Raw genomic sequence first — 121975 nt, 5'->3', positions numbered from 1 at the left:
TTGGAATAAATCGTCTTTCCACGTTAGACAGTTACATTGTTAATTTTTAAATCTTGTCTTAAACACCTGTATGCTGCCTGGCCTTCGACCCAGTGTGAGACATTGATCTTACTTGTTTTTGTTGTACGATAGTTGTTTTTGTAAATGATTGCTTTCACTCTACTTATTCACTTTTGTGTACAACCACTTTACATCTGCTGTGGCTGTTTTAAAGTGCTTTATAAATAAATAAACATTGTATTTAAAGGCCCATTTACAGTCGGCACAGTGGACAGAGTCTGCTATTTGTGTAATTCCAATTTCACAAAGCCTGATAAAGTACCAGTGACATTGCCAAAAAAAAAAAAAAAAAAAGACTTGGAGAAAATACATGATAAAGGCCCACAATAATGTAAACAATTTATTGGAACAATGTACAGATTCAAGCTATGGTAACCAGTCACACCCACTATATCATCTTACAAATATTACAAAATTACTACAGTACAATATAGAGTCTTTGCATGATCCAAAATATTTGGTGGCCCCAAAAGTATTACTTATTTTTAAAATTCAGCAGCTTATAAAAAAAAAAAAAAGAAAAATCAAAACATGTCTATGAGAATGATGTTTTCACTTTCATTAGCAAAAGGATGAAGGCAGATAATCTAATCAAGTTTAAAGGCTAATTAAACTAGACTACTAGAGCTCCTTGACTAGACATTCCTTAATATTGATGGGTGCTTTATAAAATACAAATTTTTCAATAAAGCTTCATAAAGTCAAACCTATATTTGCAGAGTTGTCAACATATGCAATTGCTTTTAAATCAGCTTTCACCTGCATCTCTACATACAGTGTACTGTACTTCTATTGCAAAACCCCAGCAAAAATCCTCAAAGTATTTGCATTAAAGGCATTGTGCAGAGATTACACCATTTACCTAAGCCTGATAACAATCACGTTTGACAATAAGGATGTAGAAGTAGGAATCGTTCCTACTTCCTGGTTTCCAACTGTAATCCCACTGTTCAGCTAGCAGTGTTGTATGTATTAATGCTAATGTGAAGTAACACCCACTGATGATGGGTGGCTTTTTAAACCAATCTTTCTTGTTTGAAGAGATGTGGAAAGGTGGAGACATGAGGAAATCGATTAAAAAAAACAAACAAACAAAAAAAAACCCCAAAACAAATAGAAACACAAACACAGAAACACACACACACACACACACACAAACACAGAAACACACACACACACACACACACACACACACACACACAACCTGAGGTAAACACAAAAACATATTCATATAGTGAAACAAGTACAATGTATAGCAGCAGTTACGTCAAAATTATAGCACAGTAGTAATTGGGATTGTTGTGTGTTTTGTAGAACTACTATCTTTTGAAGAAAGAACAGAAGTGTGTGCACATCCACCCCGTCAAGCTGCGATTACTTCATATTTTTGCAAGCCGCAAGCTGGAATGTGACAAGACAAAAATCACTTCTAAACACATAATGATGTGACACATACGAGTATTTGCCTCTGTATTCCATGATGCATTATAACCTGCATTCACCGTGTATGTCCTCAAAAAATGTTTAATCTAAGATTAGTAATACATTTCTTAATGTGGCAGTTGAGCTAACACATTAAACTACTTCTACACTCTAATATCCCAATTGGATCAAGATGCTTAATGCATTAAGGTCCACACATTTTAGCAGCAATGCTCAATGACCTGTCAGGTCATATTCTAAAGTGTTTGGCTACATCATTCATTTTAAGCACTTGCTAAGTAAGTAGGTAAGTAAGTAAGTACATTTTAGGTGCATCACAAAGGATTTAAATACTGCAATTATTACTCTGGCCAGCAGAGGAAGAATGGATGGGCGTAAAAAATTAAAATTAAACAAAACAATAATATAAAAAAAAATAAAATAAAAATCCATCATGGAATACATTCAGGCCATCTGCAACTTAAACATATAGATTTAAAAATAATAATAATAATAATAACACTGCAACACAAGAAGACAACATGTAATTTCACAGTATTTAAAATCTACATATCCAACTATAGGTGAAAGGTGAAGAAGAGAACACTCTAGCAAGATTACTGTGAAGTCTTTAAAAGTCACAGTGATGCTGAACATAAATGGTTGCTATATAAAAAAAATAAATAAAACCAAAACTTGATTGAAGCTCCTGCAACCTTCCCACTTTAAGTTGGGGTGTAAGGGGCCACCAACATGCAAAAGATGAAAGTACCCCACAGTGACAACCACCCAAAACATTAGAAAGTCATCCTCAAGATCATGCTTTTAGCACAAAAATTCCAACAACCAATAACAAAAACATCAGTACATTGAGAAATTAACATAGTTAACATTGATTTGATGGTTTATATGGTTCTGACAACCAAAGTCACAAAAAAAAGCAAAAGCAAAAAAGCAAAAAAAACAAATCACTGAGACAGTATTTGTGCCATTGTGACATTTACGTCCAAAACACAATGACACAATAATCAGCAAACAGGATCTTGTTATCCTGCATGCTTCTCCTTCATTTGTCCTTTCCGAGGCTCAGACAATATAAAAGGATAAAGTAAGCATCTAAAGCTTTGATATGCCTGCAGATAGATGTCCATGTCACATTCACGCCACAAGACCAAACAATGATTCACTCGGACATCACGCCACAGCCAAGATTTTACACATTTTTCTAAGTCAGTGTGTGTAAAGCCCGTCATGCTACATTACAGCTGATTGCCGTAAATCTCCAGTAGAAGAAAACATGAGTACTGTAAATACAAGACCCAAAAAAAAGAACCTTATCAAAGCTCAACAACAGCTGTCAACACATTTCACTACAGCTTTTCCACAATGATATACACATGCTACCCATTTTCAGAAAAGCTGCTCATTTAAAAAACAAAAACTATGTGCTCCCTTGTGACAAAACAGCTTTTTCTGTAGGAACTTTAAACCATCTCTGTACTTACAGGAAATGTGTCTCAAAGAACCTTCAGCTTTACTTCATAATACTTCTCGTTTACTCTTATAAACGCATATCTGAGCAGAAGACCTACATTTCTCCTTGTCTAACAAAAAGTACAGGGTTTTGTAAAGATTTCTCAATTTTTTCCACATTCATTTCTTCTCAGTAGTCCAGAAAACAAGATGTTTGGAGAATAAATGGAGAGGAAAAAGCAAAAAAAAAAAAAAACCAAAAAAACAACAACAAAAACCCCCCCCCAACAAACTACAACTTCTGATTCAGATATTAGATGAATTTTCCTCCAGTGATAAGGTTGTCCTGCCAGTCCCTTTTGCCCCTTTGTCTGTGCATAGGGGCACTGAGAACTGTAGCTATCATCTCCCTCCCACCCCATCCACCAGGTCAAGGAGGGGGGTCAGCACCCCTTCCCCTTCCCTCAGCAGGCAGATCCTTCCCCCCAGTAAAGGGTAACATGCTCCCTGGGATGGTTCCCGATATTGTCTCCCATAGTGAATGACCTGTATATAGAGAAAACCCTGATTAGAATACAACATTTTGGGTTAAATAATAAAAATTATTTTCAGAGTGGTACCAACCCCAACGATGAGGCACGTGCTGTGGAAACAGTTACACCCCATAAAAGGTTGCCAACCGTTCCTTCAGTGGCATTGGAAACTGATCTGCGAAGCGTCTCCAGTTGTCGTCTCCCACCTGGTTCTTAAACCCATGAAGGATCTGAAATTAAACACCACGAGATGTTTATACTGAGGAGTGCTTTTCAAAATAAATCCTGTGCATTTTAAAGGGTCAACTGCAAAAGCTGCCATTCCTGAATTTGGTCACTAGGGAGCAGCAATAACTGTTGATAAGCAATAAATGGGTTAAAGCCTGAGTGCAAACTCTGAAACCAGGCAAAACTGACAGAATTTATTCAGCGATTTTTATTGTTAGTGTTTTTCAGCTTTTACCTTGTAGAACATGTCTCTGAGGTCATCCTTTGGATTGACCCAGGAAGCCACTGCATCACAGAAGAATATAAAATCCTGTTCCAGAGAAAATAAATAAGGCGATGCTTCAGCTTCCAGAGTTATTAAAAACAAAGTGGCCACACAGTCATCTCTCTACTGCATCTCACCTGCACTACACCTCCTGGATTTACACTAATCATAGTGCAAATTCCTCTGAATGCGGAATCCTTCTCCTCGTTGTCCCTTATATTTCGCAGACAGGTGCACCTGACAACAGGGACGGCCACATTTAACACCACGCTTATCTTAAGAATACTTGAGCAACAACAGAAACCAGCATAAATCTGCAACTATGAATAACTAGTACAGAAACTCGAATGCATTCAGTACATGTTACTAAACTGACATGCATGTTTATAATACCAACTTTGAATGAAGCCAATTACCTCCTTTGACACAAATGTGTTTTCATTATCAATCCTTTTCTTCATATACTCTAAAGACAAATTACATTTTTCAAATGTGATCAAAATGTCCTGCAACAACTAACCCACAAAAATGAAGAGCCACTCCCAATTTGCATCTGATCAAGGTTCAACTTCAGTGTTTTCTCCTCGTATGCCTCTGAACTGCTTCCAGTAACACTGCTGACACCTCCAAACCTGCACTTTTAATCAATGCTAGCATATTTTCCTGACATTTGCACAGTAATGTATGGTAAAGTGAAGCGCGGTGCAGCTGCCATACACATAAGTCCCTGGGAACTGTTGCAATGATGCTTAAAACCTTTGTAAGCCTGTTGGTTCTCCACTCAGACTGATCAGGAAGAGTTTAAAAAGAAATTGATAATGACTGAAATATATCTCTTTAAAAAAAATAACTTTCCCTACTTTTTTCATTTCACCAAGGAGATCTGTGAGTCATTGCACGTGTGCAAGTGAAAAAAGAAAAGAAAAAAGAGCATAAACGGAATGATTTAAAGGATCAGCAGCTCTTGAAAGCTTTCTAGAGGTGCACTAGGAAGCAATGCTAAAGAGGCGATTGGTCAAGTTTGCCATGATTTGTTTGGTTTTTTTTAAAGCCACAGAACTTTTTGATCACTTTGCACATTTATCTAAATATGAAATTGTTTCCCGATTTACAACACATGAAGCATGCACACAAAAGAGATTCAAGTAAAACAAATCAAGCATTTTAAAATATTTAAAACTCAGAAACTCTTCTAATATCTTCACTGATGTCTTTGAGCAGTGTGTTCAGCAAAACCTCATCTATAGCACCTTGAATATAACATTACTTTTTTGTTTTGTTTTCGAAGATCTACTAAAGAAGGTTTGGGGTCGTTTTGGGACAGGCACATGCAGCTGGGTGACTACTAAATGAGAAAGGAATTTAAGAATGCTCTTTCTCATTAAAAGACTGCATCCTTTCTCTGTTGTTGAACCAGCAGGCATGTGACAAAAAAAAGAAAAATCTGATCCCATGCATCTTTTAGGTTGTTAGCGACAGTTTACAATGACAAAAAAAACTAGAAATTAAACAAATTAATGTATAAAAAACACATGAAGGTGCTACTGAGGCAAAAACAAATCACAAGTAGGACCTAAAAGAGGACAGGGTTAGTCACACGGTTGGCAATGATTACAAACTGATAGGAAAAAAAACAAACAAAAAACCAAAAAAACTGAAAAGAAAAAAAAAAAAAACCCAAAACGCTTTTGAGAAAGGAGAGTGAGAAGGGGAAGAGGAGGAGAGCTACAGGGGAGAAAAAGGGAAGAACAGGCGACAGACGAGAAGATCAGAGGAAAGCAGAGAGAAGATGAATTAAATAAAAGATTGAATAATACACACCAGGGTCTTATAAACTGCTGTAGCATGGGTGCCACCTCTTGAGGACAAACGTAACCAAGACGACCAATTGTTATTGCTAAGGTAACGCAATCACGGTTACACACCACCAAACGCCAACCAAGACATGAGCAATGAGGAGGGGGAGGAGAAAAAAATAAAGAAAAAACAAACAACTCAGAGACAGAAATCAACAGAATCTGTGTATGATAATAAACAGAAGATTTCACTAGCGTTGATTATTACTGCCCCTTCAAGTCAAAAGGGAGGAATGTAAAAATATGACACTCTAAAAAAAGACATACAACACGTTTAAGGGAGAACACATTGACAACTCTGACAGGACATTCATAGAAAAGGCAAACAATGGCATCTGCTTCCAGGAATTACATGGATTTAAAAAAAAAAAAAAAAAAAAAAAAAAAAAAAAAAAAGCTATTTAAATTGATCAATTTGATGAAACTGTACGTGCCAAGACACATGCTAATAAAAGGTGTAGCATGTATGGCGTAAAACAAGAGCAGTTCAGTGGGATTTTTTTCCCCCTCTTAGCGATTTCTCCCTTAAACTCACAAATGTTAATTTTCATAAGAAACAGAAATGTTTTTTGTTTTGTTTTTCTTTTGGAAAAGAAATGACAGATTACTCCAAGCCAACTACATGGAGGGAGACTAGTATCCAGCACAGCAGGTTCTTATGAGGCAGAGAGGAGGGAGGACCTAAGTTTAAGAAGACACAAAACTATGCAACATTCTCATTAACAAACAGGCATTTATGAACAGTCCAATGACACATGCAGAAAGCAGATGGTATGCTCATTAGAGTAGAGTTCAGTGCAGGATCAGCTGATTAGAGGCAAACTGAAGAGTGCCGCTGTGCGAGCCGAGAATTTACAGCCACCTTAAACTGTGGTATTATGTGACCTAGTTTAAAAATAGTTCCAGTGGTACGCTGGCTCTCGTGGAAACATCCATGTTAACGGAATTTACACATGGCTATGTTTGCTAAGGTTTGATTCACTGTGGCGTTGTCAATTTATAGATCGATAACATGCAAGAAACTGTTAGTGGAAAGGTTAATGATCTGATACTTCAAAAATTGAAGTTGTATGATGCCCAATTGTTAAGACATGGTTATTGATTATCATGTATCCTGCATCAAACATTGGCCATTCTTAACAACATTTAACATCTATTGGCAGATATGCATCCACATTTAAAGAACAGTAAATAAAAGCAACAAATAAACTGACAGCAAACAAACAGGAACACATCTATAGAGTCCCTAGTTTTATTTCCTTTTATTTTGGCAGGTCACACTTCACCCTTGCATGCATAATTTTGATGCAATGTTCACTTGACTCATCCAATTCAAATCTCCAATGCATTTGGTTCAAACAAGAGTAGAGTGTGCAACCTAAAAATAATCTCAGCTAGGTGCCCTACTTTTAGTCAGTTTAGGTGTCATTTGGGATTAGTTGTTTAGCTGATCAGTAACTATGTGAGGCTATGCAGTCATCTATCTATAATTCTGTGTAAGCTTTGCATTTGGTTTGATTACAATATTGTACTTCACCTCAGAGAGCAAAGTCAGTCGACATTAGTTCATTCCAAGGCAGGGCTCTTACACGGTTTGCTCAGTTGAAGAGTGTTAAGAATTTCACACCAGGGCTTGCTCAAGGCTTCATTTTAATTTTATTTCAACTTACAGGCCACTGTGCCAGGCTGCAAATCAATACCTGAAATATTCAGCATACTTTGGTGAAACAAGCAAAACTAGTAAGGCTCATACCTTGGGAAAGGCTGAAATTAAAAGGGAAAGACACACAGTCTAATAAGTATAGTTAATCCTGGCTAAGTGGACCTGAGTGAGTGAGTGTGTGTATAAGTGTATACACCTCCCTCTCTCTGTGTTTGTGTGTGTGTGTGTGGCAACCTGGCTGGCTGACGGGCTCAGCACTACCACCGAGTGGTACCTGTGTTCTCCAGTAGTGTCTTTGGGGTATTGGGCCTGTTAATGATCTCCACCAGTTGGTGCAGCACCATCGCAATGTATGGTTGCATTTCAGGCCCTAAGAGTGTAGGTATAAGAACTTAAGTTAATTCAGATTTTAAATGTGTCACTGTACATCGTCTTAAAAGAAAGGCACTCACCCATTTGTATAGATATCTCTCCAATTGCCCATGTTGCATTGTTGCACACTGATATTAACTCTGGGTTTAAATTTGTACCCAGTATGGGCATGAAATCAGCTGAAAGGAGGAAAATTAATATCTTAGAAAATTACTTGGAATTTATTGTCACTGGTGCTTCAGAGTCAAGTACACCGAACGTACCGATGCATGGTTTGACATGCTGGAAACAAGCCTTGGTGAGATCCCCTAGCAGAGCAAATGAACTCTGACGAACTTCTGGCATTTTGTCCTGAACAGTTAGAGAAAAAAAAAGAGAGCACAAGGTGAGACATGCAAGTCAGTTTACGTTTGTTTGTTTTTTTCATGTTAAATACTTTTACAGGGCCTTACCTGCATGCACTGGTACATGAGGGTGAGGATATTGCTACGAGCCACCAGCTGCTCAATGGTGCCTCCCAATCCTTCTGCCAGTCCACTAAGAAGATCCAAAGCCACAATCATGAAGTCTTTGTCAGGGGCCTCATACTGTTCTGGTTGGGACTGATGAAGCTAGAAAATATAACATGACTTAATTTAACAGTAATAAATATTAAATAATAAGTTATATGGCTTCCATCTATGGATCCACCCCACTGTGGTAGTGGTTAAACGTCCACTAAATACCTTGTTTACCACTTGGGGCCAGTGCAGCAAATTGTAAACAATACTAACAGATTGTTAACTTTAAAAAAAACACAATAAAAATCACCATTTTTGTTGTTGTTTTGCTTTACATCGAGTTCCACTTGACTACGCAGAGTCTCCAGCAGGTTTAAATGTTTTCATTTTGAATAAATAGATAATAGAAAATGCACAGAAAGTCTTTAAGTTGTCCATTCTAGACATTCTCACCATGGACTGAGCAAGGGTCTTTTGAACGAGGTTGACACAGCGTTGGTACACGGGCTCACAGTAGGGCAGGAAGCCACTCTGCAGTGCTGTGGCTACAGATGACAGACACTGAGGAAGGTAGGAATTGTGGGTTAGATACAAAAATCATGGATATTATGCAAAAATTTGACACCTTTAAGTGTGCATGAGAAACTCACTTCTAACAAAGGGAAAAGATCTTTGTCTTCATCTTTTAGTTGGTTCCATTTCTGGATCAAGGGTGGCATCAACATCTGGATGTACTCCTAATACATATCACACATTGAATGCACCGATAACAATGGCTGCCAATGTATTCTATTTTACATTCAAACAAATACAGCTTTTTTGATATTTTACAAAAATAAGTACATGACAACAGCAGTATTAATGTTAGATTTGCATAGAAATGTGAAGTGAAATCCAGCAAATGCTTCTGTTTTGCATACCGGTTTATTGAGATGGTGGCCCACTGAATCTGCAAGTGTTCCTATTGCATCATAAAGAATTAGCAGATTTTTATGTTGGTACTTGCTGAAAGCAAACACCAGTGTGTCCAGGATGAATGCCAGGTAGGGCACCAGCTCTGTACAAGCCTCCTCCTCCAAAGTGGCAAAGGCACTGGCAGGGAAAGATTAAAAATGGGGGGTTAAAGCAATGTGTGAAAGTAACTACTCTGAAATTTGGATGCACCTGAATCCTTCAGGGGAATATGTGGGAAACACAAATGCAAAAAAAAAAAAGAAAAAAGAAAAAAAGTCAGAGTTAATGTGCTGTAAAATGAGAGACATGGCTTTATCATCTCACTCACCTGCAAGCAGCCTCCTGCACACGCTTGTTGCTATCCAAAATGCGTTTGAGCAGCTCTGTCATTAAAGGCTTCAGGTAAACATCCGGAGGCTGGCTGACAACCCAGTGTGCATAGCGGCTCAGTGTCCAACAGGTGATAGAACGCACCAGGGCTTTTGTGTCAGACAAACACTGGATGAGATGAGGGATGAGCTCAGGCAGGTATGGGATCATTCCTTGGATGCAGCCTGGAGAAAAAGGATAACAAAAGTATTGTTTCAAAGTGGTACTTCTTCTGATTTTATATTCAAAGAGGGACCTCCCTCTCTTCAATTTCTCTTCATTTCCCCCTTCTTACCTTCAGCTATAGCCCCCAGCACTAGGATTCCAGACTCTTTAACTACCCACTCTGGATGGAAAAGCAGCTCTTTGAGAAGAGGCAGGATGTGCATCAACAGATCTTCCCTGAACACGTTGGCCAACACGTCGAGCGCTGCTGCTGAACACTTGCCTAACAGCACACACATACACAGAAACAAAGATCATACAGATGTAACAAGCATAATACAAACAAGCAGAAGACAATTAGTACACCATCTGCTTTTTGGGACTGTTAAAAAGGTGCACGATGTGGCATGTTTGTTCTACTGATTATAAAGTTACATAAAACCTAAGAAAAATGAGATCTTCCTCTTCTCTATTAGCCGTTTGGACTACAAGACAATGCAGGGCTCCTTTCAGTGGAGTTCATGGATAAAGAGCCACTATGAATTATTTTGAAACAACCATCACAGAGCAATCTAGACAGTTCAATTTAGATATGCACTGAACTCACGCAGGTTCCAGTCAGAGATAGTATCATCATCATCTAGTTCGTCATCTTCATCCTCCTCATCCTCAATTCCATCACCCTCATGCTGTTGGGCAACAGTGCGGGAGCGATGGAAGCGTGGTCTGATGTCTTGCTCGTTGTCTGGAATGGCCTCATCCTCTTCAATGTCTCCCTGAAAATGAACGTATGGTATAAAAATTCTTCAGCGTGTAGGCATTAGCATGAGAGTTCAGTCAGCTGAAACCAGAAATTAGCTATGCATTTTGTGTTGTAAAATGTATACAACTCTAATTTGTTTGTACATCACAAACAACTTAACTGCATGTCAGCTTGACTCCTGGAGCAGTTTATCATTGTACCGTCACGTAAACATATTAGGCAGTACAAACTGACCTTGAGCAGAATGATGTCAATCTCAGAGTACTTCATCCCGTTGACAAGCACCGGAGTGAGCCTGGAGCAGCGGCGGGAAAAATGATGAGAACAAAGGGCAAGGTTAGGGCAGAACTCACAGGCAATTACTCACATTTGGTCCCTGCTGTGGACACAGTTTAATGTGACAATTTGGTGACAGATGTTAAACCTGAGGTCAACTCTTAATCAGCCACCGTGAGGTGAGGAAAAATAACACCCTAGTACAAGGTCTTCGCTGACTTGCTGCCAAGGCTGCTATGAATCAGCTACTTTCAAAACCAGCATAAGTCTGTACATTACATCTGGCTCTGTGTGTGTGTGTGTGTGTGTGTGTGTGTGTGTGTGTGTGTGTGTGTGTGTGTGTGTGTGTGTGTGTGTATGTATTTTCTTACTGGGAGAGGTGGCCACACAGCACTTCCTTACACACCGGCTGCTCGGCCAGTGTCAGCCAGAACTCACAGGCCTCTAAGGCAACATTCTCGTCATGGTCCTGAGTCCTCTGTAGCATGTACTGAATTTAAAAAACAAAACAAAACATACAAATAAACAAAGACATTTTCACGTACAAATCTGAATATTTCATCCCAAAGGAAGGAATGCAACCAAATCTAAAACCTGCGACGCACTACGATGATTCTGTTCAGAGAATAGTTCATTTCATTTTTGTCTTATTATAATGACCATGGTGTATGTTTGATCAATGCCTCTAAGAGGATTTGGGGAACAGACAATCTATATCAAACTTACTACATAAATTCTTATAGTACCAGGATCATCAACATCTATACAGCTTTTGGAAATAATTTTTACCTCACAGATAATATAAGTGTATAAGCTGATCTAAAAACGAACCACAACATTATAGTACATCAGTGCGTGCCTGTGAATTGTCCTCATCTTTAACGTTCATGAGTTCAGTACACGTTGCATATATGTTTTATAAGGGCCAAAGATTTGCAAGAGTCTAAATCAAGCAGTGATGTGAGTAACTGTAACTGGTTACTTTGTCTTCTATAATGAATAACTCACAAGGAAGAAGAAGAAAGAAAAAGTATTTCTAATTTGTTTGTTTGGTGCTTTTGAACATCTGACTACTATGATATAATGAATATAAAAATAATAAAATGATAAATTCACAAAAAGTGTTTGTATTTTAATACATGAGTAAAGAAAGTGAAGCCAGTAACACAACTAAAAGCTACCCGTGCATGTCTATTGTTTAAACCAAACCCATCAGAGAAAAGCAAATGGGCTGATAAAGAGTAAGCAATAACTCTTTATGAGAAACTATCATTTTATAGATTTAGTGGGCAAACAAATAATTATTCAGCAAAGTCATGTTTGCAAAATTGGGGGGAAAAATAAATTAAAACAAACAAACAAAAAACAAAACAAAACACAGCCCTACTTTATTCGGCCATGTTCATCAGAATGACATAAAACGACCTCCAGTACAACAGAGTTGCTTACTGCTGTGTTATTAATAGAGGTTTATGTCATATGTCATATTTACTCAGCGTTCATCCACATTTTCCATTTCAAAATGTCATATTTATCCACACTCCTGAGGTTTATTGAGAAAAAAAAAAAAAAAGAAAAAAGAAAAAAAAGAAAAAACACCCTGAATTTAACAACAAGCTACATGATTTTTAGGTATCTAACATGCAAGTTTCATTTTGAAGAGCACACTGTTATCCCCCCCCATTTCCTTTTTACATGAATACATTAGGGTGGTCGTGGCTTCTCCACTAGCTGACTCACTAATGTAAGTGATTCAATCCTGGCTCTTCAGGTATGCATGCCAAAAGGGCTTTGGGTAAAGTGTTTTAAGTATATGTATAAAAGGTACTGTGTGTGTGTGTGTGTGTGTGTGTGTGTGTGTGTGTGTGTGTGTGTGTGTGTGTGTGTAAACATGGCTTGTGCTGCAATGCCCATTCAATGGTTAAATGGACTATAGTACGTGCCAAATAAATGATAGTCCATTTATGTTACTATATAATCCAAAAATGTTCTGTCAAGCTTGACATTTGACCATCTGAAATGCTGACTTAATATAATTCAAAGACTGTAGAGGGAGCTGTATGGAGGAGTGTGCATTCGGGTGCAGGCTAAGGTTGGCCTGCTCTCTCACATAGTAGTATTTTGTCTGAGGTGCCTGCCTTCCCCAAATGCTATTGAAAAAACACTGCAGAACACAGGGAGAATCTAGAACTATACCACCTCTCTAAACCTTGAAAACCCATTTCAATACTGCACCGATTCCCCGATTATCAGCTTTTAGGCGCCTCCCTTTTAGTTAATATAGTCATTCTTCATCTTTACAATACACTCACCTCTATGATGTTATGCATGTGTGGCAGGAGACGATCGAGGCGAACCTCAAGCAACATAACAAGAGCTCTACAAACATTCTTCCTCACTTCTGGCTCATCATCTGTTGCCAGTGCAAAGAGATTCTACAGAGGGCAGGGCGACAGCTTAAAGTTAATACCACTGTTGGCAATAACATAAGAATAAATATGATTGAGAGGGGAATAGTCAATACAGTAATGCAGAACATTACAGATAATGTACCAGTGTTTTAGAGGTTTGTGAATGTACACAGTTCTGCGATTTGCTGTATGTATAATCTGTAGCCATTTGCTTTAAATGTCCAGTTTACTATATCAAAATGTTAAATATATACCCCATATCTTTAAAAGACATAACAAAGAAAGACATACATTGAGGTGCTGCACCATCTTACGGTACAAACTGACATTACAGAAAGGCCCCAGCTTGACTTCAGTTGAGTTGTCTTCAGCACAGTACACAAATGTTTCGGACATAAAGTCATAGCTGTTCGATTTATGACGGCTTTAGTTCATTTATTACACTTTTAAACTATTAATTGCTACTAACTATTCAGTTTTTTTTGTGCTTCAGCCTCTGCCAAATATCTGACTTCAATTTTCTTATTATTAATCTCTTCTCCCAAGCCCTAAACATAATATAATTTGCAATAATTTGCATGAGGCTTGGCATATGCGGCGACTGATTGCAGAAAGCCACAAACTGGAGAGGTAAATCCCAAACTGTCAGAGGAATAGCTCGCCTTATTGAAGTGACCCTTTAGTAGCTTCTGTTTCTTTCTTTTGGGGCCAATGATTTGTTTTGCATATAGATACACTTAAAAAAAAAAACAAAGCATAATAGATAATATAAAGGAGCATTAGAGTCTGACTTGCCTCAATGAAAGGATCGATGTGAAGCATAAGAGCCTGAGTCCTGCTGATGATGAACTGATTGACGCAGGCGATGGCATGAGACCTGCAACAGAGTAACAACCACATTAGAGTCACACCGACATGTTTTCCTCACATGTTGCACACTGTGAATGTAGCCTCTGTATTATTATTTGCCCCATCTCCTCCAATCTAACCTCCAAATATGAGAAAGCTCTCTCTCTACAGGAGTTTTACACTGCAACAGACACTCGTTGTGTGTCGTCTCTAAGAAACATAAGACAGACTGAAAATGTACATACTGGCTGTGTATTCAGATTTAGACTAGACATTTTATTGTATCCAACAAATGGAGAATAGTTCAGGCAAGACACAAAGTCACAGTTTTGGTACACCAGCTGATATCAGCTGGAATGTCAAGTAAGTCCCAGTAGAAGTTTTTCATCAATTTTAAATTACTGAGGAGGAAAGGAACCATCTTCATTTGCTTAAAGTAGTTTTAACTGAAAAGTATGCACCGTCACTAAACAGGTATAATAAACAGCATTCACAGACAATTTAAATGCAATGCCATGCACATTCTAAAAGAGTGTAACAGACTAGGTCATTTCAAATAATAAAACATCCATGTGTAAGTGAAAGGTTCAAAGGACAGTGTAACTTAAAATCAACTTCAGTCAGCAAAATTGGAAAAAAAGAAGTATTATGATACCTAATCTTAGGACTGCTGTGTTTGAAAAACTGCAAGAACTTGGGGATCATGATGTTCAGAGGACGGTCCAGCATGTCACTGTCCAGGATCTCAGCAGAGTCCTCGCAGATCTTCTGAAGAGCTCCGAAAGCTCCCTGAAAACAAAGAAAAAAAAATGGCATAAGGAAAAGACAGCAAAGTAAACAATGAGAAAGAAAGAGACATGATGGAAGATTTAATTTTTCTGCTAATTTATCAGGAAGTTAACCCCAAAATACTGAGACACTGAAGTAGACAGTAGGAATAAAACGTATTTGGAACTGGTCTTATTTGCCTGATTCTCATCTAACATTGAGGCAAAATTTACTGTATAATAACATAATTTGCTTCATTGCATAGTAAGAATAAAGTCTGCAATCGGAAGCACGCATAAGAGCCAAAGGCTTTACATGCTTAAGAGCCAAATATGACAGGTACAATGTAAGAGGCCACACAGTGAAATAAATAAATTGCCCGTATGGTACACTATAGTCATATTACAATCACGCATATTTAAACCCAAGCCCAAAACAAAATCACCCTGGTTCTATAAATCCACATACTGTGTATAAGCTCTGTAACATATGAGACATGGAGGATCATAGTGCTAGTATTTGCACAGTGAAAGCACTAAATAATACATTCCACCTTCTCATCCATGATGTTCAATAGGATTCATCCACTTCTGCTCTAATAACCTTCAAACAGTTGGCGCACACATACACACGCACACACACACAAGCTGCTTGACAGATGGTTAGTATGCATGCTCACGATATGCTGCAGACTTCAGTCTCTCTCACAAAAATAAATAAATAAATAAAAACATTGCAGCCTGAGAGGCAGATACAAGAAACGGCACAGCACTGACACCAACGCTGTCTGAAATGTGTTTCTATGGAAACAACTCCCATGTCGGCATTCCTTTTAGAGGACAGATACAGAGCCATCTCCACAAGAGAAAAAAAAAAAAAAGAGGGGAAAAATATGCTCAGAACCACAGGGGTGACACAAGACGAGGAGGCTAAGGTTAAATCAAGGTCACAAACAAGAAGGGACAAAGGAAATTTATGAAGGGGGGAAAAAGGCATTTCTTTCATCAGACTGAATCTTGATGCCAGCAGGTAATCAGAGACAGCAGTGGAAATTTCCTTTTGGAATTTGGAGATGACATTGAGAGAACTGCTAATGGCACCTAGAAACAGACGAAAGGAGACAGTTCCTTTAATTGTATAAGACATGCTGCTGTTTAAGCTAAGAATTGGAAATCCAAACAAACAAACAAAAAAAAAAGTAAACAGATGTCATATACATAAGCCATGATATAAAAATCTCATGACAACCCCCAAAATGTCAGATTTATCTTAATGTTGAAAAACATGACTGGGTTACTAATGAGCTATTTAGAAGAAAGACTTCCTTTTCCCCCCTCCTATCCATATGTATTCAAGATCACTGGGGTTTAAATGCTGGCATGGCATGATATGTTAACACACATCACGACTAATCAAGAATAATGACCAGACTAACTGATAATGCAATTGTTGGTTGCGAACCTGCGTGGGAACCCAAACAAATATTTCATATTACGCACAACTGTGCTCCAGCGCTGCACACAGTGACGTCAAAACATAATACAGGCATTTGTGTGTGTCAAGAGAGAAGTGCAAAGTAATGGGAGTGGCCTGCAAGTGTTTCAATGATATGCAAGTATCTAAAGTGTAATCTTCCTTTCAAGTCCTGCTACTGAAGGTCGTTCACTGTGAGAATGCAATTCACGCAGATGGCTGTGAGCCACGGCAAAGAAGAAAAATAATAATACACATGTAGTCGACTAAACGGCTCCTTCAGAATCCTGCCCTTGAAATGTGAATAATGCTACAAATGAGCACTGAGGTGGCAGAGCATTATCATAGGTGATCGTTTTCCCCTTCGAGTGGTATCAACACCGTTATAGCCACTTGTCAACCTCCATTAATCAAAACATAGCCATAACCTATATTAAGCCGTCCACCAGCATTAAACTTGGCATCTGACACACCTGCTTGTTTCTTTATATAGAGCATGCAGAGAAGAGCACAGCGTGGTGACACGAGGAGCTCTTCCAGCAACCACTAGTCTTAAACCACAAAAAAGGCAGGACTCACTGGTAGGGCAGCAGCTCCTTATGTTACAAAAACAAATGTGTTTTGATTTTTCTGCGTTTTGTTATGTTCATACTAAGCTTAAAAAAAATCTATGACATCATTACTTGAGAACAGATGATTTAAAGCTAAAAACAGCATGCTGCAGTTTCACCATATACAGAAGCTTGTCTTTATACACAGCGTCAGCAGACATTAGGTCTCAGCGTGGGACTGTTGAGCAATCAGAGGGAGGATGATTCACTGGGAGAGTCACGAGGATCATCTTGCACAGATACTGTAAATGCACAACATATATTGATCAAATGGCCCAAGGCCAACATGCATTTACACGTTTCTCAAAGCGTAGATTACAGATCGGAAACTGTACACTGGCAGTCACTAAATATACTCCCAAAATAGATATCAAAGTCATGCTGATAGAAATAGTGGATTATTTTGGGGAGGCAGTGGATGCTCAGTTCTTAAAGAGTACTATATGGCTAATCAAGACTACCAACAGCTCTATCCTAAAGTGAAGAAGGTGCCAGATACTACAGCAACAAAAAATAACATCAACATCAGCAACAAGAAGAAATACTGACCCTTTAAAGTGTACTTATTTACTCATTTTCAGCTCAATATTTAAATCTTGGACTCTAGACTAGCTGATTCACTTTTCCCAATAGCCCCCATCTATCTCACACTTAAACTCTTTACACACCAGATGTATACAATTCGGGCAAATATTTAGTGTTAATATTTTTTGAACTTGCCTATTTTTACATGCAGCCCTTCAAACCAACTGCGTAATATCACAGGACAAATTTTAAACCTTCATTCCCCCCCCCCCTGAATCAAGCTTGATTTTTCTGATATTTTGCATGGAAATAAACAGATCTGACCATTCAGAGCACTTAATTTGGAAACAACTGCGTTCGTAGCTCAAAAAATGCACTAAGCTAAATATACAATGACGTTGAAATAGTAAAATAATCGTATTTTACCTCAGACACACAGCTAGATGCTGCTCTGGGTCACGGTTCTCTGAAGTTATCCTCAAATTGGCCTCAACTCTGCCAACGAGAGCTCAAACTACCCACTGACATCCTGACATATGTATGACAGCATCTCTTCTGACTGGCTACACTGAGGTTTTTATTTCAAACTTTGGCCTGCTTATATAAACATAAAATAACTGGGTGTGCACTAGAAGTTGGTGGGGATGGTCTCTTCTGATGCAGCTAACCTTGGAAAAACCTGGAAACTATTCTAATGGTTGTCAAACCACATCTTCATTGATATATACTGAGGTGTCAAAACTCATCAAGGTTAGAAGGGAGGTCATCAAATGTTGTGCTTTGGGAGGAAAGAGATATAGTAATGATTATTTGTTTGCTTCCTAGTTATTCACAGTGCAGCAACTTGACCATCTTCAACAAGAAACATTAAGAAGCTTTCCAACCCTCAAGCTTCTTTTCAAAAAACATAGCTGGTCTTATAAGGAGTTTCTACATTTGGTTGCTTGAGTGTTAAGCCTCTTGCACACACGCACGCACACACACACACACACACACACACACGCACACACACACACTTCAAGATGGTCTGCAGTAACTACCTGACCTAAATCTCAGCTTCTGAACAAGCTTTACAAAGGAGGCTAGCAGCGGTGCTACACAAAGATTTATTTTTTTTATGTCACACCTATTCCTTAAATTACTTTAAATCACATCGACAAGTAATAATCCTGTCAGCATGTATTTTTATTGCCCTAAGACACAGCTGAATTTACCACGACACTTTAACATGCCGTTTAATTTATTAATTCTGATGTCATGGGCAAATCCAGCTGACAGAATACTAATGACCTGGGAGTTTATATGAGCTTGAATATGGTTACACAAATCAGATGATCTAACAGTCACAACAAACAACTGTACTGTCATTTTCGTGGCTGCTGCAATGGAGCATTTAGAAGAACAAGCACTTGAGTTTTATTCTGCAGAACATTCAGAAAAATTAAAGATATTAAAAAAAAAACAAAAAAACAGAGTGGATCATGGTGGCCTGTAAAGATGAAATATGACCCGACAGCATGTAGTTATCGGCGTTTTGAAAAGTAAAGCATATTTGGACGATGATCAAAAAAAAAAAAAAGAGAGAGAATAATTGAGTCAGAGCTGAATAATCTGCAGTCTGCAGCGGCTGCTCCAGCTGTGAGAATGTCTTTAGCTCATCTGGCCAGCAGGATACCATCCAGATGCTGCTTTATAGCTGAGCCAGCTTTTCTTTCCACAATAAATTAATTAATAAACAAATAAACAGTACACGCACAACTGTCTGTGTGCCCAGACAGGGAAACATGCTTAATTACAGCACACATGGGCTGTAATATACAGTCAGAAATATGTGCACGCTTAATCTCAGCACTCCCCACCCATCTCCAACACAGCTATGGCAAAAAGCGGCCTCTCATTCTCATACTCACACACACGCTTTTGTTAAACTTCTGATGAGTTGAAAGCACGGTAATTAAAGAGGAAGAAATCTGAGTCATTGGCAGATGATAATATTACAAAATGACATTAGCGTCATGTCCATATCAAGCAAAGTAATGGCTGCTGCCATATTAACGCTGAGCCCACTGCATTTCAGGTTGGATTCTTTAAGCTGGTTCGGGACTCTTTGTGTGATTTTTTTTTAGTAATGAAATGTCGAATTTTGACACTTTCCTGCGGAGCACTATTCATGTGCTACAGAGTGACTGAAACATGAATACATCATGGCTACTCAGCTGCAACATTTGAGTCCATCTTAACCAAGTCAGTTTCGTCAGAAGACATTTTATTAAAATCAATCTCATATTTTTGATTACTGCAGAAGATTTTAGAGCCACATTGTATTTGTATGATGCATTTTCAGTTCAGTGTGTTACAAGATAATTTTAAATTTTTAAGAACTTTTGAAATGATCTAAGTGATTTCCTGTTCATATATAGTTTGCTCATTTGTAATTGGGTTAGTACATACATTTCTGTGGAAACACGGTGTTAGTGGATTATTACAGGAAACATCATCTGTAGAACCCTTAAGAAATAGTTTTCACATCTTTCACCCGTATCAACACATTTGTGACACCACCAGCAAACATCAGCTTAGTGCCTAAAAGAAATTAATTTATAAGCTTCTGATTTGTTTGTCCTCACTTCACATGTGTTATAATCCTCAGAATCCAGCAGCAGGCAGAGTTTGGGTAACAGCTCCGGCCAGTTTTGTAGTTCTCCCTTGGAGGCAATTGTAGTGATGAGGATGCCTGTTGTCAGAGTGGGTTGAGTTAGTTGATTAAACCAAAATCATGCACAGGATATAATGAAACAGACATTTAATATTATAAAGCGCTTCTGTTTATAATCCATGTGAATAGAAATAACAGAAATGCAGCACATAAATAGCTTCAAGTTAGCTTAAACAGCAGGATGACCCCTAATTATGCAAATGTTAATATCAAGATTCTGCAATAATAGCAGGGAATGCTTGGGAGACCAAACCAGCATTTAAAAGCTGGCCTTTAACATTCTGATACAGTAGCCTATTGAGTTAAGGAAGACTATTTAGAGGCATTTAAAGCCAGTGTAGGGCTTTGCTCTCACTGGATTAAAAAGAAATAGATTAAAAAGAAATTCACAGTAGCCTTCAATCATACTGTAACTGACAAGGTCTGAGAGATAACTGCACCGCCTCTAAGCTCTGTTTTCAGGCTTCACAATCTTGAGCCAGTTACAGGTCTGTTAGGCCAGATTAGCCAAGCAGCGGTGAAAACCTGAGAGAGCAAACTTTGAGTGCCTGAAGTCAAAAGTCAGCAATAGCACGCTTTTGACAGCAAGTCTATGTGTCCACGCTAATCTGGTGGGAGGGGTTAAGAATGGAGAGAGGAGAACTGCAGGAGTTTTATTTCTAAGGGTTTTTTCATAGATTTCTGCCCACTAGATAAATAAAGAAATATAAACAACACAGAAAAGCAGACTCATTTTCTACTAAAAACATAACCATATCCCTAAAAATCCCTTTCATCGGTTTAATTAGTGTAAATAATATACAACCATCACAACCAATAATAAGGTGTTGTGTAAATATTCATTGTCATTTATTTCCCTGCTTTGTCTGCAAATGCTGATTATGTTCCCAATATAGTGAGCTGTAGGTTTTATATTTCAGCATGTAGTTTAAACAAATAAGGAAGTTATTTACAGGAACAACAAAGCAACGTACATAACAACAGAAAACATTTAAACATAAAAAGGTATGCATGGATGCTAAGGACAACATTACAATCAGAAGACAGAGAGGGGACTTACCAACAGTGGCCCGAATCAGAGGAGATGAGTCTCCGATGTTTTGGAGGCACTCACTCTTGATGAAATCAGACACGCCATTAGGGAAGTTCTGATAGTGAGCTTTCACATTGTTCTTCAGTATCAGCCCGCTCAAGGATCGGGTCGGTTCATCTTGGGAGAGAAAAGGCCAAGGAAGGAAATGTGAAAATTCCACTCTAGCTGTGATCAAAATGAAGGCTGGTGACTCAGACATTAAATTGCTTTCCTTTCATTTTTCACAAGCAGAGTATTACAGAAATTATGTTCAGACATTTATACTAACATTGTGGACAGAAACTATTTTACTGTTTGCTTAAAATGGGTAAGTAATAAATTCGGTCATTTTTTTTGTTTAAACACTTGTGGCTTGTTGCATCTGAGCTAAGGTCGTCATGCAACCGAAAAGGTCTTAACACCACTTAACATTTGGGTCATCTGCTGTGCAGACAGTCAAGCCAAAAGTTGAGCAGTGCCAGGATTTAGCTTTAAAATTAGAGTGGCCCATATTCTGTGTGGCACATCATTTGCAACAAAGATGCCATCAGGTCACCCAAGTCTCAGCCGGGCTGACCTGTCAATAAGCAGTTACATAAAAACGACAGCTGCCCAGGTGCTATTAGACGATCTAGGAACACACCACAGACACAAAATGACAGAGCGAAGGAGAAGGGCGGACAGCTTACCTTCTGATTTCAACTTTGTCAAAACAAATATCAAATAGTTGTTAAAGTCTGGATACTGATTCAGCTGCTCGAGTCTCTGGGAGAAATGGTTAAGGGTTACAAATGTACGAAGAGCATGTTAAAAGGCTGAAAGAACATCACTGCATTCTGTAATCTGATAACAACAATAAAGCCAAAAAGAGTTTTTTTTCCTCCTCCCCATATAAAGAGGAGGAGTGGTCTAATCTAACAGCATAATGATGGGAGCGTATGTCAGTGTGTGTGAGTGGACTGGATGTATGCTTGTAAGGGGGTCATAAATGTGTCATTTGGCATGACTGTACTGGCAGATGGCATCTTTAGGGCTATAACAGCAGCTAGTCTATGTTAATGAGACAGTCTGTATGAAGGGTTACATAAGAAATTTATTAAGGACCTGCATGAAACCAGACAAAAACATAAGGACCAGCAGCTCTGAGCAGCAGATGATTGCTCCTCAACTGCATTGTCACACAACACTAGCACAGTGTTGTGTGACAATACAGTGCCCAAGCTACAGAGTAAAGCTAATAAAGCACTTACATGTTAAACCTACCCTTTAGTGCTTGCCATTTAATCTAGCCGGAAGAGGTCACCTTAATACGGTTTTGTTTGATAATCCCTGGCACCCTTTGGAAAAGTGACATAGAGTAAAATGTCACAGCGAAAATGCTTGAATAATGATGGCTTCTTATTCCACTCCATTAACTCCATTAACTCCTGTTTTAGAACAGGAGATTTCAGATTCTGTTGCACTAGTAAAATCCAGCAATTTCGTGCATTGCATACACTACTGTCACAATTAACACAATCACCATTACATCATTATATTATGCACAGAATTTCTAATTCGAATGTTAACTTAAATTAGTAGCATGTTTCCGGTAAGCTTAGCTTTAATTGAGGATTAAGTTGCAGATGATATACCGGGGCTTTAGACATGTTTTATTATGATGTTCTGCCGAAGCAATATGCAAGGTAAAGGTGTACAGGAGGAGCAATTAGAAGCTACCGTTGGTTATTGTATTAACCAAGCAAGACAATTTATAGCATTTTTAATGTCAAATGATGTTAGCACGACCTGCTCCGTTTGTAGCGCGTGCAAGCGAGACAAAAAAAGGCACGAGCGTACCTGCTTGTAACTGTAACCACCCAGGCTAGTATTAGCTATCGTTAGCCTGTTGAGTCTGTTTTGTTATTAAATCACTAACAGATTATATCATCCATATCTGGCTCAAAAAGGATACTTGCTGGACGGATCTCTGTGTGGACGTATCAGGCGACTGAGACTCCTTCAGCAGCTGTAAAATTTGTTGAAGTCCTTGCTCGTCTGGTTTCCACTCACACTCCATCTTGCTGCTGCGGATAAAGAAATAACATAAGCTCAGACAGAGGACTTGTCATCGTACGCCTCACTAATGCTGCTCCCTACGAGGCGGAGTGATTTTGGATAGGGAAAAAAGGCTTTTACCTGTTCTGGCTTTGCCGTGCTGTGCAGTCGACTTTCTGCTGAAATGTGAACGTCTGTTTGGGTTTTCAGACATGGGCCTTACACGGCGAGTCGACCCGTTTTCTCCCAACCCAAGCTGAAAAAAACCTTCGGGCTACGGTCTGGCGTCGCATATAACTGGCTACATAGTCAGCTGACACGGAGCTGGAGGGTCCTAGTGCGCCACAAGTTTTTTTTAAGCCTAAATAGTCTAACTAAAGATGCTTTTTTACAGGAGGAAGATAACTAGAAGGACCAAACATGTTTACATATATCTATTTAGTCTTATCATTAAAGACAATACGAGGTTGCCCTTTGTTCAGAGAAGGTAAAGAGACGCTGTAAGAGGGAAACTATACTGAAAAATCTGGGAAATGCCGACGCTTTTCCTAGATTTCCAACGGACATGAAGGCAGCACAGATCGTGACACTGGCTATGAAATTTCCATTTTATATTTCAAGAAAACAGCTCCATCTTCAGGCTATATTTTTTATCGAACAAATTCAACAGCATTTACCCTGTAATTTTAACTTAGCTAGCAGCATCAGTTATAATAATTTTTGAATCACAGTTAAATAAAAAAAAACAAAACAAAGACATGTAGCCTAGGCCGTTATAAATATCAGTGAATTAATAATTAATGAAGAAAACATAAAAAACATAAATACTGAAGCATACGCCAGTTTCGTAAAATATATTACTTTATTCTTCAATATAATATATAGAAAGTAGCCTACATGTTTGCTTAAAATGTTCCTATTCAAAGGAAAGAACAGTAGTTCTGAACCATTTGTTCCACTAGATGGCAGCACACAGTAGAACTGCGTCTTCTCTGCCTTCAAGGTTAGATGAAGAAGTGAGTATTGCAGTCAGTGCGCTGCTGCCTCCCAGCGTACAGCAGCTAGTAGATTGGTCTGTCTTTAAAATACATCTGTTTCCCCCCTTTTTAAAAACTAGTGGGTAGTTATTTCTGTTAATATTTATATTTTTTCGGATGTTTAACAAGGACCACACGACTAAGCCCGAGAAGAACCGAGGAAGTGCGAGGCTTTAGAGTTTTTGGCAATCCTTTTGGGCTGCCTTTACTCTGCTTTTATTATCGGCTGTTTTCCAAGAAGGGATTTTTTTTCGGCGACCCGAGGAAACATGAGCTTTCTTTTGTGAGTTACAACCTTTCGATACACGCTTATTTTGTCTCGCCATTTAGCTTCGTGTTTGGGAAATGCCAGCTTTGCTGCAACAGCTAGAAAGTTAGCTAGCCGTAGCGTTTCAAGGGCTTAGACTATTTCCTGGACGTACCTCGGACTGCTACTGATTCGCCTTATTTTCTGTAGCTTTCACTACACTTTCAAATTGTAATCAATACTAATCGCATATTCATCGGTACTTTAAGGCTAGTGGTTACAGTTGACCAAAAGAGAAATTTCACCTACTTAGAACAGGTCCACTGACAAATTGCCTCGAGAGAGATGGAGGGTTTTGATTGTGACTTGGATATTTGCTGGTGTAAACACTTTGATGCCACCGGCTAATCTAACACAGCACTGCTACCGCTAAACGCAGCAAAGTAACACCACAGTATGTCGTCGATATTTAGCCAGCTATTAAAATAATGTCTGTTTGAGGTAAGCTGAGAAACGTCAGACACACCTACTCTGATAGTTTGTAGTTAGATTGAAGAAGATGACGTCTAGATTTACTATTGTTGTTGTCATCTTAATTTTTGTGTACTTGGTATATATGGGGAGGCTCGAAGGAAATGGCTAATGAAGAACAACAGTATCCTGATAATGGCACATACTTATTTTGAATTACAGAAATGCTACAGGATATTTTGGGTCGGATCTTGCCATTAGAGGATGCTCTAATTAAACATTTATTTTGTGTGTCCAACCCATGCTGTGAGGACTCACAAATTCTTGTTTAATGGGGCAGTGAGATCAACTGAATACAGTACCTCTACAAATAGCCTCATTATACAGAGAGGGGCCACACTGTTCACACACACCCACTTACATTCTGCTAAACTCAAACGAGCTTAAGCTCCCTTTGACATCTTTTTAAGAAAGTCACAACTTTTTTTTGAAAGGTCACCTCACATTAGTGTTCGGGGACCTCATGATTTCTTATATCTTTCTGTCTTTTTGTTTATTCTACCTTTTGTCTTCCGGTTTTATGTGTGACTCACACAGTGGAAATCGTTCATCCAAAACATTCAAGCCCAAGAAGAACATCCCGGAGGGTTCTCATCAGTATGAGCTGCTGAAACATGCAGAGGCTACTCTGGGGAGTGGAAACCTGCGCATGGCAGTCATGTTGCCTGAGGGTGAAGACTTAAATGAGTGGGTCGCAGTCAACAGTAAGCACTGAGTTTTATTTATTTTTCTTCTCTCTTGATACACCCTTTTATTTTAGGTTTAGATTCCTGGCTAAAGGGGCTCAGCACACTTCTGAAAAACATTTAATATCTTCAAGTCTTGTTCCTGACTCTTAATTAGTCCAAATCATGAGTCAGTTGCGAGCGAACTATCAAGCTGTAAGATCTTGGCATTGCTTCCAAAGACCATGTGCATTCATGCCAGAGCAGCCACCGTGAATGTTAAATAGACTTTATTGTCTGTGCTGTGAGCGCCTTGTTTACTTTCCTCTAAAAGGAGACAAATGGTCAGTGGATGCTTAAATCCTCATGCGTCAAAAAGCCTTCAGGGTTGGAGACAATCACGAGCCCAGCCTTTTAACACGTGATTGTCTGTCAGATGCTTTCTTAAGAAAAAATTTTAGGCGTGCCCAATTTCTAGCTTTGTTAACTGCACCTCTGAATTGCTGCCGCCACCGCTGCTGCACTCCTAATATTTGTGCTCTCCAGATTCACAGAGGGGTAGAAGCAAGGTTGGCTAGTATTGCACAAGCTATTGCAGCTTGCACAATGAGTGAAGTCAGAATAAAAGTGCTGTGAGCAATAACTTCTCCCACCACCAAGCACAAATGACTTTTCACATGATCTGTGTTCACGAGAAGCCGTCCACTTCATGTTTTTAAGATTGTTTTGCATGTACTGGATAGCAACACAGTCCTGTGGCAGCTGTTCAACCCCAGATGGATGGATGGATGAATGGATGGATAGTGACAGTAGAAGGAGAAGTTACTGGCATGCAGTAAAAGGTCTCCAGGTACAATTGAACATGGGGAAATAATCTGACCAGTATCTTAACCAATTGCCTAGCTGGATACCCATCTGTTCCCTTTAGGAACTATTTCATAGTAACTGTTGGAGGTAGTACCCTCTCTTCTCCAGTGTCTTCACTTAGAAATGCGTTATTGTGATCCTTTTGAGACCTTTTCCAAACATAAGAGGAACAGTGAGTAACACAGTCGACAGAAAAGCGCTAATGTTGGTCAAACATTGGCTACAGCAACTCTTAACATTAGCCCTGAAAGTGGAACCATGCATGGAGAAATGAGTTGACAGTGAAGTCGTGTCTTTGAGTCTTTGAGTGGGACAAGGAAATGCAATGCAGTTTTGCCTCGCCCAAGCATTACATTGAAATCTTTGCTAGGATTTCCCCCTCAAATTGCTGTTGGGTATGCGTGACACAGTGAAGCAATGTGGGTGAAAATAAAGAGGCTGAAGCAAGATTACAGGAAAATAAAGGACCACAGGAAGAGATAGCGTTTTATCACTGACTGTTACATCATTTTAGGGTTCTTATTAGCTTTATGAATGAAAACAGAAAAAAGGTTTGAGGTTCATCTGTTAGAGCTTAGCATCAGGTATTCCCCAGACGGATTTTGGCTCCTGAATTTTTAGTCTATTTTATATCATTAAGATAATTCTGCTTTCTCTCACTGGTATAGGGCTGGATCATATCATATCGTTCACGGTAATACCAGTATAATGTTGGGCAACGATAAGAGAATGAAATATCATGATAGAATATGGGTAAAATGCGCATGCGCAGTGCCTTTATTTTCATATGTACATGGCGGAAAAAGCATTGCTGCGACGGAGAATGAGGAGGGCGAAAGCGGATCGTCGAATGAAACGGATGAACCAGAATTGGTTTGTAAAAATGCTGCAACTTCAGTGGTGTTGAACTGGTTTAGCTTTCGTCCGTTCAATAAACAACAAAGCACTATTTTTGGTAGAGCATGCTAGCGGGCCGTCGTTATTAACGTGTTTTTTGGAAAATATGGCACACTTAAAATCAATCCTTTGATTTTTCTGAAAATCAACAATGCCCCTTATAATCCCGTGTGCCTTATGTATGAATTCTGGTTGTGTTTACTGACCTGGAAAAGATTTTATGTGGTACACGGCACTCGTAAATCTGTCAGGTGTTTTAGTACGACTTTGCTAAGCTACAAACCTGCACCGCTTGATGGATTGTCGGGGCATGGTCATATCGCCCTGCTCTACGCTGGAATATTCATTTCTAGGCTGTAATCACATCAGTATGTTTGGTGGCATAAACAGGAATTTGGACTATTGGCTTTGTACAGCAGCATACAAAAATATTCTGTCAACTATGATTGGACAGTTTTTTGTTTTTAAAGGGATCTCAAAGTGAACCTGACAAACCACATGCCATGACAACTGGTCAGTATGGGTTTTTTTTTTTTTTGTGTGCGTTTTGTTTTTTCAATGGGATTTTTAAGTTACACTCTCAACCCAAATGCTGCCAGTGCTTAAAATGGATCTCCCCAACTGATGGGAAGCCAAAGTTGGCTGTATGCCACTGGGAATGAGTTGTAGCACAGTTTGTGCCAGATAACTGGACTGTGCACTGGTCTACAGTTTTGGCCTGGGTGGTGAAATAGGGATAGGCACAGTGCTGTGGGGTAATCTGATGCCAGCAATCGGTGCTGGCAAACACTACAGTTGGTGTCATATAGCAACACTTTTTCATCCCCAGGGCCAGAAACTGCCTTTCTGTTAGCAAATATTGTCCTTGCAGAAATGTCCTCAAGTAACCCTTTTCACTGACGCACTATTGGTGCCCAATTTATAACTTGTCCTGCAAATTTTTCCACCCACAATAATAATAATCATCATAATCATAATAGTGCCATTACCAAAAAGCTGGAACCATTGTGGGAACAGAAAAATATATTGCCAAAAGTTAAAAGTAATGAAAGGGAGTAGTACAAGCAGTATACTGCTGAAGGAGGTGTGAAAGTGTCCTTTCGTGTCTGTGCCTTAACACCAAGGAGGTAGTCCCCACACTGTTTGACCATGGTTTGTGTCCAAATGGGAGTTTTGTGTTCTGTTCTGTTTTCAGTTTTTTGCCTCCCACTTTCACATGCTGATTAAGTTTAGACTCTGAAAATTATATTTGGGGGTATCAAGTTTGTTTAGCAAGTGTGCACATGTGAGTGGTTGGTTCACTATTATAACTACAGAGTAGAGGTGAAAGGAGGCCTTCTGCAAATCACTAACACAGGAGTGTGTGATGCACTAGAAATGAAAACAAGCTGCCTAAACACAATTTTAATGTTTTTCTTTATTTCACATTTTTCCAGCTGTGGACTTCTTCAACCAGATCAACATGCTGTATGGCACCATCACAGATTTTTGCACTGAGGAAAGCTGTCCAGTCATGTCTGCTGGTCCTAAGTAAGTGATTAAAACTCATAAAACTAGCCCATGGGCTATTCTTCAGTCTTTGTTGTGTGACGAGACTGAGCAGGGTCAGGATTTGGAAAATGCACTTGTCTTCATAATCGTATACACCCTGTGACATAGATCTTTTTGTTTTGGACTCCCGCTGTCACGGTAGATTTGCAGCAGATGTCTTTTATGTGCTGATAAAAATTTAGATTTAATTCTACAAAGGAAAAAACGCCTATTAGAAAATGTTTGGTGACTAGCATCAACTCTTACTCGAACCAGGACCACTTGTATATTATCTGCTTATTGAGAAAGACCACTTTGCTACAGTTGATTACATCAGTGTTGAATAAGTCCAGATGGAGACCATAACGGGGTTTTTCCTTGCTCAGAATGGGCCTCTGGCTAGGGACTGCTCGCATAAGCGTGATTAGTGCTTGTAGTTACTGAGCCACACAGGCCAGTTTGATCTCAGCTGGGCCATACTAATAAAACAATCGCATGATAACATACCTTTCATTTAATATACAGAAGTTTACGTTTAAAGATCCACCTATTAACAAACAAAACACACGATTATGTGTGCATTAGATGTGCAGAAATCATTTTTCTCCTGTTTCTGAGAATTTGATTGACATGAATATTCATTATGCTCAATTAAGCTTTTGTTATAACACTCGGGATTTTCTTCCTTCTCTTTTGAGTCAGCCAAAAATTCCTCTTGGTATAAATGTGCTCAGTGTGTTTTTCATTGTTATTTCCTGTAGGTATGAGTACCACTGGGCTGATGGAACCAACATCAAGAAGCCCATCAAATGCTCTGCTCCCAAGTATATTGATTACCTCATGACTTGGGTGCAAGACCAGCTCGACGATGAGACGCTTTTCCCTTCAAAGATCGGTATGATTCACTTTGTAGTTTCTACCAGCCTTCACCTTCAGTTATCGTTTTAATGCACATGTCGTACATCAAACAATAAGGTGTGTGGAGATTCAGAATACATGCACAGCCTTTTTTATTACCAGAGAAATCCAGCTCCCACGCAAAATGAATGCATGCAAGTAATAGAAATGATGAACTTAGCAGAAATGTGAACTTTTCAAGTTTTCCTTATTTAAATGTAGTGGTGCATTTGTCTTTTTTAATTTTATGTAATAACCTAACACATTTAGAGATCTTCCTGGATGACAGTGTACAGGATTGTTAAGTGGTAGTATTTGCATACCTACAGTTATCAGCCTCATAACTAGTTGTGGCGTGTGCAGTCTAAGGTGGAGTTTTATTGCTATTGAATGGCAGCCAGCATAAACTGCAGTCTGATAGACCCAGTACATATTAGTAGAAGTGGTGAGTGTGCTGCCCTGGAGGTACACAATTCACTCCATTGCCTATGATCTGTTGTTCACTTGGCCAGAAATAACCTCAAAACCTGCCAGCATCTTCAAGGTTCCTTGGAGGTGTGTGTTGTGATGAAGTACCCATTGCACACATGTTAAAATCAATTCGGGGCTCAATAAGCGTGCATTCATTTGTTCAGCATCTGAAGCTTTAATTTACTCGTCCTAGTGTCTATATTGACTTGTACGGTAGGTGGCTCTCTGTAGAAGCCTCTGTGCTCTGCAGCAGTTTAGTTTAGTGTTTATTGTTGAAACTAAAACTTTCTTTCCTGCAGATGAATCCTCGGCACAGTGAACATGAGGTGTTGCTGTGTTGCTTTCATCACTCTTTGTGCTTCCCTAAGATCATGCTGTGGCCTGCCTGTGCAGACTGCAGCATTTTCACAGGCAGACTGTAATGTAGCTGCATGTCGAGCTCTCTGGTGTTTTTTCGAAACACTTTCCTTCTCTTTCTTTTGTTCCCAAGGCGTGCCCTTTAAGCGTAATTTTATGTCTGTGGCGAAGACCATTCTGAAGCGTCTGTTCAGGGTCTACGCCCACATCTACCACCAGCACTTTGACTCCGTCATGCAGCTGCAAGAGGAGGCCCACCTCAACACATCATTCAAACACTTCATCTTTTTTGTTCAGGTAAAGAATCCCTGATATCTGACTAATGCGGCACGTTGCTACCAAGGGCTGTAGCGTGTCGAGTCATGGGGTAATGCTTGCTCCTTTTTCTTTTGTCTTTCACAGGAGTTCAACCTCATTGACAGGAAAGAGCTGGTCCCACTACAGGAGCTGATTGAAAAACTGACAACCAAGGATAGATAAACAGCCCTGTAATCCTTATTTTATTGCTCTTCTAGTTTTTGCACAGATACCCACCCACCCCCACCCTGGCTATATGTATGCAGTATGTACTATTTCCATTTGGGGAAATGTTTTTAATAAGGCCAGGAAGAAGGAAGGGTGTTGTTAGGTTAAAGGCACCAGGACTAATGCTATCAGGGATTAAGTTAATTGAGCAAACCACAGATTAACATTAGCTGTATGGGGGAAAAAAAAGAAATTTCCCTTATATTCTATCACGGCTTACTTTAAGATAAGATGGATATATGTTTATTAATTTTCTACCTGACTGCACAGATGTTTTGTTTTTGTCCCACTTGAATTTAAGATAACATACTATTAGGTTCCAGCTCCATCATAGAAGAGAGCAGCGATTAAGCAGAGATGCTGTATCATAGGGTGGTGTGATAAATAACTGAATATTATTGGTTTATTTTAACATAGAAGGATCTTGATTTGATTTGATCTAGGTTTGCTACTGTCCACATCTGTAATATCATAACATCAGTCACAAAAGAATCCTAAGTGCCTAGCATGGCTCATAATTGCCCTAGTATATCAAAGGCCATATAACACTGATGTGATTGATTCATTCAATTTTCCTCACCACGTCCCTTTTAAGTTTGTGCTTCTTACACCCCCACCCCTATTTTTTTTTCCTATGTGTCCTGTAACTTGGCTCAGAATTATTTCTTTATTTCTTCTGCTCCTCGTCGACTTTATTTAGTTATAAAGTCTTTTGGCCAAGTTTTATAATGTGCAGGCTATGATACATGAATGTGTTGTGAAGGACATAGAAGTGAAGCTAGAATGATGTTATGCTGTAGCAGGGACTAAGAAATGACGAATCTTGTAGCATGGTCTAGTAACATGTCCCTGTGTACTAGTTTTTCCCCTTCAAAAACTTTGAAATAGTAACAGGTTTTAGAAGAACTTTGAAGGGATGAAAAACCCAAAATTGTAGGGAAATAGATGTAGAAATCTGTGTTTAGACTCCACTGTTTGAGACATGCTAGCATTATGAATTGGATACAGCAGAATCCCTTGTTATCATACTGGCTGTAAAGCACTTTGAACAGTGTTTCTGATCTCTATTTTTTTGAATGTTTTCTTCCTCCTTGCCCCATGCCCCACCCCCACATGGATTGGCTGTGCTTTGGGAGAAGCTGTACCATGTGACTGACCATAGTTTATTTCATTTAACTCCCTCTTAAATCAGCTGAAAGGCACAAGTGAGACTTCTTATTGCTTTCTTTCTTGACTGGTTTGTTGTTGTGGTGATTCGAAGAGGAGATTCATGTACCTTTCTCCAATCGCAAAGTGTAGTTTTTGACTATGCAATAATTGACACGACACTAAAAGGGGATGCCAGTTGGCTCATTCATACTTTATATCCAATATTGAGATTTCTTTATAAGTCTTCTGTTTGGGTGAAGGATGCATACAGAAGTGCTTCTCTGTCAGGTTAAGTTTAAAAAAAACAAACAAACAAAAAAAATGAACGGTGACATGAATATTTTATATCTGAAATTTGTCAGAGGTATAACACTTATAAACGCACATGTGTAAATACTGAGAGTTAGACACGTCTTGGAAGATTCAGTAAGCATGGAGTGATAGTTTTTGGTTAAACGAGTGCATTTATACCTTTTAGAGGCTGCTTCCTTCTCCCTTTCTTTGGATATTAAAATCTTGTTTGTTTTGATTGTTCAGTATCTTCTCATTTCCAACTTACTTAGCTTATTATGATGAATGTTACTGCTCACCAGATATCTGAAAATGTAATAGAATATCGGTCATCCTGCAAGCATCTCATCCTTATGAAATGCCCGAAACATAGCCTGTTGCCTACGGTTTTTCCTCCTCGACTGAAGTAATTGGTGAATTGTCTGTAAATAAAGGCTTGGTAGGGGTTTTCAATGCTACTGAATTGATTTATGCTGTTTATAAGGCAAATAAAGGTGGGCTTGACTCTTTGAAAAACTTGTATGTTCATTATGTACTGTGAGCTCAGCGCTACTGGTGATCAGAGTAAAGCATTTAATAAAGTACTGTACTCAAGTACAGTTGTAACCTTTTTTCTTTTTTTTCCTTTTTTTTTAAACTGCTTTATGCTGCTTTTCGTGTCTGTGTGTGTCTGTCTTTAAGAAAATAAAAGAAACCCAACTATTATCAAAATGAAACTTTCCCGGTTAGGTATTTTGAGTTTCTGAAATGTTTAAATCACATGGCACCATTATTGTGCAATAGCAATAATAGTATTGCAGTAAAGTGTACTGCAATTTATCACTTCCTTTGCCAATATGTGTTTTATCCAATAAGACACACTTTACTCTTTATCAAGGTGCCCTGGTCTTGTGGCTGTTTTTCAGCACAGGACCTGGGCACCTTCCAGTCATTGAGTTGACCAAGAACATCCCTGAATACTGAAGTATTCTGGAGTAATATGTGAGGCTGTGCAGCCAGATGATGATCCCAAGCTCAGCAGTACAATTATTGAAACAGGAAAGAATCAAGGTGCTGCAATGGCCCAGTCAAAGTCCAGACCTCAACCTGACTGCGATGCTGTTGAGAGGCGTTAAGAGAACTGTGAATAAATGTAAGTAAATGTCTACAAATCTCGCTGAACGGAAGCAAGGTCGTAAAGAAGAGTGGGCCAAAATGCCTCCACAACAACATGAGCGAATGATAAAGTCATAAGAAAAAGATTGCTTCAAGTTATTGCTGCTAAGAGTGGTTATACAAGCTATTCAGTCAAGGTGTGTAACATGGAATAACTGCATTTAAACTATAGTACAATGTTCTCAATGAAAGAAGACATCTAATAAAACTTAAATAGCCCCAAGTCTCTAAATTGACCTGCACTGCTCACGTAAATGCTGTGCGATGCTGCAAGTTTGTTATCAATCTCATGCGAAGTACATACAGGGACAGTCTTGCCGTCTATAAAGGCAGTTTATGTAGAGGAGAGCAATGTGTCATGATTTAATAAAATAGATGTGGCAATCAACACGAAAGGGTTCAGACAATTTTCATAGCGTGTTTGATGGGGTTTTTTCACTGCCAAAAGAATAAAAAAATATATAATACAGTTCAATGGGCTAAATATTGAACTTGGAGCACAGAAACAAACCATCAGTCTGATACCAATACCAGCGTTCTTATCGATATTATTGGTTTTTAGATCGATCCCCTGAATGACTTATTCATGGACTCTGGTTCCACCCACTTCTACCTCACATTGAGTCTTTAATGCAGTTCAGAGAAATATTTTGAACCTTTTTACTAAAAACATGTGTGTATTTTTTTATACTAAACAAATTTTACATATAAAATACAATGAAATTAGATATTTGAAAATACTGTTGGACTACATTATTGTAGATATCAGCATAAAAACAGTTGCACGGCTCACCAGTTACAACATTGAACTCGTGTTTACGCATCCATACGTGACAGACTTCATAATTTAGTACTTGAAAGTCGTGACAGCTCATTTGTTAAACATTTCTGAATGAATTGGGAGTTACATTTGTTTCTTCTTCTTCTTTTAATTACTGACGTAAGCAACAGCTGCTTCCGGGGCGGATACACGGCTGTGCTAACTTCCGCTTCCTAACGTTGAGCGCGAAATCTAAAACAACAAGCTGACATCCTAGCAGCTGCCGCAACATCCTAAGGAATATTTTAAAGATCATTTTAAAAATATTTAATAATTTTTGCGAAGATGTCTTTTACTCCAAAAAGGCCATGCCCAGACCCAATGAACGACTCGATGGAGAAGAGAATAAAGCGGATTTCTATCGAGGGGAACATCGGTGAGTGCTGCAGCTTATTGCAAAAGTCACATTTGACAAAACAAAAAGTTCAGTGTAAAGGTTTAATGTCCGCAGATGGATGTCAGGTGCTGCTCGGGGTACCTGTGTGTAACAGTATACAGCTTCAGACGATGTACTCCTAATGTACTACTTTTGCCGCCAATTTGCTACTAGACTATTCTTCTTCTAAGAAAATATTAAACGACATTGCACCTGTGTGACGCATAGCTAGGTCTATGCAGTACGCTATATGACACGAGTGAACTTTAATTTGTGCTTCTTTTGCGTTCAGCGGCAGGCAAATCTACCTTTGTTCGCCTCTTGGAGCAGGAGAGCGCGGACTGGGAGGTGGTACCAGAGCCGATCGCCAGGTGGTGCAATGTTCAAACAACTGGCAGCGACTTTGAGGTATTAAAATAAAATAAGATTCTATATTAGAGTCGTTTAAAAAAAACTTTTCTGATGTTTACATAAAATCTGCTTTCTTGTCAGTTTATGACAAATTTGTGAGTAATTTAATAACCAGCACATTATCGTGCATTCAGGAAGACGTAATAACTGGGGAGACTCCCCATCTGTATTTAGAGTGCAGCTGCTGTCTGCCCTTATACAGTATCTGCGTGGCCACACACCCAGAGGGACAGATAGTCCCACTGTGGGCGGATGAATGTATCATCATCATCAGGCCAAACATCTGACCCCCCCCCCCCCCCACACACACACACACACACACACACACACACACACACAACTGGCGACCTGTAACCTCACTTTCAGCCTAATATTCATGGTCTCTACATGCCATAAGGATCCCCCCACCCTACCCCCAGCTACCAAGCAGTGAGAGGGATATTGAAGGGATATTGAGATACTCTTCTCCATATCAACCAAAAATGCTTAAACAAGTGACTGGTGTGTTGCATTTGCACTGTTGTTATATTATGGATGACTGGATACAAGTTACCAGTCATTCATAATAAGTTAGGTAGATCCTTCATTGTTACCAGTTTTCATTCAGCCCAGCATCGCCAGCAGAGGTGGAAATCATCAGACAACCCACGATATATTACCACAATATGATGTTATTGTGATTTTTTTTTTTTATTATTATTTTGATTGTATTGCAGTAACATATACTGCAATTTATCACCTTTTTTCAAAAGTGATGTCCTCAAACGAGTGAACTTTAATTTGTGCTTCTTTTGCGTTCAGCAGCAGGCAAATCTACCTTTGTTAGATTTGCTAGATTTGTTCATAAGATTGTCAGTATCTGTCTTGTCCAGTATTTTCACTTTGTGCTGCAACACCAGATTATCGAGTATACCAACGCTGTCAGTAAAACCTGCCAGGAATGTTGCCATAAGACGGACAGACTAGGATCATGGTTGCAATTACATGCAAACTGTTTGTGATCATTCAGGAATTAACTGTGGAAATGGTTGAAAGCCACACATTTGTTGCCGTCTGCGTAGACAGGAAGTCACATTTATCTTTTTTACATTTGCAGAAAGGTTGCTTCCTATCAGGCAACTGGTGCAGTTGCCCTGCAGTCAATTAAAATTAGTTGTGAGTGTGCAACACCCTCAAGCTCAGGGTGGCCATTTAGTTACCACTAGTTGCAATTTGTTGCAGAATGTGGGGGGGAAAAAACCTACTGCTAGTGGCCAGTTTAAAGAAGGTAAACACTTCAAATAAAAATATATCATATCAGCTCACATGTACACTTTTTGTTGGTAATCCAATAAATAGTGCAAAATGGTGTCGGCACGCTGTAAAATGATAGTATGCAGGCACTATCAGAATACACTGCTTCTGCTGAACCATTCAAGGGTCCTCAACAAGTCTCCACTACTGCCACAACTTTTAAAGGCAGTGGTCAAAGCGCCCTCTGCCAGTCACTGGACCAAGTGTTTTTGGAGAGCAATGCCAGTGAGGAACAAATCAAATTTAGAAAAATGGTTTAGTGCTTTTCTTATTTACTCACTTACTAAATGTGGGCTAAGATGTTTATGGAAAAGCCAGCTTTGTTCAGCAAAAGACAAAGCTTAAATGATTTACAATACATCGGTAAATAATAATAACTATCACTCGTATATGACACATTAAACTGTATAAAGTAAGATGCCTCGGATTGTCTTAAAGGACCTGAGTTCAGTGCTTTAAAAAGACAGCATATGTGGCATAAAGTTGTATTCTGATATTTGCAAGATCTAAAAAATGTTATTTTGGGGAAAGGTAAAGAAACGTGTGCAAAGAGTTTCCATCAGTAGAGCTTGGTTGGTAAAAAATCAAATAGCTGCTGCTTTAGCCATGTATTCATCACATGCCTTTTTTTTAACAATGGGGCTATGTCACAGCTTACAGTGATTCACCTTTTTGTTACACATGATGACAAAAGGCTGCATTTATTATCTCTAAGTCATGAAGGTGTGTAAAATGAAACAATGGGATTTTTATGTTCTAGGAGCTGACCGCATCTCAGAGGAGTGGCGGGAACGTCCTGCAAATGATGTACGAGAAGCCAGGGCGGTGGGCTTACACTTTCCAGAGCTACGCCTGTATCAGCCGGGTGCGTGCCCAGATCAGATCAGCCAACGGGAAGCTCAGAGAGGCTGAGAATCCTGTGCAGTTCTTTGAGCGGTCCATCTACAGTGACAGGTATCGGACCTATTGATGAATATGTACGCTTGATAAAAATATTTTTCTCATAGAAATTTTCACTGTGAACACAGTGTAGGAATTTTTACCAGGCTTTAGAAACCTTTGTAAGAATTCACTTCTTTCCCACCACAGAAACCAGCCTCTGATTTATTTAACCCCTCAAAACAATTACAATTTAAAACATCCTGTGATAAATGAAACAGAATTGCTCATCCTTTTTTTTTGGATTCATTATATCTTAGGTACATCTTTGCAACCAACCTATATGAGAGTGAATGCATGAATGAGACCGAATGGTCCGTCTACCAGGACTGGCATGGGTGGCTGCACAACCAGTTTGGCAAGCACATTGAGCTGGATGGCATTATCTACCTCAGAGCCTCACCAGAGGTAACCACCTCCTTTGTACTGCACACGTTTATACCTAAATGACAGTGTCCTTTAATAGAAAGTTCTGCAATTTTCATCATTCATGATTTAAAAAAATTATAATAAAGCTCACAATAAGCAAAAAGTTCACAGTGTTCTTCTTCTTTGGTGTACAGAGATGTTTAGAGCGGTTACACCTGAGAGGTAGAGAGGAAGAGCAAGACATCCCTCCGGAGTACTTGGAGAAACTTCACTTCAAGCACGAGAGCTGGCTGCAGCACAAGACCCTGACGTAAGCAGACTGTTCAGTCAGAAACTGTGTGCATTTATATGAGGAAAACAGATGTACTTGTATGATAGGAGAGGCTTTGAATAAGCATTGGAAACCCCCTACTCCCCCATTCATGCAACAGCTGGAGGGGGGGAAGCGAAGGCTCGAACAGCGATACATGTGATCTTCATCTGCGTCATTGGCTTTGTGTGACGGGCTGTTTCTTTGCTCCATCATGTGTACATTTCCTTACAAAGTTTAATGTCTTCATTTCATTAAAAACAGTATGCAGTTTCCCACAGTGGGAAACTATAACATCTCTAACTGCATGTTCTATATCATGTCTTCCCACAGCATGGAGTTTGAGTATCTCAATGACGTGCCGGTCATGACGCTTGACGTGAATGAAGATTTTAAGGGAGATAAAATCAAATGTGCTAACATGATCGAGAAGGTTGGTACCGTTTCAGCCTGCGTAAAGATCAGAAATCATCAATTAATGCTTTCATTACTTTTCATATACTGTATTTCCATGTATGTTTTTGCACGTTTCAATAAATCGCTGCATCTGCCTCATTTTCCTAGCAAAATGGAAATAAGCAACGAGTGGCTCAACAGGTTTGAGCAGCACTGTGTCAAAACACAGTGCTGTAAAAAGATGTTTCAAATTTACTCGCTTGCTGTTATAAAAGAAGACAGTTTGGGCAAAATGCTGCATGAGACTGAGTTTCTTGTGATTCAGGGCTCAGTGATGCAATAAAATGCTTGAGCACTGGCATTGGTACTTTTACTCGAGTAAACACACACTGCGCTTGTTCATGAACCAGTTTCATGTTGATGCTATCAGCTGTGGTTAACTCAGGCACTTATTTTCACATCAGACACAAAAAACCCTGTTCCACACACAGCTTGGTGCTGTTACATAAACCCAACTGTTATCCAAGGAGGGGAGGGGAAAAGAAATCCAAAGTAATGATCTGTGCCTTTGTTGGTTTAGATTTTAATGCTAATTTGACGCCTTTTTTGTTTTTGTTTTTTGCTTTTTTGTAGGTCAAAGAGTTCTTGAGCACGCTATGAGCACCACCACAAAGAAAAGAGTGAAGACTGGATGGCTTTTAAAGCATAGACAATGACAGTTACTTGTCTGTTCAATAACTGAAAAGAAAAGAAATTGGGGGTTTTTGGTTGTTGTTTTTTTTAAGTGTTGTGTATTTATCAGCATTAATGTGCACAAATGAGATTGTAATGTATGTCCACTGATAACAATGACAGTAAACTTGTTTTTTTTTTTTCCCCACCGATTGCACAAAATCAAGTGTCACACGTGTTCTTTCTCCGCTCCAAATGTTTCTTGGCACTCTGTGCAGCTCTTCCAGAAGATGTCGCCAGTCTCCATTAAAGCTGCCCGGCTATTTCTGAGCGCTCAGCCTGCCTTGACCTGGTAGCTCCAATAGGATTTGACTAAAGCTATCTGACATTAGCTTCTTTCATTTTTACTTTTAATGCCTTTTTAAAAAGCACAGAGTAGAATGGATCACCAAGGTGGAAACATCTCATGACTTTTTGTTTGCTTTTGCTCTTTTTGGCAGTTCCGGGTCCAAAATAAATACCCATCCTCAGCAAGTGTTCAAATGAATTATTTAAGTGTAACTTTTAGAATGTTGTTAGCAGGATTTGTTTATATATTTCCTGTTAAGCAATAAAAAACTGATTTTGCATGTTTCTGTCTATGGTCAAAGTTGTTTTGATGAAGTAATGGGGAGCCAATTTGTCAAGTTTTAGTCTTCTGCGCGCCTCCCAGCGCTAATGGTCTGACCTCCGCCCCTGTGGCGTCACGCAGGAGGAGGGATGGTACTTTAAATATGGGGAAAGAAACGCTACACACAAAGACTCCCGTGGCACTTCCAAACAGGCGCTTTGGACAAGATGTTACCTTGGCCTTGCGTGTGCGTTTCCATTTAGATATGTGGATTGTGCGTTTCGCGTTAGGTTTGATTTGTAGGGTCGCAGAAATCATCCCAGCGAGATAGCCGCAGCTCACGTACTTTAGTTTTAGGCACTTTGGCTCCCAAAGCAGTTAGATTAGGCAACCGTTCTCAAACACGCACGACTCGAAACTGACGAGGAGGACAGGTGGACGCCACGCTGATCAGCCGCGAAGGGGAAACTTGTCACCATGAGTTCCGACAAGAGCAAGTAAGTGTCTGATCGTCAAGTGTTAACTTGTGAAACTAAAAGCTATGCACGTTTGAAGTTTTACCTCGTAGCTTTCGGTCCTCGGGTTTTTGGGGAGATTTGTTTTGTTGTTTCCTGTCAAGTGTTGAGTCGGTGAACGAGGCGTCAGGAATGTCGCTCACTAGAAAACGAAGTAGTCACGTTCAAAGCATTGTGCCAGTGTGCGTAAAGCTGGAACTTCTGTGGTTTCTGAGTTTAGTGGATCGCTGATGGCATGCCATAGTAACGCCACGTGCAAGCTATTTATAAGAGTACTGATCTTTCTGAAAAGCGTTCATTCATTCCAGCGACAACCTTGGATAGATAAGACACACACCGTGGCTATGAACGGGCTAATCTATTTTCCAAGAAGCTGTCGCTATTAATTAGAGAGGAGGAGAGCGCAAGGCAAGTGTCGGAGATGTCTTGCATTGTATCTTTCTGAATAAAGCCGTGCGTAATGCGTAGTGCGCTAGACTGCACTATCCCCGTGGCGGACGGGTATGAGGGGGAACCCTCCCCCCCCTCCCCCATCCCATCCACTGGGCCCAGTTGTATAGACTTCACAGTAATGTCAAACAGGGAAGATTCACGGAGTCTGCTCTTTCCTTACAAGCATCTCATTCACGGTAACAAGTTATTTTAGATGGATGTTTTTGGCTTGAAAATGTAATTGCATCGGAATAGGCGAGGCACAGTTCCTCAGAGCGAGCGTGACGCCCTCTCCAAGTAACAACGAACGAAACCTGAAATGACCTATTGTGCCGTGCCATGTGAGCAGCAGAAATAAAAGTGACAGCCGATTCCTCGTTCTTGTGTCTTTCCCGGAGACAGACGTCTGGTTTTGTAACAGGGAAACGTTTTCTCTATTCTTTTTGTTCTGTTTTACCTGCACCTGTGTGAGCGCCTGCTGAAACTTAAAATGCTCTTTTGTGTTCTTCCCGTTGATGCTTTGACCAATGTGCCATTGAAGGAAATTCCAAAAGTTAAGGCAGAGCTGAAGGGCACCGAGCTAACTTCTGTTTGGTTATTACACAAGTCAAATAATCTCTTTGATTGTACTGGTGATATGGCCATTTATTTGTTTACCCATTTCACTTCGCATTCAGGCTCCGCAGCGGTGTGGTAGTGGAAGTCACAATAGCCCCACTTGAGTGTTAATTGGGTGGCTATATCTGAGGAATATTAAGCTGAAAAGTATGTTGTGATAACAATACCAATATAATGGTTGTATTATTGCAACACTTTGATTAAAAATATATATAGGTATATGCTTCATATTATGGCCTACTCTCAGCCTGAGAAATTGCCAAATGGCCAATTATCAAGTTATATACCTAATGCTGATCACCTATATGTCTTCCTCTGTCCTTCAAGTAATGGTGCAGAAGTTAACTGCAACCAGCCAAATCCGCTTTTTTATGCTTGCCTGTTAAACTTTCATGTGGGTATTACCGCCCAGAAGATCAGCTTTAGCTCGAGTATCACTTTAAGGCTTGAAACTCACTGCTGTACACCTTTTTTCTTTCTTTCTTTCTTTCTTTCTGTTTTTTGCCCTGATGGCGCTGAGGGCATCTACCCTCATGGCCAACCAGGCTGGTTGGACTGGATGTGTCATTCTGTAAAGAGATGGGGATGATCCTTGATCCCAAACAGCTGATCCCGGCTCCTCACGCACTGACAGGTTTATCCAGACGCCTGAGGTCACTGAGAACTGAAGCAGAATCGAAAGTTCAGGAGTGAGAAATAGATGCAACTGGTCGCTCAGATCTTCACCCAGATTATTATTCTTATTATTACTATTCTTATTATTATTGATTAATCAAGAAGATAGAGTCATAGAAGGAAATGGGGGGGGCAAGATCAAGTCGATTTCCTGCATTTAAAATGACTTGAATGAGGAGATGTAGGATCCAATCGACTATGTTGACCTGATTTTAAACTCGGCGAGTCATTTTGACTTTTCTGAGTTATACCAAAAAGCAGATTTAAAGTTTCTACTCTCTTTGAAGCACTTACCATATTTCTTTTTCCATTTGACACCCAATTCAAAACAGGAATGATGCGTTCCCCTCCTGCATCCAGGATGTCTGTAAACCACCTGTGGCCTGTTTCTCATGGTTAGTCGAGCCCTGTCTGAGGCCACAGTGTGCAGTGATTAACACGGCTCTGTGAACTTGCCTTAGCCAGCAGTAAAACCTGAAACATGAGCTTTCTTTGCTCTTCTGTGTGCTCACCGGTTTCCCTGATGACCCTCTCTCTGTGCTACATGAGCTGCCTTCATGCATACTGCTGCATCACCAGTTCTTTGGTACCTGCTGCAGAAGTAAATACCCAAGCTGGGTTCTTAGAGAGATCCTGAATCGTAGCTCCTGTCTGTACAGCCATTGTGCAAGATTGAATTAAAAGGGCCAATCTCATGTTTTTATAGCGTGTCACTTCTGATCGTTGTTAACATGTCTGCTTAGGTACAAGGTACAAAGAATACAGCATGGCAGAACCCAGCTCTTCTAAAGTTGGTGCTATTTTCTGGATGCTCTGTCCTGGGATGGAAGACGATGAGGACAAGTGGAACAGAACACTCAAAGCAATCAAGGCCTAAATGATAGTGTTGACTCTATGTGCACGGAACAGTGCGGAAACCTCGGTCACTTTTATTTATTTATTTTTTTCATATTTAAGAAAAAAAGAGCAACAAAAAGAAGGTACAGAGGTTAAGGATTGCATATAAACTTGGCACTTAACCCAACCACTCCTCGACACCCATTTGATCTGGGAGCTGGTTGCATCTGTTATCATCAGTGTTGTGCTCCTATGTTCTTAGGGCCAGAGATCATATCCACTAGGGAGATCCAGATGAGCTCGGAGTGCAATCAAAGGAACACGTTGTATCCTTCCTGACTTTGTTTATTTAGCGGTTTTGCGCACTGCTCCCATTCCTTCTGTGCTGTCTCATCGTTGGCCTCACATTGTTCAGTAGCAAATTTAAACTGCTCACGTGTTTATTTTGCATTCTTTGTATGCATCCCGAAGCAAATATTTATTTTTGGTTTATTGGGGAAAAAAATGCTGCCAAAGGAAAAACACAAATTTGATTGTGACACGCATATTTAGTTTTACTGCAGTTTGACGCAGTAAATTGACACACAGGCACAGGGTAAGTCTTTACTTACCCTTTATAGCTCAACACAGTGGAATATAAAGGCAGCCTCTTTTTTTGTTTTGTTTTTTCATCTTTTTATGGTGTATTGTTTTCTGTATTCAGTGTTGAAAATAATTATCCACATTACCAGGTGAGCTAAGTAGCAAGTTGGAAGCAAGAGTGAGGGGTGGCTTGAGACTTTTTATCTCCAAGCAAAACATGACTGTCTACCTGGTGGAGCAAGCAAAGCAGTGAGACGTTTTTTGTAGTTGGCCACCAGGTTTGGAGACTGACTAGGCCACTCCATGACCTTAATGTGACCTATCCATGACCCATCTTCAGTGTTCTAGCTGAGGGAAGTAGGTTGGCACATGACCCCACCCATTGGCTCCTCAAAGTGGTGAAGTGGTCCTGTACCCTTTGTAGAACAATAGCCCAAAGCATAATGCTTCCACCTCCATGCGTGACTGTGTTGACGGTGTTCTTTGGGACGTACTTAGGATTTCTCTTCCTCCAAACATGACAAGTTGAGTTGATGCTGGTGAGGGTAGAAGTACATTTACCTTGTTGAGCAGGGGAAACCTGCGGGCACTGCAAGACCTTGATGCATTATATTGAAGTTTGTTACTGATGGTGTTAATTAACAAGCTCTTCCTGTGTAGTTTTGGAGTGATCCAATAGGCAGTAAAAGTTTAAATATAAAGCAAGTGCCAATCAGACATTTTGCACAGTGGATCAACATTTTGAAAAAATTGGTACTTTTCTGCATTCATCATTCCATCACTCTTGACAAAATCCCCAACGGTGTTTTACGGATGGCTGTAGACTCTCACTGCTGTACCTCTCACCTGACCTCTGATGTACATGTTGATGATGATTTGAAGCAAAAATTTCAAATTTAGATTCGTTATTCCATAAAACCGGATTTTTGCATTCCAGTTCTCATTTGATTTGGCATATGCTGGCCTTTTCTCCACGTTTTCCTTCCTTAAGAATGCCCTCTGGGGAGCCACCCTTCTACTGAGACTTTTTTCATTGTTTCTTAATGACATGACTTTGAGATACTGTTCATCTGCTACGGAAAAAAGATTGGGTATGCCACTTTTTCTTTTGCCCTGCATTTGTCCTGTTTCCTCAAATTCTTTAAGGACACACTGCAGACCATGATGAGATATGCAAAGATTTAGGTGATAGCTCTTTGGGACTCACCTTGTTGGTGCAAAAACAGTGTTTTATGCCTGTAACTGCCTTATCTTTTGGGATATGGGGACAAATTGTGTGTTTTTTGCAACAGACTGTTAGCAACAAAATGCCCTAAAGATACATTTTAAAATTGATTCTTTGCCAAGTTGTCTGTTATGTTTACACACAATACTGTTTCATCTTTTTTTTCAGTTAGGTGCTTTTTTTTTTATGTTTGAACGATTCATAGGTCAGTGTTAAGTGGCTTGCCAAAGAAGCCCTTCCTATAAAAATGGTCAATTACTAGACTGAAAATCAGTGAAAAAGCAACCAAAGTCCAAAGAACACATTTGAAAGGCATTCAGAAATCCTGGCGAATGATTGTTCAAGAGTCTGGCTTCTTGGAAGCAAGAATGAGGGGTGACTTGAGAGTTTTTGCACAGTACTGCATCCTTCAATAAAACGTCACTTACAAGCCTGAATAAAATTTGTGCTAACGTTAGATAGATAGATCTTGGAATGTAGATGTTACTTTAATATCCAACAACATTTCACACTGAATAAGAATCTTTTTTCAGGATTGTGTTTCACAGTAAGTTGAATTTCACTCCGATGGTCATAAAAGTGACATTACATTACAGTACTTTTTTTTTCTACTTTGGAGCAGCTGTGTAGAGGTGTGATAGTGGATACAGTGGTCAGAGGATGTTGAATATGGGGCCATAAGTCATCCTAACCCATGTCATGATCTTTATGTAACATTTTTAATTCTTTTTTTGTTCCTTTTAGAATGGAGGATGAGGCAGTCTTGGACAGAGGAGCCTCGTTTGTCAAACATATCTGTGATGAAGAGGAAGTGGAAGGTAAAGACACATTGCAGCCCACTATCTTTAGCTTTACGTGATAAGTGTAATGTATTCCCATTTTTTCCACACATACTATATGCAGTCCTGTGCAAGCAAATGTGAAACCAGTCATTTCTTTCACCCTCCAGAGTATCAGTGCAGAATTAGACATATAGGATAAACATTATCCACTTCCTCTAACGTTTCTGTACAGGAAGATGTCTCTTCAAGTTGTCTAATCCTGTCCAGTTCTGGCTGTCAGCTAAACCCGCAAAAGAATGCATCTGGAGACACCCATATGAATTTACTGAGGCATCCACATACTTCACGAAACCACTTCTTTTAGATGAACACAAAGCAAAAATACTTGGGGATTATGTCGAGCTGCTTGTGTGTAAGCAGTAGCTGCAAGAGCCTCCTGTGCTCGCCTGCACAGGAGTCTGAAAGAAGAGCGTGGTTTTGTGTTGGCCTTTTGTTTTCTGCAAGAAAACAAGGCTAACCATCAAGTATGAAAGATTATTTAACCCTAAAAGAAATGTTTGTGAAATGCATGGGTGAAGAGAGCTGCATCACTAACTGGGTCAGTTAATCTCAGTCTTCTCACACCCACTATTCTTTCTAATTACTTCCTGGAGACATTAAATCATCATTTCCTGTACGAGTCTCTGTGTAGGAAGTCACTGGCATTTCTTTAATTTTGCAATTTGATGGCATACTGTGAGAGGAAATAGAAATGTTTTAACATTTCACACTACATCACACTACAGCGGCAGTTTTTCTCCTGTCGGTGGACGACGCAGATTACCCAGTTTTTGGGATTAAAGTGATTTATTTTCTCTCCCGTGTTTGTCATCTGATCTGCTTGCTCTCTGCTTTATGTTGTGACAGGTCATCACACTGTGTACATCGGTGTCCACGTTCCCAAGAGCTACCACAGGAGGAGGCGCCACAGACGCAGGCCTAGCCACAAGGAGAAGCGGGAACGACCTGAACAGAGCGCAGAAGGGTCCAAGTCCGACGGGGAGAATGTAGACATCAGCGTCCTCAAACCTCTCAGTGAGTCGTGGTGACACTAACATGACGTTTAGTAAAAACAGTGTGCATGAAATCATCTATGAGAGCCACGTTGGTGATGGATAAATCGCTCCTGAGATGAGCTTTAAGTCATCTGGATTAAGTCCAGTGCAAATTACAGCCTACAAGATATCAGTTTTCCCTAGTAAGGAGGCAGAGCAATGAGGGGTGGGTGGGGTGCGAGGGGCTCTCTTTCTTTAAGCAGCAGCCTGCACTCAAGTGAATAAATGCAGCAGGGGAATGGGAACATGCTGAGCACTAATCTGAAAATGACGCTGGAATAGCTTAATGTGTGTAAAGTAAACAAAAGGGGGGGGGGGTGTGTGTGTGTTACCTGTCACCTGATGATTAAACACGGCACTCTGAGATTTGTGGGAAAGGATTCTCAGAAGCTAAGTGGTAAAACGGAAGATTTAGCACAAATGGCAAGATATAGAGATGTTAAACGAGATCCTTAAGACCAAATGACAAAGTAGTACAAGTAGTACTCTGTGTGGATGAAAAAAGACTGCAAGATTGTCAACAGTATTCTAATCTTACTGTTGCTATAGGGCAAATACACCCGGTCTGTCCCTATAGAGAGGCTTAGAAAGCTGACATGGTTGAACCATTAATCCCCTGATTGTTTTCTACAGCCTGAGGAATTAAAACAGACAGAAATTGCATTTAATGAGGAAGAAGGGACATTTTTTTAATTAGGTAAAACAGGTGGGAAAATCTGAACCTCACAGTCTTCAATGGCAACACTATGATTTGGCTTCAGTGTATAGTAAATGCGTGTAATTGTAATAGAGAGCCCCAAAGTTGTACCTCCTCTTGGGTAAATCATCGTTTTTGTTTTTAAGAGTCCCAAAACGTTACATCTGGTATGAGCAAGATTCACAATTATCATTACTGGAATTCACCATAAAATGATGCTGGAAACTGGTACAATAAGCTGGTGAATTTGTTGTGTGTGGTGGTGTCGGATATATTTGAGCAAGGGATTTGCCGCTTGACTCATCAGGGCATGTGTGAACAATGACAACAGGGCCACAAAGGCCAATAGGATCAAGGTAAACTGGTATTTCCACTGATATTTAAAGTTCAGATGAATCCTTAAAGGGTACCTGTTCAGTTTCATATTTAAACCTGAGACTCCAAATAGTTTCTTTAGGTGATCCGAAGTTCAGAATAACCCTTATTTAGCTCACTATCAAAAGCTAGTTTTTTGCCAGGCTTGCATCAGTACATGTATATCAGTAGAAGTTTACACAGCCAGTAAAAAAGGAAAGGGTACGACTTTCAACATGTTTTTATGGGTCAGGCACTTTAACTCACATTAATATCAATCATAGGGGCTTTTATTGGAAACATATACATTTAAAAGGAAAAGAATTGAAAGGCAAGGCAGCACTTTACATCAAAGGAATGAACGGCCCCACCTGCGATTCACAGCGACTACTTGATAATGATTCCTTGGACATTGCAAACAACCATGTGTTGTGACACATCTTTCACCCTCAGTTAATGGTTCAGATCAGTATAAGTGCGGCAGTTAGGAAATAAAAACTTGCCATTTCTTAAAACGTAAACCCTGTAGAGAGCGTTACATGTAAGGTGCGTATTTGTCCAACAGTCACCAAAAAGCACAAATGGCATTTCTCAAACGACCAGTAAATAAATCTAAATCTAAAACCATATGAACATGCAAACGTGTGCAAAAACTGGCCTCGATCATGCAGTTTCTGTATGGAAATGCACAGAAAAAGAAACAATATTTTTAATTTGAAGCAAATATTTAATCAGTCGCCATATAAATGTTGCAAATCATGGTAGCCCTAGGTAGTTTATAGAGTTTCATCAAGAATAAACCAATCGTACACACCGTACAATTATTCTAGTGGTATGATGATGATGCTGGGCTTTGGTGTAGACCCTGAGTTCATACATTGTGTAAAACAAGCTGATTTAGCTTGTATATTAACCCTTAGGTCAGCTTTCTTCTTGACTTGTAATTTTTGAACAGAGGGTGGGTGGGTGCAGTGCTTACGTAACCATCTTAAGGATATCCCCTTGTTTTGACATCAAATATCGCCCCCAACCTCCTACACAAGACCGCAATCACAAGTTGTATAAGCATTCAAAAGACTACAATCAAACAAAAGTTCAAAGACAGTGAGCAGAGTTTCATAACAATAGGCACCTTGTGTGGACAAATAATAGAGGTGAAGGTGAATAGAGTGATGCTATGATTTGGAGTGACACCATTGAACGAGGCATACTGGAAGAGGCGATCCACCAGGAAACTGTGAAGCATTCCAGAATTATTTGTAAGACAGCCAGTAGATTCATTGTTCCTCCTCCAACTGTAGAATGAAAATAGAAACCTATTAGTTTGAGAAACGTACCACAAATATAAATTTTCTGTGTCACCAAAGGACTAGTTTGTGAATTGTTACCTTCCTTCTAATCAGAGGGTTGTTGACTGGCTGCTCCAGTCTGCATGCCAAAGTATAATTGGGCAAGATATTATAGATTTAAGAGTGCTCTGAGTTCCCAAGCAGAGTAGAAAATCACCATGTAAGAAGGAGTCCATTTACCATTCCTTAAAGTACAGCCAGTTCCTAAAAGTAGACACGAGTTGGAGATTTAAAAATGAAATGCACGACTCGGGGTTGGGCTCCATTATCAAGAAACGGGAGAGAGTCTGAAGGGATCTGCATGAATGGGTGAATAAAGCACGAGTAGATACAATGATAGGCATTGTCCATTGACCACTTTTTGGCTTTGTTGACAATTTACAATTGCATCTTTCTTGGTTTTGCCGGCGTAACATTGAGTTGTCTTTTCACAGGCTCTCACAGCAGCCCCACAGCTGAGTAATCTTCTCTCCTCTGACGCTGTAATCCTCTGTTACACCTTATGCTCAGATGTAAACCAGCCTGAGTGCTTAGTCATTCAAAGGTGCCACAATATGAGAGGAGCTTTGTTCCCATTAATCTCTCTCTATCTACAGTAGGTGTCATGGGCCCTGCCTGATTACTTTCGGAGTCATGCAAACTCCACCGACTTTAAGTAAACGCGGAAAAAACTAACATCAGCTTACATAAGAATAACTTCTTTATCAATTAGTTGATTTTTTTTTTTAAAAATACTCTCAGACTTGTGACATAAGGTGACATAGAGACAGATATGTCTAGAGAATGCAATCAGAGACTGTAGTTTGTTTTCTCAGTTAGTAAGAGCTTTATTACTTGTTACATTTGGATAAAACTTATATAGCACCAAATTACAACCTGTCCTCTCAGGACACCTAGAGTAGCAACTAAAGTCATGACCTTACGGTTTTACAGAGAGAAATTGCTGTTTTGATTTTTTTTTTTTTTGCTGGATAGAGGCCAATGGCAAGAAGCAGCCTCAGGGAACATCTGTCACCACAACCGGCTGGGGTGAGGAGAAAGTGAAAAGATGAGCACAGAGCGACAACATTCACTAGTACAGCAAGTAACAACAGATCAGGAACATGCAGCTCCAGAAGCAACTATATGTGCAGAAAGGTTACGTGCAGAGAGAAGAGAAAAAGTTAATAATATGCAGTAGCACCATAAAATCCAAGGGAAGCAGATATTATAGGAGAGTTGCTAAGTGCATCATGTGAGGCCTCCCTGCAACTGGGCCTAATGCAGCAAAACTTATCAATGAAACTTGAACAGAAAAAAAGTGTTTGACACCTAATCTTAAAAGTGAAAAGAGTCTATGTTTCTTAAACCAAATTAGGAGCTGGTTCCACTGGAGAAGAGCCTGATAGCTGAATGCTGTGCCTCCCATCATACGTTTGGAAACTCTGAGAATCAGAAATAGGGCTGCACTCTGAGAGTCACGTGCTCTTTTGGGAATATAAGGTGCTACGAGGTCTTTAAGACACAATGGAGGCATGGTTATTTAGGACATACTCAAGTAGAGGAATTTTATATTTAAATCTTGATTTAACAGGGGGAGCCAACAAAGACTAACCAAAATGGGAGGAATCTCAAGAATTACAATTGTCCAGCCTGGAAGTAATAAATGCGAGGTAGTTTTTCACCATCACCCTGAGAAAGTATGTTTTTAATTTAAGTAAGAGTAAGAAGATAATAGAAGGCAGTCCTAGAGGTTTGTTTACTGTGTGAATTTTTCTGAACGAAAAGGACCTGATGTTCCTTCCTAGTGGTCTTGGAGTTTAAGGTACTTCCATCCAGAGAAAGTATTTGGTTGGATGGCATGTTTCCTAAATCTTTACAGCCAAATATGATCGCTTCACGATTCTGAATTTATTAGGAGAAAAGTACATGTCATCCAAGCCCTAATGTCTTTAACAAATAGTCCAACTTATTTACATCTCCTGGTTTTATAGCTGTGCAGAAGAGCATATACGATGAAAATTATCAGTTGTATCCTTTCTAGTATTTGTGATCTTTGATTAAAGCCATTATTTGTGATAGCAGCTCTTTTCTTTGGCTTTGCTTGCCAGAAGGACAACATCATTTGTCATTTGTAAAATGCCTTTCTTTGGTTACACCATTTTGATGTACTGTGATGGTATTTTCCTATCTAAAAATGAATTTAATGCAATGTTGAGGCCATCATTCTCAACTGTTCAGCTACTATAGTGATTTAATTTGTAGTGATTAAAAACCTTGAGCATTCAGATGAAAACTAAGAGTAATGACAGGGGCATGATTCATTGCAAGAAATAAACTTGTCAAGGGCTTTTCAATTTGGGTGTCAGAGAATAATAATAATAATAATAATGGATTGCATTTCTATATAAATGAGAGTAACGCTTAAAATCTTAGCTCTTGGGTTTTACAAATAACCCCATCTTAACTTACAAACCTAATAGCACTGTATCACCCCAAAAGAGCACTTTGCTCTCAGATTTAGGCTCCTAGGGAATTGAATTTAAAAGTAGAATGGAAGGCAGAGCCTTCAGCTTTCAGGCGCCTCTTCCGTGGAATCAGTTCCTCGTTAGATTCAGGAGACAGACGACCCTCTACTTTTAAGATTAGGCTTAAAACTTTTCCTTTTTGATAAAGCTTATAGTTAGGCTTCCAATGATGCATTTAGCATTTCTTCTCCACTCCCCTTTTTACACTATCTATGTGATTATATGCCACTCTGCATTTAACCATTAGTTATTATCAATCTCTGGCAATCTTCCACAGCATGTCTTTTGTCCTGTCTCCCTCTCCTCATCCCTAACCGCTCCCCCTCCCTGAGCCTGGGTCTACTGGAGGTTTCTTCGTGTTAAAAACTGGAGTTTTTCCTTCTCATTGTTGCCAAGTGTTTGCTCATAGGGGGTTCCACAGAGTTGATTACAGACTGGAAAATCAGTGGGCAGCAGGAGAGCAGACCTAACACAGAAGCTCAAACTGAATCTGTCATCCATATTTAAATGTCCGTTCTAGCTCACACACAACACACACACATAAACAAACTCCCACGTTCCCATACTACTGTATCTCTCTAAAAGAGCTTAACTGCAAACAGTGTTTGAAGGTTGAATAAGAGGGCAGACTCTACTGCGTGATGAGCTACTCTTGGCATAAACATTTTTTTCCCTCTTGAGTGAACCACCTTTTATATTTTTTTGTTACCCTATTAAATGAAGGTGTGCATGTTGCCTCTACCTGAGATGCTTTACTCTCCCTGTTAGGAGTTTTCAACTGATGTGTGCAAATGTCAAGCAGAGCTTTGGCTATGGGGGTTGTGCTGTCACAGAACATGAGCATACAGTGTAACAAGATTGTCCCAGACAACTAAAGCCCCAGTTGAAAGTGCACATACTGACAGATATATGTAGCCCTACACTTGTAAGATTTTCCACTGCTTTGACCGATCTAAACCCACATAATCCTGTTGATTCTGGCAAAAACTGTAGAGCAGACGACTCAAAAGTTGCGTGTAACCACAACAAAGGCCTGGTTTTCATTGGTAACACCAGCTGTGAAACGTAAGAGGCGAAGAGTGTTTTGTACACCATATGGTGTCAGTAAGTCATATTTGCAAAAGGACAGCAGAAAGGTGCTGTGGGTGTGAGGATCTCCTATGTTTTGGTTTTGCATCCTTACTGAAGGTTCATGCATGGGATCCTAAAGGTGTTTCATGCCCCTTTTGAGTCATTGGTCTTAACCTTCACATGACCTATTATTAGATGCGCTGTCTATATTAGAACAGTTCCAGCTGTACTATTTTAAAAACAAACAATCTAAATTAAGCTTTGGTGCGCTGTTTAAGGATTAAAAGGTTACAGGTGCCGTTACGTTCTTAAGCTATCAACCTGCAGAATCCTGACTGGTACAGTAAATCAAGGCACCTTCATAAATAGCCTCTTGTGTCTTGCTCTTGACCTCCACTTCGTTGCCTTACTTCATCGTTGCACAACTTTCGCAGAAGAGTTAACAAGAACAAGCAGTTCTCACATTTCATTTTGTCAAGATTCTTGTTAAACCCGGAGATTGCTGTTTTATTTTTGGTTATCAGAACAAGATCATAACTTGCATAAATAAACACTGGTTACATAATTTATTATGAATAATAAAAAGAAAAATCTATATGCCTAGGCTGTCTTACTGTGGAGGTCACATCACCTTTCTTGATGTCATATTCCTTAATGGTCTTCGTGTTTCTGATTGAAGTAATAGAAGTAGAAGATAAACATTCAGGGGAGGTTATCAATGCATGAGTGTGCTGATTTAAAAAAAATCTTGGTTAACTTTCTCAGAAGGAAGTAAAATGTGTTTTACTGAAAATCTTGTGTTGTCAGGCTGTTTCCTTCCAGCTAAGATAACACTGTTCTTTTTACAGGGTCATGTGCTTTCACCTTATTCGCAGCGCAATCTGCCCCCCACAAAATCTTTAAAGCTACCTGAAATGCTAAAAAACATACTATGTAACATCCCAACCAGGCTGCAGCTGTTTTGAATAGTAATTAAAACCTCTGATGTTTCTCTAACAGTGAGAGATGATATTCGAGCAGTTGCAGTTTAAGCAAGTCTGCTATGCAAGATATATTGTGGTCTCACGCTTACAGAAAATACTGTTTTGATGTCAGACAGATGCATGCCAGATTGTCAGACCAGTCAGCTGTTTGAGCTTTCTATTCTGTGCATGATTATGCAGCTGCAATTTCTTTCCTATGCAGGAAACCTTAAGTTCTGCACAGCAGGCATCTGTGTAGCTTCACACAATGACAGCAACTACACTGCTGATTTGTTTGTCCACTAACTCAATTCTTTCTGCTTGCAGTTTCTCCTGCTGAGAGAATCCGGTTTATCCTGGGAGAGGAGGATGATGGCCCACCACCTCCCCAACTCTTCACTGAGCTGGATGAGCTTCTGGAAGTGGACGGGCAGGAGATGGAGTGGAAGGAAACTGCCAGGTGAGCTGCTAAGGCAAATGTGCTTACAGCTTATCCCCCCCCCCCATTTCACTTTAAGAGCCATGGGAAGTGGCTCACCATCCCGTGACTGGAACACAATCCCTTATAAATAATCATGTTTTGTGTGTGTAGGGAAATAGGCAGTGCCCTAGTGAACTCCCAGTCTACTCTTATCTGATCGAGATCTATAGTACCTGATCTGTGAGACCCGGAAAAGGCAGCAACTCCCACATGATCAAAACAGGCCTCAAGTATACAGGGACATGTGAACTTTTGGCATGTATAAGTGGAATCACTACACTTGTTAATGGATTTCTTTTAATTCACCTGTGGCGTGCTCAGTATTACAATAAATCATCAGTTATTCCAGCTAATCAAGCTAACATTGTGCGACTTTCATATAGAATTATTATTTTCAAATGTTCCTGGAAGACTATCAGTAAATTTTATCTTAAACCTGACCTTCTCTGATTTGACCTACTTACCCTGTTCACTGCAGTGCTACTGATTACATGGGGGGGGGGCGTGTTACCTTGGTATAACTTACAGTGTTGGCTTTTGTCATGGATTAGGAGGTAGTACTTTATAATACACAATGGTTGTTGTTATTATCATTATTAAGCTAACAAACCAGCAGATATACAACATCATGAACGCTTCAACTTTGTTTGTCTTTTCTGACTAAATCTGATCACTGAGCAGCAATTAAATCAAATGTAAGACTGACCAGTTACTTAGTGTTTGAGGTAATCCTGAAGTAACGATTAATGTCACCTACTCTGACCCCTCAAGTAAAGTGAAGCTTCATGCTGAGGACTACCTTGTTACTTTAGCATTACGTTTCCATTACTTGCTATTCCTTTGTCCGACGTAACCAAGTAAAGGAATTCAGTGAATTCAAAAATCTCAGCACCTTTTGTCAGTTTTTGCACAGATAAGTGTTGTGTCAAGCTTTGTCTATGGAGCGTTCTTTGAGAAGCATCGAAACAACGATAAGGAGCTGTTGTGTTTTTCTGATTCTTTGTCTCATTTTGTAAAAAGAGCAATGGGATTACACGGAAGGACATGTAAGTGAATGCCTTAGGACTCGCATTGTCTCCGTGGCCAAACTCTTCCCACAGCAAGACGGCCCGTCACAGACACGTGGACCGCAGCCAACCAGAGAGATACTCTATCCCCAGTGGAAACTCCATCCCCAGGCCTCATGAGAATGGTTCTTTGTAGTGGTGACATCTGAGGCATTATTATTAAAAAGAGTCCTTGTCCTGAGCCTTACCTTCGAGGCTGAGCTTATCCGTGGCAACAAAGTTGAAACGTTAAAATGGGATCTTGTTTGAACGCCGTTTCCGAGCAATGTGTGGTCTAAAGTTTCCAGAGAAGGCTGTCACCATTCCAGTGAATAGCATGCTTTCTAAAGTCTAGTGATTTATTTTTTATTTCTACGCGTTTCTGCATCCCACATTTATGCATTGTGAAGTGTGACAGCTTCAAAACATTGCACTGCTGTTTTGTAAAGAGGACAGAATCCATATTGTCGCCATTTGTTTTCCGCCTTTGTTTATTTTTAAACCTCCGTTACCTTTGATTTTGACCTCAACCTTCAGGTTGAAGATGAAAAAAGATGATGGATCGTACATTCTTCTGCTTCTGAGCACAGTCACTTGTCCAATTCCGGTATGGTTCACGCATATTTTGCCTCTTCTTTATTTTCTCCCACTCTGACCAGGTGGATCAAGTTTGAGGAGAAGGTGGAGAAGGGAGGTGAACGCTGGAGCAAACCTCATGTGGCCACGCTGTCCTTGCATAGTTTGATGGAGCTGAAAACCTTTATCGAGAAGGGCACGATCGTGCTGGATCTGGAGGCCAACTCGCTGCCACAGATTGTCGGTGCGTGAGGTTGACTAGATCGAAAGTGCTCCTGAAGGTTTAGAAAAGCCCAACTGCTACTTACGCTTTTCAATCTGTCCCCTCTAACAGAAATGATCACTGACAGCCAGATTGAGAGTGGTCAGTTGAAGGCAGACCTGAAGGAGAAGGTTACATACACCTTGCTGAGGAAGCATCGGCACCAGACCAAGAAGTCCAACTTGCGCTCTCTTGCAGATATTGGCAAGACTGTTTCCAGTGCAAGCAGGATATTTTCTAGCCAGGAGACTGGTAATGCAGAAACTCTTATTTCTCCTTATCAACTCAAACACCTTCTCCTAATTTTTCTGTTCATTTTTAACTCTTACTGTTTTAGGCTTTTCTTTTTTTAACACAAACCTGTCCCCTTTCCCTTTCTGTTTCTCCTCCCCCTCCCCCCTATCTTACTGTACTTCTTTTCCTCTCTTTTTTTCTTTCCTCCCACGGGGGTCTGTACTTTCTGACTTCCTGCATCTGGGGTGCAATAGCCCGCAACCCCCTCGAGCACCCTGTGCCTTGTTTAAACCCACAAGACTCAGAGGAACCATGTGAGGTCATGAGGAGCTCCAGCATGGGATACCTCTGTAAGTGAGGTCATAGCCCTCCAGCTGAAAGCAGCATTGTTGGAATGTAGTCCCATGGAAGGCTTGTGTGAATGGAGATAGACAATTGTAAATTAGAGAGGAAAAAAATGCAATAGTGTTGAAGTTTCATTAAGTCAACTGTGTTAAAAAAAAAAAAAAAAGGCTTAATGTGTTTATTCATGAAATCAGCCTGGAAACGTATGTGGTGGACAAAAGCTAAATATTCATTTTGCCGTAAATCAAATAGTGATAGACTAATGTTCTCCACCATTGTCAGTAGCAGAATTTCTAACCGAGTTCCAGAGTTTACATTCTCAGTTGTCTGCCAGCCGTTGCTCAAACAACTATTTACGTGTATAAACAGCAGACCTAAAGCAGTCATCTATCATGCTCTCTTGTCTCTGACTGTCTGACATTTGTCCTAAGTCTTAAGCCCTGACACATTTAGCTTATTTCTCAGGTTTCCGTCTCTTTTCAGCCTCTTTCTCAGCCAAAAATATCTTCTTCTTTTTTTCTTTTTTTTTTTAAAAGTTCTGCGTTCTTGCCCGTCATCCTCTTTGATCCTAACAGAATCTCCCCTCTCTGCAGGTAGTCCAACTACAACCCACCGAAACCTCACCTCCAACAGCCTGAGTGACTTCTCTGATAAGCCAGAGAAAGATCAGGTAATGTGTTTCGATGTGTTATTTGCATAGAGTCATATGGGTTTTGCACCACCGCTGTCAATGTTCACAAAGCAGCACTTAGAAAGGGCATCTACTGGGCTGTATGAGTGCTTCAGCATGCTGCAACGTAGACTGGAGACTGACCCCAGAGTATGTAGAAACATTAGCTTTATTAGTGTTTATCCACACTTTGTCAGGTGTAGACAATTGGCAGTTAAGCCATGGCAGCACCCGATTCTCTTGCACTGGCACTGCAAGGTGGAGGGCGTAACACATGTGAGCCCCAGATGCTAATAAATAAGACACCTTCCATTCTTCTCTCTGGTCTGAGTAACAACAGCTTACTGTCTTTGTCGTGTGAGTTTCTGTCATCCGCTGTAGTTTCTTTCGCTGCCGTGACTCATGACAACTGTAAATGGGCTGTATTGTCTGTGTTTTTCTGCAATCACGGAAGTAGTTAAACAGTAACTGAAATCACCCTCAAGCAACTGTTTATAAAACTGTGCATTGGTCAAAATGGTGTGTTTTTCTTTAAGATTTTAACAAGGGCTTTGTTAATCATCTCCCTTAGTTGATGTAAGTTTTTACAGGCTCAGTTTAGATCTCTATGAATCCAGACTGAGGATGTATGCTTATTGGACGGCATAAAATCAAACTGCTGTTCAGCACATAATTGAAGGAAGGGCAGGTACTGCCTGTTCCTACACACTTATACTGACATCAACAAAGCACACCACTAGGTTTGCATGTACATGATACCCTAATCACTTCTACAAGAGGAAATTTGTAGCCTAACCCTAACCCCCCTCCCACCTCCATGATTACAGCTGAAGAATAAGTTCATGAAAAAATTGCCCCGCGATGCTGAGGCTTCAAACGTGCTGGTCGGGGAGGTAGATTTCCTGGAAACCCCCTTTGTGGCTTTTGTCCGTCTGCAGCAGGCTGTCATGCTTGGGGCACTCACTGAGGTCCCTGTGCCCACCAGGTAAAATCGTCCAAGGTCCAACTTGCAACATTCGAAACACTGGCCAAAGTCTTTGAGATTCTCACTTTGTCACATCTCATTTTCTCATCTTTGTTTAGATTTCTCTTCGTCCTTTTGGGTCCCAAGGGCAAAGCTAAATCATATCATGAGATAGGAAGAGCCATCGCTACCCTGATGTCAGATGAGGTATGAAGTAACTTCGTATTTGTTGGTTTAATTTCTCTTGTGGACTAAATTTTGAACTGATTGTAATAATATGACCCACAATGGAGACTGACTGACTACCGGTACTTTTTTTTTTTTTTTTTTTTTTTTTTTTTTACTAGTTTTACTGTTTTAACACATTAGATTTAACTTAACTAGCCTCTGACTGGTTGTGAACTTAAGATGATGGTTTTGGGCTATCCAGTTGCATTCATTAAATTAATGTTAACCCTTCCTGTTGCCAATTGTGGTTGGAGTCAAGTCTTTGTTTTTCTTGTATCATTATGTCTCAGTGAATGGTCTGTCCAACTGAGAGGTTAATTGTTAATCTCTGTGTTACAACTTTTTGACCCACGTTTGTTTTGGCATAAGCAGATCATATGCAAAGAAAAATGACAGGTTTTTTAACCTGCTCCACCTTTAAACATCTCTGTGTCTCTGCTGTGTAGCTTCACTCCTGGCTTAACGTCTCAGTGTTGTCAGGAATGTTAGCTGATAGCTCATAACATTCTTAATCCTGAGATCACCTGGCGGGCAATTTCCCACAGGCCTCAGCTCTTTCCAACATATCTTTCGAGTAAACACGGTGAGATAGGAAGTGTTTTTCCAGGATTTCCTCAAGTTAAACTTTACTCCCATGAAAACTTTATGAGCCGTTCTCAGCCGTTTTTGAGTCATCCCCTCGTAGTACTATCCTGCATGCCTGTTTCACTGCTCGTGAGACGCACAGATATTGATTCATTATTTGGGTACATGGTAATTAGAATATTATGAACGTTTTGTTATGCTACTTTGTTAGAGTTAGGGGACACAGTGAATTGTTGGTTACTAAAGCTCCACTTATGCTTGTGTGCTGGCAGGTATTCCACGATATTGCTTATAAAGCAAAGGACAGGCAGGACCTGCTGGCTGGTATCGAGGAGTTCCTGGATGAGGTCATTGTCCTGCCCCCTGGCGAGTGGGACCCTGATATCAGGATAGAGCCACCAAAGTCCCTGCCTTCTTCGGACAAGAGGTCCGCTGCTAATCCACCTAATCCCAATGAATGATGTCGCTGCATATAAATCTGTTAAATCTACAAAATGTTATGTGAACATAGACGTATTTATGCAGACGTAAAAATAAAAGGGGGGTTGGGCAGTATTAATGTTTGTCCAACATGATTTTTTTTCTACTTTGGTGCTGTGCTGATGTCTGTATGGCTTTCCATATGTATATCAGCGCCAGGGGACTCAAAAGCACTGTTTTTTTTGTTTTTGTGGAAGTTGGACGATCAGCAGCAAATCAAGAGAACGTGGGCTTTAGAGAAAATGAGAAATTTTTGGGCTTTAGAGAAATGCACTCAATGCACTGGAGTGTCATGGGACACTCAGTGCATCCCATCATGCACCAAGTGTCACTGTATTTAGATGCCACCCAACACCAGTTATTATTAATCTTTTTTTTCTCTTTTACTCAGCCTTTTGCCCTCTCTCCTTTCTCTCAACAGACCATGGCAGATGGTTGTGTTCTGTAGGAGGTTTCTTCCTGTTAAAAGGGAGTTTTTTTTCTTGCTACTGTCTCAAAGTTGAGCAGTGTTTTAAAGACGACAAACTAGGATCCTTTGTTACACAGTTATACATAAAGTTTCAACATAAGCTGCAGGCCAAGTGCAGGTCAACCTTTTCAGAAACTGAGAATCTTACTTCTTCTCTCAAACCTTAGATAATCTCTTATTTCACCGATGTGATTAAAGACTATTGTAAATAAAAATGTATGCAGCTTGTATTAGATATGCATTATGCACTTGCATGTATATTTACGGTTTATTTGCCGTGATTTTCTGTTTTTGATGGTAGAAACATGACAGCGATCCTGCGATCTTCATGCTTGAGTTAACTGAAAGCTTGTGGGCTTTTATTTGTTTGCTTTCTGTTTTTAAAGGAAGAACATGTACACCGGATTAGAGGCACCTCAGATGAATGGCGACACTCCCCATGACACAGGACATGGAGGGGGTGGAGGACACCAAGTTGGAGAGGAGCTTCAGCGCACTGGAAAGTAATTGTGAAAATACTGTAGAGATAAAAAAAATAAAAAAGAGGAAAAAAAACACAGAGGAAGAATACGCGAGGCGAACTATATTATGCTTGCTAACTTTAATGTCTCCTACTTGAAGGTTTTGTGGAGGTCTCATCTTGGATGTGAAGCGGAAATTGCCCTTTTTCGCCAGCGACTTCTATGATGCGCTGAACATCCAGTCTCTGTCTGCCATCTTGTTCATCTATTTGGGCACAGTCACCAATGCGATCACCTTTGGAGGTCTGCTTGGAGATGCTACAGAAAACATGCAGGTAATACCTCCCTCATCCCTTTGTGTTTAAACCCAGCATTCACACCGCTCTGGCATTTCTAAGACTGCTAAAACCTTTTGTTAGAGCCTAACTTGACATGCTTGTGTTTTATCGGTGACATGAAGAAAGTCAGACTCTGATGATTCAAAAGCTTGTGTTTGCTCCCTGCCGATGTCTCATCAGTCAAACAATCTCAGCAAAAACATTGCAGCATTGTGTGATTTCCTTTTTATGTGTATTTTTCTTTCTCATAGCCGTGGCTCTTCGCCGATGCTCTCTGGAATGCTGGTGTTTCTGCTTTTTGTTGACTTTATATTTATGCTTTTCTGCCAATGTGATTGCCTCACTGTTGTTTGTTGCTACTTGTCTGTTTACACCGATACATTGTGTCACACAGTGTACTCCTCTGTTTTGAAGCAGTCTATTATTTCAACATTTTCAAAGAGATTCTCAGCTGACTAAAGCCCCTTATTGTTGCTCATGCACAGTGTGAATGTGACAAGGTTAAAGAGCTGATAAACAATGATAAACTGTCTCGATTTCCCAAATCCTTGCCCAACTCTAAATTTCTCCTCTGCTCACATGTGTGGGATTTGTCTCTTGCATTCTTCTACCTCTCACTCTCATAGCACATATTTCTGTCTGCCGTAAGCAAACACTGTCCATTTATGAGTTTCAGACTGAATTTATTTGCACAGTGTTTGCTGCTGTCACCGTCATCATCGATTTAAACCTTTAAACTAACACAACACACTGCAGCAGATAAGCCATGTTAATGTTGAGCTCAGAGGCTCACTCTGGATCCATCTGTCACACCTGCTGTTAGCAGGAAGCGTCGTATGATTGTGATATGTCGGCGTACAGCGCCAACCGCATCCACCCCGATGCCTCTCACAGCGCGGTGTAGAAGTATGGCAGGCTGAATGGTGATGAAGCTGCTTTCTTTGGGCTCTCATGTGACAGAGACCTGAGGAGCACCAGCCTCAGGAGATTTGCCCGGGCTGTAAATAACTACAGATCCAGATTAATCAGCCACAGTAGCCTCGTCACGGCTGTGTTTCTAATGACTCCTCCACCCGCCCCTCCCTTACCAATAGTGGGTTCTCAATACTCCTGCGTCGCTACACCTTCCCACTCAACAGAGGGATTCCCTGCCCTTGCTGGATCTTTCCCCATGTATGCTCACTGCTACAGCATTGTCATTATTAGCTTTTCATCCAGTGCAAGTTGCTTTAAAAAAATAAAGTGTTAAGAAAAACACAAAAACCAACGTGAAGGGAAACTAAACAGGCCTGTCCTGATTGACCAGAACTGCAGCTGAGAATGGGGAAAACACTATTCCTGCGTGAGTAAGTAGGAATTACGCAATAATTAATGGGGAATAAAATGAGAAAGGATGCAGAATATTGTGAGAAGTGTTGTATGTAAAGTTTTCATTCTCCCCCCCCCCCCCTGCATGTACTGTGTCGTAGGGAGTGCTGGAAAGCTTCCTCGGAACAGCACTGACGGGAGCAGTGTTCTGTCTGCTGGCTGGTCAGCCCCTGACTATTCTCAGCAGCACCGGACCGGTGCTAGTCTTTGAAAGGCTCCTCTTTAGTTTCAGCAAGTGAGTATTTCATGGCTAAAAAGTCACTCAGCTGTACACAAGGGTTAAACAGAGGTCAAAAACAGCAGCAGTAGACTGTTTCAGATATTTGTAGATTACAGTCTCTCCCCAAAGGACAGATGCGTGTGTTTTATAAAGATCGTTGTGACCACTACAAGAGAAGTTAAAAATATAAGCACGAAGAATTCAGGGAGATTACTCACATTTAGTAGTAGGCTGGTGACTTTGGGTCAAAGGTTGCTTCACTGGAACTTTTTATTTATTTATTTTTTGCACTTACTGGTAATAAATGATTGTCACCTGGTTGTGTTTATGAGCTTTCACCTGTTTTGCCTTCTGCTTCCTGTCCCGACTATGTGGAAGACGAGAGCAGCAAGGACACGCCATAATGGTGTGATAGCAGTGCCTAAATTTTAGGTATACGTTATTGTGGGGATAAAATGTCATTTCACCTCAGTTCAAGGGAATTAAATACTGCCTACTCTCACTTCCTTCCAACTACACTGCCTCTCTTACCCCCAAAGGAGTCTTCTAGCGTTACCAAAAACACCACGCTGCATATGTTCCATTATTAATAATTCACTCTCATTTAATTTTACGCTGTGACTGAAGAGTGTTGTGGCGCCTGTGCCCTCTCAATGTTTTCGTGCTTCGAGTCAACTGTTGCCGAGTCAGTGGCAGCTGCTCACTACAGCTGTTGTGGATGCATGTTATCCTACAGCTGCAATAAAGAGAAAAACCTGCTGCCGTTTTCCCTTGGAGGACCCCAGAGCAATATTTATATACCTCTGAGCGCCTTGTATTTTCTGAAAGTGCCGTGAATTCTTGGGTGGATTGTAAAATAAAATATTGAGATGTAAGAGTTCCCTTGCTCACTCTGTGTGAAATGTATCCTCTCCCTCAGAGACAACGGCTTCGACTACCTTGAATTCCGGCTGTGGATCGGACTGTGGTCGGCCATGTTCTGTCTGGTGCTGGTCGCCACAGACGCCAGCTTCCTGGTGCAGTATTTCACACGTTTCACAGAGGAAGGCTTTTCGGCGCTCATCAGCTTCATTTTCATCTACGATGCTTTCAAGAAGATGATAAAGCTGGCCCACTACCACCCGATCAACACTGATTATGATCCCAACCTTGTCACTCAGTACGACTGCCGCTGCATGCCTGGTGCGTAGTCTTTACTATTGCTGCTGCTTCAGATAGAGAGAAGCTACCAGAGTAATAGGAAGAGTTTTACCTTCAACATTAGCAGTGGTATACCTCCACTCTGTTCTAAACCATCTTTTGCCTGAATTTTGGGCTTCTTTTAAAGCAGGGGTTACTCACTGCACATCGTGGGCCACATACAGCCCACTTTTATCTAAAAGGATTTTTAAATATAGTAGTAAAAAAACAAAGGTTTCTGTTATTTATTTGCTTACCTATTACTTTGATGCAATATGAATGAATGAGGGGTGAGGTCTTTAGAGTTAAAAGTAAAAAAAACTTATTCCCCTCCTGTACTTGAGTCTTTACTGTGCCAATTTTGCTCCCCCAGGCCTGATGTTGTCTTAGAGTTTCAGGAATGATGATACCATGTGATGCTGAAAGTTGAATAGTCATATATGGTTTTTGTGTTGGATTAATTTGTCTTTTAATTTAGATTTAAGTTTATTTATTTATTTTTTTGTTTTTTCAGTGAAAATGACAAATGATAGCAGAATGTGTGACCGTGTAGATATCGCTTTCTCAGCACTGCTGAGACACTGTTTTTGTGTCGCGTGACTTGCCAATATTCTTTGACACGGATTTAAAATGGCAAATGCATTTATTAGAAGACGTTTTCTTGTTTTAGTGATAAGATATTATGTTGTTTCTTCACTAGGCAACTCGTCAGAACTCTTTGATCTATCTGCCCTGACAAACAGTACTGATCTGGTATGTAGTGCCCTTGTGTTCAGTAACAATGAGTCAGAATTCACTGCTTCAAAGGCTGTTTTTTTTTTTTTTTTCTTTTTTCTCTTCAGGCATTTTTTTGGGGGGGGTTGAAACTGATAACTGTTTTGTTTTTTCTGTTTCTGCCTTTTTTCATTCCAGCCGGTAAATGCTACCTTGGCATCTCTGACCAAGAAGCAGTGTATGAAGTATGGAGGACAGTTAGTTGGAGAAAGCTGTGGCTACATACCTGACATCACCCTGATGTCTTTCATTTTGTTCCTTGGGACCTACACCTGCTCCATGTCTCTGAAGAAGTTCAAGACGAGCCGCTTCTTCCCCACCCGAGTGAGTGACAGTCACATCGTTTTTCCACATCTAGATGAGTTGTAGCCAGCGTTGTGGTGCATATTTTCCCAGATTTCCCGATTACTTAATATGTGACCACATTTTTATATGTTTCAGTTGCATTTTACTTAAAATTATTGATTCGAAGAAGTCTTTTTTTTGCATCTTGGTTTGCATGGAAGTCTTTCTTTGTGGAGTTTGCACATTCTCCCTCTGCCTGTGTGGGTTTCTCCAGGTGCTCCGGTTTATTCCCTAAAGTCTAAAGCCGTGCTTGTTAAGTTAATTGGACGTGGGAGTGTGCAATTGTCTGTCAAGCTGTGTTAGCTTGCCTGCATTTTTTTTTTTTCAGCACACAAAGAAAAGGGTCAGCACACTTTTCTTCAAAACTTCCAGCCCCACAAACTCAAAGGCACTGTCAAACCCTCCTTAAACGTGTCCTCCTTTCTAGGTGAGGAAGCTCATCAGTGACTTTGCGATCATCTTGGCCATCCTTCTCTTCTGCGGTGTGGATGCCTTAGTTGGTGTGGAGACTCCAAAGCTCTTAGTGCCAAGTGAATTCAAGGTAGGCATCTCCCGGAAGTTTGCCAGTGTACTAGAAAGTCCTCATTTCATCGTGACGTTTTGAAATCATTAACTGAATTGTCTTTCAGTGGTGCTCTTTCCTCCGACTACATCTATAATGAATGATGTTTCGGCAAGAAAGCCTGTGTAATTCTTCCAAATCCAAGCATAATGCTTTTCTTTGTAGCACACCCAGGAGGACACAGAGCTTGATTATAGGGGATGTGAGAACATAAACTAGCTCTTCGAGTTGCAACTTTAAATTGCAAGAACAGAGCTACCTTTGTTTGTTCACGGAGTCTTAATTCACTGTTTTTCTGTCATGTAACAATGCACCGGTAATTTCAGATCTGTAATCTTTTTGAGATGATATCGGGGCTTGGATAGTCTGTCTCCAGTGTTTTTAACAGTCTTTTTTCTTTTCTTTTTTTTTCCCCATAGCCCACAAGTCCACTGAGGGGCTGGTTTGTTCCTCCTTTTGGAGGAAACCCTTGGTGGGTGTACCTAGCAGCTGCACTTCCTGCTGTGGTTGTCACCATTCTGATATTCATGGACCAACAGATCACCGCTGTAATTGTCAACAGGAAAGAGCACAAACTTAAGGTTGGTGCACCATCTGAAGGCTTAAGAAGAGTGAAATGATTGAATACGTTCAGTAATAAAAAAGAACCAAAAAGAATCCAAACTAAGTATGTAAATTTTTATTTCTGTAGCACATTTAAAACCAAAGTGCAGGACAGCCAAAGCATCAATAGATAAAGCCAAGTTTCATGAAATGACAACAAGAACTTGTCAGTGAATTTCTTTTCAGTACAAGTTTCTAAAGATCAGAAGAATACACAAAGTCAGGAAGATGAAGGGATATAAGACAAAAATGTTGGCCATGAAAATCCAATGAATGAAAATCCAATTCCTGAACAACAATAAGAAGACTCCAACAGTAAACTAAGACTGGACTGAACAAAAAGCCACAGAGCAGCAGTGATAAAAGAGTCTAGAAATGGATCTTACCTGCAGTACCAGGAACGACATGCAATGAAATACATTTTATTCCTTATCTGTTTCTGGATTAAACAGTCATTTGTAGTCATTTGCACTGCATTATGTTTGTCTAATTGTATACATATATTCCCAGACTTCCTGATATATTATTAATATGTGACGCTCGGTGTGCTCTGATCACACTATTGCAGCAGCACATGATTTGTTTAATATCTGGAGTGTGGGAACCACTTGTTATATAATTTTTTTTGTCTCCTGTTAGAAAGGGGCAGGTTATCACTTGGACCTGTTCTGGGTGGCCATCCTGATAGTGATCTGCTCTTTCATGGGCCTGCCATGGTATGTGGCTGCCACTGTCATTTCCATCGCCCACATCGACTCTCTGAAAATGGAGACTGAGACTTCTGCTCCCGGAGAGCAGCCTAAATTCCTGGGTGTCAGGTGAGTTAAAGCAGCTGCTGGACGCTGTGTTGACGTCACTTAACAATTAAATTCATTCTGGCATGGTGGTCTCGAACAAAGGTGTCTCAGTTTTCCCAGAGCACTGTCAGTATTTGATTGTACTAGCTAGTTAATTGCATTCATTTTAGATTGAAGTGATTAAAAAAAAAAAGAAGAAAAAAGAAATCACTCAGGTGGTTTGCATAATGCTGTGTGCAGTAACTCATACGCACACACTGTGAAAAATACCTGCTGCGTGCACAGTCCTTTCTTTAGAAAAGGAAAAATCATTTTATCCAAAAAGGCAATTACTCTCCAGCAACAACAGGAGGAGGGGAGGAAATGGAAAGATTCAATTAATCATGAATTAGACAGTCAGGAAGGAACAAAAGAGAGAAAACAGTCTTGGAAAATGACAGAAAGGGGTAAATCTACACAGAGCTCTCTGTGTGTACACACAGATATAAATACTCCTGCAGTTCTTTAGGGAGAATGACTTCATTAAAAAAAATGAAAACAAAACAAACTTGTCAGCGAGGTGGAGGTCAGGAAAAAGTTTATTTTTTGTTACCAAGTCTGCAAAGACTGTATCATCGTGGATTTGTATAGTTGATGACAGGGATTTCCTCCATGTGGTTAACTGATTGGAGCGTGAGCCGTTTAGATTCATCATGCTCATTGTTTTTACGAACTGTAACTTTTGCATATGCAACCATTAGACATGAAATTCCAGCACATGGATGATCAAAAAGGTGTGTGTATGATGTAGATGCCATGCTGTCTTTTGTGAATTTTGCCTAGGGGAATAATAAACATACTAAAAAAAACAACAAAAGTTTTAACTTCTCTGAATCAAATCTGCTGATTAATTTGTGTGACGTTTCCCCCTCTAACTCAGGGAACAGCGAGTCACTGGTATCTTCGTGTTCATCCTGACGGGACTCTCTGTCTTCATGGCTCCTATCCTCAAGGTAGTGCTCCAACTTCTTAATTCTTCTGTGGAATTATGGATTACTGTCCGCCCGTTTTAGGACAAACTCCTGTCTTCCCTCTGAAATGTAAAATAATTTCAAGTCTTTTATTCATCCGATTAGGAGCTTCTATAGCTGAAGTAATATGTTGTGAAATAAGAATGTGCATCAGGGCTTAAGCTCCAGTTGCAGCACCTCGGCTTCTCAAATTTCCATTTCTTTGTTGAGCTGCCCATGAGTTGTGAAGACTCTGAGAGGTGATTTTTTTTGAGCTGGTACGCCCCCTTGAGGGTATTTTCTATACTGTGTTTCTGATTCTCAGAAATAGCATTTTGTTTTTGCATGAACTGTATTATAGTGGCATAAAATAAAATTTTTTCATAAATTTCTAAATTTTTGCTCTAAGTTGCCTCATTTTAGTAATTTCTTTTCATATATTTTATATTTTTTATATTACTTAATCTTTTTTTTACGCTGATCTAGGAGCAGGTACTTCTCAGTCCTGTGCAAGCTAAAAGCCCGGTCACACTGGTAGCTCAGTAAAAAGAACATTCTTAGAAAAGCTTCTTGTGGACTATTTTTAACTAAGCAGTGTGAGCCAAAAGAAGTCATGTTTCTTCTGAGAGGGTAGCTTTGACACGCGTGTTTCTGTTTCCTCTTTTTTTTTAAGTCACAGTCACACGTGTAACATTAATATCTTTTTTTTTTCTGTGTTCTGTGTTCTTCAGTTCATTCCCATGCCAGTGCTCTATGGTGTGTTCCTCTACATGGGTGTGGCATCGCTCAATGGTGTCCAGGTGAGTCACTTTGCCCTGTTCACTACCTACTAACCTGTGTTGGGTGGGTTGCTTTGAACAACACATAGCACACGTAATAATTAAAATATGATGAATTTCTTTTTGTGTTTTATTAAGAAAAGAAGTAATAACACTTAAACCAGAGCACAAAGAACAAATAAAACACAATGAACAGACTCTCAAAAGACTCAAATTAATACATTATTTTTCTAGCTAGCGTCCACACTAACTATACAAATAATGTATTCTGCTGATGTATTAATTGTGTCATTTACTTATTATTCTTATTGTAAAAATGTGAAACAATTTTATTTTATTTTTGCAGTAATTTTTTATATTAAAAATCTTTCTAATTTGTCATTAGAAAAGAAATCCTAATTTTCAAAATATTTCATATCATTTGAATTCTTCAATCCAAAATAAATAATTCCTTTAGGTTTGCAACTTTGAAAAGAAACAATATAATTATTTATTAATAAAAAGAGTTTGTTTAATAGGCTTAAAAGGTGGTAATTAAAGTATTTTATCTTATTTTATTTTGTCCTTAATACCAATAATATTTTTAAAAAGAACCACTCTGAGAGATGCCAGCACGGTGGTTAGCACTGTTGCCGCACAGCAAGAAGGTCCTGAGTTCAATTCCACCATCAGGCCGGGGTCTTTCTGTGTGGAGTTTGCATGTTCTCCCCGTGTTTGCGTGGGTTCCCTCCAGGTACTCCGGCTTCCTCCCACCGTCCAAAGACATGCAGCTTGTGGGGATAGGTTAATTGATTAATCCAAATTGCCCATAGGTATGAATTCGGGAGTGAATGTGAGTGTGAATGGTTGTCTGTCTCTGTGTGTTAGCCCTGGCAAGACTGGCAACCTGTCCAGGGTGTACCCTGCCTCTTGCCCTATGACAGCTGGGATAGGCTCCAGTGACCCCCGCGACCCTGAAAAGGATAAGCGGAAGTGAATGAATGGATGGATGGATGGATAACTCTGAGAGTGCAAACCTCTGCCGAAGTAGCTCACTCTCTGGGTAGTATTTACTTTAGGATAACGTGACGGATGTTTACTTTACCTACTCCTACATGTGTAATCAATGTAAAATCAATATTGATTTGTAAATAAGTGGAGATGAATAACTTGAGCTTAATATTATAAGAGCATATATTTCTGACTAACTAGGCAGCTCTTGACAGTGTAATGTAATAGTATAAATAGTATATGAGAGTATACGGGAAAATATAATGTGAGATTAAGAATCTCCATATACCAGTATCAAATGTTCCCCGATGTTGTAAATGATGTAAGCATAGTTCCAAAGATAAAATACATTTTATGAAGGTTTTCCTTGATTTGACCTTGAGGGAGAGGTCATACACCCAAAGTAATGTGATATTTAGAGTCCTCACTGTTACAGTATAAACCATACAAGTGAGAAACACAGTTTTAAATAGCTCTCTCAATCATCAATATTACCACTATGACCTTCAGCTCAATCTATAGACCATGAAGGAGAGGTCAGAGGGAAGTGTGACCGGATATTTTAAATATTGTTATGATACTTTTTATATGTTGACAACAAACCCCACGCTTGTAAGAATCATAGTTGCCTTTTGTCATTTTTCAACCCATAAATTATTAAGTTGACCTTGAAGACGTTGGTGATGTAAATCAAACTTTCACAGATTCTTAACATGAGTCTAATCTACATCTCTACAAAGTTTGATGGAAATTCATTCAGGATTTTCTGAGCTATTGAGTTTACAGATGGAATGGATGAAAGCGTTTCCAAAAACATAACCTCCTTGGCGGAGGTAATTTATCAATAATTGGATTACATTATACTTTGGTACATTATTGGATATTTTAATAGGAAAAAACTGACTGCGTAGCACTGCTGTCTCAGAGTATCAACCAAAATTGGAAAAGGAAAAGTCATACAGAAGTATAAAATCTCTGCATTGTTTTCCAGGTTCTAACTGTCCGATTCTTAACCTACTGAACTTTTTATCTGTTTCTTTGATCCAGTTCATGGATCGTTTGCAGCTGCTCCTCATGCCTGCCAAGCACCAGCCGGACCTGATCTACCTGCGGCACGTTCCCCAGAGACGCATCCACCTCTTTACTTTCATCCAGGCCCTGTGCCTGGCCTTCCTGTGGATCCTCAAGTCTACTGTCGCTGCCATCATTTTCCCTGTCATGGTGAGGCAAGGCTGATGTGACAGAGCTCTGTATTTTGCCCTAAAAATTTAATTGATTCAAACTTTTCCTCTCTTTGTAAGGTTTTGGCATTGGTTGCTGTTCGCAAAGGAATGGACTACGTGTTCTCCCAGCATGACCTCAGCTACCTGGATGATGTCATCCCAGAGAAAGACAAGAAGAAGAAAGAAGATGAGAAGAAAAAGAAAAACAAGAAGAAGGGAAGCATTGACAGTGAAATTGAATTTGTAAGTAAATGTCCATATGCATTCAAAAAAGAAAGGCATGATACAGTTTCATTAAACGGTTATTGTCCAGTTCCCCACATCAAAGTAATCCATGAGTGTTAATGTTTTCATTCCCTCCTCCCACAGTCTGACTTCCCCTACCATGCAAATAATGTCCCCAGTATAAAAATCTCTATGGATATGATGGAACAGGAGCCCATGTTGGGAGATAAATCTTTGGATAGTGAGTACTAGTCAGGATTTGCTTTGCTTTAGCTTCAAAGGGCCGCTCCAACTAAAGGCTTCCTTTTCTTGTCATGCTAGCCCTCTTGCATTTCACTCATATGACATTTAACATCTTTAAAGATCAGCATGCTTTCTGTCTGTTTCTAATGCTTCTCTGAGCAGCCCATTTGGGCTTTTAACACTAAAAGCAGCTTTGCTGTGCTTGCTTTTCTTTCCCCCCACTACTACTTGAAATTCATGATTGATTGATGTTATAAAAAGTTTTTGTGTCATATTTTTTTCCCCCGCCAGGACCTCCATCGTCGACTTTCCTTCACCCCCATACACCGTGCTGAGCACTACTTTTTCTCTCCGTCTGTGGATAAGTAAGTGACAACCTGCTGTCATTTGAATATTTGTACATTCAAAAGGCAAAATGCACAAATATTACACACCATGTGATTTTAAGTTTTTCCTGAGGCGTAACATTTTTGCCTCTTTCAGTCTCGACAGCGGTTCATACAAAAAAGGTTCACCTCAGATTCGAATAGGCCGGGACTCTGTGGACAGCTGTTTCGTCTGCAAGAAAGGGTCCGAAAGTGTCCTGTGAAAAAACCAGCACTACACAGAAACCACACATTCTCTCTTTTGTTTTTAGTTTTTCTTTTTTCTTTTTGTACTGTAATACTGCCTCATAACAGTGTTTTTTAATATGCCACGTGCGAGGATTTGAATCCGATTAGCTGGAAAAGTATTTGTCATTGAAAGACTTTGGTGGTACTGAATTTTAATAAGTACTGACACAAGACCATTTGTATCATTTTACTGCAGGAGACAAAAGGACTTCACAAGGTCACACAGTTTTTTCCTAATCTTCCCAATTTGTATGTTAATAACCGAACAAGAATCAGGCTAGAGTTGTGGTAATCATCAAATAGACCCAGAGATCCAATTTTGAGCTTCATAACACGCACACCACTTTCACTTATTCTTTTTAATAATATCCCACATAACCAGCCTCTCTTCCTAAGTACTGTGTTTAGTAGTTATTTTTTTAAGGTTATTAAGGCATAGCTCTTTGAACCTTGAGATTCAAACACGGTGGAGGTACTGCACAGAGGATTCAGAGTCCTCCTTTAGTGAACAAAAGACTAATCTATGCACACTTACACAAGGAACTTGATGTGAAGCATCCATCTAAAGATGCGTGTTCATAAACACACCCAGAAGAATAATGCAACATGCTTGAATGTGGCAAGAAGTAAATGGTTCATCAACACGCAGACTGGAACTACCATATTTGTTTCCTAATCTTGATTGTTGCTCCCCTTTTTTCTTTATTTATTATATTTAAACTCATAAAGGTTGCTGGTTGAATATTAAATACAACTTAGCCATTTAACCTTTTGTGGAAATTTGAAGTTTCTTTGATCTGTATCCACTCAGCTGTGTCGTCCCCATTGTGGGGATTTATCCATGTACTATACCTGTATGTAGCACTACCTCTTATTTACCTTAGGTGCCAGGCGTGATATATTAATATATCTGCTGTGCATTGATTTGTGATCAAATACTAAAAAGAACCCCTAAAAATCAGACGAACTGGCACTAGGATCTCTGAATCGTTTAAGATACATTTTGTTTTGGCAAAACATTTAAATACTATGTGCAAACTGCAATGATTTAAAGGGGCAGCATCACCCACATTTCTTATCAAAAAGCAAATATTTTAAGAGTATTTAAAATTTCTAAATATGTTTATTTAACAAGTTTAGTTTGGATGAATAAAATATTAAGGAGAAAGAAAGTCTTGTTTTCCTCCTGATGGTCCAAGAGCTGAAAGCTGGGAAGAGCTGAGAAGTATTTAGCCCATCCCATGCTTCATATTCCTATACACTTAAGTATCAACGTGTTACTGAGTCTGATTCAGTTCAATTGTAAAACTTGTTCAAAATATGTTAATTTAATCAAGTTCCAATCTTTTTATTGTTTTGTGTGTTATATGTATTTGTTTCGTTTTATGCAAATCAACAATCACTGTGAGATTATTATGATAATGCAACTTCTGGTTCTGGAAGAGCTACCGCTTATTAGTGCGCAAGGATATTTTTCTGAGACATTGGTGTCTATGCATTATCCAAATTTAATTTAGTAACAGCTGGATGAGCAGTGAAATATGCCAATCACACGTTAGACAAATGACTTGATTATGCTTGTTGCTACTTATTGCTTATTGAAGTATACACTGGTAACTTTAACTGATTCGGTTTTAAGGTGTCGTTGCCTGTCTGAATGTAATAAATCCTAATGAACTGAAATCTAGATGATCCTTGAAGAATTGACACGCACAGTTGGTGTCACTTCTGATTTTTAGTGGAAATAGGGGTTTGATCCTTGCTTTGAGCAATCGCTTCCATGTAGGTTGGACACAAAAGCCACATTGTCTTCCACTTTGTGCTTTGAGCTGCACATCTTGATCTCTTTGGACTTTCTGGTTCTGAATCTGCAATTATTGTAATATTTTTGATGTTAACGATTTTATACAAGCATCTTATGTGATCAAATAATCCTAGGTTACCCAGAATGAATAAAAATGTCCTTTTTTTTTTTTTTTTTTTTTTTTTAATGAAGTAGCATTTGAAAAAAGAGCAATAAAATGGTCCAAATGATTCTTAATTAAATTGTTGTGTTTTTCTTTAACCACCAAATCTCTGTATCTTTGCCCTGCTTTATGTTTGCCTGGCTGTTCTCCAACTATTTTGGCAGCTCAAGGAGCATTTCTTATATTTCATCAAGAGTTCTGCTCTGTTGCTACCTTTTCCTCTGGAGTGACCACTGTCTGCTTCACAAGTGTTAATCTGATAGATGCCAGCGCTCAGTCACAGGGCGAAGAAAGTTAAAAAGGAAAGCTGCATATTTTCCATGATCATAGGACTCGAGTTGGCTTAAATGAAACAAATTGGCTCATTGCTGTGAGACACTGTGTTCTTTTACTTGCCAAAAGGGGGGAGGGGAGTAATAACTTCCTCCTCCACCGGTGCAGGAGAGAACATCATGTTTTGTTGCATAATACTTAATATTACTGGTGTTGTCCAAGCAACCAAACATGAATGATGGTGTGACTGTAAAAGGTCATGGAGATATCACCTGACTGATCTAAGAAGGTGTTCTGAACCTCTGCTTCACATAACAGGAGACTTTTTCTAATAATATGGGCAACCTAATATTAGATTGTAAAAACTGGTCAGTGTAATGCATGCGCTTTGACATTGACCATTAAAACAATAACTTCAGTAAAACCATGTGGTGTGATTTCAGCGTTACATTTTTGCATTTTGCACGAGGGGGCAGTAGTGACTCTTGTAAAAGCCACACGCATGTTCAACACCAACAGCTCAAAATAGAAAATGTGATGAAGACTGTCTCAGCGCTGCATGAAGATACACAGAAAAGTCTCATCTGTCAGAAAACTGTGTGTGTTGGAAAGAGTTTATAACCAGTTGCTTTGGTTACTGCAGGTAAAAGATACTGCTTCTAAGATCAGCAGCATTCAGAGTATGCAGCCAGGTTAGGAAAATCCGCTTTGGCAATCTAAATATGGTTCTTATTCCTTATGACTAGAATTTATGAGTAAATGATCCTCAAAAAAAAAAGGAAAAAGAAGATAGGAATTACTTATTCATCCCATATTTGGGAAACGTAATGTTTGAATGTTTTCTTAGCCAAAATAATATCAGCACATTTCTTGAACGTTCACGTCGTATCTACAGTTTGTTCAGATTATTGCCGGCTCCCTCATTAAAATGTTAAAGCTTGATCTGAGGAAAGCAAACAGTTCGTGCCGCAGCTAGAAACAAATGTCCTGCTCAGTTACTGCCCAAGCAGCTTTTATTGCTCATAATAAACTGCTGGCCCTCAGTGCGCGCTGTTCATCTCTCCCTTGACATTGGCTCCGAAGTTCATAACAGTGTCCTGTGATTGCTTGTCCAGACTTTGTTCACTGTTTCATTTCCCAGTCGAGAGAGGCCATTAGTGTGTTTTCCCCAGGGGGCATTATAGGCTGTTCAACAGGGTCATGCTGTTGGTTATTTATTTTTTTTCCATAATAAAATATCTTTGACTCTGCCAAGCAATGCAGTCATTGATTTGTTATTAGAATTGTCACATCTAATAGAGCTGATCTGTGGTCACTTTATCATTTAATTATAACTGTTATGTGTGAGCTGAGGAATGTTTCTTATGAAAGTAACAAGATGCTAAATGTGTTATAGCAGCACGCACCAGGATGCTGGCACGTAGCACTATCTGTGCAGTGTGGGTTCAGCGGCATGACAAATGTGATCTGTTGACGACAACAGTGCTTTGTAATTATGCATTCGTCGCTGTGTGAAAAGTAAAACAAATTGTTTGCAGCAGAAAATCACATAAAGCACAACACGATGTGACAAAAGCTTTGGCTCGCAGGACGCTTGTAAAAGCACGAGCGGGAATTTTTATGGCACGCAGACAAAAGTGAATGTTTGGCCTAAATGTGCTCTGCTCAGCTCAGGTCCACCTTACATGTGTTTTGAGCCATGTCCAGAACACATAGCAGTGCCATAACATCATTATTTTGTTGAGGGTGAATACACGGTCCATAGATGGATGTTTTATGCTTCTTTACATACACTCATCATGGTTATGAGTGTCATTTCTGTTTTGTTTTTTTTTTTTGTTTTTTTGAGATTTCAATGATTGTAGCGCATACATCTTTAATTACTTTAAAGTGAAGCAAGTTTTACCTCGCCATGAACCAAGTGGGTGCTGACCAACAAAGAAGCCCCTGACTGAAACTTGCAGCTGCCTGCGTGGACAAGCCAAATGTTTTTTGGAAAAAAGGTTTTATGATCAGACGAAGACAAAGATTGCACTCTTTGGCCACAATGATAAGAGCTTTGTTTGGAGGAGTAAATGTGGCGCTTTTAAACCTAAGAACACTTCACAAGCTGCCAAACATGGTGCTCTGGGACTGTTTTGCAGCCAGTAGTACTGGTACATTACCTCCAAACAGCCAGATGGTTGAAATTTGGACACAGGCAGTAGTTCCAACAGGAGAATGATCCCAAACACACATCAAAACTGGTTTTGAAATGGATAAAGCAGGCTAACATCTAGAATGGTGTTCCCAATGCTCTAACCCCAAACCCTATTGAAACTCTCTGGACTATGCTTAAAAGCAAACCTTTGTCAGGAAACCAATCAGTTTTGCCCCCAAAAATCAAATATGTTACCATAAGTGTTGTTGATGGCTACCAAAATCATCAGGTCGAGATGCACCTTGCTAAGATTTGACTCTGTAAGTATACTCTGACTTTTGAACTTGTGTGGATTATAATAAAATCCCCAATAAATTCAAACTTATGCTTAAAATGTATGCTGTACAATCATTTCACCCTGGAAAAACAACAGTTCAGAGAAATCATCAAAAGCCCAAAATTACCATGACATTCATGCCCATGATGAGAGTATGTGACTTCTGACTGTACATACTGCACATAAGAAATATTTTAGTCCTTTATGTTTAGTTGAGTAAGATTTTCAAATCATCCCATATTTTCCTGTGAGATTAGCTTCAGATGAGATTATGCAGACGTTTGTCTTGCCCTCTCATTTCTTCCATGGGTTTACACCTGAGGACAAAGAGGCGTATTGTTTTGGATTAAGCATATGTTCTATTATTCTCACATTTTTCACAAGGTTTACAATTTGCCACTATTCTTAGACATACTATGACATTTTAACAACTTCATGTAAAGCAACACTATGGCTGTGGACTTTTGAGAAAGCGAAAACTAAAGGCAAAAAAGAAGCCAGTCTGCCCGGCCATAACAATTTCCCCCCTCTGACTTCTTTCTGTGGTCAGAGTCCATAGAGATTTGAGATATAATCATTTTAACATGTTAATTATACAACCTGAAGCAACTGCAGGTAATGCCTGAAGTGTTTTTCTAACACTCACAGTAATTAACTATTTTGCGAGGTAAAAACATTAGCTGGCTTCCTCCCTTCTATCTCGATTTCTACTCAACATTCCACTCGCGAAGCACAAAAACTTTCTGCATCCTGATCAGGTATCGCTTTGTACAATCACTCCTCACACACTTTCTTCCTCATCTCTCGATCTTGCATTAATCAGATACTGATGACTTTTAAATCCCTCTTCCTTGTTTCTCTACAGTTGATGTATTTTCCCTTATTAGTTACCTTCAAAGCACATTTTCCCATTAATCATGAATTCTCTTTACAGTGTTTTTCCCCTCCTTCTGTGTATGTCCACCTATTGCCGAACTGGCAATAAAGTTGACTTTGACTTCAGTTAAATCTAATGCAGTTGCACAGACTTTCATCACTTAGATTTCACATTTTCTCCACTTATGCAATGTGAGTGTGAAGGGTGAGTTGCAAAAAGTAAGATTTGACTAATGCCAGACTTAGTTAAATCCAAGGCTGATCCAAGACAAGCGATCACTTTAATCAGCACCTGTTTATCAGATTAATGTGCGAAAAAAAACAAAAATCAGCTGTCTGTTCTGATGGCCACCGTTGGCCCTCACTTGCAAGGAGTCCTTGATTAGTGTGACATCTGTTGTGATGAGTTCACACAACGCCCAGGGACATGTATTGCTCCCAGCCCCTGCAACACCCAATCTATCCCTCCCAAGCGAATCTTGTCTGTGTCATTTATAAGTGCTACAGCAGTCTCTGCCTGTGCAGGCTGAGGGGATGCAAGGGGTCTCAGTGTGCAGCTTGTTGCTCTGAGTGAAATTTCTGTCAAATGGATTTTAACCACTTGTAGCAGCAGAAAAAGGGGAGTAAAAAAATCAGCTGTTTAAGGTAAGAATGCAAGGGTCTACCAAAGTGATTTGGTAGGCTTTTAGAAAAGTAAGTCTTTCCCAGAATATTAGTTTTTATCAGTTCTGGCTTATTTATCAGGGACAGAGTTGTAGTTCAATTATGGATCTGCATAAACTAATTTAATATAATATAATATAAAAAACTAAAAAAAAATGTGTAAAATAAATTTTTGCATTTTAAATATGTACATGAGCACAAACAAGCTACTTTTAACAGCTTCTGAGCTTTTATTGTGATAGATATTTATCTTTATCTAAACATAACGATGTCTTGTTCTCTATTAGAAAAAATAACAGTGCTTACTTCATCTTTGTTTAAATAGTCTGGATGACAGGGCCTTGACCTGATTCTATAAAAATTAAAAGAAAAAAAAAACTACAATGTGTAATGATGTGTTCGATTAATCTCCTGAGATGCAAGCTCTTGCTTGGAATACAAGTCTGAAAAGTAAGTATCACCTTTAAACAGTGTTTTTTCAAAATAGAAAATACGGAAAAGCGGAAAAGCCAAAATGTGATGCTCCAATAAGAGGGTGGCCTCAGGGGGCCTCAGGAGGTTAAAACACCTATGCATTAGATTTTTAATCCATGACACAAGGACACAGTTTGAATTAACAGTTTATTAAAAATAGCTGAGTAACTGAGTTCAACATCGAAGTCTTGGGAGAAATATGAGCATAGCTTTGGAGAATTTTAAAAAAAGATCAGAATAAAGGTAACCTTCCCAGACTGCTGTCTTACAGTAACTGCGCTAACAATCCACAGGCCAGCAGGTAGTGATTCCCACTGCTCCCAGAACAGATGACTTTTAATCAGTCAGTGTGAGCATCCACTGAATCAAGCTACTTGTACTGACCCAAGAATTGGTTTATTGATTACCGGTGAGGTTCTATTGGTCTATGTTATTACCAGTTGATTTCTTCTCCTGGTAATCAGGATTGCCTTCCCATCGGGAGGACCATGTTGATCTGGCTCATGATTAGTTGACTTTGTTTAGAAAAGCTGTTGGAAATGGCCAATCCCTTAACAGATTACAGTACTGCCTGACTCTATTCCTCTCTCTCTTACATCCAGATATCACCATGACCCTGAATTTTCTAAACACGACCTCATGGGAGGGCCTGAACTCCATCTCCAACTCCTCAGGAGTGCACAAAAATCCTTTGACCTTCCAAAACATCACTTATGTTGATTTCTACCTCCACAAGCCCTCAGTGGCTGCAGTCTTCACTGTGTCCTATCTGCTTATCTTCCTGGTGTGCATGGTGGGCAACGGGGTGGTGTGTTTCATTGTGCTGCGCAGCAAAAACATGCGCACGGTCACCAACCTGTTTATTCTCAACCTCGCCATCAGTGACCTGCTTGTCGGCATCTTCTGCATGCCGACCACACTGGTGGACAACGTCATAACAGGTGACATGTTCTCTCTTTCCCTATTTTTAAGGCACTTAAACACATGGAAATTCAAAATTTTACCCTAGAGTGTTATTGGAGCACATTACAGGATGTTTTTACTTGTGACCTTTTTTTTAAATGCTAAAATAGAGAAAGGTCAATAAAGTTGTTAATTTTATCAGTAAGAAGACCAATAAAGGCAATTTAATCATAATAAAAACTGCTATAAGGTAAAAAAACAAACAAACAAACAAGACATTGTCATTGTGTGAATGACGGTTCAAATAATCAAATGAATAATCAAATGAAATAAATCAATGATTTTATCTTCTTTTGTCTTCTTTTGGGCAGGCTGGCCATTTGGTCGGGTAGTTTGTAAGCTAAGTGGGATGGTTCAAGGCATATCTGTGTCAGCATCTGTGTTTACGCTGGTGGCAATAGCTATTGACAGGTAAGAGCTGTCATTTCTGTAATTTCTGATTACTGTTCACTTGTCTGTTTTACTCTGAAAGATTTACTTCCTTTATACATCTTCTTTAATCCCCTTTTCTATCAGGTTCCGCTGCATTGTTTACCCTTTCAAGCAGAAGCTGACCATTGCCACCTCCAAACTAATAATTGTCATCATTTGGGTCCTGGCTGTGGCTATAATGTGTCCTTCAGGCATCATGCTCCAGGTCACAAAAGAGCAGAGGGTGCGAATAGTCCTCGGCAGCAACAACGACACCCGTCCCTTCTACTGGTGTCGCGAAAATTGGCCCAATCAGGAAATGCGGAAAATCTACACTACTGTCCTCTTTGCTAACATCTACCTTGCTCCTCTTAGCCTCATTGTAATCATGTACGCTCGCATTGGTTACACGCTCTTCAAGACCACTATCTCACCTGTTAGGGGCAGTGGGAGTGAGTCTCTAGAAGGCAGTGGCAAAAACAAGTCAAGCATGGAAGGTCGTCAGACAATCACAAGGAAGAAGAAGCGAGTCATTATGATGCTGCTCGTTGTGGCTCTGCTCTTCATCGTATCCTGGCTGCCTCTGTGGACCCTGATGATGCTAAGCGACTACATCAGCCTGACACAGCATCAATATCGTGTCATTAATATTTACATGTATCCCTTAGCTCATTGGCTGGCTTTCTCAAACAGCAGCATCAACCCCATCATCTACGGATTCTTCAATGAGAACTTCCGCAGAGGCTTCCAGGCAGCATTCAAATTCCAGCTGTGCTCTGCTGACATTCTGCGCCAGAGGACTTACTCCCATCGGATCAGAGGAAATGCTGTGGTCCCCCTACGACCTGTCGCCCCCAGCAGATCAGGCTCTGGAGTTGGATCGGGGTTAGTGGAAAATAAGAAGAGCTCAAGTCAGGAGGAAGAGTGCTTGTCTGGTAAAAATGACATCAAAGAACAAGACGTGATCACGGAGGACCTGAAAAGGGTGTCCAAGATTTAGGCAGACTTTGACAATGTGCAGTGACTGCCCCGTTTCACAAACAAAGAGGTTTCTTTAACTTGTTCTAGATGAATTTAGACTACTTTAATTCCTTGTAAATCTAGATATGTCTTATGGTGTTATGGTGTCTATGGTTTTATGGTGGGTGTATATGGCAAAGTATGATATAAGCAGAGACTTTAAAATGACTCAAGACTTGGAAACGTCTCTACAACATCTCAAGAGCACCTATGATTCCTGCTTCCTGCTCATTATTTTTGTTCTCGGACAACTGCAGTAGAGAGTCCATCCATCTATCCATCCATAGTCTGGGATGCAGGGGTAGCAGTCTAAGCAGAGATACTCAAATGTTCATTTCCTCAGCCACCTCCTGGGCTGGGGCACTGAGGCTTTCTCAAGTCAGCTGAGAGACATATTCTGTCCACTGGGTTCTGGGTCTACCATGGGAGCTTCTCCCAGTTGGACAGTTGTCCAGGAGGCATCCTAGTCAGCTGCCATGACCACCTCAGCTGACTATTTCCAATGTGGAGGAGTACCAGCTCTACTCTGAGTCCCTCCCAAATGACCAAGGTCCTCAACATGTCTCTAAAGGAGAGCTCAGCATTTTGTCTGGGAAAGCTAAAAACTGCGACTTGAAAGCTAATATCTGCTTCAATCTCATTATTTTGGTTATTGGCCATAGATGAGGGTGGGAGAGCATGAATCATCCTTAGAATAGAGAGTATTAATCCTTATTTATCCTTTACTTGGCCTTGGTTTGGCCTCTTTGTTCATGTACAAAGATAGGCTGAAGTTAAATGGCGAGAGAATAATCTTTTTTATCTCCTTAAACCAGCTTTTTTCTAAGTGGCTGCCACTTGAAAACAAAAGAGTTGAAAAATGGATAAGTGAGGCTTATTATAATTATATTAAAGAACATCTTTGTGACATTAAAAAGATTCAAGAGTTTAAAAGAAAGTAACTGCAGCTGAGTGTTTAGAGGTATATGAGACCCAAGCCTTTGGTTCTCAGGGATTCCTTTATACATATGCAGAAATCATTATTTCAAACCTTGCTTGAAATGAGAATCTAAGATTGTAATAGATCCCCCATATTATTCATGAATTGAAAAAAAAGACTGAAAAAAATCTTAATTGGTCTCCATAATTAATGCTGCTATCCTTACAATTGCCATGGTTACAGCAGGCACTGTAGCAAAATGCTCCCACAGTTACTTTGCCAGAAGTACAAAAGGAAAACAAATGGTGCGCCTTCACAGCAGAGGCACACAAAGAAATCAGTCAATAGTGAGTAACAGCAGGCCGTGCTATTGTTTCGTGCTATTGTTAACACAGATTTTTTGCCTCATGAACATTTGGTATGGATATAGTTTGATCACATCTGGATGGCAGTACACTACTAGCATAAGAAACTGTCTTCAGGTGCTGTGCAAATATTTCTCAGATGTTGGGTCATGGGCAGACATGGCATTTTTAGCTGAAAAAACAAAGACGTCTTTCATAAGAAGTTCCCCAAAGAGCTCCCATTTCAGCAGAAAATTGTAGTTTTAAAATTGTAGTTTTACAGTTTAATAAAGAAGTACAAGTGCAGCATCTTCAATTCTGTTTTTGTTCACATTCTAACTCTATACACTTTATACAAATATTTAAAAAAATGATTTGCACATATTTGACACATGTTATTTATGGTCTCTTCTGTGTATGCTGGTAACTGTGCACACTGTCTGATTGGTGTGCATAACATCCGTAATGTAAAAAATGTGTTCTTTAAGGATAAATGGTGTTTTGTAGGTGTAATGGTTATAAAACTGCTTTCAGTGGTTAAACTGGGAAAATACATCATTGATATGCTGTGTGTAAAACATAACTCATCATGGGCAGGCTTGTCTGTCTAATCCTTTTTTTTGATGAATGCTGAGCTTATGTTCCTCTATAACCTCAAAGTGAATGTAATGAAATGCGAAATATTGCTCTGCATATTGTTAGAGTCTGAAAGTGGAACTTACATATAACCAAACGTGTTTAGTGTTTTCATTATAAAGAAAGAAAGAAAGAATGAAACAAATGCATTCAAACATACGATATAAATAAAACTGATTTTTGTTTTCATTTTGGATTATACCTGCCAGTTTGTAAAATATGTTATACTGCACAGGCACACTCATGTCACTATAATTTAGATCAGCTTGTTGCTTGCTGGTTTACAGTGTTGCCCCTTGTTATAAAATATTTATCTTTCAGTATATTTTAATGGCTTCATAAGTTTAAACTCAATATATTATTTATATCATCCACTGTTGCGTCTTATTTAAAAAAGGGTTCAAAAATGATTCAATAAAGAAGAAGAAAATAACATCGCCACAACAATTAGCTACTTTCTGCTTTCTCTCCATATAGATAATGTTTATGGTAGGGATCTTAAAATAAGTGAGAGACGGAAAGGACAGACTAAGACTGTTCATCTCTGCTTTCATTTTGGTAATGGCAAAAATCATAAGGTGCCACCTACACATTTACCTTACATGAATTTCATTCCAACCGCTAGGCAGTAAATAATAATGAACTCCATACCAGTCAATAAACAGTAAGAGTATAATGGCTTGAATGAGCATTATGTGGAAGTGGCTGAATAACTATTGTATTTCTTCTTCTGCCAATAAGAACTACTGTGAGTAAGGGATTAATGGAAAATCTTTAACACTGCAGGTGACATTGTCTGGAACCCTGACTGGTCCTCTGATTTGCCTTGATTTTATAGACCCTGTTTACAGTTTGGAGTTTCCTTGAATTCCTTTTGTGCACACGCAATGTTGCTGCAATTTAATATCAAAATTCACATTTTACATATGAATTCAATACTCTATAGAGGCTAAGAGAGTGGGTGGTTTCCTGAGCAGGTTTTGGTGCTTGTTTTGCAGTGATGTTGTGATATGATATGTGTCCCTAGTAACATTTATAATAAATCAAAGACCAGTTATATGATCAAATGTAACTGCGTGGGTCCCTACAATTGTTTACCTGCTAATTTTTGTGACCGGGATTTGTCCAAAGATACTTTACATTAGAATCCACCAACTGCACATATGCACCAGCTGGCAGACTTAAGGTGAACTTAACCTTAACCTTTTTTTTAACAAGTTTCTCATACCACAAATATTGTATATGTGGAATTTGAAATGACAGATGCGAATAAATACCTGCTTTACAGCCAGGCACACATGACTAGATTAACAGATAAAGTCTTACCTTGAAAAGTCTAATAAAAAGCCAGTGAGTCATCTTTTTAGACCACAGGTGAAGAGCCAGCAGGTTGATGAATACCACAGGTATACTAAATTGCAGTGTTCAATAACAAGTGGACCTTGGAAAAGGTCTTTCGAGTTAAATCATTATATAATAATTACTATCATTCAGGTTTGTGAAGGAGATGTGCAATTCTTATAATATTATACTGTACTTCAGATGTTCTATTTAATGGTAAGAATAACTAAAGTTTGCTAAAATGCATGTTGTCAAGTCACAATGCTTCTTGCAGAATGTCCTCTTATTAAGTTCAATAAAAACTATATTTTCATTTTAGTCTAGTTTTAGTCATACCTACTTTAAATTTAGATCATTTTAATAAAGCTGCAAAAGGAAACATTTAATGGTGTACTGGGGTTGCATTGTGTGCCTTGAATTGCTGAAAAGCACAATTATATTAGAAAATTATCAAGGCATTCAGGGATGAAAAATTCTGGTAGTGTTGGAGAGTTCATTCCTGTCTAAGGTCATTGCTCCTGTAGAACGGTAATGACTCAAAACAAGACTGACACAGAAGAAAACTATCAGCAGGATCAAACACTCGTCAAAAGTGAAAGAAAGAAAAAACTGGAGCAGTTTACTTAAGGTGAGTGGATCAGCTCAGCAGTGAGGAAGTCTCTTCTAAAGCTACAAAAAGTTCCCGATTGCACTGCTTTCCTTAAAAAGGGGTCAAGTAACAATTTGGTCTAGAGTCTCAAAAATTTTCAGTCTGTCATTTTCATTTGTTATGTTATTTAAGAACAATATGCTACACTGGGTGGGATTGCTGTTAATGGCTGAAATGTTTTTGCACAAGTTAATGCTAAAACAATACCAAGTTAAGCTTTCTGAGATCACAAATTTAAAGTTACTATTTGTACTCTGTGAACCAGAGAACTGCACCATCAGCAAAGGAAAAACAATAAAGGTGCTACTAACGTTTACATTCAGATCGTTACTGTTCACACTGCTGTGTGCAGTAATATCACATTTTTCCTTGAAACAGCAGCGGTGTTAGATGAATGAAATCATTTTCTATATACTGGGAAAGTTGGCAGCAGATATTTTTATATGGTATGTTTAAAATCCACCTGTCAGCATTCTGACAGCGTTCAAAGTTTATGAGGCAGAAAAAAAACCAAACAAAATGTGTCACGCAAATGACGAGAATTTCAAAATGATCCAACTTCATTTTAAAGGCGCTGATGTTGACAGAACATTTTTTTACAGTGAGCACAATGATATTAAATGCAGTTACCTTATACAACAGGCGATTAGTGAAAGCTATGATAAATGTGGATCACTCTATCTGTTAAATCGGTGTCCTGTGGGTAAAGGAAAAAAAAAAAAACAGATTGTCTTCTCAACAGATTAAAGTCACCTTCTGGAGCTGCGCTAATTTGATAAAACCATTAGCGCAGCTACCTTCAGCAATATCTCTATCCTTACACTTCCATTAGGTTTATGTGTAATTTTCTGTGAGGTTTTCATCACAAAGATATAGTCCTATGTGCCATTTTGTTCCCAGAGCTATTTATTGTAAGAGCCTACACCTTTTAGCTGCTCTGAGGATGTTGTTAATCTGTAAGTACCTGCAAAAAGCTTTGTACTTCTGACACCTTCCAATTTATTAAATGTTGAAGAGCAAATGATTTCACATAGCAAACATTAACTTTTTGTAGCTTTTACCGAACGAGCTCGATGGACACTACACACTAAATATGCAGATATATTTGTGTGATGTAACCCGTTGGTTTGGGGACTGCTGACGTGAAGCCTTCAGTGATTTGTTGGAGCGCTAACTTGTCAACTAACACCAGACAAATGGCTGGGGGTAAAAGAAATAAGCTATAGAAATGAGGACTGACTTACTTTACTAAACAGCATGAAGTGGTAATTAGTGGAACTAAACTTTTGGTACTTCCATGTTGGCTGTTTTGTTCATTTTAAGGGCGTATGATTGAATTAAAGTGGTTCATATAAACTTAAAACTTTCCTTTTTGCTTCACAGTGCAAAACAGCATAGGTAATATAAAGTGGTGGTTGGCAAAGGAAGCAGAACATACAAGCTAAAGAGATGCAGCCTGATCTTTAAAGAACCTTAATCTGCCTAAATCAATATGAAAGAATTAGAAAAAAAAATTATTTGTATTAATGAAACTACAGGCAGAAGATGAAGAAACAGATGAATGTAATATGACACAGAAAAGCACTACTTTTTGTTTTCTGTTTGTTTATGGGTTACATGAAAACATATGGAGTTGATCATTGAGCTTAGGTGAGCAGTGAGTAGCTGTTTAACTTCAATTTTCTTTGGTTTATTCAACAGATATGAGCCTGCATCAGTCTAACTTTCTGCATGAGAGCTCCCAGCTTTGCGTCTAAAGCCTTGAAATTCTTTCTAGGGTAAATTTCAACATATAAATCAGTGAAGGCTTCTATGCTATTTATGTTTGTTTGCTGTTTATCTTTTCTAAATAACACGAATTGAACGTCTTCAAGATGAGCGACTGGGTGGACACAGATAGGCTGTGACACTGCCACAGATGGGCCCATATGTAACTGCTGTAACACTGGAGAACATGACTGAAGCATATGCTAGAGCTGTTGATCACAATTTACCGTCAGCTATACCTGGTTCCATGAGCACATATGGCAAGAGAGCTAAGAGCTTGTGCAATTTGTGCATGCCAGTCATAAATCCACTGTCCATCTCACAATTTTAAAGAAACTATTGATGAAAAAGTGCAAAATTTGGTTTTTAGGGTTTTCTCTATATTACTGTACACTATTGTAAGCTCTTTACCTAATAATATAAAGCACCTTTGGCGCTATAATAATAACATTAAATTGCACTACATGTAAATATAAACTTAGCATATATCACATTTCTTTGCATTTATTTCTTATACTGTTTAAATTGCTACATGATATTGTACAATGTATATTTCAATGAATTCTGTCTCTGTATAGACAAAGATCCAGACAAACGGTTCTCTTGCACCATCTATTGGCAGATTCTTTATATACAGTTCAAATACATAAACATTTTAACATCTCGTTCTGCTCACCGGGTTAAAAATAATTGATACCAACCAGTGGGACTTTTTGGTAAAATTTATTTTGCAAGTGTTTAAGTGATACAGGTTTTTGAGGGATTGTCTTAACAATGATGTCTTTCATCCTCCCCAAATAGTAGGAGAGTAAATGAAAAGAAATTTTGTTATTTTTCACACAAACTGTACAATATGTGAATATACTGTAGCACAAGGGATACAAATGTTTGACTTAAGTACCCCTGGTTAGATCCAAACTTATTCCATCAAGTATCAGAAACAAACAAAAGGCATACTACCAGTATTTGTCACATGTCTTTTTACTTGTATCCACTCTAAAAATCACATTCAGAGACTTTAAACAAATCTAATTTGCTCATCTCCGATTCATTAAACGGACCTTCCTGTGTGCTTCGATGCCCTGGCCCTGAACACATCATCATCAGCAGGTTTTCCTCTGGAGGAGCCAGCTTCAGGACAGAGATACATATCATGCTCCAAAGACATATGAAGGCATTTCATACAATCAAATATATTGATTAAAAACAGTCAATGAAACTGGTGCTTTACATTATATCTGCAGAAGCTATCACGGGGACTAAAGCAGATAAAACGTAAATCATAATTCTTATAAAAGACCAGCTAAATGAGAAGAACAGCACTGTGCAGCAAGATGTGTTTGAGTGATGTGAGTCATCTAAAAAACAAGCACTGTTTTATAAGTGCTTCACACTGAGGAGTCCTTTCACGGTTATTTTCAAAGAGCTTTCTTTTAATTAAAAAAACACAACAACATAAAGAAACCAATGAAAAGGGATGTGGCAGAGAATAGACATGGACAAGGATACAAAAAGAGCAGGGTCTTTTAGTTCAACCTTCATCTTTTGTGGTGTTATCCTCTAGATCCTCATCGCTGTCTAAATCACTGTGAACCCTCTTGGCCATAGTATTTCTGCTTCTCTGCTCCTTAGCCCCCTTCTTGATCTGAACTGGTAATGGTTTCACTGGTTATAAAAAGGGAAAGAAATATATGATAAGTCTAATACAAAACACTACTGCAGACAAACAAAAATGTTACTCCTTTTTCTCCATTCACCCTAGTTATTAAAACACAGCCCTCACCTGCTGATGGAACAAACTGGTCTTCAGCTCCACCGCCATTATTGCTGTGACTGGCGCTAACCGTCTCTTTCTGTTCTTCATCTGTGACGATTCTCTGTCTCGCACTCTCAAAAACAGACTTAATGACAATAGAATCCTCATAGATCTGCAGTGATTTACACACACAGACACACACACACACACACACACACACGCGCGATCAGAGTTTTTATAACAGGAACCGTGGAGAAAAACTATTTTGCTGCTTGTGAATGAAAGAATTCCTCCTGAAATCCCTTCACCTGTGATCCCTCCAGATTATAAGTCTGAGCATTGTGACACAGAAGGAAAATGTCCTTCTCCAGATCTCCCACACTTCTGTACTTGTGATTGCGAACACGTTCCTATGAAATACAGTAATAAAAACAGACAAATAACAACAACAATAAAACTATAAACTGATTTGGTTCATTATTTAATTTTTTAAAAAAGGACAAAAATACAAAGATACTTGATTGTCTCCTGAACTTTTCTAAAACACACTTATTCAGTTTTTTGCTGAGAATTAAATGAGAAAAAACTCACTCACTTCAAGTCTGTACACTAAATAAGAAATTAGACTTGTCAGTCATCTTAGCATTAAGACCTCAAACAGAGAAGGTAACAAAATAGCTACCAGCACCGTCACATGTCACATGACTACTGTTAATCTTTTTGCAGCAAAGCCAGAATGTAGACACAACAGGTTGTGACTTTATGGGAAGTTTGGTGCTGAAACTACATTTTGGCTGGCAAAGTGATATTCTGGAGTTAGTGCAGTGTATAAAATCTCACCACTAGATGTCAGTAGATTGCACATTGCAGTCAACTGAATTATGTTTTCTTACCTCTCCCAAGTGCATAAATCTAGCTATGGTGGCTGTTGTAGGACAAACAAGTCTGGTCGCCACCTACACTCACTGACCTCAGCTGTCAGTATGTGTCCATGTCTGTTAAATTTGGAGGAGGGTGTAAAGCTTTACAAAAGGAGTCCAATATGACTCAGTTAAGCTAACTTCTGTCCAATGACGGCGATACTGAGGTGAGTTGTTGAGAATATCCTGAACTTTTCTGTCGCTAAGTGCTGCCATTTTTGCTGTTGTTAGCCTCTGTTAGCTGCTGTTAGCCATTGTAAGTACGAGTTTCTTTGAAGTGGACTTGGACACTTAGTGAATAAATTCTCCTACGCTGCGAGAACGAAATCAAACTGTTTGTCAGAGGCAACGTTTGATTTTTGGGACATTCGAGCCTAACATTAGCTGGCATAAGGTTAGCTTATAACCAGCTGTTGTTGTTAAGTCAACTTATTGTCAGCTTATTGGAGGCACTAATCTGTTGATAATAAGTAATTGCAACAACATTGGGTATAAATGAGCCTGTTTATATGTACAACATTTGTTTTTTCTAATCCTCAAAAATCAACTGACTTTAACTTTAGTGTGTAGTTGGCCTTTGTTGGTTGTTTTTATGTGTGTATTACATTAATTAAAAACAACAACAACAATTTTACACCACATGCTGTCTTTTCTACAGTCTGACTGTAAGGATGATGGGGGGAACATGGTAAACCTACGTGCTAAACCATCAGCTTAATAGAAACATGCTAGCGTTTAGCTCTTACAATGGCGATAAATAGAAAAGTTCTAGTTTTGTGGAGTCTGTTAAGCATAAAAATATTAAGGCTCTTTCTGCTCAACCCATGTGTATTTAACATACATTGACATATTTGTATTATATAGTATACCTAAGCTCTAGTTAAGTCCTCTTAATCACTGTTTACTGAATGAAGGTTTTGAATACTGAATAGACTCCCACTTGCCATTGATGTATTATGGTTCACCCCCTTTTCATTCAATTTTATCTTCGTAGAAAAGGTAACTGTGAAATCTGTATTGTGTCGGAGTTGTGAGGGTATTCAGTGACACAAACCCTGATCCTTCTGAAGTCCACAGGCTTTCGGATCAGTTCGTAGTACTCAGGTACCTCCTTCTTAGAGGGAAGCTGCACAAAGCCTTTACTGATCTGCCGTCCCAACCTAGAAACACAATGTTTCTTTTAATCTCGTGACAATAGGAAAAATGTTTAATTATTCTGTCAATATCTGTAAGACATTTTGTTTTCTTATTCCTGATAATGTTTTCTTGCAGTCCACACTTACATACAATGTCTTTTCATGACTAAATTATGAAGGAGGCACAATCCCAAAATAAACTGCTGATTGATTCAATGTTCAGCATTCAAAACTTGACAAAGTGAGTAGCTGCACTGGGATTTTTAAGGCAGGTTTCCCTGAAATCCCTGTGAGGTATTAGGTTAGACTCGCAAAATGTTTAAAGCTGAAATTTTTTACTTCTGCTTCAATCCAGCAGCAGGGGGTGAGAGAAATAAGTGTTCTGGTTCCTCACTGAGTCGCTAGGCTAAAAAACTCTCTTGTTATAACTCTCTTGTTAAAATATCCCACTGCACAATCCGTCCATCCATCCATCCATCCATCCATCCATCCATCCATCCATCCATCCATCCATCCATCCATCCATCCATCCATCCATCCATTTTCTGCAATGCAAAGATCATGCATCATACAGAAAGGTCCGGCTAGCTTCTTGCTGAGGCAACAGAACTAACCATTGCACTACAGTGCTGTTGTCCCTGGATAGACCAATTTACTTAAATATAATACTTTTAATAATAATGATAATATCAAAAGAATCCCTTAATCAATCAGTTTTAAAGGGGACCTACTACGGTCATTTCTAATTCCGTATTTCTAGTCTTCAATTCAGCTACAGTAGCTTCATCCTAGATCCTGGTGCAGTACCACAGTTTATTCACTGTGTGAACTAAACTATTTTGGCCGCTTCCTTTGAACCAGCTTTGTTCTGGCTGGCTGTTCCTCACAAACAGAAGGTTTGAACAGCAGGTGGGCGGGGGCCACTGGGCCTACGTTCGGAGCTGAGTGCCTGAAATGACTGCATCAGGGATATCCCCTCGCTTTGACACCATACAAACACAAAGAGCTGAAAACTCTGAGTGTGTTTATACTGAACCCTGAGCTTTAGCCTTTGGGATTACTTACACATATGCTGACTTCATTATACAAAAAATTGTCTAATAGGGTATAACAGGTCCCCTTTAAGCTGTAATCAGGTGTACAGTTTTGTAGGAATTGCTATAAGACCATCTCAACAAATGTAATTTTAGAATCTACATGTGTTCTCTATTTGTCACAAGTGAAATATTTCAAGCCTTTTTTGTTCTCATTTTGATGATCATGGCTTATAGCTCACGGAAATCGGAAGTCCAGTACCTTAGATTAACAGAATCTTTTTCTTAGAGTTTAAATAGTGTGTATGTCTCATTTGAGTTCAGTACATAATGCCACAGTCACAGGAAGGATTGCTGACTTCACAGTTGTCAGAGGGCAATCATCAACACCCTCCACAAGGTAGGTAAGCCACAGAAGGTGATTAGTGAAAAGGGGTTGCTATATACAAAGTGCTGTACTAAAGTATATTAATGGAAAAGTTTATACAAGAACTTGGGAGAGCTTCACAAAGAGAGTCAGAGCCACTATGCAAAGACTTTCTTCAGGAAAGGGGCTACAACTGTTGCATTCTTGACATCGGCCAACTGCTGAACCAGATACAGCATCACAAACGTCTTACCTGGGCTAAGGAGAAAAAGAACCGGACTGTTGCTCAGTGGCCCACGGTCATCTTTTCAGATGAAAAGAAAATGCCGCATTTCATTTGGAAATTGAGGCCCTAGAGTCTGGAGAAAGCGTGAAAAGCCACTGAATCCAAGGTGTCTAGTGCAAAGTTTGCAGTCTGTCTGCTGTATTTTATCAAGGCTAAAGTCAACACAGGTGTCTACCAGGAGATTTTTACACCACTTCATGTTTCCATCTACTCATAAGCTTGAAGGGGATCTGGTTTTCCTTTTCCAGGAGGACTTGGCAGCACAGGCCCAAATCTATTTCCCAATTGCTCGTAGAATACATGAGGTTTCGTCAAACCGAAGATGAGAACCACCTAATACAGGCTAAGCCCTGCTGTCAAAGCTACCCGGGCTTCAGTCGCACCTCAGCAGTGCCCCAAGCTGATCACCTCCATGTCGTACCACACTGATGCGGTACAAGCCATAATAGTCAAAATAAAATCAAAAAAGCTTGAAATATTTAAATTTATGCATAATGAATATAGATTACATGGAAAAAAACTAAAATCAATCAGTATGAATGAGATCATGCTCATCAAAAGGTTAATATTATCAAATAAAACATTATATTCATTTTTGTAATTAAAAAGAGATCTAAAAATAGTGACTTTTTTGACACAGCCCAAACGTCTTTCACATCCCTCACCCATCTTTGTAGTTCATGACCATATCCACCAGTGTGTTCAGTGTTCTGGTGAGTTCAGGTGGATTTGGAGGGAGTTTCTCAGCTGGTGGGCGCCCTCGCTTCCTTTTGACTTTCTCGCCAGTTTCTTGCCCAGCCTTCAGGTCTTTCACTGCTTGATGATCACCTTTACGCTTCTTCAGACTGATGTCCTCCTCCATGTCCTCTAGAAAACCGTTCTCTCTTGCCTCGAGCTGTGGGTGGGGAAATCTTGTAAATGCACATGTATTTTCTTTTTGTTTAGTTCCTACTTCAGCAACACAAAGACTGAGGAGGAGAGAGAATATTTGCTAGAGAATGGGAGGAAAGAGTTCATTTCAAAACTTCTATTTTCTGTTTATTCTAACTTGGCCTCTTTGATTTTCATGTCAAAGCTCTCGGGAAAACGCATAGTACGTGTTTTTCCCAGACGCAAACCTGAAGCGCTTAAGACGACAAACTGCAGATTCTAAATTTAAAACCTCCAAATTAAAGCACTCTAAGTCTCCATCTAATTAGCAGCTGGAATTCAGGCATTTGGAATTACAGAGCATGGTTTTGTATTCAAATGAATTAGGACTCATTTATTTATTACAATAGCATCTGAATTTATATGGACTGAAGCAACCCAGTGCCGTCTCTGCAAATTTAGGACAGATTATTTGATCTGTGGGCTTTGATGTGAGATGATTATCGAGGGGATGCTTATTTTTTAATGCACGACGAGTCGGAATGGATTCGAGGAAGCCCTTTTCTGTCAAAGCACAGAGTATGCCATTGTGCCATAAATATGAATCTATATTTTGCTGCTTTGCACTCAGCCTTGTGCATGCAAGACAGAGAGAAAAAAGAGAGCCGGAATCATTATTTTAGGTGTGTGGTGTTTGACAAGGGTGCGTGCTGCATCCCGAGTTATGTTCAACCGTTTCATCCGCTCCTTTTCGATTATGCAGCGACCACTGTGTTTTCCACAAAGGCAATTAGAGGCCAGAAACAAGAGTGAGTGTGCATGCAGCACAAGCAGCTCTTGCAGCAGCAGCAGCAGCTGGAGGGGGGGGTAGAGAGGGCATGCTGTCCAATCTGAACAGAATATTGATGCATCAATAATACAGGATCATACAGTACACACATCAGCCTTCACATCATATAATACAGCACGCCTGCTGATCTCTCAAGGACGCAAACTTGAGATATTTAACACACACTGATCCGAGGAGCAGCGAACGGTGCCATGCAGAATTAGAAAAAATGGAAAAACAATAACAATAACCCCCCCCCCCCTTCCCCCCACCTCAAAAAAACCAAAAAAAAAAAACAGGACTGAAGATACATGCCTGCACTTCCAACCATAAAAAAGACATAGCAGAAGCTGACTTAGAGGAGACAACAGCACTAGAGACAACAATAGAAATCCTGCTCATCATTGTTCGGGGCTCAAATGTAGGCTTTGAAAAGCCCCGCTACTCCCTCTAAGGGGAAGCAATCGTTCCAGCGGAATACTGGAGGGATAGAGGGTAATCCTCAAAGATGTATAACACAGCTGAGAGCTGCCTGATTGACTGTGCATGTGGAGTGGAAGGGTGTCAGAGTGTGCATGTGATGCTCCATGCCTGTGCTATCTCCTAACAAGCTTGCCTCTTCCCTGACTAATCTGGCAAAGATTCCCTCTCATCTGTTACAACACACACCTACACACTCTCTCTCCCTGCCTCTTGCGCACACACGCATACACTCTCTCTCTTTCCTTGGCGTGCGCGCGCACACACACACACACACACACACACACACACACACATACACACACATTTTATCCATCTCTTCCTCTCTTCCCATGCGATGTACCCTGGCTGAATCCTGAGCCTGTGAAGAAAAGACATGGAGGAGGATATTTACCTGACTGCAATCTGCAGGCTGGTTATCGGGATCGGCTGCAGCTGTGGGGGAGAGAATTAGCAAGCCAGCATAGCGGCGAGCTGCTAGTCTCTTCATCAGCTGATCACTCAGAAGCAGAGCCCAGAAGGGGGGAGAATAAAAGCGCTATGTTTTCATATACAAATCATTGGGCAGGGGGAAAATACAAATGCCATACCCATCTCCCGTCTGCAGCTCTCCGAAGTCTTTTTCCTGACTCTGGAAGGCCCCGAGCTTGTCTCCCTCTGCATGTTTTTAATATCGACTGTTGCCAGACGTTATTATTTTTTTCTTTCCTCTCTCTCTCTCTCTCTCTCTCTCTCTCTCTCCCTCTCTCTCTTTCTCTCTTCCTACCCCTCTGTTAAAGTTGTCGGGTCCTTTTTTATTTTTATTATTTCTTTAAAAAAAAATCTGCACTGTATTTTGGAGGGATCGTACTGTTCGTTATCAACTAAGGCAAGCAAGAAACTCCTGCTGGAACCAGGAGTCCAAGCCTGAAAGCAGCACGGACATTCATGAGTTCACTCGAGAGCACGTTTGAATGTGCAGCCGCCTCGGAATTCCAGCAGGGTGATTAATGCATAAATATTGACTCAGATTACACTTAATTCCTCAGCCGAGACAGCAAGGAAAGAAGAAAAAAAGTTCTCTGCAAAGTCCGAGCCGCTGAGCTGCAGCAATTGCAGAAAAAAAAAAAAAGGGAGTTTTTCTACTTTAGGCAAGTATTCAAAGCCATGTGGTTTCTGTAAAGCAATTAGTTTTCTTCCTAACATGTGCACAAAAAAACAAACCAAAAAGGCTGCTGCTGGATAACAGCACATGTAACAGCACAGAAAAACACATGCAAAAAAAATTTAAAAAAATGTCTGATGTCAGAGCAACATCGTTTTGTCCAGTGGAAATACTTGTGAAGTGGAGGATCTCAGCTGAATGGAATTCAGTGAGAGAAAATCATAATGCACGAGTTACAGACTATTTGTCATGCCATGCTACCCTACTACAGTATACATACACTCCTATATTCGTCCACTTTATTAGGTACGCCTACTCTTATGCGCCCTAACACAAATATATGGTGAGCCAATCATATGACAGCAACTCAGTGCATTTGGGCTCCAGGCGATCTGCTGAGGTTCAAACTGAGCATCAGAATGAGAAAGCGTGATTTAAGTGTCTTATAATGTGGTATGGTTGTTGGTGTCTGATGGGCTGGTAGGAGTATTTCAGAAACTGCTGATTCTCTAGGGATTAGCAAATGGTCCAAAAAAAAAAAGAAAAAAAAAGAGAGAGAGGGGGGAAATAGTTCTGGGTGAAAGTGATTTGTTGATGCCAGAGTTCAGAGGAGAATGGCCAGACTGATTTGAACTGACAGGAAAGCAATACCAACTCGAATAATCACTGCAGAGATGGCAGAAGAGCATCTCTGAAGGCACATCACATTGATCCTAGAAGTAAATGGACAGCAGCAGCAGAAGACCACAATGGACACAATCATTCAACAATGAAGGACCCACACACACACACACACACACACACACACACACACACACACACACACACACACACACACACACACACACACACACACACAACATATATATACATATATCTGAGTTTGATTGGTTTATCGCGAAAATATTGATTATAGCTGTTTTATATCAAACTGATTCAGGGAAATATGTGACATCACCTTTGCCAAACAACTCCCACCCACTTCAATAAACCAGTAAGAGAAGCACATGACCAATGGCTCTGAATGTGCGGTCAGCATAAAACCCAGTACGTGGTGCCACATTTGATTTAACTTATTCGATTTGACTTGTCCACAGCAAATCAAAGTTTCTGCACTGTCTTTTCCGAATCCAACAAATGCATTTATTAGTTAATTTAGTGTTTGTGGTTTGTTGGATCTTGGTCCCAAATTGACAAATGGCCCAAAACATCAAGAATGTTTCACAGACATTGTTGCAACGACTGTTTTTCAAAACCTTTCAAGTCTCAGTTTTATGATATGGCACAAAACTAATAATTACTAACTCTTACAGTATTTTTATCGCCCAATATGTAACCTGATTTAAATGTGAGCCTTATTATGACATATTGAGCTGCACAGTAACCCAAACATATACACAAGGATGGTCTGCACCATGAAATAACGAACCATCTGATGTAGAAGTCCATACATGTCACATGCAACATATTGTACTGAAGACACATGTACCCTTCTGACAGGAACATCCATATCTTTTGATGGCATGTGTCAGTGTACAAAGGGCTTCACTGGCATGAAACTGTGACTGCTGAATGTCCTTGCATGCCAGCTTCATATGACATTCATTAGGGTTTTACAAAACAGTTTTGTTTTGCTTTCAAGATTGCTTACATCGGCATCTATTCTACTAAATAACATGGTAGCGGTGACGCTTAAACAAACGGGGAAATTAAATGAACGGATTAGCTAACCTCGGTGAAATAGAGATATCTTTCCAGACTAATGTTCCCAAGAATCACTTGCTGAAAACTGCTGACTGTTACCATGGCAACAGCAAATTTTGATGGTGGACCATGTATATCATTGTGTTTTATTGCTGTTGCTGGGAAATGATTCAGAGTGCTCTCAGTCACACAAGCTCTCAGGAATTGGAGACAAAGTGGTACACTGGGGAAACGAGTGCAGCGGGAAGCCGAACAACATAATTTTATAATCTGTCTTTTCATGGAAGCTTTCTGTCTTGTGCACCCAAGCACTGCTTTAAAAAAAAAGCTCTGGAAATGGGCAAAATATAAATCACATGAGTAGATGAAGAAAACAAAAGGAAGAGGAAATACAACAAACTGACTGTGAGATCGCATGTTTCACTGATGAAAACATCGTACTTCGTAAACGGTTAAAAAAAAAGGTTGAAAAAAAAACGAGATACCCCTTAATCTGTTCTTTCTTTTATTTTATAACTTGTCACATGTTCACTCACCAACAGTGCTGTAGCGTAAAATTAAACAATGATAATCTCTGAGCTGCAGGACTGCTGTAGAATTGAATTATCACCACACGCTCTCTCTTCTCACACCAATGAAGCTCGTGGGGAATATTAATTAAAATGGTGAGAACTGTAGGGCACAGGTTATTCTGAATGGTTGATAAATGATTTACAGCTCATTCAAAGCTGAAATTCGCTTTTAATTTCCAGTAGTACAAACGCCAAGAGAGGCAAGACTACTCTGATGAGTTATCAAGGCCAGGTTTTGCAGTCTAAGGTCACAAACTCACCTAATAATTCAGTCATTAATAGTCATTTTTTGAAAAAGGTCTACATAATCTTGCTTATAGGGGAAAAAAGGCAATGGTACTTTACTGATAGACATCATAGTCAACAGAGAAGGGACAGGATGAACACTGGGGGCAATGCCTGGTGAGGTGGTAGAAACGAGGTGAGAATGGTGGGTAGTTTCTGTGTAAGAGAGCTCACAGCGAGCATCAGAGCCATCTGACCGGCCTGGGCAGCAGAAGGCAGGAGTCAAACACAGGAAGAAACAGGGTAAAAGAGCTGGGTGTCAGGATGAAGAAAAATTGGTGCCTGCCAAACCAAAAAAGGAAAGAAGTGTTCGTGCTTCAGCCAGGCACGAGCCTGGTTGAGATACTTCAGGTGGAACAGTGGTAAGCACTGCTGTCTCACAGCAAAGAAGGTACTGGGTTTGAATCCACCAGCTGGTTGAAAAATCTCTTACACAATGACAGAGCTCACGTGACCCTTCCTTTGTGTGTGACTAAAAACATTATCAGAGGCTCCATTTTTCCTTTCCTCCAGCAAATGTGTAACACATATAACACAATAACGTGCTACCTTAAAATTCCTTACTATTAAACAAACATGGGACTAATCTTGTCATCTGTCAGACTGTATTTATTTATTACATTGCTGATATTTATTTGTACATTTTGTCCATGATTGGTAGAAAAAGATGTGCTACAGATATGTAGTAGTTTATGCTGCATCTTCTTACCCTGTTTACATAGTATAAAGTAAAAGCTTTGCCAAAAAATAAACAGTTTTTAAAGATTACAAAACATATAAATAAAAAGGCCACTTGGGTTGAATTGAACTTTTGTTGGAATCATGAACAAAAAGGGTATTTTGACATTTACAGTAAACAACAAGTAATCATGCATTTCAACATAATCTATAATCCTTATGAATTTAAAATAGTAAACTATGTTGCCATGCATCTATATTCCTGTAAGTTATAGTAATGTACACAGTATGGTGTCAATAACTTTAGTATATTTAATGAAGTCATGCAAACCTTTACTATGGTATCATGGATATTTTCTGAGGTACAGATCCTTTAAGTACGAAAGGGCTGGGTCAAGATTTTGCACTTTGTAATTTTTGTTACTTTTACCCCAGCACATTTGAGCCCTGTGACTTTACAAATAATATGAGATTTAAAAATAGTACAAAATTTCACCTTAGCACCAAGTAAAACCCAATTCCAAAACTGCTGGGATGCCGTATAAAAAATAAACAAATAAATAAAAAAGCTATGATTTGCAAATCTCTTAAACCAATAACTTTTCACAATAGTACATAAAAAATAAATCAAATGTTTAAATAAAATGTACTATTTAAATTTTAATTTAATGGAGCAACATAACTCAAAAAAGTTGGGAATGGGCAACAAGAGGTCAGAAATTTAGAGATACTAAAAAGAAACCGCTGGAAGAACAAAAGGTTAACTGAGAATTTGTCAGTAACACGATTGGGTAAAAAAGTGCAGCTTAGAGACGCAGAGTTTCTCAGAAGTGAAGATGGGAAGTATCTAGAAGATACAAATTATGGAACAATTTCAGAATGATATTTATCACTGTGAAGACTTACTCATCATCTACAGTATATAAAAGGATTCCTGCAATCTGTAGAAATCTCTGTGCAGAAAGGAACAAGTCTGAAAATCCAATAGTGGATGCCTGTGATTTTCAGGCCCTCGGGCATTGAAAACAGCCACTATTTGGATTTGTTCGGAAATCACTGTTATGGAAATCACTGAATGGGCTCAGGAACACTTCCAGAAATCACTGTGTGTGAACACAATTCACCGTCCCATCCACAAACGCAGGTTAAAGCTCTATCATGCAAAAAAAGAACCCCTATGTGAACATGATCCAGAATTGCAGCTGTCTTCTCTGGTCAAAGCTCATTTTAAGAGAACTGAGGCAAAGTAGAAAGCTGTTCTGTGGTCAGATTTTTTTGGAAAACATAAATGCTGCATCCTCCAGACTAAAGATCAGAAGGATCGTCTGGTTTATTATCAGCACGCAGCTCAAAAGCCTGAATCTCTGATGTTTTTTTGACATTAGTATCTATGAAACAGCAGCTGGCACTTCTGAAAAGGCACCATCAGTGCTGAAAAGTATGTACAGGTTTTAGAGGAAAATATGTAATGTCTTTGCTGCTGATATAATCTTAGCATACTTCATATGCTGAGACCATGCTACTGCATCTATTGCAGCAGCATGGCTTCATAGAAGAGTTTGGATGCTGAAACAAAAAGTACAACAAAGACAACACACAACTGTTGAGCAGTTAGAATCGCCTATCAGATAGGAATGAGGCAATTCTCCTCTACCAGAGGGTCTAGCAGCTGGTCTCCTCAGTTCCCAGATGTTACAAAGAGACGTTACAGAGTGTTGCTAAAAGAAGAGGGGATGCCCCGCAGTGTTAAACATGGCCTGTGCCAAAGTTTTTAGATATGTTCTGGCCATCAAATTCAAAATAACCTGATTTAAAAATAAGAATAAAAGGTTTGACATGTGTTCTATGTTCCACCTTCAATAAAAAAAATGGGTTGAAATGATTTGCAAATCATTGCAATCTACTTTTATTTCCATTTAACACAGCATCCCAGCTGAAGTGCATCTTAACTTGGGGACTTTGGATAATTTTGCATGCTCTCCTTAAATATACACACATGCACTATATTAAATTTACTGTAATACACATTTCTTTGTATGAAATATGAAATTACCAGTCTTATCATATACACATGTATGCATACCGTGCTACTAGATAATGAAAAGCATTTTGTCAACTGCTGAATTATGACAGATAAATATTCAACTGAATTCTCTTGATAAGATTGAAACTGACAAAGTTATACACAATGTCGGCTTTGATATTGAATCATCTGAAAATAAGTTTCATGTAGCATCAAATCAGAGTTTGGGGGGATCCCATCATTCAAAGACGTGTCTATCACTGGAAGAAGAAAGAGACCTGCCACTGTGACGACCAGTTGCCTGATAAGAAACACACAAACACCAAAATGCATACAATGTAAAAAAAGATGCAGAAACACATTTATATTGTGTGTTAATGTAAAAATTGACTCACATACCCCTGCGTGTCCTTTGGAGAAGTTGGCATGAGCATAAAGAAGCACTGCAATGTCATTGTGTCCTGCCTCTAATGCGATGGACATGGCTGTGCTTTCATCCTGTTTACGCACAAAATACACCACAAGAGCTTCTGTTGTTTATCGCACAATAACAGACAGAAAATAAACAGCCTCAGTATATTTAATTACATACCATTTCTATCCCTTTTGTTTTCTCCTGACACACTGAATGTGTCTTCTGTAACAAATGGTTACTCTCTGCTTTTGTAATATAATATCTAAAACAAAGTAAGAGCACTTCTGCTTCACAGCTTGAGGCCACCGGGCTCACAGAAGCTGCAAAGTAGAGGCAATGACTCACATACACTGTCAGTCAGGGTGGCATCGCACTCCGGCTGTGCCAGCAGTAGTTTAACAATGTCAGCGTGGCCATGCTCGCTTGCACACATCAGCGCTGTGGAGCCCTCATCATCCTGGAGATTGACCTCCGCCCCTTGTGCCAGGAGTGCCTGCACCATGTCCATCCTGCCATGGCTCACAGCGAGCATCAGAGCCGTCTGACCGGCCTGGGCAGCAGAAGGCAGGAGTCAAACACAGGAAGAAACAGGGCAAGTAATACTGAGTCACACATCTCCAAATATAAAGATACAGTCAGTAGACGACTGGGGAAAGGAAAAAAAATGAGCGGGACAGTGAAGCTAGTTCAGTTATTTATTCTTTCTTATATTGATTCACTGAATTTCAACTACACAACACAAATGTAGCCACTGGATGAATATTTTCATCTTTTTGAAAGTTTACATTTAATTGAATTATTTGCAAAATGTTCTCAGTCTCGTGGTTTGTTCTCTCTTCTTTTGGACACAGGAAATGTAATCAAACATAAAAGGTTAAACGTGCATTGCAGATTCTAGCTTGTGATTCATGCAGTGAATGGAAGTCGGCTTAGGACTGATCTTTTCGCGTAGGAGTGTGGCCGCTCCTCTGTATCAGCATATCACAGCAGCTGCGCCATCGGTTGCTAAGCCAACAAGCCTCGGACGTAGCATTTCCTCAGAGGTGCATATCCAGTAAAAGTGACAAGTTGCAGATCTCAACTTTGTGAGGAATTCTGACGCACATAATCAGGCGTTTGTTTGGCAGTGCTGTGATATCTGCAGGATTTTTTTTAAGCAGCTAAAGACAAAGGAAAGACTGTTTTCATTGTATTTATATTTATGCAAGCAGTTACATTTATCTGTCTACATAAAATAAACTCCAAAAATTATTAAGATTAAAATCAGTCAATCATCTTATAAGGAAAGTTGCTTTAAAATAAAATAGTTGCACACAGTTCCTCCTATGTTTCATCTTCTGACATCACATAGGAGAGTAGGTTGAGTGATGCATTAAATCATTTTGACAATACCCACATTGACTGAAAGCCATGAGAGCTGCAGCAATTTTTAAAAAATTGTAAAACTAGTTTGTAAAAAACTTAAACTATAGTGTAATGTGAGAGCCAGCTAACCACTCCTCACCCACAACCTGAGAACATACTGACCTGGCTGGCCTTGGCGTTGACATCTCCTTTAGTGAAGAGCTGCTCGACTACTTTCATGTTGTCTGGATTATCCACAGCAGCAAGTGCAGCCAGCATGATGGGCGTGTAACCTGCTGAATTCTGCTGATTCACGTTGCACACCTCTGTAGTGATTGGCGGTCAAATGGATGGCAGTGGAAAAAACAAGCAAGAGGAAGAAGAATGTATATTATTTTGTACTGATAACAATTCACACTTGTTTTAATCATACAAATGCCAAGTTTTATTTTGTAAGGAAGACCTGTTCCAGATAAGCTTTTGTGGTGAGTGACTAAAAATGACAAAACTGTTATGCAATATAGATTCACAGAAAAAGGCTGGCGCTTAGAGATATATATTCTGAGTGATATACATACACAGAAGCTGTTCAGTCGGGCACCCAGTGCAAATATCAAACTGTCCTGACAAACTAAATAATTAAGTGACTGTCCAGAATAGTGTTTCTGCCTTTCGATCCCTTTCATACTCATTCACAGCTGGAAAAATGGTTGAAAGGAGCCATTATGATTTTCAAAAGGCAATCTCCAGCACATAATTTCTTATTTTAAAAAAAATCGTATTTTCCCCCCAAAAAACACCATCTCGTTTATCAGCTACCCAGCAGTCAAAAATGTATTCTATTGCCCATGCTGGTTTAAGAAACCAGGGTCTTCTTTTTTATCAATATTTTCCCGTTTTTGACAGGAGCACTTTGTATCTTACCACACACAGAATTCGCTTGCTGCTGGTATTTTCGCCACCTAGTGGCTATTAGAAAGAATACTAAAATGTTCATATGATATGACAAATCCAGATTATACATGGGCTTCTGAGCAGTACAGCTGAATTACACAAGGCGTTTCCACCCTAAAAAACTGTGAGCTTGCTTGTTTCTCTGATTTGCTGGGAGATTCAAATTAAAAGGACAACTCTTGCGGCATTTTGTAGAAGTTAAAAAAAGCCCTGGCAGCATAATTTGTCTGTAATCTTATTTTAAGCATGTCCAGACTGCAAAGAAATAAACTTAATTCTCGTGACATAGAGGGACAGAGAAAAACAATATGTACTTGGGGTGGTGTGGTGATGTACCTGGATTAAGCAATTTCTTCACAATGCCAAAGTTCGAGTGAGAAACGCTGTAGTGTAGAGCTGTGTTTCCATTGCCGTCAGCCATATTAACTATGTACTGCAATACTGAAGGTGAAATGGCCTGAAACGTAGATAAGTAGTCCTCTACAGTTTCAGGAGATGCTGACTTGTGGCTGGACACAGAGAACCACTCTTGCTGGAGTGTGTGCAGACAGTCCTGCTGCAAGAGGAAAAAAGGATGCATTATATATGCAAAAACAGCACTTCTTTTTTTAAACATTAGTTTAGTAGAGCAATCAGGACTGAATAGACACAATCCTCCCATAATTACAGGGATGTGAATGAAAGAAGACAGACAAACAGCATAAAGCAACAATTCTATAAAAGACATCATAAAAGAAGAGGAATCTGTCATTATTTCAAACATAAAAAGGCATGTCGAGAGTTCTTGTTATTCTTTTTAGTGTTTCAGCTTTCACAATGGAAGCTGTCAAGAGTTACCCTGCTGATATACTTCCCTTGAATTCCAATTCTTCTTACCTATTTTGCATTTTACTGTGAAAGTGAGTAGTCTATTTCACTTAGAAAGAAAAACATTCTCAAGTTGAAGCAAATGATATGGCTAAAAATTCTTCTACTGACGAATTCTTTTCATATCCAATGGCAAGGATACTTCTTTAGAAACGATATACTTTCAACCACCATGGCCCAGCATCTCTCCGCACCCATGCTAATCAAAACACGTACAGACAAACAAGGCCCGTGGTGACTTTCAGTGGCTCTCATACTGAATATAGTAAAACAAAACATACCATTTCCCTGTTGGATAAAGCTGTGTCATCACTCAGGTGCGTCTTTAAGGCTTGACAAGCAAAAAACATCCGTTCGCTCATCCTACGTCTGAAAATAACCAAATTCTATTGGTTACTAGATGTCAGTTCAGATTTGAAAGGACTCCCACAGTAATGCAGACTGCTGTTGCGAAGCTTTTTATTGTTGCAGTTTTATTTTCTCCCAGGTTACCTCTGCTGTGTATACACTCTCGCAGCTCCTTTTGATCCCTTGTTGTCTTTTTCCTTTCGTGATTGGGCAACATCTTGAGGAGATTCCCTAAATGTTCTTTTTATCTTTCTGTCCACATCATCATGCTCATAATTCGACACTGGGTCCAGCCTAAGGACAATAAAACAAGAGCTTAATATCTATGAACATACCACATCCATCATTTCAGAAATAAAACATTTGTTTAGACATTAGACACCTACCCTGTAGTCACACCCAGAAACTTCATGCTCTGCCTGTTGCTACTACAGCACTGGTTACCATTCTGTTTCTTTATTACATTCCTTGGCTTACCAGCATTATCTGACCTGTCTAGAAATGAGCACAAAGCACTTTTATTCTTAACACAAATCACACAGTATGTTGCATTAAATGCATGTATAGCAAAACAGTTACAAGGCTAGCTAGGTCACGTTCAGAGTATATGAAAACACACGATTCTTTATGCATTCGTTCACATCTAAAAGCCTCGGTGGAAAAGAGAAAGCATTCTTTTACACCAGCTCCTCCCACAAAGCAGTTCAATTTTAGATCTTAAGCCACAAAGTGCTATGTGGCACACAACGTCTTCCAAAACCAGATATCATTCCACACATCGCAAATGCATCCCTCAAAAAGGGAACTTGCCCAGCTGAAGCCAGCCACTTCCCCTGAACCTAGTTCAAGTTTAAACTGGGCGCTGGGAGTGGCTTCAAAATAAAATATTTTTATACTAAAAGATTTTTAAACTTCCTTCACTGAGACAAAATTCCTACTAACTGGATATTTACTAAATATCTCATGAAAAAAAGGATTTGGATTTATAACTAAACATAAATAAATAAAAATATTACCTTGTAAACCAGAGGACGTCTGCTGTTCTATCATTTTAATCATTCTTTTCACCTCTGAATCATTACTGCTCTGTTGACACAGTCCTGCTTTTGCTTTGTCACACTTAGAGGAGACAAGTGAAAGTTGAGACTGCGACTGAGAGTCTTTGTTTGCTGCATGAAAGTAAGATAATAGTAGACAGAAACGTATAAACATAACATTGCAGATTTGAAAAAAAAAATGTTAATTGCATCACCTACTTTGTGTAGATAAAGGGTTTTTTTTAATGTGTAAAAATCTGGAGCTATGTCATTCTATACAAATGACAGCAATAATGCAAGCAATACAAGCGCAAACTGTTCAACCTATTCAGAATGTATAGTAATAAATTAGCAGGAAATTTGGTATCAGCTTTGCAAATGTTTTATGAAGAATCAATGTTTTTGGTTTGCTGTGTTACCTGCTGGTTGAGAACTGAACATGTGGATGTCTGTCCCTCCTTGTGCCATAGGTTTTCTATTGCAGGAGCTGGGATCTCCTTGGCCACTGTTATGATCAGGACAGTCCTCTGTGAGCAGGTCCCCATGCTCCATGCTGAGGAGCCTCTGCAACTTCTCGATGTAATGGTTCAGCTCATGGTCCCACTGTAACTGTGCAGGTTTCTGGAAATTTTGTCCAGGTGTCCTGGATGAAACTGAAAAATCCCTTATCCGCCCTTCCCCTACACCAACACTCTTTGTTTTGACAGGGTCAGGTAGATGGGACGGTCCGGATGCCATATTTCGAGTTTTCAGTCCAACTAGGAAATTCTCATTAATGTCTGTGAATCCAACTCCAGTGTCTCGAGTTACCCTGGTGACCGCTTCTGGTGTTTGCTTTGAAATACTTTCTACTGCATTTGCAGTTCCTACACCGATTGTTCGGGTCTCTGTGGTGCATCTGACGTCTCGGACCCTATTGCCTACAGATACTGTCCTAGTTGAAGTGTGAGTGGTGTTGGTGTGCTTGTCTTGGGTGCTGAGGAGCGTATTCGTGCTGGAGTCAGTGCTGAAGGCGTGCTTGGTGTTGGTAAAGCGAGACACTGAACTACATACAGTGTTGGTACGCTGCGATGCTGTTTGGGGTGATACCATGATTCCGAGCTCAACTCCTCTGACTCGATCTGTAGTCATACACTGTGAAACTGCTTCCTTTGCCTCGCAAATGGTCACATCGACAGAACAATCCCCACAAGCCACTGAACAATACTCTTTCTTGGACCTCAGATTTGCCAGTGGCGCCTCTGTGTTGCTTTCTGCATCACATACCCTTATCTCTGTCCCAACTCCTTGTGTGTTTGTAAAAACGTGCATTTCCACAGCCTTGTCGCTGGTCTCCACTCGCTCCCTGACCTCCCAGAGGCTCATGGGTACATCCAGTCCTGTGCAAATACTCCTCATCATAGGTGCACAGGATACTCCTACAGTTTTTACCTCCTTTTCCTCGCCTGTGGAAGCATCTCTGAGCTCTGTGTGATTACCCACTCCCTGGCTTTTGGTGTGTGGCCTTGCATCTGAGCCTATGCTTACAGTGGACGGTCTGGCACAGCAGGCCTTGTCAACCCGGTTCCTGGCTCCTGCAGCCTGAAGTTCCAGTTTCAGACGAATCAACTCCGTCTCCAGAGCTGATTCTTTCAACTCTATTTCTAAGTGACAAATTCTCTCCTTTAAGGCACTGTTTATTAATTCTTGGGCATCACGCTCTGCCTCCTGTTCTGTGTAAATTCCCAGACTGACTTCAGATACTTCTGTTGCAATGGACCTCATCTCTACCTGCTCAGTGTATGCATATTTGTTTTCTTTTGGTGGCTTAGACAAGATGATATCCATATCGTTGTCAGTTCCCACAGCGACTGACTTAAATGTTTTGTCATGAAGAGGGTTACATTTTTCATGCAATGTTCCCAACTGTCCCACTTTGATGGACCTTTCCAGTTCTCGCATGTCTTTGGTCAATCGCCCAACCTCCTTCAGATCTGTGCAGCTACTTTTAACTTCAAGATCTTTTTTGGTATTTCTGTTGATCTCAATTTCAGACCCTTCAATGGTATACGGGCTGTTCCAGGTTACATCATTGACGTTCTCTCTCTCAATCAAGTCCTTGAGCTGACAGCTTAGTTGCCTCTTTTCCTCCTGAAGGACTGAGATCTTTACCTGGAGGATTGGGATGATTTTCACTTGCTCCTCTAACTCTTTCAGTCTTTGTAGCGCAACCACCATTTGGTCACGGACATGTTGCAGGTGCATGGGGACTGGAGTTGTTCTACCTGAGCTCTGTGGACTTACTCTCAGACAGCCTGTGCTGCCTCTACTGCCCAGGGATGAGCCGAGTTGGACCTCGGGTCCAGTGCCAGTAGGCTTATTGCCATTATTGTTCTGATTATATGCACCTAGGCCAGTGAAAGGTGAGAGTGACCCAGGGGAGCTCACACCTCCGAAGCTGGCCAGTCGTCGACGGGGATAGGGCTGGGGTGGAGAAAGTCTTGTCACCTCCTGATTCAAGGGTTTGTGGGTCTCCAGAAAGGCCCTCTCCATCACAGGGCTTTGACTTTGGAAGAGAGATCGTGCAGCTGGCTGAGGCTTTGGCTCAGTTAGTATCTGAGAGGTTCCCAGACTTTCATTTCTTTTATTATTATTATCCAACAAGGAACCATGTGGTGGAGGAAGAGGTGGTCTACCTCGAGCTGCAGAGGACATGCCCAGTAGTTTTGAATCATCAGCACTAGATGATGACAAGGACTCTGCAGAATACCACTGACTAGATGAAATGCCCCTCTGCGTTTTGTCCACATTACTGCCGGCCACCCTGGGCCTCCTTTTTAGGCTTAGTCGCTTAATGGTGGCGGCGTCTCAGAAACTGTCCACACGCTTGATGCAGTCCACTTCAGACTGATAACTGTAATCAATTTCAAGGTGGTTAGGGAACCAGTGCTTTGGCCTGTTAAATAGTTGGACAGCTGTACTTTAATCTTCCTCTCTGAAAAGAGTAGTCAGGGAAGCAAAAGAATAAAAATAAAACAGCAAAAATCCAGACCAAACATTATGCAGAAAGGTGGAAAATCTTTTAAAAAAAATACAATAAATAAATCTTACAGAAAATAAGAAGTTGTTGTAAATTTAAGTTTTAAATAACATTTAATCATCATGAATCATCATGAATACACAGTAAAATCTTGAAGGCTTTAGGCTATATACTCTTCCCTTTTCTTTCCTTACCTTAGTATGTGTTGATCAGTGACCATTTCTCTGAGTCTCAAGCCTTCCTTCACTTCAAAATGTTTCTGACTCTAATCTCTCTGAGCCTGTCCCACAAGGGGAGGAGGGAGAGAGGAGTGTCTACCAATCCTGCAGACACTTTTTTCAGTAGTTACTTCTCTCCCAATGGTATGTCTCTCTCTACATAGACTGAGCCCACTCTATAATTACTCTGCAACTCTCCCTGTAAATGCCCAACCATTCTCTTGGCAGGACTTCTCAACCACAAACATATTCCAAGTATTTTAGCCACTGAATATAAAAGCAAAGAAAATACCTAGGACAACACAATTCTAACCTATAACTATATTTAAATAGTAAATGTTAAATGCATTAAGCTGGAATTGCAATAAATTCCATCATACAACCCCTATTATCAAAAAGTACATTTCATGCATTACTTCCAGAAGCATGTACAAATTACAAACATTTTTGTGACTCTAAAGCATTTAGGTTAGTGGTAATTATATCAGTTATCATTACCTGACATATTCCTCAGGACTTAAAAACCTTGAACGTGTTTCAGAATATCTCAATAATGATTTAATTCCTTTTTCATTCAGCCTAAACTTTGAATAAGTCTGCAAATAAAAGAAAAACACATCAAATTAACTTTGAACCTTGGTGTTGCTGTCTCATTCGTATGAGCTCCTTCTCTCTCTCATCCCAGGTCTGACAGTCGATAACAGCTAACATTACAGTGCTTGCATAAAGGAAATGCAATACTGAGACATGGTTATTTCTGCACAACTACAGGAGGATGGGGCTTAGCCTCAACACACTGTCATTGCAATGCTATCCCCTATCACATTTTCATTGATAAGCACCTTTCGGTTCTCAGCATGCTGGTGTTTTGAGAAGGCTTCCTCTCTTCTTCTCCCTTCATAGAAAGTCAGTTTAAAGAATTACTGAAATCTATATTTAATATATATATATAATACAACAATCTACTCTAATATAATATAATCTGATATAGCATTTATAATTAACATGCATAAAATAATGACTTATGTGAGGAGCAAGCCAAGTGGAGTTGGAAAAGGAGGATTTAACAACTTGATATCTTTTTTGTAAGCTGCCTGCATTTTTCTACATTTTTTAGAACTTGATACCCCAAAAGAGTCAAAACTATGTGAAGCCCAGCAAATGTGTAAGTAAATTGGTGTGTACAAAGTCAATCCAAACTAAACATCAAAAACACAGACAAGTTGCTATTTGCATACTACTGAGACATAAACAATCTGAAAAATACTGTTTATTTTGCAGAACCAATGAAAATGGTATTACTATGAAATAAATTACAGTTTTCTCTGGCTGGAGGTAAGGTTGACTAATCATCTGCTGATTCAAGTGTTTGTGGGTCTCTGTAACAGCCTGTTCCATCACAGGGCTTTATCTCTACAGCTGGTTTATCTGACTTGACTCATCTGTGGCTAATCTGAGGTTGCTGGACTTCTCAGTCTTTTTGTGTTATCCACTGAGAAGCCACGTGGTAGATCCACCTCGAGTTGTAGAATGAACGGATCGTCATTCTACAACTCGAGGTGCTCCCTTCAGGATTTATTTGTTTTTCTTATTTTTTATTGTGAACAAGTGAGAACAAGTTCTTGCCCTAAACTTAATAACTGGTTGTGCCACCCTTGGCAGCAGGAACTGCAATCAAGCATTTGTGATAAGTGGCAATGACTCTTTCACATCACTGTGGAGGAATGTGGAGGGATTTTGGCCTAATCTTCCTTGCAGAGTTGTTTAAATTCTGTCACACTAGAGGTTTTTTTTGTTTGGTTTTTTTTAACATGAACATCCCATTAAAGCATCTTAATTGGATTTAAGTCCAGACTTTGACTAGTCCTGCTGCATAACCTCAGTGTGCATCAGCATCATGGCACACATAGATGATGGGCGGACATTCTCCTTCAGGATTTTGTGGTAGAGAGCAGAATTCATGGCCCCAGATCATCACACTACCACCACCATGTCTGACTGCTGGTATGATGTTCTTTTCATGAAATGCTGTCTTATTTTTACAAAATATGTAACAGGAGACAACCCTTCCAAAAAGTTCAGCTTTTGTCTCGTCAGTCCACCGAATACTTTCTCAAAAGTCTTGCAAAAACATTTTGAGAAATGTGATATGAACCTTTGTGTTCCTTTTAGTCAGCAGTGGTTTTCTCCTTGGACCTCTTCCATGGAAACCCTTTTTACCCAGACTCTTTCCTATTGTTGACTCATGAACGCTTACCTTAAGTAAGGGAAGTGAGGCGTGCAGTTTTCGGTTCTTTTGTGACCTCCAGGTTGAGTTGTCATTGCACTTTTGGAGTAATTTTGGTAGCCCTGCCACTCCTGCCAAGATTCACCACTGTTGAAATTTTTCTCTATTTTGGATAATGGCTCTCATTGTGGTTTGCTGGAGTCCCGAGGCATTAGAAATGGCTTTATAACCCTTGCCCAACTGATAGATATCAATGACTCTGCTTCTCATCTATTCTTGTTCCTTTAAATTGTAGCGAGATGTGTTGATTTTTAAGATCCTTTAGCATATTTCATTTTTTCAGACAGATTCTAATTAAGTCACTTCCTGATTCAACAGGTCCGACAGTAATCAGGACCGGTTGAGGCTAGTGCTATCCACAAAATGTTATCAATCACAGTTAACTCGTGATTTAACAACAGGGCCAATTACTTTTTCACACAGGAGCAGATAGGTTTGGATAGGGGACTGCAGCCACCAGCAAAATGGAAAAGCCCTACAAACTAGAGATGGCACGATACCACTTTTTAATGTCCGATACTGATTCCAATATCATAAATTTGGATATCTGCCGATACCGGTATGAATCCGATATAACGTATTTTGTAATCAATAAAACAGTTTTTTTTATAAATATCTTGCTGCATTTTGTATAAGTTCATACTCAAGTTTTAAAAAACAAGAGACTGAAGCTATTCTGTTATACCTTTATGCACAAAATACACTCCACCCAAAACATTTTATAGTTCAGCAACACTGATCAATCTAATAAATTTAAACCTACACCATCCTCCCTATTCTGGTATTTTAAAGAGTACTTACCTACCTAACAAATAGGGTTGCCAACTCCCAGCAAAAATATTAGGGAACCACCCCCTTAATCGATGTAATCAACTTTAATTTAATGCAAGTGTAAAACAAATGCACAGAAATCAATTATTTTTCTACAGTAATTAAATAGATTCAATATCTTTCTTCAGCAGAATTGCAGACTGCACAGATGGTACCTTCCCAAAGGAAAAAGTACTATAGCTTACTAGGGTGTATATTAGACTTATTAGTTACTATATACAATAATGGATTCTATACATTTACACTATAGATAAAATTGAATTGAATTGAATACATGTAATCAGATGACCACTTTTTTTTGTAAGATTCAGATAATTATTTATTCAAAATTTTTAAATGACATAACAAAGAAAAATATTTCTTTGTGCCCCCCTTTCCCTGTTAATGCCCAACCTGGCTCCCGACAAAACTTTGCTAGACCCACCCCTGCACAGTTACCAGCCGTCAGCTACTTAGAAAAGAATCCTGGTGTTATTTGTCTCTCAGAAACAGTTCATAACTTTCCTTCAACTCATTCATGTCACCTAGAAGGTAAACCTGTTTCTCCATCTCCTGGTTTCATCTTCATGCTTCCCTCTCACCACATATCCAAACGGATATCATGACCAGCAGCTTTTACAGCTGTGGCTCCAGCAAACATCAGCTGATACTAGAAAGTAATATTAAATAAATTCTAACAACAGCTTATCACGCTTAAACGTGTTGCTGTTGTTTATCCACTGGTCTCCTCTTGCTAGCGCAAAGTGGGCGATAAACAAACAAGAAAGACGGGACTTGCAGCAGAAAAGCCGATCAGCTGATCATTGATCAGTTTCATGTTTGAAGTAATAACAGGAGAGCAAGGGGGAGAGAATGAGCGAAGTAGATGCAACTGCGCAGCAAAGACAGAATAACTCCAGCTTTGTGTCTATTTTTTAATTCTAGCTGAAGTACGGGACAAATCACTTCCTTTTCGCCTCAAAATGGAACTCCAATGGCCAGTCCAGCTGTGGCTCCATATATCAGTTGTTAAGCTTAACATGGAAATACTATGCAAACATTCAGGGATGAACTTATACACTTGCTTTACTTCTCTGGGATTCTTCTCTGATTTTGTGATACTTCGGATCGGATTACATTTTTTTTTCTCTCCGATATCCGATCCAGTAATTTAGGTAGTATAGGACCGATACCGATACATAATATGGATCAGTCCATCTCTACTACAAACGCACGCTAAATACAGAAAACAGAACATGAAGGATTGCATCGTCACACTTCAAAGAAGCAGCGGTTTATCAGTGATGTGAAGGAGCAAAGTAAAGTGTGCTTTAATTGCATGAGTGACATAGTAGGGGAGACCGGGGATAGTTGTAACGTGGGTCAGTTGTAACACTTCCAATTTCTCCAATCAGGGCTAAGTTTCAAATGATGTGACTCATCCTGTGCATGCCCAATTCAGTTCTGCTATCACACGTGAAAAATCAGCACATTTTGTCAAATACAGACAATTTAACATGAAAAAAAGTAATTTGTATGCCAAAAAGTAAGTTTTTCTACTTTATTTCAATTTGTGATAGCATTATCTGCTTTGCAGTTAAACTCATCAAACTTAAATTATGTTATTTGTATGTCTATGGGGATATATTCTGTGTAAGTCTTTAGTGCTAATGTTTTAGCCGTTGGCTGTAATGCTAGCTAGTTCATGGCTATAGGAGTCTTGGTCAGCTGTAACAGCAACAGTCTGGGTTAGTTGTAACAATAATGCAGATGTTACAACTTACCACACTATTACTTTAACTTATATTAAACAAGTTGGGGCAACGACATCAGCAGAGAGAGGTTCACTGGTCGCATTTGTATATGCGGTTAATGCCATTGGCAACACAATTCCTCCACTGTTTGTGTTCCCACATTATGCAGACCTCTGTGTCAGAGATGGACCAGTAGGAAGTACTGGTAGTGGAAATAAATCAGGATGGGTGCAAGAAACAGATTCCCTCATCTTTCTGAAGCACTTTGCAAACCACACCAAGGTAAGCCATGATAAAAAGTAATGGAATTGCGATGCTGGTGAACAACTACATTTTTTCAGCTTCATTGTTATGTTCAAAATTGGTGCAAGAGTTGTAAGTTATAATGCCCACTGAGCCAATGAGGCCAAACTCAAGGAAGACCAACCAAAATTAATGAAATATTCAGTTGCAGAAAATTCCATAATATGTCTTTTTTGGGGGGTTGGAATATGTTCAAAAGCTAGATTTCTGCATTCTGTCACACACACACATAGCTACATAAATGGATGTAAGTGCATTCATGTGTTGAATAAACAAAGATTACATGTTAATGTTTTGTTAGTACCCTTATTTCATTGTGTTACATTTTACCCCAGGATGTGTTACAACTAACCCAGACTATGGGGTTAATTGTAACATTTCACTCTTTGTGTTTGAGACCATACCATGCAATGGGTAATTGTGCTGCAGAGAAAATAGCTGCATTATTTAATAGCAGAGACATGTAAATACTTTGCATTACATTTTGAATCCACTACCTTAAAAGAGCTTCAATTTACAGACAGAAATGTCAAAAATGTTACAATTATCCCCGGTCTCCCCTACTGTCACTTCCACAGCTGTTTCCCCAAAAACATGTCTGTTTTGTTTCACTGTTTTTTGTTTGTTGTGGTGGTTTTTTTTTTGGTTTTTTTAATGGAAATTCCGTTGGGTTTTGTGCCTTTTTGCAGCATTTTTTAATTTGCTGGTGTTTTCTTCAATTACAGTGCGTTTGACCTCTCAGGGCCACCATACATTTCTCACTGACAAAAGTGCCAAGCGATTATTAATAAAGGGTAAAACTTTGTATGATAAAAATATAACTAATATTAATATTTGAACTTTTTATAAATTGACAGATAACTGCAGCCCTTCCTCCTTCCTTACTTCAAATTGAATGTTTTATTCCGTCGTGTTATAAAAAGTTAGCCTCTGTTTGCTTAACATGAGAAGAAGTAAATCACCTGTGCATTCGGAGAGGAGGTGGACAAATACAACATGCTCGTGTGATGCAAAGTTAAATATTATGAGTATTATTAACAGCTTACCTTATCAGTTGGCACGTGTTTTTTTTAAACGTGTATTTTTGACGCTAACAAGACCGCTTTCCCCCCCTTTTCTCCTTTCTCAATAATTTTTCGATATTAGACGAACTTTTCCTCTGCATCTGTGAGATGCATACCGCGCATGCGCGCAGAGCTGTCGACGCGCACAGCAGATGCTCACGGGAATCAGTCATTAAAATATTGATGAGGCGCTTTCTTCTGTTGACTCGATTACACAGCATAAACACCACATCATTTCGGTCTCAGAATCTGGTTTCAGGGGTAGTAATTACCGAACTAATTAGGGCCCGAGCACTGACAGTGCGAAGGCCCTATTGTAATTGCTCTGTTTTTTATTATTATTATTATTATTATTATTATTATTATTATTAGGGCCCGAGCACTGACAGTGCGAAGGCCCTATTGTAATTGCTCTGTTTATTATTATTATTATTAGGGCCCGAGCACTGACAGTGCGAAGGCCCTATTGTAATTGCTCTGTTTATTATTATTAGGGCCCGAGCACCGAGAGTGCGAAGGCCCTATTGTATCTGCTCCGTTTCTTATTATTATTATTATTATTATTATTAGGGCCCGAGCACCGAGAGTGCGAAGGCCCTATTGTATCTGCTCCGTTTCTTATTATTATTATTATTATTATTATTATTATTATTAGGGCCCGAGCACTGAGAGTGCGAAGGCCCTATTGTATCTGCTCCGTTCGAAGGCCCTATTGTATCTGCTCCGTTTCTTATTATTATTATTATTATTAGGGCCCGAGCACTGACAGTGCGAAGGCCCTATTGTAATTGCTCTGTTTATTATTAGGGCCCGAGCACTGACAGTGCGAAGGCCCTATTGTAATTGCTCTGTTTATTATTATTAGGGCCCGAGCACTGACAGTGCGAAGGCCCTATTGTAATTGCTCTGTTTATTATTATTATTATTATTATTATTATTATTAGGGCCCGAGCACTGACAGTGCGAAGGCCCTATTGTAATTGCTCTGTTTATTATTATTATTATTATTATTTCGGCAAATGAATTGGCCGTTTGAGGGCCTAAACATGCTCGAAAACTCATGAAATTTTGCACACATGCCAGGTCTGGTGAAAAATTTTGTATTTTAATGGTTTTACATATGAGCACTGGGAAATGGCTCTACAGCGCCACCTATGCCTTGTTAAATGCAGCCCTACGACCACATCGTTTCAGCTACATGTATGAAATTTGGCACACATGTGTATCATGCCGAGTCGAACAAAAAAGTCTGTGGGCCCATTGATGCAAACCCAACAGGAAGTCCGCCATTTGGAAGAGAAGGTGACATTTTGGCTCTAATTTTGCCATTTCCATGCCTCGAACTTTTGCGAACTCCTCCTTGGGATTTGGTTGTATAAGCTTCATCTTTGGTCAGTGTCAACTACACACCTGGGCCATGTTAAATTGCGGAGCTTTTGAGTTTTCACAATACTATGAGGCCGTGGCGCCATGGCGAATTTCGATGACTCGCCATGAAAATCTTATTGCCTCTCATTTTGTCATACATTTTCTGACCTTGACCAAAGTGAACACATATGATAAGGCTCCACCCCTGAACATATTTCAACTGCCATATTTGACACCAGGGACAGCGCCACCTAGTGGGAACAGGAAATGTCATGTTTTACACTTTGGGGTACAGTATTGTGATGGGTGACACCTGCAGCCTCAAATTTCTCCAGGAAAGCCTTAAGGAGTTGGTCTTGGGTTACAGTGAAAACTGTGACTTTTCGCAAAAGGGTGTGACCCCAGCAGCATGGCGAACTTTAATGTCACGCCATGAAGAAACAAATTAGTATAACTCAATGAAATCCAGTCTGTTCAGTACCAGACTTTACAGGCATGATGTCAGACCTGCCCTGAACAGATTGATGTGCCCATTGTCGGGAATACGTACAGCGCCACCTAGTGGCAACAGGAAATGTCATGGCTTTAATTTTGTTGTACTGATTTTCACAGGTTCATCGTGGCCACCTCAAAAGCGGTGAATATCAACATCAGTCCCTCGTGATGCTTCAGTGCAAAAATTGTGACTTTAAACTGAACGGCGCACCCTGGTGGCAACGCGGTCCACCATGAAAGATGAAGTGGCTTTTGAGGGGCTTGGAAAGTATATAGAGGCTTTAAATTTAGCACACCCCTCCAAATGGATGAAGGCTTTGTTGTCATGTGATCATTTTTATTGAATAGCGCGAAATGGCTCCACAGCGCCCCCTACAAAATTTCAAAACCACAGCCCCAGCTCTGTGTTTTATGTATGAGTCTGAAACCTGGTAAGCTTATAGGAGATATCAAGATGTACAAAAAAGTCTCTTGGAGCAATATCCAAAATCCAACAGGAAGTCAGCCATTTTAAAATTAATGTGCAATTTTGGCGACATTTTCCCCTCTTTTCAGGCTTCATACTTTGACGAACTCCTCCAAGGGATTTCATCATATTGAACCATTCTCCAGTGTGTGGAATCTAAAGACCTTTGTGATGTTAAATTGCGAAGCTTTTTACGTTCAAGGAAACGGGGTGGTCATGGCGGCACGTGGAGTTTCAATCACTCGCCAAAAAGCAGTAATCTGCTGTCACTCAAAGACACAAAGTCCAATCTCTCCCAAAGGTCGCAGGCGTGATGAGACTCGAGCTCGGAAATGTTTGTTATGCCATTTGTGCATAAGGGTTAGAGCGCCACCTAGTGGAACGACTAACAAATCATGAATGAATGAGTTGAAATGTTAGCTGGTGGTTAAATGCATGAATTCCATCAATGTGACATCACATCGGATGTGCTGGTTTTAGGTGTTGGGCGTGGCTCGACACGCCGGGGGTGCGAGGGCCCTCATAACGCTGCTTGCAGCTTTAATTATTAGGGCCCGAGCACCGAGAGTGCGAAGGCCCTATTGTATCTGCTCCGTTTCTTATTATTATTATTATTATTAGGGCCCGAGCACCGAGAGTGCGAAGGCCCTATTGTATCTGCTCCGTTTCTTATTATTATTATTATTATTATTATTATTCAGGCGAAACAAGGGCCTTTTTGAGGGCCTAAACATGCTCAAAAACTCATGAAATTTTGCACACATGCCAGGTCTGGTGAAAAATTTTGTATTTTAATGGTTTTACATATGAGCACTGGGAAATGGCTCTAGAGCGCCACCTATGCCTTGTTAAATGCAGCCCTACGACCACATCGTTTGAGCTACATGTATGAAATTTGGCACACATGTGTATCATGCCAAGACGAACAAAAAAGTCTGTGGGCCCATTGACGCAAACCCAACAGGAAGTCCGCCATTTGGAAGAGAAGGTGACATTTTGGCTCTAATTTTGCCATTTCCATGCCTCGAACTTTTGCGAACTCCTCCTTGGGATTTGGTCGTATAAGCTTCATCTTTGGTCAGTGTCAACTACACACCTGGGCCATGTTAAATTGCGGAGCTTTTGAGTTTTCACAATACCATGAGGCCGTGGCGCCACGGCGAATTTCGATGACTCGCCATGAAAATCTTATTGCCTCTCATTCTGTCATAGATTTTCTGACCTTGACCAAAGTGAACACATATGATAAGGCTCCACCCCTGAACATATTTCAACTGCCATATTTGACACCAGGGACAGCGCCACCTAGTGGGAACAGGAAATGTCATGTTTTACACTTTGGGGTACAGTATAGTGATGGGTGACATCTGCAGCCTCAAATTTCTCCAGGAAAGCCTTAAGGAGTTGGTCTTGGGTTACAGTGAAAACTGTGACTTTTCGCCAAAGGGTGTGACCCCAGCAGTATGGCGAACTTTGATGTCACGCCATGAAGAAACAAATTAGTATAACTCAATGAAATCCAGTCTGATCAGTACCAGACTTTACAGGCATGATGTCAGACCCGCCCTGAACAGATTGATGTGCCCATTGTCGGAAATACGGACAGCGCCACCTAGTGGCAACAGGAAATGTCATGGCTTTCATTTTGTTGTACTGATTTTCACAGGTTCATCGTGGCCACCTCAAAAGCGGTGAATATCACCATCAGTCCCTCGTGATGCTTCAGTGCAAAAATTGTGACTTTAAACTGAACGGCGCACCCTGGTGGCAACGCGGTTCATCATGAAAGATGAAGTGGCTTTTGAGGGGCTTGGAAAGTATATAGAGGCTTGAAATTTAGCACACCCCTCCAAATGGATGAAGGCATTGTTGTTATGTAACCATTTTCCTTGAATAGCGCAAAATGGCTCCACAGCACCCCCTACAATATTTCAAAACATCAGCCCCTGCTCTGTGTTTCATCTATGAGTCTGACACTTGGTAAGCTTGTGTAAGATATCAAGATGTACAAAAAAGTCTCTTGGAGCAATATCCCAAATCCAACAGGAAGTCAGCCATTATAAAATTAATGTGTAATTTTGATGACATTTTCCCCCCTTTTCAGGCCTCATACTTTGACGAACTCCTCCAAGGGATTTCATCATATTGAAGCATTCTTCAGTGTGTAGAATCTAAAGACCTTTGTGATGTTAAATTGCGAAGATTTTTCCGTTCAGGGAAACGGGGTGGTCATGGCGGCACGTAGAGTTTCAGTCACTCGCAAAAAGCAGTAATCTGCTGTCACTAAAAAACACAATGTCCAATCTCTCCCAAAGGTCGCAGGTGTGATGAGACTCGAGCTTGGAAATGTTTGTTATGCTATTTGTCAATAATGGTTAGAGCGCCACCTAGTGGCATGACTATAATCCTGGTTGAATAAGATGAAATGTTAGCTGGTGATTAAAAGCATGAAATCCATCAATGTGACATCACATCGGACGTGCCGGTTTGAGGTGTTGGCAGTGGCTCGACGTGCCGGGGGTGCGAGGGCCCTCATAACGCTGCTTGCAGCTTTAATTATTATTATTATTATTATTATTATTCACCCCAAACAAGGGCCTTTTTGAGGGCCTAAACATGCTCAAAAACTCATGAAATTTTGCACACATGCCAGGTCTGGTGAAAAATTTTGTATTTTAATGGTTTTACATATGAGCACTGGGAAATGGCTCTACAGCGCCACCTATGCCTTGTTAAATGCAGCCCTACGACCACATCGTTTGAGCTACATGTATGAAATTTGGCACACATGTGTATTATGCCAAGACGAACAAAAAAGTCTGTGGGCCCATTGACGCAAACCCAACAGGAAGTCCGCCATTTGGAAGAGAAGGTGACATTTTGGCTCTAATTTTGCCATTTCCATGCCTCGAACTTTTGCGAACTCCTCCTTGGGGTTTCATTTCATAACCTTCAAATTTGGACAGTGTCAACTACACCCTTGTGCCATGTTAAATTGCGGAGCTTTTGAGTTTTCACAATACTATGAGGCCGTGGCGCCATGGCGAATTTCGATGACTCGCCATGAAAATCTTATTGCCTCTCATTTTGTCATACATTTTCTGACCTTGACCAAAGAGCACACATATGATAAGGCTCCACCCCTGAACATATTTCAAGTGCCATATTTGACATAAGGGACAGCGCCACCTAGTGGGAACAGGAAATGTCATGTTTTACACTTTGGGGTACAGTATAGTGATGGGTGACATCTGCAGCCTCAAATTTCTCCAGGAAAGCCTTAAGGAGTTGGTCTTGGGTTACAGTGAAAACTGTGACTTTTCGCGAAAGGGTGTGACCCCAGCAGCATGGCGAACTTTCATGTCTCGCCATGAAGAAACAAATTAGTATAACTCCATGAAATCCAGTCTGATTAGTACCAGACTTTACAGGCATGATGTCACACCCGCCCTGAACAGATTGATGTGCCCATTGTCAGGAATATGAAGAGCGCCACCTAGTGGGAACAGGAAATGTCATGTCTTACACTTTGTTGTACTGATTTTCACAGGTTCATAGTGGCCACCTCAAAAGCGGTGAATATCACCATCAGTCCTTGATGATGCTTTAGTGCAAAAATTGTGACTTTAAACTGAACGGCGCACCCTGGTGGCAATGCTGTTCACCATGAAAAATGAAGTGGCTTTTGAGGGGCTTGGAAAGAATATAGAGGCTTGAAATTTGGCGCACACCTCCATTGTCCTTAAGGCTTTGTTGTTATGTGATCATTTTCATTGAATAGCGCAAAATGGCTCCACAGCGCCCCCTACAAAATTTCAAAACATCAGCCCCTGCTCTGTGTTTTATGTATGAATCTGAAACCTGGTAGGCTTATAGGAGATATCAAGATGTACAAAAAAGTCTCTTGGAGCAATATCCCAAATCTAACAGGAAGTCAGCCATTTTAAAATTAATGTGTAATTTTGATGACATTTTCCCCCCTTTTCAGGCCTCATACTTTGACGAACTCCTCCAAGGGATTTCATCATATTGAAGCATTCTTCAGTGTGTAGAATCTAAAGACCTTTGTGATGTTAAATTGCGAAGCTTTTTCCGTTCAGGGAAACGGGGTGGTCATGGCGGCACGTAGAGTTTCAATCACTCGCAAAAAGCAGTAATCTGCTGTCACTAAAAAACACAATGTCCAATCTCTCCCAAAGGTCGCAGGTGTGATGAGACTCGAGCTTGGAAATGTTTGTTATGCTATTTGTCAATAATGGTTAGAGCGCCACCTAGTGGCATGACTATAATCCTGGTTGAATAAGATGAAATGTTAGCTGGTGATTAAAAGCATGAAATCCATCAATGTGACATCACATCGGACGTGCCGGTTTGAGGTGTTGGCAGTGGCTCGACGTGCCGGGGGTGCGAGGGCCCTCATAACGCTGCTTGCAGCT

General features: G+C 39.7%; 7 protein-coding genes across 9 annotated transcripts; 4 read left to right on the top strand and 3 right to left on the bottom strand.

Annotated features, from left to right (window-relative positions):
- Positions 1-388: 388 nt before the first annotated feature.
- On the bottom strand, positions 389-23767 carry tnpo1 (transportin 1). Of its 2 annotated transcripts, XM_080863028.1 has the most exons (25): positions 23503-23765; positions 23279-23390; positions 22014-22089; positions 21313-21462; positions 20164-20270; positions 14815-14948; positions 14106-14187; positions 13212-13334; positions 11271-11389; positions 10858-10918; positions 10468-10636; positions 9991-10143; positions 9655-9880; positions 9293-9464; positions 9023-9109; positions 8826-8933; positions 8325-8483; positions 8136-8223; positions 7953-8051; positions 7775-7870; positions 5803-5878; positions 4119-4218; positions 3952-4026; positions 3580-3718; positions 389-3501 (listed from the first exon to the last, which is right to left on the bottom strand). In XM_080863028.1, the coding sequence occupies exons 2-24, from the start codon at positions 23381-23383 to the stop codon at positions 3611-3613; spliced, it is 2673 nt and encodes an 890-aa protein (XP_080719154.1). In that variant the 5' UTR covers positions 23384-23390; positions 23503-23765; the 3' UTR covers positions 389-3501; positions 3580-3610. The 2 variants fall into 2 exon arrangements, 1 of the variants encoding a protein (XP_080719154.1); XR_013969324.1 differs by lacking the exons at positions 389-3501; positions 3580-3718; positions 5803-5878 and having other exon boundaries at positions 23503-23767.
- A 610-nt stretch (positions 23768-24377) lies between these two features.
- On the top strand, positions 24378-31406 carry LOC308384507 (MOB kinase activator 1B). Its single transcript, XM_080863033.1, has 6 exons — positions 24378-24681; positions 25714-25880; positions 29042-29135; positions 29897-30030; positions 30994-31157; positions 31263-31406. The coding sequence occupies exons 1-6, from the start codon at positions 24668-24670 to the stop codon at positions 31338-31340; spliced, it is 651 nt and encodes a 216-aa protein (XP_080719159.1). The 5' UTR covers positions 24378-24667; the 3' UTR covers positions 31341-31406.
- Positions 31407-34957: 3551 nt separating this feature from the next.
- dck (deoxycytidine kinase) lies at positions 34958-40182 on the top strand. Its single transcript, XM_080874534.1, has 7 exons — positions 34958-35176; positions 35469-35584; positions 37641-37834; positions 38080-38227; positions 38383-38498; positions 38832-38931; positions 39528-40182. The coding sequence occupies exons 1-7, from the start codon at positions 35086-35088 to the stop codon at positions 39552-39554; spliced, it is 792 nt and encodes a 263-aa protein (XP_080730660.1). The 5' UTR covers positions 34958-35085; the 3' UTR covers positions 39555-40182.
- Positions 40183-40352: 170 nt separating this feature from the next.
- Positions 40353-73903, top strand: LOC308392153 (electrogenic sodium bicarbonate cotransporter 1-like). Of its 2 annotated transcripts, XM_080875056.1 has the most exons (26): positions 40353-40673; positions 45805-45878; positions 46749-46916; positions 54204-54336; positions 56063-56223; positions 56314-56493; positions 57414-57490; positions 58318-58475; positions 58574-58661; positions 59540-59694; positions 60603-60719; positions 60838-61012; positions 62485-62618; positions 63523-63785; positions 64483-64535; positions 64695-64880; positions 65329-65442; positions 65883-66044; positions 66706-66884; positions 67783-67855; positions 68584-68652; positions 70669-70842; positions 70923-71087; positions 71214-71310; positions 71604-71677; positions 71796-73903. In XM_080875056.1, the coding sequence occupies exons 1-25, from the start codon at positions 40654-40656 to the stop codon at positions 71645-71647; spliced, it is 3219 nt and encodes a 1072-aa protein (XP_080731182.1). In that variant the 5' UTR covers positions 40353-40653; the 3' UTR covers positions 71648-71677; positions 71796-73903. The 2 variants fall into 2 exon arrangements, with proteins under 2 accessions (XP_080731182.1, XP_080731183.1); XM_080875057.1 differs by lacking the exon at positions 71214-71310.
- A 5363-nt stretch (positions 73904-79266) lies between these two features.
- LOC308393021 (neuropeptide FF receptor 2) lies at positions 79267-81030 on the top strand (the record flags this gene model as incomplete). The annotated part of the gene is made up of 3 exons (XM_080876453.1): positions 79267-79597; positions 79931-80030; positions 80136-81030. The coding sequence occupies 3 exons, from the start codon at positions 79267-79269 to the stop codon at positions 81028-81030; spliced, it is 1326 nt and encodes a 441-aa protein (XP_080732579.1).
- A 7207-nt stretch (positions 81031-88237) lies between these two features.
- LOC308392761 (putative global transcription activator SNF2L2) lies at positions 88238-94874 on the bottom strand (the record flags this gene model as incomplete). The annotated part of the gene is made up of 6 exons (XM_080875962.1): positions 88238-88371; positions 88490-88634; positions 88771-88872; positions 90437-90542; positions 92871-93100; positions 94779-94874. 6 exons carry the CDS (start codon positions 94872-94874, stop codon positions 88238-88240), a joined length of 813 nt encoding a protein of 270 aa, XP_080732088.1.
- A 3870-nt stretch (positions 94875-98744) lies between these two features.
- Positions 98745-109059, bottom strand: LOC308392749 (KN motif and ankyrin repeat domain-containing protein 1-like). Its single transcript, XM_080875952.1, has 11 exons — positions 108969-109059; positions 106175-108729; positions 105735-105887; positions 105105-105213; positions 104863-105012; positions 104652-104739; positions 103840-104059; positions 102733-102875; positions 101555-101755; positions 101190-101288; positions 98745-101091 (listed from the first exon to the last, which is right to left on the bottom strand). The coding sequence occupies exons 2-11, from the start codon at positions 108447-108449 to the stop codon at positions 101029-101031; spliced, it is 3501 nt and encodes a 1166-aa protein (XP_080732078.1). The 5' UTR covers positions 108450-108729; positions 108969-109059; the 3' UTR covers positions 98745-101028.
- Between the last annotated feature and the right edge of the window lie 12916 nt (positions 109060-121975).

Source organism: Rhamphochromis sp. 'chilingali', assembly GCF_963969265.1.
Source record: "Rhamphochromis sp. 'chilingali' genome assembly, chromosome: 2".
Lineage (NCBI taxonomy): Eukaryota > Metazoa > Chordata > Actinopteri > Cichliformes > Cichlidae > Rhamphochromis > Rhamphochromis sp. 'chilingali'.
Note: the sequence above shows the minus strand (reverse complement) of the source record. Positions and strands in the feature narration are given on the sequence as shown.

Coding starts and splice junctions, on each gene's coding strand:
- tnpo1 (XM_080863028.1), bottom strand. CDS start 23,383: ATGGAGTGTGAGTGGAAACCAGACGAGCAAGGACTTCAACAAATTTTA. Junction 11,390..13,211: donor ACATGCATAACATCATAGAG/GTGAGTGTATTG, acceptor TTTTAAATTCAG/TACATGCTACAGAGGACTCA. Junction 3,719..3,951: donor TCAGAGACATGTTCTACAAG/GTAAAAGCTGAA, acceptor GTTTAATTTCAG/ATCCTTCATGGGTTTAAGAA.
- LOC308384507 (XM_080863033.1), top strand. Junction 25,881..29,041: donor TGAGTGGGTCGCAGTCAACA/GTAAGCACTGAG, acceptor ACATTTTTCCAG/CTGTGGACTTCTTCAACCAG. Junction 31,158..31,262: donor ACTTCATCTTTTTTGTTCAG/GTAAAGAATCCC, acceptor TGTCTTTCACAG/GAGTTCAACCTCATTGACAG.
- dck (XM_080874534.1), top strand. CDS start 35,086: ATGTCTTTTACTCCAAAAAGGCCATGCCCAGACCCAATGAACGACTCG. Junction 35,585..37,640: donor CAACTGGCAGCGACTTTGAG/GTATTAAAATAA, acceptor TTTATGTTCTAG/GAGCTGACCGCATCTCAGAG. Junction 38,932..39,527: donor GTGCTAACATGATCGAGAAG/GTTGGTACCGTT, acceptor GCTTTTTTGTAG/GTCAAAGAGTTCTTGAGCAC.
- LOC308392153 (XM_080875057.1), top strand. CDS start 40,654: ATGAGTTCCGACAAGAGCAA. Junction 56,494..57,413: donor ATTTTCTAGCCAGGAGACTG/GTAATGCAGAAA, acceptor CCCTCTCTGCAG/GTAGTCCAACTACAACCCAC. Junction 66,885..67,782: donor CCTAAATTCCTGGGTGTCAG/GTGAGTTAAAGC, acceptor CCTCTAACTCAG/GGAACAGCGAGTCACTGGTA.
- LOC308392749 (XM_080875952.1), bottom strand. CDS start 108,449: ATGTCCTCTGCAGCTCGAGGTAGACCACCTCTTCCTCCACCACATGGT. Junction 104,740..104,862: donor AGAGTGTATACACAGCAGAG/GTAACCTGGGAG, acceptor GGTTATTTTCAG/ACGTAGGATGAGCGAACGGA. Junction 104,060..104,651: donor CTTTATCCAACAGGGAAATG/GTATGTTTTGTT, acceptor TTCCTCTTGCAG/CAGGACTGTCTGCACACACT.